Below are 144,179 nucleotides of genomic sequence, written 5' to 3'. Positions count from 1 at the left end.
TTCTGTATTACTTTGCTAATTTAAATCATTAATAATGTGTTTATTTTCTTAATTACTTCCTTATCGTATAAAAAATCGTAATCACTTACTAAAAGCGGAAAATTTTATGCAGACACTGAAGTTTTCGTTCAAAAATTTTTCAATATATTTTAAGGTTCTTTTAAAATGAAATAAATTGATTTTAAAAAGAAGCTTCTACAGCACGCTTACACAATTTCCGAACCAAAAATGCGAGTATATTTTGAGAAAAACTAGACGTTTTGTATCATAGCTATATTTTATTTGGAATGCTACACTGTATTAATATTTTAGTTAGGCTACTTAACTTGGTTAATTCGATATCAAACTCTATCGTTCATTTATTAAGGCTGATTTTGCCGTGCGCATGTGTGTTTGTTCAACAGTGTAACTTTCCGCCTCGGCTTGAATATTTCAGGAGGTTATACTTTCTACTATTCGATAATAGATGGCGCTGCACGGCATTAATAAACATTTTTTGCAATTTTCTTTATCATATAAACTGGTAGTTTTATCTTGTTACCTACATAAAAATAATAAATACGATCAAAGTGAACATGTTGTTAATTAAATTATGTGATGCGATATCGTCTATTATAATTCCTTTAGTTCTGCTACTCGTTACTAGGTGTCGCTGTTATCACATACAAAATGGTCTTTTCAGAGTTTTATGTGGGATCTAAAGCCTCTTTTTATTGATTCATAAGTGCCAATTGCATATTAATAACCCATGATAAGTATCCATATGTATAATAAATAACTTATTTACTAATTTGTGTAAATTCGAGTTAGATGTAGGTGGTGGTGTATAACGGATAAGATCCAGACTTTTATTCGTGAGGCCATGGGTTCGAATCCTGACATGTACCAAATTAATTATTTAAAAATGTTATACCACGTGCTCTTACGGTACACCTCCAGGTTTGTGAGGTTGCACCATTGACTTATTTATATATTACTAGCGTAAGGGCAGGCCCAACCGTTCTAGAAAATGACACCCTCGCGTTGGCCCTAAAATCTCATAAATCTGTCATAATTTGTATGAATTAGGGCCAGCGAGCGGGTGCCATTTTCTTATGACAAAACGTTCTGACGGGCGTATCCTTCCTTTTGAAATCATTGGGTTGCACTTACATCTAGATTCAGCACATAGTTTGGATTGCAAATTTCGGAAAAAAAAAACTACTCTTTGGTCCCCTACACAAACTAACCAACATTAAATAAATTATAAATAGGTACATGCGGATTTGCCGTGTTTATATTTTCTAGCGTCTTAAATGAGTGGGCCAAATATCGATAGAATTACGGATACGAATTAAATTTTCATCAAGTATAAGTACCTACAGTCCAACTATAAAGTTGTGAAAACGGAAGTGGATCCTAACTAATTGTTTAAGATCGTATTTCATCGATCTGTTATATTTATTAAAGAACAAATCCGTTAAAATCTATAATCAATCGGTATTATATTTTTTAAATGTATGTAAAAGTAAGTAAACAACTGATGATCATGAAAAGTCTTAGCAAAATCGCACTCTTTGATGTCAGGACTTTATAGTTTGACTGTACCTACTTAAATAACTGACATTGACCAAAATATGTATTTGCGAAACCGCACTTTTTATTTCTAAGAAAGAAAGAAAAAAAGAAAGAAACACGCACTCACGCCTTGTACTAATGTACTCCCTTGCGGGGTAGGCAGAGGTGCATTGCTGCACCCACTTTTCGCCAGAGTGTATGTTAGTCCCAATGTAATAGGGGGCGGGCCTATTGCCATTTTACGGGCACATCCAAGACCCGAGAACAAATATCTGTGTTTAAACAAATATCTGCCCCAGCCGGGAATCGAACCCGGGACCATCGGCTCAGTAGTCAGGGTCACTAACCACTACGCCATTCGGTCGTCATTTTTATTTCTATTATAATTTTAAGTTGGACTAGGTCTAGGTACCCACTTATTCCAGGAATGCAAGTATTTCGCATTGAAAACAGCAGAGATAACAGAACAACAGAGCAACCAATATGGAAATTTGTTTGTTAAACAAATGTGTTCATTAAGTAAAAACTAGAAAATGAACAAAAGTAAGGAATGCATACATTGTTCTCAGTTGAGCATTCCCATATAGTCCGACTACAGGCTTGGCGCAGTGGGGCGTATGTCAACTTAATACAAAATACAGTAATGACCTATCCAACGTTAAAAAAAACCGATATTCAACAATAACAGCCAGTTTCTATAACTCTATCTACCGATGACTGGTAGTTACTTTCGTACGATTTTGACATTTTACAAAATGACAAAATCGTACGTAAGTAACTACCAGTCATCGGTAGATAGAGTTATAGAAACCGGCAGTAAAAGCCGCATAACTTTTGAACGCCTAAGCCGATTTTAATAAGACTAAGAACACTCAGGGTACCATTACTCAGGTATGGTATGACCCAAAAAAACAGATCGAAAATCGGTTCAACCGTTTGGTAGCTATGCTGCCACAGACACAAACACACGCACAGATACACAGGCACCTTTTAATTATAAAAATAATGGTATATTGTCAGTGGTTAAATATAGTTTGTATATAGGTATAGTATAGTTTGTGAAAAACTTACTTCCTACATTTTTCATATGAATAAATTTAAGTACTGACACGAAAACCTAAGTATAAACTAACCGAACTAAACTATTTAGAAGTAGTAATAAGCACAGTTACAATAGTCAATAATCAATTGCAAAAAAATTGAAATTATAAAACACAAACTATTCCCGCGAGCATCGCTTGCCTTAAAAAGTTTTCCCGTGGGAATATCGCGATAAAAATAAAATATGTATTAAGTACTTAACCGCCTTTTTCGTCGTTTCCAAAACTCACTTACAAACTTCTCCGTTTAGCCTCACATTGTTGTGAAAACGTGAAAATGGCAAAAAAGCTCTGTCTAGTACTGTTAATTGCTTTTTTCCACGCATTCCGACGCATAATACTTCAAGTTTTTTAATAACCCTGCACCTGCGCTTTCGAAAAATAACAGGAAATTGTTAAAACGCTTTTTGCAACTTTCAGGTTGATATTGCTTTGAAAATAGTTTCAGATGAAAATGCTACAAAGCCTATTAAGGTGATAGCCTCTGTGGTTATTTATGTAGCCATCACAGAGAAGAAAAATACTAGTTTAACACTCACGGGCAATGAAAAAGGTCCACTCACAAAATGCCGACGCCAATTTTTTTCAAACATTTAATTTAAAAAATTTACAAAATATTACCGTTTTCAGTTGCTAATATCCTGATGCTCTGTTACATGTACTTCAATGATGCAGAAGGCATCATTAAGCTAGGCTTTTCAGTTTATGAGTAACTAGCTCTTCCCGCGAGCTTCGCTTCACCTTAAAAAGTTTTCCCGTGGGAATTCCGGGATAAAAAGTAGCCTTTGTTCTTTCCCAGGGTCTAGACCGTATGTATACCAAATTTCATTCAAATCCGTTCAGTAGTTTTGGCGTGAAAGAGTAACAGAGAGACAGACAGACAGACAGACAGACACAGTTACTTTCACATTTATAATATTAGTAAGGATTTGGAACTTTTCTCAGTGGAACCTTTTCATTGCCCGTGAGTGTATTATAATAGTTACACTCACGAGCTATCAAAAAGTTCCACTTACAAAAGGCCGACCCCAATTTTTTTCAATCATAAAATTTAGGGCCTGTTTCACAATGTCTGGTTAGTGGCTACCTGTAAGATAAAACACATGCTGTCACTGTCAAAAAAATAATAACAGAGAGTGACAGCATGTATTTTATCTAACAGGTAGCCACTAACCAGACATTGTGAAACAGGGCCTTAGTATTTGAACGAAATATGTATGTGTTCAATTGGTAATATTCTGATGCGCTGTTAAATGTACTTCAATATTGCAAACGGCGTCATTAAGCTAGGCTTTTCCATTTAGGAGTAATTTTATGCTGCAATTTTACGCAAGTGTATCTAGATGTAGGACTAGTAGAGTACTTCATACAGCTATAATATCCCTAGGTCATAATAATTATGTAAAAAATCAAGCTTTGGGGGAGAAAGATAAGAAATATATTATTATATAAAGCTTTGTAAATTATCTTTGTATCTGGAAAATCCAGCTACATTTTTGTAAAATTTGTAACATCTCTTTTTGACAGATATTATGTTAACCATTTCAAAACTACAAAACTCCCCGAAAAAACCTGAAATCACTGCTACACCCCTTCGCCCGACAGTACATTAGAGGTGCATTAATACTGTCGTTTTGTGGCCGAGTGTACCTCTGTTAATGAACATTTTTGTGCTTTCCTTGCTGTAAAGGTGGAATTTACATCAATCAAACATGAAATGAATGAAATTTGGTAAACAGATAGTCTAGACCCTGAGAAAGAACATAGGATACTTTTTATCGCGGAATTCCCACGGGAAACCTTTTTAGGGCGAAGCGAAGCGGGAACAGCTAGTAGACAATAAAGCCACAGCGCTAGTTTTCCGCTGGCCTTTCTAAAGTGACATCAGTCACGATTTAATTCAGTTCGTTCTTATTACAAACTTTCGTTTACACTAAAATATAACGGCAAACGTAGTGTGGGACGCCCTCCGGCTAGATGGGGTGACGACTTTCGAAAGGTGGCTGGTTATGATTGGATGCGGAAAGCTAAAGATTGCATCCATTGGCGTGCTTTGGGAGAGGCCTACGTCCAGCAGTGGACTGCTATAGGCTGATGATGATAATGAAAATATAACGAATAAATTAATTTAGGTATTGTAGCTCAGTGTTCGTTTGATGTAAATCTACCACAATGGTACAAGGTAAACATTTAAACTAAGGACACTATACTGCACCGTTCTTAATACATACGTGCTAAGAGTCAAATTCGTATTTGCTGCGCCGTTTTTGATGTGGTCCACTGTACGTAGCTGATTGCGGTAGAGTGGCCGCTCCACAGTTTTGTGTACATGTTTGGGCAGTACATTTCTTACTTTATGGTGTGCAGATACAACCTGACAGCAAAATAGTGAAAAAGCTAAATAAATTGTCACGAAATACGTGCAATATAATTTCACCTCAGTGATATGTTAATGCCTGAGGTTAATTCACTGAAAAGCAATATTAAAGGCTCGTCGGGAGGACGGAAGGTGGACAAAGGCGTTCACAGAATGAGGGCCTAGAGACGGATCAAAAGCTCTTGGCCGACCACCTGCTAGATGGTCCGATAACATCTGCAAGGTTGCGGGGAAGCAGTGGACCAGAGCGGCACATGACTGGAAGAATTGGCGTACAAAAAAGGAATCCTTTACCCAACAAAATACGATAGAATGCTGATGATGATGATGAGTGTATTAAAAGTACATTGGCCGTATTCAATGTTCACAAAATAACAGAAAAACGTTCTATATTTTTACAGTTGACGAACTGCCAGTTTCTATAACTCTATCTATCCATAACTGGTATAGCTGAACATAAAAGAGTAGAGAATAATTGAGGGCGTGGCAATCTAAGAAAGTGGCCACACTATTATAGTATAGAAAACGGACAAAAGTATCACGATACTGTAGCAGAAAAAATCAAAAAGAGAAATGTTTCAAATATTTACTAATTATAAAATGCCACTTTTTGGGGAGGTTTATGTAAAGAGAAGAAATTAGTAGGGGAGAGGGGGGCAGTCTTGAATGAATTTCATTAAATCAAATCAACTTTAACTTTTATTTCATTGTGTATTTCATAATGTTTTTTTGCACTGAAACACGTGTTGGTTATCCCATTATGTAATTACTATAGGAGAAAAGTGATAGTATCACACATTGATATTTTATTACAGTTTTTTCTTGCTCAGGAAAAAGTTCAAATGTGTCCCGGCAATTCTTCTAAAACTGTGTTTACCGATTTTCCTGCAACAAATTATTTAATTGGTTAGAATAGCAGTGACTTGCAAATTATTATGTCTGGGGAATTTATACCGACTCTTACATATTCTTACACATATTTTTACGGAGAGACCGACACACATAGACACCTACAGCTGTAAAACTTATCGATACCCTTTTTGATTCGGGGGTTAGTAAAAAAGTATCTAGACCTGATGTTTTAACAACATTAGCATCCAGACCCTGATGTCATGTAACGTTTGACACTAGTATTTTCTAACCTCTATAAGAATAACAAATACACATTGAAAGGCATTCTATTACATCAAAATAGTACTTTTTTACAAGAAATATAAGCAATGTATGTTAATGGTTAGAAATTAAGTACCTACTCACCAGTATAAAACGCTGCTCTTTCATAAACATCGTATATATTGACTTATACTTCTCCAGCCTCATTCTCCGCCAAACATCGTAGGTAAATGCTGTAAATCATCTGTCTAGCTTCGCTGCGAATGGTTTTATTCATTTTCACCTCGTGAACAAACTCAACAATCCACAAAACTCCAAAATTAAGCAAAATTCGATTTGTTTATACAGGAACAGGGCGAGTTTGACATTCAAACCATAGACACAGACCAAAAATCACAAGTTTTTTTTTATTGCCAGGTTTAAATCTGTTTAGTTCCAAAAACATTAATCTCTACTCTTTTGTGTTCAGCTATACTTAATTTCATACGATTTTGACAGATTGTTACTTTTGATTATGTCAAAATCGTATGAAAGTAACTACCAGTTATAGATAGATAGAACTATAGAAACTGGCAGTTAGACTACTCTAATAAAATTCCGATATCTTTCTCTATAAAAATCATAAATTTAGTTTTAATCAAATACATATTTTTCAACTCAATTCATAAACACACGCACACTCACGCCTTGTACTAATGTACTCCCTTGCGGGGTAGGCAGAGGTGCATTGCTGCACCCACTTTTCGCCAGTGTTATGTTTTAGTCCCAATGTAATAGGGGGCGAGCCTATTGCCATTTTACGGGCAGATCCAAGACCCGAGAACAAATATCTGTGTTTAAACAAATATCTGCCCCAGCCGGGAATCGAACCCGGGACCTTCGGCTCAGTAGTCAGGGTCACTAACCACTACGCCATTCGGTCGTCTCAATTCATTTACTTACTTATTAGGTATCTCACTGACTTTACCTCCACGAACCGGCAGGAACATGCTTAACAAATGTTTTGTGTAATGACTTGCAAACAATGTAGCTTAATTTATCTGCAAATGTACTTGCTGATTGACGAGCTTTAGAAGCTTTTCACTGAAAGCTCGAGTGAGGAATGCGACTGCGCTTTCGGTGCAAAAAGTACTATTCTAAGCGCCAATTTCTCCATAGTTGGTTAGAGCATAACGAAGGAGTAGTGGTTGACTGTTGACACATCTGTCATGAGTTTAATATGGAGATGACGTTTAATTGATCAACCTTTCCTTGGTTACGATTTAACCGACTATTGTGAAATTGGACCTAAGCTTAGCTAACAGCTGTTCACACTGCCACGTGTCACATTATTTAAGACATAGGTATTCATAATTTAAAAGATTGACAAAAAACATAATGAAATAATATAGATATCCTACGTACCAAAAGCGAGTAGGGCACTAGTCATACAAAATATATATGATGTTTCCTATAACAATAACATTGTTTCTTCAAAAGCCTTATCAAGGAAACGTATGGTTACATAGGGTGTTGCAACATTGGTATCCTTACCCAAACTCAGGGTGTCATCCTGAACAACTTTTTTTCTACGATGTTCGGAAATTTACGGAAAAAAACATTGCTAACACAGTTTCTATGTATGTCGTTAAGCCTAGTCAGAGGCCTTCGGGCGGCTTGAAAACATCTGACAGTCGGGTTGCCCACTTACCCGACAACTCTCTCAGCACAAGCTTGCTTGTGTTGGGGTCCACCAACCCGCACTAGGCCAGCGTGGTGGACTAGACCTAAACCCTTCCTTCATTGGAAGGAGACCCGTGCCCCAGCAGTGGGGACGTAATGGGTCGTGATGATGATGATGATTTTTTGTGGGAGGGCCTTTTCGTCGCAATCTTACACTCACGGGCAATCAAAAAGTTCCACTGAGAAAAACACCTAATAACTCATTAACGAAAATAAGTAAGTAAATGGCGTCTTATGCAATATTTTTGTACATTTTACGGTGCATCAGAATATTACTAACTAAAAACGTAAATAATTAAATCAATAATTTTCATATTGATTGTTAAAAAAATTGGGATCGTTTGGTGTCTGTATTTCAAAACTGGAACAGTTTCATTGCACGTGAGTGTAGTTACAGAAAACATCACCATGTATACGTTCTACACATTCTATTATCTGCGCTTGACTTTTAAAACGTCACATCAACTGTCAAATTTGACAATACAGTCTCCGCCATCTTTGTTATCTATGTGTGTCACATGTCAGAGGGTGATTTAAGGACGGCTTCCTATTGAATACGTATACAGTGCCACAAACTTATCTGTTCCGTTGACAGCTCACGTAAATGTCGAATATTTCTTCATTCTATAAGATTTCAAGTTTGCCAGTAGTGGTAATTCGCTCTTGTGTTTTCAATAAACCCATCTAATCTATATGAATATATAATTCATTAGTAAGTAATGAGATATGGATCAATTTAGTTCGCTCTCACCGGAACAGATAAGTTTGTCGCACTGTACATATACGTATACCCTGAACGTCATCTTAGATTACCAATATAGGAAGATGGTGTGTCACATACAAAAAACAAGCAAAAAACTGTCTGCATTTTGTTTACTGTCAAACCGTTTTAAGTTCAACCTATAGAGCTTCCACTATATGATTGTATTTTTGACGTTCCCTTATGTCTGGTAAGTAAAGTTGGTTTTCCTTTGCAGTCATCAAATATGTATGGAATTTGGAATGTCAAAAATCCAATAATATAATGGACAGAGTATAGTGACAAACATAATATAATGGATAGAGTATTGTGTAAATAACAAATCTTTTTACCAAACTAATTAAAATAAAATAAATAAATAAAATAAATATGCGGGGACATCTCACACACGGCCATCCGACCCCAAGCTAGGCAGAACCTGTGTTATGGGTGTCGGACAGCTGATGTATCTACACAAATACATATATAGATGCATACTAAATATAAATATCAAATATCTGCCCCAGCCCGGAATCGAACCCGGGACCTTCGGCATAGCAGTCAGGGCCACTAACCACTACGCCATTCGACCGTCAATGTGATGTGTGTTGTTAAATTTGTCGACACGTTTCTTTTGCACTAACACTCCATCTAGTTCATATTTAAATATCGTTTATATCCATGGAAGATTATTAAGTATCTATTCAATCTTGTAACAAACATAACTTAAGTATTATTATTATTCATTTATTCTCAGGCCCATAGATACAATTACATGTATAATTACAATTTAAATGTAAATAAACTAATACCTACATAATTATTTTAACTAACTAACTTGAACTAAGCTCTACGACCGAATGGCGTAGTGGATAGTGACCTGACTACTGAGCCGATGGTCCCGGGTTCGATTCCCGGCTGGGGCAGATATTTGTTTAAACACAGATATTTGTTCTCGGGTCTTGGATGTGCCCGAAAAATGGCAATAGGCCCGCCCCCTATTACATTGGGACTAACATAACACTCTGGCGAAAAGTGGGTGCAGCAATGCACCTCTGCCTACCCCGCAAGGGACTACATTAGTACAAGGCGTGAGTGCGTGTTTTTCTTGTTTTTTTTTTTACTAAGCTCTAGCGCTATCCAGGGAGTTCAAAGATTTGACTTGTCCATATTTCCCGAAGTTCCCACTAGGCGCGGTCGCGGCGGCTGCAAAATGTTTCAAAACTCAATTTCCACCTGCTATTGTCTCGAGTCTATTGTGCGACAGACGAACAGCACGCAGATAACATAACCCCTCGTCTACGTGACAAGCGGGGAAACTTACCGTTTATTTAATTATGTAAGTGTGAGCTATGTTTTGTTTGTCTATTTATGTACACTCGCAAGCAATAAAAAAACAAAAACACACACACGCACTCACGCCTTGTACTAATGTACTCCCTTGCGGGGTAGGCAGAGGTGCATTGCTGCACCCACTTTTCGCCAGAGTGTTATGTTAGTCCCAATGTAATAGGGGGCGGGCCTATTGCCATTTTACGGGCACATCCAAGACCCGAGAACAAATATCTGCCCCAGCCGGGAATCGAACCCGGGACCATCGGCTCAGTAGTCAGGTCACTAACCACTACGCCATTCGGTCGTCCCAATAAAAAAGTTCCAATGACAATAATACCAAATTATTCCTAAACGGAAAAAACTAGCTTAATTGCGCCGTCGGCAAGATTGAAGTACATTTATCAGCGCATCGGAATATTCGGAATATTACCAACTAAAAACGTAAATATTTTGATCAAATTCAAAATTGAACGATTTAAAAAAATGGGTTCATTTGGTGTCAATTTCATCACCTCAGTGACGGAGCCTTTGTGAAATGGTGGTAGGTAGGTAGGTAGATATATATAAGTACGACTTTTAAGACCAAGTTCGGCTTCGCAAGCCACGTACGAGCACATGCCAGGAACTGACAAGGTGTCGCCGTCGACGGACACGTCGTGGAGGACATCATCATCAAGTACGACTATCGGCAAATAAATAATTATAAAATTTTACAACAATTCGTATCCCCTTAACCTCTGACCTCTGTCCAACCAATATAAGGGGCTTCTCTCACCTATCAATAAACCCGTGTTTTACGATGTTTGCCGGTCAGTGTTGTCACTGTCAACAGTTGAGGGACTGTAGTTATTTACAACCCCGCAAAAATAGGGTCTTATAAGTTTAACGTGCCATAGAAACGGCTGGACCGATTTTCGGTTGTTATTTTTTTACCACTAAAGAGTCACCCCCAAATTTATTATCTAGATTGTATTTTAAATTTAGAGGACGTTTACAAATGACTTCGAAACACAGGAGTTTAGACTCTTTGTGTCAGTCAAAAAGTCAAAATTTGTATATCACAGCGTAATTTGTAAAGTGACAAAAAGCTCTATGAATTCCTCGGTCTGACCGTCTAGTACAAGTTTTGCAATTTTTGAAAATGAAAAAAATTAGGTTTCCTTTCGTCATCTGTCAAAAGTTTAATGATAGCTTCCGCTAGTGGCGCCACTTTGTATGTGAGAAAATGTAAACTTTTATAGTTTTCGATTAACTATCAAACCTAGACGGGCAGTTTCGGTTTTTGTTTTATCCGTAGGTCTTCTTCTGGGCATGTTGGTGACAAACAATAGAATTCGACTAGGGTACAGTGCCACAAACTTATCTGTTCCGGTGACAGCTCACATAAATGTTTAATATTTCTTAATTCTATAAGATTTTAAGTTTGCTCGTATTGTTAATTCGCTCTTGCGGTGTTAATAAACCCATCTAATCTATATCAATATATAATTCATTAGTAAATAATGAGATATGGATCAATTTAGTTCACTCTCACTGGAACAGATAAGTTTGTGGCACTGTATGTCTCCGTGCCGTGGTGGTTATTGCGTCAGTCTATTCTATTACGTGGACCAATAGCAACGCAGTAAAACTATTTCATCACACAAATAAAAACAATATTCTAAAGAAACCTCATGACGTCTTTATGTACTTAAGTAAAGGGTGTTCTTTATTACGTCTCACAAAACACAGGCTGGACAGTCAAAAGGTGTAAGTATGTTTGGTAGCCTGCAGCAGTTTACCTACAACCAAAAACAGTGGCTTTATAACTTACCTGAACTGCAGTCAATTCTGTGTAGTTGTATGTAGGAATATGTGAAAGACATAAAAAAAGAGTGCAATTTTGCAAATATTTTTATGATTTCCATTTATCAACTTATACTATAGTCAAATATATGTTATAAATAAAATATTTATTAATACTCTCTTTGAACATAATTGTGCTTACATAATAGGGTATAAATTTAATATCTGAATAAATTTAATAAATCGATTACATACCGGATTAAACAAATTAGTTAGACAGGATCCATTTCTGATTTCATGACTTTATAGATGGACATGTTGTACGAGTATGTAGGATTTGTCTAACCGTTGTCAGTGAGCTGTTAAGCACCTTGTTAATGCGTTTTTCTTTAATTTATAATAATATAGCCTTTTATTTCCGAAAACTTACAATTAGTAACAAAATAAAATCTTACAAATCTTATAACTACTATTTAAAAAAACTTACACTACTATTTACAAGCATGCAGTTACAGAATGTCTCTGATTTCGGTGTGCCTTACGGCAAAGGCCCCCTTTAACTCTTTCCATTGTTGCCTGTCCATGGCTACTCTTGTCCAGTGAGCTCCTACCGTGAGCTTCAGTTCATCCTCCCACCTTCTTGCTTTCCGTCCTCTGCTCCTGACACCATCCCTTGGGTACCAAACTGTCACCTTTGTGCTCCATTTTTCCTTTTTGCATCGAAGCATTTTTTGCATTTTCTTTAATTTAAACTTACATTAAACAAGGTTTTATTATTGATAGTAACCCACAACGTATCTGAATCTCTACAACCGACCGGGGAAAGGCCTAACCTAATCTATTTTGGCGATCTTCCAAAAATATTCAATTTCTGCCAATGACAGTCGCGTATTGTTGACTCCCGAACGGTGGCATCCAAGATTACAGACTTACCGGTATCTGTGGGACTGGGTTTGATATGTGATCTAGTCTTAGAAAAGTTACAGTGCCACAAACTTATCTGTTCCGGTGACAGCTCACGTAAATGTGTAATATTTCTTAATTCTATAAGATTTTAAGTTTGCCAGTAGTGTTAATTCGCTCTTGTGGTTACAATAAACCTATCTTATCTATATGAATATATAATTCATTAGTAAGTAAAGAGATATGGATCAATTTAGTTCGCTCTCACCGGAACAGATAAGTTTTTCGCACTGTAGGGTTCTTTGGTGAAACTAAAGGTAAGCGTCCACTTATCGTTATCGTATGTATCGCATCAAACGGATTGTCATAAATGTATGGTGAAACGGCCTCGGCAATACCGATGAAGTGTAATTCAAGTTTAGTTTTATTAATTCATAACAAAATCAAAACAAAGGCTGAGTAAAAGCTACAGCTAAAGCATCAGTAGTAAAATAACCCTGCATATGTAATTAAACATACAACATATTTGGGTCATTCTACCAAACATCGATTTTTATGTTCGCGTGAAATAACTCTTAAAATATAATACCTAGACGTTAATAATGTACTATCACAATCAAGCCGGGATCGTGTTCTATGTGTTCTCCATAAAATATAATGAAAATTTTCATTATTTATTGAAAAAACCATATCGACACTATGTGATTTGTCACGTCGTGTCGATTGTTCGCGTTACATAAATACAAATACATATTAAATATAAATACAATACTTTTAATTATTCATAGTTAAATATTATATTTTTCCAACAATTAATTAAAAAAATACAGACCATTCTACAACCGTTATAAAAAAATAGTCACAAATGTCGACGTTCATAAATCACGATTTTATGAAGGTAAATATTTTACTCTGTGAACATATTTTTTTATTAATGGCAACTCTAAACCACACCTGTCATTGCCAAGTCTAAAATTTTCGTGGGGAATGAGTAGTTTTTTTGTAATTCAAAATTCAATATACGTTCTACACCTGTGTCAAAGTTGACCTGTCACAAATGAGGAGGCTATAAAAAATAAATGGATCATTCAATTACAATTTTTGTTACTTGACTTAGTGAGTATGAGAGTACTTAGCACATTTTTAAAACATGCACAAGTTTAACATCATATTGAAGCTGATATGGCGTATTTTGTCGATGTTCTCACTAATGTCGATGTCACGCGTGATGAAAAATTGTTCGACAATTGTGATTTTGTTCGACACGAGGTGACAGATGCTTCTAGGACTTTGGTCAAATATCTATTAACTGTGTATTTTTTTTTCTATTGCTTATTGCATTCACTAATATAATTGTTTACCGAGATAAATATGTCAAAAAAGTTAACAGATGTATCAAACATGCGATGCAGGCGTTATTATATGTCTTGTCGACACTTGTGATTTTATTTGATCGACACAAGTGACTGTAGCTTGTAGTGTGTTGTGAAATTTCTGTTAATTATACTATATAATGTACCGATCTTTTTACCTAGGTTTAGGGTTTTTACCAAAATAGGGGTAAAGACGAAGTTAAAGCACAAGAAATACACGGTTTAAGTAATAAATATTAAAAATGAGTAAATTAATGCTAGAATAAGAAATTTGACAAATACAATACAGTAATTATGGAAAATACTTTAAAAAAATAAAGTTTTTTAAAAAAAGGAGGCACCAGGATTAATGCAGATTATTTTAGACCATTAAAGGTTTACGATTATTAAATCAAACTTATTACAAAATGTGCTAAGGAAAAGACAAGGATGAAAAAAGCGATTCTGAGATTATTGATCTAAATAAAAATAAAATATTTGGAATAATAGTCCCAAATAATGTATTATTTTCATTTAATATGATTCCGATGACCTTGATTCATATTTATTTTGTGGTCACCTAATAAAACCTAAATTTCCACCATCAAAAAATTTCGACATTTGTGAAGACACTTTTGTCGAAATTTTTAATATATTTTTTAAACTTTTTTCAAAATATAATTTCAATAGACAAAAACATATTATGGTTTATATGTAATGAGAATAATATTATAGAATAAAGTTGAGAACCTTAAATGATTATTTTATGATAAAAAACATGGATTGTATCACCCATGTCGACTTCATAGTCACTCGTGTCTATTTAATAAAACAAAAAGTTCATATTTTTTCCTAAAATAATTCTACTATATCTTTGATTTTTTTATTTAATGTTCCCATCATTATGTAAAAGTTAAAAATCTACTTCAATATGCGTAAAAGTTGATTTTGTTTTTATTTATTTTTTTAATCCGTACGGTAGAATTACCCATTTAATAACTTCGGTATAGTAGTAGGTACTTCGTGGGTACGTTGTTTAAAATTTCATAGCGCTCAACTTTGTCAGCTTTCAAACGAAACAAAAACTTTCTCTAACAAAAGGCGCGTTCAACAAACCAGCCTTTAATTTCCGATGCAGTCTAGCCGGCAGACACGACCGAACATCACAACAGGCGCAGAGCGAATGCGGTGATATCAGCTACAAATTCCAAATTCAAATTTCACGGTTGACCGGAAGCGCCGCTGTCGAACGTTTCCGGGTTTCCGCTGCGTTCAGTTTAAACGGTTTTAGTTCGGTCGGAACGCTGTCGAAGTGATGGCTATCTTTTCAATGCACCTGCCGAGCTACGGTAAACTTACTTGGGTAGGAAATGTCACTACACGTACATACTGTACTGTAGGTAACTACATAATATTATGATATTTAAGGCTCGCGTCCACCAATTGCATTGTAGGTACATGCAGTATATTTATATTCATATTCATTTATTAATTGCAACTATGTTGGTGTTACACTGTTCTTAAATCTATGTACATATAAGTATCCTTAACACATAGCTCCCTGCAGGGCATAGCAACATTTTCTTAAAACTAAACAAGTAGGTAGGTACTTAAAAATATAAAACATAATAAATAACTTTTTAATATAAGTACCTATTTTATATATTTAACCATATTGAAATATTTAAAAACTATCTAATAAATATTCATTTACGGAATAATAACATATTTCTATTATTTTAAACTACTGAAAAATATTTTATAATTTTTCTCACATTTAATAGTGGTAGGTAGTTTATTATAAATTCGTATTATTTGTACTTATAGGAATTCACACAAGTGCGTCCACTTATTCAGCATTGCCGACGCCGTTTCTCCATAAATTTACCACAATCCCATTGTTGCGATACGTACGAGACCTACCGATAGGTGGACGCTTACCTTTATGTCGTAAATGCACAATAATTAGTTTGAATATATAGACGAGGCTAGAAGAAAAACTAACAATCACCAAACCCATTATCCCTTTACACATTTCCAATATCGATACAGTATGTGTTTTGGCGGCAATCTGAGCTGTCAAACTGACAGATGACAGCTGTTAGCGCGCGAACGATGTTGCAAGATGGCGGAAGCGTGACTTATCTTCGGATCTAGACTTGTTCTTGGCAGACAGTGTTCAGGTGTGGTTATATTAATTTATTTTTAAAGTAGTATCGTTTTCTGGTGTTCTTTTAACCCTTTATAAGATAAAAAGTATCAAAATTAGCTACTTTTCAATAATTCGGACGCTAAGCTAAGTTTTAGTTTATATTATGATATCTCCTTCAATTGTTTCCAAACACCTGCGGCCCTCGACAGTAAAAAAAGGAATAAGAAATTTTATTTGCATTAAAGTTTTCTAAACAACTTTTTAAACAACCAGCATCATCAACGGGCCGTATCTGTCTCTGTAACTAAATGAAAACAATTACGAAAACAAACAATAATAAAATTAAAAACACAATAATAGGGTAAACTACCCTATTGTTGACACCCCTCCATTTATTGACACAGCGCGGAATAATTAAAGAAAACAAGACAACGCTTCGTTCTATTTAGTTATATTTATCTTTGAATGCAGCAGTAATAGTTATTCTGTAATGGTAACACTCGGCAGTCATTTTTACAGCAATGGCTGACCAATAAAACATAGACAGTTCGTGGCTCTCCGTTGCTTCTTTAAATTCCGCCATCTTGGATCACTTTTTGCAAAAGACAGTGGCTACTTTAGGAATAAATTTGCTAGTATTTCTTAAAAAAAATGGTTAAATTTGTTATTTGGACTAAAAAGGGAACAAAATTCCTTTTCCATTTCTTACCTCAAAAACCACTTATTTTCGGTTTTAACTTCGAATTTAGGTGGTGTCAATTATAGGTAGCCCTTTTGGTATATTTTCCTAATATTGACATATTGGGTCAATAATTGGCAGGAATGTTTTTTGTTTTCATGCTAATATTTTAGCTTTTTCCGGTAGTATATCCTATAATGATCACGTTGACACTATTTAATCATTTATCCCACACGAATTTGCAATTCATGACACAGTGTCAATACAGTGAAATCCAATTATCGACATAGTGTCAGTTATCTATTTCCCTATTATTGACATGTCTATATATAGGCAAAGTGTCAATAATTACGCTCATAAACGATAAATATTTTTATGGGAGCTTACCATAAAAGTGGCAGTGAGAAGTGAAGCAGAAAAAAAACTTTTTCTGCTTCACTTCTCACTGCCTTTCTGCAACCTATATGAAGTCGTCTGACTATCAGGTGGCCTGCCAACTGCTCTACGTCCACCTGTCATCATTTTGCCTGGCCAAAAGTGTCCTGCACACTTCCCACCCAGCTGAATCCACCTCGTAATCTGTTTAAAGTGGGATTCTGACCCGGGAGGGTAAACAATTATCAAGATAGGTGATAAGATTCACAAAATTTAATGATATCCAGCTGTATCGTTCGTTTCGATTGGGACACTGGACATCACCTTAGTCTTGAACATGTTTATCTACAGGCCAACCCTCAAGGATGCTACGTGTAGTTCTGCGAGCATAAACTGGAGATATCAGAGGCATATTCATGATTCTTCATCAAAATAAAGATGCGACAAAGCTACACCACACTTTTTCTTTGGCCTTTCTCTTCCAGCAAGTACTTACCAGGTCTAAGATCAGCCTCGGTCCTGACGGCCAAAAAGCATGCTATGTCACGCTTGCCTGTTCGTTACCTCCACTCGAGAACTCGATTACTCCAACTGTCTTTCTTCTTGGGTGGCTGGCCTATTGGCATCTCACATTGGATCTCTGATGGATTGATTACACCAGTTCGCATTACGACTTTATATCGGTGGACCTGTTAGCCCAGCTGTGACCAGGTTTCTGAACCATATGGCATCAGCAGCAGGACGCACTAGCTGGAACCTTTGAGAAATGCCCAGGAGATCATGAGACGAAGCAGCCTAACTCAGTGGGACTAGTCTGCTAGCATTAGCATTAGATGCAGTATATATGGTATGTCAGATAACTAGCTGATGACTTATGGTATGTGACACTTATGGTGTTTCAATATAGCACCGTGATATACCAAATAGAGAACCGGACCCATGGTACCCTCCCAAAGGTTTAATTCCTGTTTAAAACGGTTTTTATTACCTAATATCAAGCATGTCAATAATTGGTACAGGAGGTGTCATAAATTGGAAAACCCGTGTCAATAATTGGGAAATAGGGGTTCTTTCAAATTTATAGCTGATAATAAAAAACTAAAACTATAGGGTCATTGTTTTGTCAAAAATATTGTAAATGAATATACACCTGAGACCGCTACGGAAAAAAATACCACAATACTAATATTTTATGCGTATTTATGGCCAGTTTTGCAGACGACTCGTCTTAAAGTGTCAATAATTGGGTAGTTTACCCTAATTCGTGTTTAACAAACAGGAGGGTATAAATATTCCGTATTTGTGTAAAGTAATTGAAAGTTTATTCAGACCACGGCTCGGGCCGGCGTCTCGTGACGATGATGGCTTAGTGTGGATACGACATAATAGAATAGAATAGAATAGAATATATAGAGTTGCAATTTGTTATTCCTATGATTCTTTGTTGGTGTGCAAAAGCGCATTCTGTCTATCTATCTATATATAGGTATTATTTTTATCGTATCGACGACATTCTAACAAAGTTACTAAATAATAACCCCCTTATTCATAAAAAAAACTTACTGGACGCTTTAGCTATAGAACTGTTTTGTCACTCTCTGACAGGGAACACTGAATAAGGGGTTAAGTATACAATAGGTATAGGGACATGCCCAAAACTGAGTGACGGATACTGTACCGCAACAAGATAAAGTCTTTTTTTATTTGGTGGCTTGCACCACACACCGAAGCAAACATTTAGAAATATCAAAAAATAAAAATAACTTACAATTAATGTATTACACTTGATAGAACATTTATAACGCTCCAGAGAGCGTAGTAATTCTAAGAAAAACAAGTTATTCTAATGTTTTTAACCGTGGTGAAAGGATTAGCCGTCAGAATAGTGTCAATACACATCTTCAATGAAAGAGTTGATATTCTTGATACAATCCAAACAACCAATGCCTTAACATGTTATAAACAATGTTTTCGCGCTTGCATCGCCTTAAAAAGCCATTCATACTTACAAACTTTCACGATTATAATATTAGCTGGATGAACTCCATATGTGTAATCACCTTAGACTTACAATGATATCGATTCTGAAGGCAGAAATTTTAAATTTAGCGATGTCAAAACCTTAATTTCTTTGTTTAAAATTCGACTCTATGATTGTTTCCGTAAATGTCATTTTATGCTGGCAAATTTTTTAGTTTGACAGCGTTAAAATTAGAATTTCTGCCTTCAGAATCAACATCAATATGTGAACAAAATAGTATATCCTTATAAAAAGCAAAAAACTGTCCGCATTTTGTTTATTGTCAAACCGTTTTAAGTTCAACATATTAACAACCATTGTAATAATGAATAAAGTCACAAATCTTCACACAGTCAGAAACCGAAATAATACAAAGTAAGAGCTCAGTGGAGGAAGTCGGGTGTTATTTGTCCGAACTGAAACTCCATCTAGTTCTATATTGTTAGTCTAAGATAATCAGCATAATCTTGACAACATTGACAACAATACCACCTAATCCACACCATTGTGTTAACTCTTAATCCTTGGCTAATCCACCCTAATCTATCTTCTAAGCAGGGACGTAGGGTTGTCACTCATTCGGAAAGGATATTCAAATGAGCAGCCCTGCGCAGCCTCGTCGGGAAAAATTGAATATTTCAGTATGAACAGCTTTTGCCGTTTAAGAAAAAGTTCGGGAGTAGCTTTGACAAAAATGGTTGCTGGTGAAGATGGTGTACCACTTTTATTGTTAATTAAGGGCTCTTTCTTTAATTTGTCGGATGCAATTGTATTCATTTAAATAATAATAATAATAATAATAGGATCATAGACTTTTGGCCGTCGATATAATGAATCTCTTATAAAATTGTACCAAAAAAAAATATTTTGCCTAATCAAAATCAAAAATTGAACATAACTGAATAAAAATATGTATGGTATTATAACATTGGCTTGTGAATATTATGAAACTTCTAAATTCATTAGTTCTAGCGGTATTTACACTTTTTTACAGACCTCCAAAAATCCCGTTTTAGGTCAAAATATAAAATGACAATTTGGGATTCTGAATGTCTTGGACGAGAATGCGCCCTGAGGGAGTCCCACGCTTCGTGAACCGCACAAACCACAGATAAACTTGTTGCACTGTGTTTATCAAATCAAATTATTTTGTTTCTTTTTGTTCCACGCTCAGCCACAGATGCCCGAGAATTAGAAAACAGCTGTGCTTTTTAAATCGGATATCCGGTTTTTTAATTTTTAAACTTCCGTACTTTAAAAGTGTACTTAAGTAAATATAACTGAGGCATAATCCTCTTTATTATAAAACGCTAACCAGTTTTAAAAAAATTATATTGATTGAATTTATTCCGATTTAATAATCTATTCTTTGTCGGTTTTGCGATCTGAGTTTTGTGTAGTATTTAACAATGGTTCTAGCTAAATAACTTCTATAAATAATAACTAATTTTGTCTTTACAACGTAATTAACATTATATGCAGACTTGAATTACAATGTTCTGCTGTAAAAGTATTAATTAGAAGAAAGAAAGAAGAAAGAAAGAAACATTTATTTGACGCACTGAACAATAAAAACAATAGAAACAAAAAGAACAAAAGAATACTACAATAAATATATATGAAAAATTAGTACTTTTTAAAGCCATAAAAACAATATTTAACGAACAAACGTACATAAAAAATTAAAAACAATTGTTGGGGAAACAGAAATACATTTGAGATATCGTAAAAATGTTAGTGTGGACTGCATTTTTACGGTACGAGTAATCATTTGTATGCAATGGAGGTAGTTCAGGCGTTTTCATGGTTCCTTAGTATACCTATGCAACACGCCTAAGCGTAGCGTGGGACGCCCTCCACCCTGTTTGACCTACGACCTTAGGGTGCTTACATAGAGAATCTGGTTCCCTGTATCTGCCTGTACCGGTAACCTGATTATGCGAAAGCTCTCATGATATTTAAAAAATCGGGAAATGCTCCGTGAGTGAGCGCTTTCGCATAATCAGGTTACCGGTACAGGTAGATACAGGGAACCCGATTCTCTAGGTAAGCACCCTTAGGCAGGTGGCCGGTAGTGGCTGGATGAGAAATAACAGATATTATCTGTAATTATCACTGTGAAATGACGTCATCATTAGGTGCGTTACGTGTACATCAAAGGCGAAAATGCACTATTGAAACGCATGTTGCGTCCAATCAAATGTACAATTTTCTATGACTAGAATCTTTTGATTATCGATGTACGAACATTGTTAATCTAAGCCACAATCTATTCTATTCTATTCTCTGTGGGGGTTTAAGTACATGGCTCTCCCGAGTGGAACCTTTGTGCATATCCCCGAGGTCTAAACTGCCTTCCTAAGCTTGGACTATTTCCCACCACGCTGGTCCACTGCGGGTTTGTGGGTTCTCATATCTAGATGTGCTAGAATTTGCAGGTTTCCTCACGATGTTTTGCCTTCACCGTAAGGGAGATGGTATAGGTACATTGTACTTAAGTTAAAAGAACTCATTGGTACATGTCAGCGCCGGGATTCGAACCCGCATCTCTGGCGTGAGAAGCGGGCGCTTACCCGACTGAGCTACCACCGCTCCAGTCACACTCTGAACTTTCGACGCGTTGGGTCGCGTGTTCATAATGTGTTTCTGCCTTAATTCGACAAGGTTTCCTCAGTAACATTCTAAGCCCCACTTGCACAAACATATTAAATATAGATTTAGTGTCATTTCTCGATTTAAGAAACGTCAGTCCATATAAAATTTGACATTCAATTGAGATTTAACACTAAATCTAGATTTAATATGTTTCTGCAAGTGGCCCTAAGGGGATTATAATGGAAAAATTGCCCTGGGCCTCAAGTACGGAATTTGCTGTTTTTGAAAACTAAAAAAGTTTACGTTTTTTTCTCTTATCATCTGCATACATTATCCGTCAAAAGTTTCATGATAGTTTCCGGTAGAGGCGCCACTTAGTATGCGAGAAAACGTAAACTTTTATACAGGGTGTTGCAAAAAGGGTATACTAAGCCGAAACCAGCATGTGCAGCATGTTATATCTAAGTCCGAAACTGAAATCAGAATTTCGAAATTCGCGAAAAAAAAAGTTTCTTCTCCATAGTAAAAAGTCACGTGACCAACAAAGTTTCTATGAAAAATGAATATTTTTTTTCGCGATGTTTGAAATTCTGATTTCAGTTTCGGGCTTAGATATAACATGCTGCACATGCTGGTTTCGGCTTAGTATACCCTTTTTGCAACACCCTGTATTTTTCGCCAAACTATCAAACCTGTACTGGACCCCCTGAAACCTGAAAGAGCTATCGCGCTTGGCCGCGTTTTGTTTAAAACTTAACTACATCTGTTTCTGTCGTAAACTACTTTATGGTTTTCATTTCGGTGCCCCTGTTTACATCCAGACTCCAGAGTCGTGCAGTTGATGCACGTCTAAGATTCACAATATACGAAATTGATGGAGTGTCAGTGCTAAAGAAATTTCTCGACTCGTAACTTGTGTTATTAACACCCTACTTCCACCACTGAACTCTTATTTTGTTTGATCAGTTAGATTTAGAAGATTTGTGACTTTATTCATTGGTACAATGGTTGTCATTAAGTTCAACTTTCGGCTCACTATACTTACTTACCTCTTTTGACACATTACCCGTATCACGAAAATTCGAGCTAACGAATAGAATCGAATGCGAGTGCGACTATTGTCAACTTGACAGCACTTTCGAACACTTTTTACCTTTCGAATGAGTTTCGAAAAGAATGACCACAGAGTACATAATATTATTCTGACAATGACCTATGGAATGATAGCTGTCAAACTTTCGCAAATCTATACACCGCCATTTTGTTGTTGACAGGTTGACAACACTTTCGAATAGACTATCGAATAGAATGTGCTGCGTTTTTTCCGGATCGCTCTACTGTATAATTTGGTTTCAGGTTTAATTATGAGGAGAACAGGATATTTTCAAGCCTCAATTAAGTTTTGCATTATAAAATATCTGTAGGATTACTAAGCTCTACTTTGTCTAAGATCGTCTTTGTACATTTAACGTAAGGGTATATTAAAAATATAATTAAATACACAATAAATGTATTATAACATATTCTGTATTGTTTATAAGTAAAGTTACAGTTATTTATGCTACGCGGCGGCGTAGCAAGTAACGGCTACGAGACGCTACGGCGTAGGCTTTCGTAGCTCGTAGCGTTTCGTAGCAGATTTTTAATTACCATTTAATATCTGAAAATTAAACAGCTTTATTACAAAAACATATTATGTATTTAATTAATTAAATGGTAGTTATGTTCATGTAAGTTATAAATATTCCCGATTTTTCCCTGCTAGTTGCACACTTTTACATTTTTTGTCTGTTATTCTTTCAACTACTATGTATAATAAAAAAATGTATATAATACTATGTATATAATAAATAATAAATCTATCTTCTTCCTACCACCTTTACGCAGATGATCTCCAAATTTATACACATGCAGTTCCTTCTGACTTACCTCGGGCGATTGCAGAGACGAACACTGATTTGAACAACATATCAGACTGGAGTAAACGATTTGGACTTAGAGTCAATCCATCTAAAACTCAAGTAATTATAATAGGCAGCTCTAGACTGTTGTGCAATGTGGATTTTCCGAACCTTCCATCAGTACTTTTTGATAGTATTAATATCCCATTTGCAAGTACAGTCAAGAACCTGGGAGTCTTTATTGATAAATACTTGTCTTGGGGACCTCAACTTGATTCAGTCAGCCGAAAAGTGTTTGGCTCTGCTGCTTCGCTTAGGAGATTGCGTAATTTCCTTCCAACTTCCACTAAGATTGCGCTTTCGCAATCTCTATTATTACCGATTCTTGACTACGCCGACGCCAGCTATCTCGATCTCACCCAGGAGCAACTTAACAAGCTTGAGAGACTTCAAAACTTCTGCATACGGTTTATATTTGGTTTACGTAAATATGACCATATCTCCGATTTTCGCACTAAACTCAAGTGGCTTCCTATTCGCCTTCGACGGAATACCCATATACTATCACTACTTTACAACATACTGTTTAACCCAGCATCTCCTTCCTACCTAAAAGAGCGTTTCAAGTTCCGGCACTGTTCGCATGACCGCACACTTCGGTCTGCACAGAACTTGCGACTGGAAGTTCCACCGCACAAAACCGATTTTTACGGCGATTCCTTCACAGTGACAGCTGTACTGCTCTGGAATGCTCTTCCTGAGGACATAAGACGTGCACCTTCTGCAGCTTCCTTCAAAGAAAGGGTTAAGAGGCACTACCTAAATTCACTGCCTTAGTTGAATATATTATTGCTGTATATCATTATGTATTATTGTATGTAAGTATAGGTATAATAATATATATATTATGTATTTATTTATTTATTTTCTTGCTGTATTTATTTATTTAGTGTTTAAGTAGTGTATTATACACTTGCACCTCAGCTACCTCTAATTCTATTTCTATTTTCTTTTATAACTCTCTTCCATCCAAAGGTTGTCTGGTAGAGATTGCTATAAGCAATAAGGCCGCCTTTTTGTACTGTTTTTATTTTTAAGTTTTTTTTTTGTATGTTCTATTTTGGTGCAAATAAAGAGTATTGTATTGTATTGTATAATACAAACAAATACAGTCCAACTATAAAGGAATGCGATTTTGCAAAGACTTTTTATCATTTTCAGTTATTTAATTACATTTACATACATTTTAAAAATAAAATGCCGTTTCGTAATGGCTTATTACGGGTATGTCCTTTAATAAATATAACACATCGACTAAATACGGTCTTTAACAATTAGTTAGGATCCACTTCATTGTCAGGACTTTATAGTTTTACTGTATGTCAGTTTTGACCAATAAACATTGCGTGGTGATAACAACAGTGTAACATTCAGTGTAACTTATTCTTCATCTTCGGCCTATAGCAGTCCACTTCTGGACGTAGGCCTCTCCCAAAGCACGCCACTGGATGCGACCTATAGATTTTCGCATCCAATCATTGCCTTTCAATGTAATCCGATCCAATTGCTTCCTCAAACTTACCAGCCCTAAATATCCCTTCGACACATCCAGGAATCGAACCCGCGTCCTCTCAAACAGTAACTTATAGGCGATGCCCAACAAGTAATAAACCGGCAGAGTTATAGAGGCAACTTGGGCCGACATCAAACATTTATGAATAGCAGAAAAAAGTACACCGTGTCGGTTACTATTGATTTTGTCGGATAAATGCGGCGGCCAATGAGAGGGCACGCCCACTGATGTGTCGTGGATGTAGGAATGAAAAATCTTTCGGAGCAAACACAGACGATAAATATAATATTATATTTTAGCCGCCTACCACCTCAACTCGCTGGTTCCGGCAGAATTACCAGCGCTGTATACATTTTTGTACAGCGCATGTTGAGTCATAGCCATTTTACTGACACATACACACCACAATTATTGTGATTCTTCAGTGACATCACTGTACGAGTACCTATAGATGTTGTTTTGTATTTGTGATGTGTATTTTACTATACAGTGACACCTGGATGAGTGTCCATAGTTGGGTCAAGTGTTGCAACCTTAGCCCTTTTGGGGCTAGATCTAGCCCTTTTTATAGTAGGTGAACTCTTTGTTTAACGATTTAGTCCGGAACGGCAATCTAGCCCTTATCATCGAAGTTTCCTGATTCGTGTCATAAAGATTGTAGTTGATAGTTATACGGTTAATTTCTACCTTAATTTCATAAAAAAATATGACGGTTTCAGCTACTTCTTCTCATTATGACAAACAAGAACCTCACAAGGATTGGTCACTGTGGTGGAATGATTGGCCAGTCAGATTACCTACCTATCAATTAAAGACTATAAAGGGTGGGCTGGAAGTTTATTATAAATAATAAAGTTGGTAAGGCATTTCATATGTAGCCCATTTTATATGGCTTAATTTGAATTGAATGTTTGTTTGTTGCTGTCCTAAGGTACCCCAGTGGTACAGAGGGCCTTCACGAGAGTGCGCCACGCCGTCCTGTCCTCAGCAACCGCTCTGGTCTGCGTCCAGCTCAGGCCTTGCGCTCGCAGCTCGCCGTCCACTGTGCGCCGCCATGTGTGCACGGGGTGACCGCCTCAATTTGAATTATACTCATGCTTTCAAACATTTGAATTACAAACATTACCAAGACCAAAGCACTACCTAGCTTTTCTCGCCGTTCATCTGTGCTTTAATATTCAGATTTTTTAAATTTCCGATCTTGGATTTGAATGATACCATAACAATTTACCGCATCTACCATCTTCCCACATCGCTTCATTTCCGCCACGCCCAGCCTTCGCCCCGCCTATCCGGGTAGGCGTGGCCACTTCCTCATATAACGACACAGATAGTACATAAAGCAACCCGTCCCTATGTACTGAAGGCACATAAGCAGCACATAAGCCTTCCTGAACATTGTTGTCTTGTTGTTTTCAGGTAAACTTGTAGCCACGAGCTGTGTCGTTGTAATATGCCTGGGTTTGTTATAACAGCCAGACAGTTCGTGGTGTATTGTTTTGTAATGTGTGGGTTACACCTTGCAGTTGTAATGGAAAGATTCGCTTTGTGTTACTAGAGTTATAAATATTACAATAAGTTGAATATCTTTTCTTTTCTATTCTCTGTGGGGGTGTTGTTACCTGCATCTGGATGTCTCGAAGGGAATCTTTGTGCAAGGTCTAAACTGCCTTCCTAAGCTTGAACCAAGTATTTATAAGGTGTAAGAGCGATGGAATACACTGTATGTCAGCGCCGGGATTCAAATCCGCACCTCAGGCGTAAAAACAGGGCACTGAGCTATCACCGCTCAGGGAAGTAATTCTGCTGGTCACAGGCAGCACCACAAACCTTCATCCGTCCTCGGCCTTCCTCATCTAGCCACTACCGGCTATTGGTCTAAGGTCATCGATCCAGCGGGCTTCACGCCGCACTTGCCAGTTATTCATCATCATCAGCCAATAATAATCCACTGCTGGACATAGGCTTCTCCCAAGGAGCACCACAACACTCGGTCCTCGGCCGTCCTCATCCAGCCACTACCGGCGACTAAGGTCGTCGGTTCAGCCCAGTTGAGGGAAGATAGAAGATTGTCGATATATTGAGAAACTGAAGTACACATACATACATACCATTCATCAGTTCCATTACGGCATAATAACCCCCAAATTCATAGAGCTTTTTGACCCTTTACAATAGATAGATAGATAGAATATTCTTTATTTGTACACACACACATAAAAGAAACTTACATAACTTAAATACTATAAACTATGTACAAAAATGGCGGTCTTATCGCTTAAAGCGATAAAACAATAGGTTTAAAATTGAAGTTGTGATATACGAATTTCAACATTTTCACTGACATAAAGAGTCGAAACTCGTGTGTTTCGAAGTCAATTTTAAATTTGTTGTAAATTTACAATACGGTCTATGAATTTGAGGGTAAGTATATTATTATCACTTCAGATTTAAGAGTTTTTATGTCGGTTACCAGAGCTCTCTTACAAATTAAATACTACTACCTCTAATCCTATTTTTTTAATTTATATAACTCTCTTCCATCCAAAGGTTGTCTGGTAGAGATTGCTATAAGCAATAAGGCCGCCTTTTTGTCCTGTTGTTATTTTTAAGTTTTATTTTGTATTGTTTCTGCTTTTTTTTGGTGCAAATAAAGAGGTTTGTTTTGTATTGTATTGTAAATAGTAAATACTTATTTATGTCATATAAAAAAATGAATTATATTGTTTATTAAATCTATATAAGCACTACGTTATAACATCCTTTCTAAGTGTTGCAATGGCGTAAGTAGACCGAATAATTGCTAAATGGCTCGATCAACTTGAACTCAGGTCAAACAGGCACAAATGGAAACCTATCGATCGGGCTGCTACGGGACCCGCCATAAAAGTCGTTTACAGATCCGTCGTGAAATATTTAAACCCCCGACCACGTTCCGAGACTACTATCGTAAATATACCTGACGTTGCGTGCTTCTTCCGAGGATTCGGGCGTCTACTGAGTCAAAGAATGCTAGCTTTGTAACCATAGAGAAAATAAGAAACAAGTGCAAACTCCAAAAAAGTTTATGGTAGTTACTAATTATATTAGTTGGAATTATCTTAGATGTGTGTAGGAAGCTGGCACCCTGGACTAACTTATATGTAATCTATGTTATGATAATTATAAGTAAGTAGGTATAATAATATTATACTTTTTATCCCGAAATTCCGACACGAAAACTTTTAGCTGGCATAAACTAGTATACTTAAATTATATATTACTAGCTGTTCCCGCGAGCTTCGCTTCGCTTTAAAAAGTTTTCCCGTGGGAATTCCGCCATAAAAAGTATCATATGTTCTTTTTCAGGGTCTAGAACATCTGTGTACCAAATTTCATTCAAATCCGGTTCAGTAGTTTTGGCGTGAAAGAGTAACAGACAGACAGACAGACACAGTTACTTTCGCATTTATAATATTAGTTAGGAATATTAGTTAGGATTAAGATTAGTTAGGATTTTGAAAAGACCACAGAACTTTCTTCTCCTAATGACTAAGGTCTTATACCCCAGTCCACCGGTCCATTGGACCAGAGGGCGTCCCACATTTGCCCTCCCATTTTTAACACGTCTACACGTGAATAATTGAATTAACCCGCCGGCCAAACAACGCATTGAGGGTTAAAGGGCGTCCCACATTCGACCCGAAGTCCCTTCTGATAGTTAATCGATGGAGACCCCAAAAGGTCAAGTTTTACTCTAGCAATGACTTGTCAACGATCGAACAGACGACCGAATGGTGAAGTGGTTATTGACTGCTATGCAGAAGGTCCCGGGTTCGATTCCCGGCTGGGGCAAATATTTGTTTAAAGACAGATATTATACATTCACGGGCAAATAAACTGTTCCACTCACAAAATTCAGACACCAAATGTACCCAATTTTATTATTATTTAATAGAAAATTTTAGGAAAATATTTATCGTTTTAGTTGCCTGATGCATCGTTAAATGTACATAAATATTGCAGAAGGCGTCTTTAAGCTAGTTTTTTTCGTTAAGGAGTAATTTAGTGATTTACTCAATGGAACTTTTTCATTGCCCGTAATGGTATGTATACTATCTACATAGGTATGAGGTATTTCAGTTGACTTGGACTGGAACACTACAACAAAGTAACAAATATCTGAAATGAAATATTTCTTCAGACAAAACAATAAATAAACTTACACTGTAACATCATAATCTTAAATAAACCACAAGCAATATTACTTAAGCCACTTCAGACCCCATTTTAATAGAATAGTGATGTGCCTAAATGCACTGTCGATAGACCGATAAATTTGCAAACGATTTCAGTAATTAGTGCTGTATTTTGTCGATGTTATGAACGCCAGACTGCACTTAGTGAATCGTTTAGTAGCGTAGGGATGGGGTTGAGTTGATATCGACACATTCGATTGTTTATGAACTAAATTTTAACAGTTAGAATCTAACATTATACTTACCTCTCAGTAAAATTGTGTGATAAAAGTTGAAAACTAAGCAATAATACAATACATACGAATCAATAATGCATTGCATGATGATTTGTACATCTGTGACCAGATAGAACATAGAGATCTCAATATTGTACTTAACACCTGTTATTCATACATTACCTATGTTCACAAATAAAGAATTGATTTGATTTGATTCGATTTAAATCTGAAAATGGCGTGAATCACGAATAATCAGCTCGAAAAGTCATGAAATGGAAATGGATCCTAACAAATAGTTTTTAAGCCGGCATTTTAAAAAAAGGTTAATAATCAGTCTTCATTTAATTTTTAACATAAATTTAACTTGAATTAAATAACTGACAATGATAAAAAGTCTTTACAAAATCGCACTCTATGTTTTCATGACTGTATAGTTCAACTGTAGAATGTTTGGGAACTCCTGCCCAGAGACCGAAATAGAGTTTAAAAAACTATCAAATACTTTCCATGGGCCCCAAAATAATACTTAATTTATGATGAACAAAGTACTTATCAACGGTACGATCACATTTTTCGAAAAATTTGCATATGTATCATAGCTATCAAATTGGCTGCGTATATCTCATTTTCCATGTTCCAAATGTAAGACAACTCTAAAATAAAATAAAAAAGTTCAGAATAATCGTTTCATGGATAAACTATCTGATGTTTTCCCATCACTAGGCCAGCGACCAGCAATGCTATAATTTCCATACAAAATACAGCACTTACCTCCACTCGGATACTTTCAATGCTGCACCACTCTCTGTACACGCTGTATAAAGCCTGTATACATGGTGTTTGCTAAATTTAACGTAAGTATAAAATACTTAAGTACTTATAAGTACTTAAAAAAAAATTTCTAGTGATAAAAGATTGTAGATGTTCCGGATATATTTATAATGATGTATTATTGAATTATATTTTAAATCTATATTTACATAATGCGGCTTTTTCGCTAAAAGCCATTTCTGCTAGACAACCTTTGGGTGGAAGGATACGTTTGGTGTTACGCATTTTGTGCGTGCAACTTTTTCTTTTCTAGCAAGTGTATGTATAAAGCCGACTAAGTGCCAATTTCTCCATTGTCGGTTATCTAACCGACAGGGATCGATTTATAAATTAAACGTCATCTCCATATAAAATTCATGACAGATGTGTCAAAAGTTAACCACTACTCCCTGGTTATGCTCTAACCGAGAATGGAGAAATTGGACTTAACCTTAGAATGTATGGCTTATAAAAAAATGAGATTATAAAAAAAAAGTGTAAGTAGGTATGTACTTAAAATAATTAATATTCAATTGAATTCATCTCCCACCTGTGTAAGTGACGCGCATATTTTCCAGACGAGGGGGAGGGGCGGGGAGGGAGGGGGGGGGGTATCGTTCAGGAACGTGCACAGCATTATACCCACTTCTTAGGCGAGGCAAGGAAAAAAGGTCTTCTTGTTTAGTTTATTTTCAGTTTCGCAGTTCAAAAGTTAATTTAAATAAGTACCTATACATATAACATCATTATACAGTCACGAGCAATGAAACAGTTCCAGTGGCAATAGCAACAAATACTCCTAAGCGGAAAAGGTAAGTGATAATATTCTAGTTGGTAATTGACGACCGAATGGCGTAGTGGTTAGTGACCCTGACTACTGAGCCGATGGTCCGGGTTCGATTCCCGGCTGGGGCAGATATTTGTTTAAACACAGATATTTGTTCTCGGGTCTTGGATGTGCCCGTAAAATGGCAATAGGCCCGCCCCCTATTACATTGGGACTAAAATAACACTCTGGCGAAAAGTGGGTGCAATGCACCTCTGCCTACCCCGCAAGGGAGTACATTAGTACAAGGCGTGAGTGCGTGTTTTTTTTTTTTTTTTTTGTTTAATTGACGCAGTAGGTACACTATGTACACACATAGTGTACCTACTACCTACCAATGAATAAAGTCAAAAATCTTTCCATCGAGTGCAACCGAGCTAATTTAAAATAAGTGGTAAAAGTGGGGTGTTATTTGTAGACTTTTTTTGCACTAACATCTTGTTCGTATATTGTTAAGCTAAGCTGCTACATTTAAAAAAACATCCATGTAACAGCCTGCAGTCAAGAAAACAATTCTCCATGTCCATAAAACAAAATAACTAGTTACCGTTTTATTATTTTTTAACAGCCCGCGTCCAGACTTGTAAATAACCAGTCGTAGACTTCAGGAGCAGACTTGTAAGGACTTGTAAGACTCCGGTAGACGAGGTGGATGAAATATTAAGTCGCCATAGTAATGGTTTAGCTTTTATGATATTAGGTTAGGCGCCGCACTCACGGGGTGCTTTTTGTTGCGCCACTGTGTTGTGGGAAGGTTTCTACACAAAAAAAAAACACTCACACCTTGTATTAATTCGCCAGTGTTATGTTAGTCCCAATGTAATAGGGGGCGGGCCTATTGCCATTTTACGGGCACATCCGAGACCCGAGAACAAATATCTGTGTTTAAACAAATATCTGCCCCAGCCGGGAATCGAACCCGGGAACTTCGGCTCAGTTGTCAGGGTCACTAACCACTACGCTATTCATAAACATAAACATTAACATTTTTTTATTGCAACACAAACAGTACAATTTATTGTAGCCCTGGTTCCTAAACTAGGGTAATCTGTGTGTCAGGAACCAGTTCCTTCCATTTAGTGGTCAATTTTCATTGAGCTACATCAATTACAAGAGTAGGTATAAATTTTAAAATAAAATTTACGTTATTAACTTACTTACTTAACAAAAATCCATAAAGATATCATTCGGTCGTCGATTTCTACACAAGAAAGGTAAACAAAAGATGTTAAACTGTATTCATTCATACTTGGCATAGAAGGTTAACAATCTTTGAGTGTCTTTTTAATCAAAATATTATTGAACAAATAAACTACAGCTAACGCTGGTTTCATTGAGAAATTAATATCTTTTATTAAATAAGTAGGTATATGTAGGTTTTTATGTTTTATTTTTAAAGTATCATGTTATTATGGTATGGCTTGCTTGGTAATACGGCCAAATGCTCAAGTCAGTCGCTCAGAGGACTTCTCATGTATACGAAACAAGATGTAGTTACGGCATCGCTCTTGTATAGCCACAAAAATAGCCCGTGGGAGGCCGCCCTTACTCTGGAAACATGCATTTTATTGTGTCCGAAGGGATGCAGGACTGTAGGGGAGGCATTACACGACCAACGTGGAAACCATCTCGTTCTATTTACAACAGGGTGTCCGAAAAAGGGTGCGATTACTGAGAATGTCATTCTGAGCCACTTTTGCTCTGGGACTTATGAAAATGCGCACGGGAGAAAGTTTGATTATAAAATAATAGTAAAAATATGGTTTCCCTTTCCAAAGAGTCCAAAAGATCAAAAAAATCATCTCAGCATCATTATTTACTCATTGTGTCAATGAGCGAGTAATCCACCAGTGAAAGATTGAATGGAAGAAATAGATTTTTGGTAATACGGCCGCCTTTGTATTTACCTACTTATGAAAAAGTCGCAGATTGTTACTATGCGACATCGATCGTATAGTGTTTATGTGTCCGCACCCAAAGTAACGACACCGAAGTGAGACTGGTCGTGTAGTCAATTGTTTACTGCAGCTCGATAAACTTTGCATGGCGGTGTACGGGAATCACTGATGTGAGCGTTGCAGCAACTGTTGCAGCTAGGACTGATGGAACTGTAACATTCAGACTTATTCAACTAGGTGTTACGATTTCAGGAGGACTAAGTACAGTGGGGTAAAGAGATTTGTGGACCGCCGCGCGAAAAGTTGAATTATACGGTCAGGTACAGGTACAGGTTTCCTCACGATGTTTTCCTTGCACTTAAATTACAAAGAACTCTTTAGTATACATGTCATAATGTCAGCGCCGGGATTCGAACCCGCATCTCTGGCGTGAGAAGAGGGCGCTCACCCGACTGAGCTACCACCGGTCTGTAGGTCTAGTATAGGTTTGATAGATTGACGAAAACCATAAAAGTTTACGTTTTTTCTCATACAAAGTGGCGCCTCTAATGGAAACTATCATAAAACTTTTGACAGATAATGTATGGGGGTTCCCTACGAGTCTTCGAAACTCATTTTTTCGAATATGCATACATCGACAACCTTAAACCGAAGGTTTCATAGTGCGATGGCTTGTTGCTTCGAAGGATTATTTGTTCGACGTATCTTAACACCGAACATCTTACTACGGCGTATTGTTTCTCCAACGTTTATTTGTCCGATGTAACGATACTTCGAAAATTTTTGTATAACCGTCTAACAGTTACATTTTCTTGTAGGTACAACATAATACAATGAAATTCATGTAAGAACAATAACAAAATCTCAAAGAATCAAAATACATAAAAAATATATAAATAAAATAAATAAAAAATAAATGTATTCATACAAAACCTACTTACATAATTTTGTATAAATTTTAAATGTGACTTTTAGATTTTTTATATTTTGATTCATTGAGATAAATATAAAAAATATATAAATAAAATAAATAAAAAATAAATGTATTCATACAAAACCTACTTACATAATTTTGTATAAATTTTAAATGTGACTTTTAGATTTTTTATATTTTGATTCATTGAGATTTTGTTATTGTACTTACATGAATTTCATTGTATTATGTTGTACCTACAAGAAATTGTAACTGTTAGACGGTTGTACAAAAATTTTCGTAGTATCGTTACATCGGACAAATAAACGTTGGAGAAACAATACGCCGTAGTAAGATGTTCGGTGTTAAGATACGTCGAACAAATAATCCTTCCAAGCAACAAGCCATCGCACTATGAAACCTTCGGTTTAAGGTTGTCGATGTATGCATATTCGAAAAAATGAGTTTCGAAGACTCGTAGGGAACCCAAATGTATGCAGGTGACAGAAGAAAACCAAAACTTTTGTCGTTTACGTAAATTGCAAAACCCGTACTAGAGACACTGGTCATCGAGACATTATGAAACGGGCACTGTATGTAGTAGTAGATGAAAATAAAATGGCAGATATCATGCCTCATCGCCGTATTTGAGGGTACGTCAACACTATATTGTATTTTCTCATAAACCGTAAAACATTTTGTTTCGCGTGACATTTTTCAATAAAATTCCAAGTTATGCCGCTAGCATTCTATGCTAGTTCTTTAAGAACCTGAAATCCAATTATATTTAGAAGTCTATAAATAAAAAGTATGTTTTTAGCTGGCGGAAAAATACAGGCTGCCATTTTATGAGTTTAGTCCCATAGAATTCAGATGAATTCTATGAAACAGCTGTTTCATTGAATGAAAATGAACTAAGGGATTTCTGAGTTGTTTTTATTACTATTAATACCTATATATGACCTATATACATATTATATATGTAATAGGTAAAGTTAGGGCTGATTTTTCAAAAGTCAAATAAGTGTTATCTGAAGAATAAAATTCTTGCTTCTTCTTGCTGACAGCAACAACTTTATTCCCCAGATAACACTTATCTGACTATTGAAAAATCAGTCCTTACAGAAATAAAAAAATATATAATTTATAATTAATAAGGTTTATTGCAGTGCAAAATTCCATAAAAATAATGTAAATCTAACTATAAACATACGTACATCTTCTTCATAATATAAAACTTAGCTAAGGAAACAGTACCACAAATTAAACATTAGACAGTACATAACAGAATATAACTGAGTTTTAACTAATATATTGCTTAGCGTTTACTAAGTCAGATACAATACAAATACAATTGGACTCTGTTTTGTAAAAAAAGAATCTTTAAATATAGTTGTAAGCATTACACAAAATAGGAATCATGCAAAGTGTTAGGCGCTCCGCCCACTGCTAGAGTCGTGGCGAAGCAGTGTCGCGGCGGCGTCGGGTATTTATCTCATTTACAATGTCAAGTTCTCGCCTCTCCTGCACCTCAACTTCTTCAGTAAGCGTCGACCTGGGCTTGCATATGAAAATATAGAGAAGGCTTGGCGGTGGCACGCCTCTTTGTCACTGCCTCGACTCTCGTGCAGTGAGCGGAGCGCCTTAGGTGCTTCTGTATTATAAAAATTGCAAATTTCACCTTAATATACTTAGGTATTATGTGACACGAACTCCTAATTGTTAGCGCTGCCTTTTGTGGTATAGTTCTTGCTTGCTTCAGATACTGCTCTGTAGTAAACGTTCTGAAGGCTCCTTTTATCTACCCTCTTACTACCATCTACTTTATTTCTAATAGCAGTATCTTCTTCTCTATCTTTCAATTTGGAATCAATGTCATCTACAACGCTACATTTTTTAGTAGAATTGAATGTTTTTGCTGCGATATCTTCTTTTGCAAAATGTTGTTTTTCTACTTTAAAATGTGATGCATGTACACCGTCATTTGTTTTATCGTTTGAGTCTTTACAAGAAACAGCACTATCCGTTTTATTACCTAAAATATTATTATTAGTTATGGTGTTATTCTCACTTGTTTTCAAGTTTTCATTCAGTTCAGTGTCTCTTCTTATTCGCAAGACTGATTCAGGGCTTTTTTTCAAATTCTGAAAGTAAATTGTTAGAATTTAAGTCAACTACCGATGGTATAAATAAATTTTAGTTGTGATTCATCATCATTATCATCAACAGCCCGTATTCATCCACGGCTTCTTAAGACAGGCTTCTTCCCATAGGTGCCATAAAAATCTGTTCTTGGATTTCCACTGCAGGACATAGGCCTCTCCCAGGGAGCCCCAGCATTTTTCCACTTGAAAAATGTTCTTACCATAGCATTATTATCGTCTAAACGGTCCCGGATAAATTTCTCTTGTTCCTCCAAATATGACTTGACTCCAAACAATCGATTCTGAAGAAGAAACCAAACATTTTAATTAAATCTGCGATTAGTTTTGTCAATTCCATCCAATTCAATATTACTTCTACATATTATAGTCTATTATTTCTTATTTACCTTTTCATCCTTCCGTAAATGGTCATAATCTTCTTGTAGACCTTCAATTTTTCCAAGAGTCTCCATGTATTTGACATTTGATGGTGAAAAGGTGTTAGCTTCAGCATCAATTTCCGGATCTGTAAATATAAATAAGGTAACCATACAGTACACTCTAACACAGGCTTTTGTAGAAATTTTAGAGTAATCCAAAATAACAGTACTAGAAATACTAGTAATATTATCTTCTGTCAAACCGTCGTTTCCAAAATCCTTCTCTTACATACCTTTCATTTCTACAAATGTATTCTTGAAGTAATCAGTATTTTTGCTCGGTTCTTCTGCATTCTGATTGGCTGTCAGCTGGGCAAGGAATTCACGAAGATCTGACGGTAGTTCTGCAAATAGACAGACCATATTATACAGAGTGTTGAAAACGTGGTATACTACCTAAGTCGAAAGGGGGTGACTCAGGGGGTTATTATGAACAACTTTTGATGGACGACTATTGGAAAATCATGTGGTCATACACAATGTGTCATGAAAATCGGTTGAGTTGAGGATTTTTAACGTTGGTCAGGTTAGGTAATCTATTTCGACTACTGTCTTACTTCGTCTACTTACCTACTTCATATGTATCTCTTATAATATTACTAATACCTCTTTATCTGTAACTTACGCAGACAAGTCTTGTCCTCCACTTGGTTGTCAATGATTTCCGTCATCACCTTCACTAGTTGTTCCATGAGGGAGTCCGGCAGCTCACTCTCCACTTTGTTTTCTCTTACTGTTTTAATAAAAAGAGTGTATTGTTATAGTTTTTACTGCCGTACAATGCAAGGGTTATCATTTATTTCAGGGGGGAGCATAAAACACGCAAAGAGCTTCCCCAAGGAAATCGCAAAGATACCATGATCGTGCCACGCATCCTAACTTATCCTAACTAATATTATAAATGCGAAAGTAACTGTGTCTGTCTGTCTGTCTGTCTGTCTGTTACTCTTTCACGCCAAAACTACTGAACGGATTTGACTGAAATTTGGTATACATACGGTCTAGACCCTGGGAAAGAACATAGGCTTCTTTTTATCCCGGAATTCCCACGGGAAAACTTTTTAAAGCGAAGCGAAGCGCGCGGGGACAGCTAGTTAATATTATAAATGCGAAAGTAACTGTCTGTCTGTCTTTCTGTCTGTTACTCTTTCACGCCAAAACTACTGAACCGATTTGAATGAAATTTAGTATACATACGGTCTGGACCTTAGGGAAGAACATAAACTACTTTTTATCCCGGAATTCCCACGGGATTTTTTTAAGGCGAAGCGAAGCGCGCGGGTACAGCTCGTTTCTATATAAGTACTTTGCTTGCGACCTACTGCTGCCTCCCCTTCTGCCTTGCTTCCAGAGAAGCACAGCGACCCACAACCCTGCCAGTGGCTGACGACCTATTCCACCGGCATCTGACCATCCAGGGGAGTGCTTAAACTACGCAGTGAAATCAGATCACCTTTGACATTCTTCGTTCCCTGTTCCACAGCGTGTGCCGCTTGTTTGACAACCTCCTGCATGTGGGCAGTGAGCAGGGAGAAGCTCATCTTCGAATTTACGTCCTCATCTGTGTTCTGTAGCAAAAACAATGGCATCAAAACAGTTGATCGTTTCATTTCTCTGCTATTTTTTGCCCTACATCGGTGGAGCAGCAGATTCAAAGATTCCATCAAAAACACATTAAAATTTATTGGTCTGTACTTACAGTATCAAATTCATCTTCAATCAACGCTTCGGTGGTTGAAGATGGTGATCTAGTTTCGCCTTGGAAATACCTGCAAAGGACTGAAAAATATCATTAGCTATTCAACAGTGACTATAATACAAAAGCTGAGTTGTCTACTATCACGTTTAATCAGAAACCGACTTTTCAAACTAACATAACAAACGCAATATAACATCTCATTCATCATTCATCTCAGACATCTCATTCACACACGACCATCCGACCTCATACTAAGCAGAGCCTGTAGTATGGGTATCGGACAGCTGATATAACTACACAGATACATAGATATATAACAATATTAACACCCAAGACCCGAGTACAAATATCCTGTCTTTCACACAAATATCTGCCCCTACCAGGAGTCGAACCTTTGGCACAGCAGTCAGGTCAATAGGACACCATTCGATCGTCGTCACAGAACCAGCCGCCCTACTCTTGAAAGGCAATGTATTGGTATTATTGTTTCTAGGTTCTCCAAATAGGCATTACCTAGCTGATCATAATTATTATTATTTTTACTTTTTGGAAAAACGCCTCTGAAGAGAAGTTATGATTTTTTTAATGTTTTGAATGCAAGACAGACGCAATACATTGCCTTTCAAGAGCGGCACCACTGAAGGTACTCACGACAAGTCTCCCCGGTCCAGCTGCCGCTGCACCCGCAGGCTGGGCCCCGAGGTCTGCGAGTACCGAGCCGCCTTGTCCAGCGACGCTTCTTTCGCATGCTTCATCTTCTTCCTCGCGCGCCGGAGCTTGCTCTTCAGCCAGTGCAGTTTGGAGGGCTTGTCCTGGATAGGAATAGTCATTTTTTTAGCTATTAGTCATGGAAATAGAAAAAAAGGCGGAAGGGATATCGCTAACTAAAAACTGAAGTACCCAAAGTAAGTCACTTTCATTGTTACGACGAGCCCGACACACACACATTCACACTCAAAGTAAGTCAGTTTGCCGCCGCGCGCCAATCGCGTCACACCTATGCACACACACACTCTGATGTCGCCGCCATTGTGGTGCTTCAGTGTTTTAGTAAGCGAGATTCCTTCCGCCTTTTTTTCTACTTCCATGCTATTAGTTATGATCTTCGTTTAACACCGATTCATCGACAATCCGACTTGGAGGCTTGCCGTGCCGTGAGATCTTACAGCTTTGTGTTCGTGTGTTGAAGCCGACGGGGAAAATAGTACTATATCGTCGGGGAAGTATTATCTGGAGTCATTATTAACTGCAGATAACACTAAATATTTTAACATTTAGGTAGGTATTTATTTACTTTGCTCATTCGTTTCGAAGTCTCAGAATTTGTTTCGAAGTGATATGCAATTTACACCGATTGATACAACTCAATAATGATTATTTTTCCTAACGGAATATGGCAGCCGAATGCACCTATACACAAACCAACTGCCATTTTCAATCAAAAGTAAAGTAATACCTACATAGAAAGGCTTTAAATGAAAAAGTTAAATTGTTACCGTTTGAGTTTTCTTAGATTTCTCCTTCTTGTGTTTCTTCTTGGAGCGACTGACCCTGACACTACCGACTCGGTCCTCCATACCACCCTTTACGTTATAATCCTGCTGATACTCATCATCATACATGTCATTCCAGAATATAATGCCAGAACCAGCAAGGGGCGCTTGTCTTTTCACAATTGTTTTGTTTGACGCCTCTGCTTTTGTCGCTGTCTCCGCCGTATCTCCGTCCCTTTTCACGATTTCCTGTGTTACGTTTGGCGCGTAGATCGTGGTTGGTGATACGCTTATTGGATGCGAGTATAAATCTGTTGATGCAAAGAATTTATGGTTCACTGTACCATTAAGATTTCACGAATTCAATTTGAACATTTTTGCACGAATTTCTAAATGTCGCAGGACAAAATTAAATAAAACTTCTTCATAAGAAAGACCATTTAGGAAAATTATTAAAGAATTTAAATATAAAAAGTTATTCACCATCCGATAACGCTTTGATTTCAACAGACACTTCAGGTGAAGGGGTAATGTTTCCGAAGATTGGAGATTTGACAATATGATTTGTGTTTTCTTCATCACTGATCGACATTAAATTCCTTGACACATGTCCAATTTGGGTATTGTTTGAATTGCTAAGATTCAATTTTGCCGTAACTATATTTTCATTTTCACCGTTCTCAACTTTTTTTAGCAGGAACTTTGTTAGCAGACTTAACCAATCAGTATAAAACTTCTTGTACCCAGAATGAGTCATGGTATCGGTAAAATTTTGATGTTCATGAGTTGAAATATTTGATGTTAGTTGATCTTGGGTTTTACTCATGAGCTTGATGTCCTTCAACGAACTGTTATGATTCTCCGTTTTGCTAATGTTATTTTTCATATTAACCACAACATTCTGAGGTAAACTCAAAATATCATTTTTTACAGCATCATCATTGGTGGCTACGTTTTTTCTTGTATCTAAATCTTCATCTGCTTGTAATTGGTAGTTGTAATTTGAAAATAATTCGATATAATTGTATTCAATTCCAAAATTGTAGTGGTCTTGGATTTTCGGATCGTTATGCTCCGTAGTAGAATATGTTATATCATTAATGTTGTCTTGATAATTCAAGGATTTGAGACGTCTACGGTGAAATGTATTTATTTTTCTTTTAACCTGGGTTTTAAGGCTTGGCTTTATTTCTACATCGTTTAGCCTGGGTCTATTGTTACAAGCGGCTGTTACTTTAACTTCAGCTGGTTTATCCCTGTGAGAGAATAATTTTAACATACTCTGAATTTTGTTAATAACATTCTTATCTTGGTTCGGGGGCAGGCCTCCAGATGGTGTAACAAATTCCATTGCGTCATCTGAAAATAAATTGTGAATATGTAATGTTCTAATATTTATTTAAAAACTGTTTAAACAAAAATATGATTAATTAACTTACACAATATGGCGTTTTTTGTGTAAGAGTGTGAGTTTTTTAAACAGGGATCTTTATGATCACTTTCTAAAACACCATAATCACTATAAGCCTGCGCGCTTCTTTGATGATTTATACTTATTGATTCCTCAGAATTTGCTGCATCATCTTCGTTGACCTTCTCATCAGCATATTTGTTACAAAACTTCGCTTTATAGTAGAATCTATCGTTATCCGTTATATTACTCTTCTTATCAGGGTCTTTGTTTCTGATATCGTTCAGTCTCTCTTCCATAGCTTTAATGTCTTTCATGTCTAACTTTTGCTCTCCATAAAGAAGCCCTCCATTTAAGTTTACGTCATTTATTAGATCTAGATCGTTTAAATTTAGTTCATCATCTACTACATCTGGTGCTGGTTCGGGAGGTGGTGCCTTAGACATAGATGTGACTTCGTCAGGATATAAAGGCAATGGCCCCTTCCAGTTTGGGTTATTGAGAACTTGTAATATGTTTGAAGAAGCTGGACCTTTGGGTTCGAAAATAGTCCTAGATTTTTCATCGCTTACGTCATCATCATCATCATCATCATCATAATGCTAAAAGAAAATGTATTTAGGTACCTATGGTAATTTTATTTTCATGATTTGTGAATAGCAAATAGATTTCCAAAGGACTCTCACCACGCTGTTACTATCCAATCACTACCCGATACTATTAGTTTTTATTTTGTTCCCTATGTGTGTTTTAAATAAAATCGCACTTACGGGTACTCTTCTGTATATTCTAACAGCCGGTATTTCCATATTGTTAAGCTTAACTAGATCATCATGATTGATATTGTGATCATCGGCTTCCACATATTCCATTGAATCAGTATAGTCATCATCAGCCTGCAGGATTTTCCGGAGTGAAAGTTTTTCCACACGTGGCTCAGCAGTTGTAGATGCAGTAACGAAACTTGAACTGAAAAATATATATCTTTGAGTTTTTACTATACTATAGAAGAAAGAAGAAAGAAAGATACATTTATTTGACACACTGAGACAGAATAATAAGACTATACTGATCCTTTCAATTGAAATTGTAAAAGCACTTAAACAAACTTACAAATAAAACCATGGCAAGCCTATGTAGTTTTCGTTATAACTTCCAGAGTTATCAACTTTTCTATCTATAGCTTCGTCAGTTTTAGATTTCAATAACAGTTGCTGCATTTCGTCATTCATTTTTAATTTCGCATCAAGTATTTTTGAAACACTATCTAAATCAATTTTTCCCTCTGTAGTGTCAGCTTCCTCTATTTCCAATAAAGTCTCTGGAGTATTTTTCGGATATTTATCGATCATTTTACTAAAAACATCTTCAAGTTTGAATGGCTTTTTATGATGTTTCAGTGATTTGTCGTGCAATTTAACACTTGTTGCGGAAGTTTTCTCATTATCATCCTTATCTAATACTTCAACTGTCACAGTCTTATTTCCAATAGTCTTTGGAGGCGTAGCATTATTTGTTATTTCTATGTTCCGTCTTTCTTTATTCGTATTATCACCTATTTCTTCGATTTTGTACTCAGAATTGATTTTTACACTATTAATATCATCGGGTTTTTCAAATATTTTTGTATCACTAATGTTCCTCTTTATCATATCACGAGACGAACGTTTTTCACGAATTTTGTACCTATTTTCAGGTATTTTTTCTTCAACCTTCATATTCTCTAATTCAGCATCTACTTTTAAAAGTCTTTGATAGAAATCTGAAATATTTGAATATAAATATTAAATTTATAATATTAATAATATATTAATGATTGCAAGTATTAATAGAGTAACCTTTTAAAAGATTAGAGTAAAATTTTAACTTAAAACGAGTGCAGTAATTCTAACACAACTATGATAAAAGCCACACCTCTTAATCTTTTGCTGCAAGAGTCCTCCTCCAACGCATTAAAGTTGAGTCGACTGAAGATATCGCTTCTCGGCATTAACCCACCTTTTTGTGCTGAATCCTGAAACAAGGATAATTATGAAATTACTTTACTTCACAAATATAATACCTATATAAATACGTGTCAAAAGGGTGGACTTAATGCTAAAAGCAACCTACAAAAACCATCAACTTCAACTGTTTACAAATTCACCCAATTTCAACTCAATATGGTATTACTGTTAAATTAATATTTTGATTTGGCATTTTGCCGAAGTCATGTCCAAATATACAGGGTGTCCCATTAGTCAACGTAATCCCGACAGGGAAGTGGTATAAATCGTCATTCTATGCAACTTTTGTTCTTGGGAAATTTGTGAAATTTACAAAAAATACAATTCACCCCATACTAACTTTTTATTATTATTATAAAATCTTAATTGCACATAAAATACATTGTACAAAGGCGAACTTAATGCTAGTAGCATACTCTACCAGTTAACCTTTGGCGATGTCGAAAATGTGCGATAGGCTGAGAGGAGAGAAGTTTACTACTTACTGTACTTAAATTTAGAGACTTTTTAACACGATAAACACAATAATAATACCGCAAATTTTCCAAGAATAAAAGTTGGTTATAATGTCGATTTGTATCACCACCTCCTAACGGGATCACGTTAAATTATGGGACATCGTGTATTCTATTCTATTCTATTCTATTCTATTCTCTGTGGGGGTGAATGTACCTGCACCTGGCTCTCTCGAGTGGAACCTTTGTGCATATCCCCAAGGTCTAAACTGCCTTCCTAAGCTTGGACCATTTCCCACCGCGCTGGTCCACTGCGGGTTGGTGGGTTCACATATCTAGATGTGCTAGATCTAGATATGCAGGTTTCCTCACCATGTTTTCATTCACCGTAAGAGCGATGGTATTTATTGTACTTAAGTTAAAAGAACTCATTGGTACATGTCAGCGCCGGGATTCGAACCCGCATCCATACCACCGCTGTGACATCGTGTATGTTACGTTTAATTTATATTCCATCTCGCTCTGTCGCTCGACTATTGTTCGGGAGCAAGCGGGACGCCGAATGATTTAAGATGACATACACGTCACATGTTAATAATGACCGTCTAATATTGGGGGAGTGTTAAGGGGTAGTTCAAAGTAATATTTTACCTGTTATTTGAAAATTTGTTAAGAAATAATATTGTTAAGTACCTATATGAAATGTTTTTTATTCTTATTATTTTATAACAGTTATAGAAGCACTGAGGTCACTGGCCCCACCGGTAAACATAAATGCACTTTATCTAAGTGTACAATCCTTACTAATATTATAAATGTGAAAGTAACTGTGTCTGTCTGTCTGTCTGTCTGTCTGTCTGTTACTCTTTCACGCCAAAACTACTGAACGGATTTGAATGAAATTTGGTATACATATGGTCTAGACCCTGAGAAAGAACATAGGCTACTTTTTATCCCGGAATTCCCACGGGAAAACTTTTTAAGGCGAAGCGAAGCGCGCGGGAACAGCTAGTTATTAATAAAGTGACAAATCTTCTAACCGCACTAATTCAAAATACGACCTCAGTGGTAAAAGTGGGGTGTTATTTTATTTGTCGAGACGTTTTTTTTGCACTGACATTCCATCTAGTTCTTATTAAAATATTGTAGTTCGAAATAATACAAATATAATCAGTTCAGATTTGTATCTTTAGATTGTCTGATAGAGATTGTTTTAAGCAATAAGGCCGCCTTTTGTACAATTTTACTCATAAGTTGTATTTTGTTATATTAAGCCCCTGTTTCACAATGTCTGGTTAGTCGCTACCTGTCGGATAAAATACATGCTGTCACTGTCTAAAACATAATAACAGAGAGTGACAGCATGTATTTTATCCGTCAGGTAGCCACTAACCAGACATTGTGAAACAGACCCTAAGTATCTTTATTGTTGCAAAATAAAAAGTAACCTCCTTATTCATAAAATAGCTAAAGCGTCCAGTAACTTTTTTATGAAAAAGTAGTAAGTATTTTAGTCATAGTCATAAGCTTAGAATAAGTTATTTAGATAGTATTGTGTACATAGATATTTACAGTTTGATTAAGTATTTTATTGTATTCTATTCTATTCTTCAGAAGACCTTCCCCTTAAATCGAGTTCACATGTACCCCGACTCGATATGTTTATTGTTCAAGTTTTAATTCACTAACTTGCTCCATTGCAGAGTTAATTCCACACAGTTCTAAGTTAAGCGACAAACACTGTTTATACTTGACTCTGTCGAATTCACACCTTCGAGCTTATTAGGTGTAGGTATTAAATTAAGCTCCACATAGGTATAGTCTGTTTTTGAATCTCAGATACTAAATTCACAGACTCTGAACGGTTCATCAACAGTCGATTCGGCTGTCCAATTTCAAAACACAGTAAGCGCCAACTTTAAAAAAAACGGGTCTTTGATTTATACATTATTTTAGGCGATTCCGCACATTCCTGCATTGTCAGAATATCAAAAAACGGCTTAGAAACGAAAATAAAATTTCTAAAAACCTAGTAACTCCACCCTGCGAAATCAAAAATGCCACGAAAACCATTTTAAAACACAGTAAGAGCCACCAACCATTTTAAAACACAGTAAGTGAAAATGACTTACTAGGTTTTAAAATTGTCAATGGCGCTTACTAGGTTTTGAAATGGTCAGCAAAGGTCAATTTTGCCCGTTAATTTTAGTAAGTCCCAAATGGCATACATTATTACAAACACTTTTTTAGAAAAAATATCAGATATTTCAGAACCTGTATCTTTGAACCAATGAGACCTAGAGAGGTGAATTAAAAGTAGAACATAAGGAAATTTTGTCTTCTTTATAAAAGCCATAGAGACCTTTCTCGTCAGAACCTTTCTACTAGCCCTATTTTGCATAAACCAAAAAAAACTCAAACATTGTAAACTAATTTTAGCTCAAAATTTAGGAAATATTGTCTAATTTAAGGCAGCCATAAATAATGTTCGTGTCAGACATGCCTTCTTAATATGGCGATCTGGTTCATTTAGATAAAACTTAAAAATATGCCGGTATTTCAGCAATTACTTAGTGCGGTCTGTAAAAGTGCTGCAAAATTTGATTTATATTATGTGAAGGATCCAAAACATATAAAAAAATAAAAAACATATAAATTATTACGTCATTATTGCAATTTCAATATACTTTACTTGTCTTAAATTACACAATAATGGCTCTTACTAGGTTATAAAATGGTCAGTGAGGGCGGTTTTAGCGTGAGAAAACCATTTAAAACCTAGTTAGTGTTTTCTTTTGTGCATTACAGCAACAATATTAGTCATATTCAAATGAAATAGTATTGTATGTAAAGCCTAGGTTCTGCCGGTTCTTTTAAGCTTACATTCGTTTAGATATCGATCATAGTTTTACCAGGGCATTGAAATGAAGGGACAAAAACGTTTTTTGGCTCTCCTGAACATTTTGTCTCTTGGCTGTTACTGTGTTTTGAAATTGGACAGCCGGATTGTCCCGCCAATGGAACGATACGGCACTTAATCGTGGGTCAATCGACTGTTTATGCACCGTTTAGAATCTGACAATTATGTCTCTGAGATAAAAAAAAAACAGACTTTAGCGGACGACATGTCGACAGGTTGCATATAAGATGAAATATGTGGGGACATCTCACACACGGCCATCCGACACCAGGCTAGGCAGAGAGTGATCGAACCTGGGACCTTCGGCATAGCAGTTAGGGTCACTAACCACTACACAATTCGATCGTCTAAACACATAGAAACCTGTAAAGCTGCGAAACGTCTTTCGTTTGCTGTTACCTTAATATGTAGGCGGATCTCAGTTTGCACCCTTACCAGCACATGTTATGATTTGATTATCCTGCCGTATCAAAGTTAACACAGGTTTGTTACTAAATAAACTAATAACCTTACTCGTTAGACTACTAGCTAGTAAGGTTATTAGTTTATACTAGGTGCTACTCACATTGTTTAAGCTATACGCTGTTTATGATTTTGGAGTCACAAAATTTAACTTCCAGTGGGGACTACGAACAGGTCAGGCCAGCGTGGGACGCCCTCTAGACGGATTGACTTGAGGAAAGTCGAGGATAGTATTGGGACTTGAGAGAGGGCTATGTCCATCAGCCAAAAAAACAAAAACGAACACTTAAAAATGAAACAGTACCAAGAGGCGGCCTTATTGCTTATAGCAATCTCTACCTGACAAGCTTTTGATGGAAGAGAGAGAGTTTATATACGATTGCAAGGTGGTATGACGATAAACCTTATGCTATTCTGTCTGTATATTGCAAATCTAAGATAGATAGATAGATATATATAGAGTACTCGTTATTTGTACACCAAGAAATAATTATCAATTTTACATAGACACTTACTTAACTAGGGTACAAAAGGCGGTTTTATCGATTATATCGATCTAAGGTTTAAAACGATCGTTCAGTAACAGCACCCAGAATAGAAAACAAAACGAACGCCCTAATATTTATACTACGCCATTATTAAATTCCAAACCAAGTCACTCCGACGCCCAACAACTTATTACACTGTGGCACCTGCGTCCTATAATTACACCTAGTATTTATGTACCAGGGGTTAATTTTGCATAACGAATAACTAACTGACGACCGAATGGCGTAGTGGTTAGTGACCCTGACTACTGAGCCGAAGGTCCCGGGTTCGATTCCCGGCTGGGGCAGATATTTGTTTAAACACAGATATTTGTTCTCGGGTCTTGGATGTGCCCGTAAAATGGCAATAGGCCCGCCCCCTATTACATTGGAAGTAACATAACACTCTGGCGAAAAGTGGGTGCAGCAATGCACCTCTGCCTACCCCGCAAGGGAGTATATTAGTACAAGGCGTGAGTGCGTGTGTGTTGAATAACTAACTAACGAACGAGAGTCGTGCAACTGGTGCGTTTAGAGCCAATTTCTCCATAGGTTAGATCGTAACCAGGGAAAGGTTGATCAATTATACGTCATCTGCATATTAAATTCTTGCTAGATGTGACAAAAGTCAAGGAGGACACTATGGAGTAATTGGCATTTAATGCCACAAGATAGAGTTGTAGTCAGCGCAGCAGAGATAAAAAAAAACTTGGTTTTTGGAAGCTAAAGTGACCCCCATTAACTGTGAGGTATTTAGGTACAAATGGGTTTGTGGGGTATCGTTTTAATGTTATTGCTGAACAGTTTTTAATTGGTTTCTAAACGTTTGTCGTTCGCTGACTTACGTGGTAGCTATAGTTCAAAAAGCCATTAAATTTGAAAACATGTTTTTTTTCAGCGTTTTCACAGATGAAAGGGCGCAAGTATGGCGTAAGTATATATGTAGGAAAAAACGGTTTTGCGCCGAACAAACACAACAATGTCCTATACAGGTAAAATACAGTTGATTTCATCACAATATTTATAAATGTTTTCAGTGGGTAATATTCTGATGGGCTGTTAATTGTACCTACTTCAATATTGCAGACGGCGTCATCAAGCTAGCCTTTTCCGTTTAGGCCCGGGTCTCCTATTTACGCCGTAGGTCGAGTACAGCGTCACGCCGTAGGCCGCGTCACGATGCTCACTACGTCTACGCGCCAAACGTCGGCGTGTGAGGGAGACCGCATCAGTACATTTCTATAGTGAGCATTGTGACGCGGCCTACGGCGTGACGCTGTACTCGACCTACGGCGTAAATAGGAGACCCGGGCCTTAGGAGTAACTTGGTGCTATTGTCACTGTAACTTTTTCATTGCCTGTGAGTGTACTCAATTATAAAAAGGCTACTTATTTTCCGTAAACACCTAAGTACTTGCTGACTAATATTTTTACTCAGCCAATCTTTTAGCACTTAGCTTTAAAATAACTGGGCGTTTATTATTAAACCCCCACGGACCACCTGGCACTTTTAAATGCGACCACCTTATTTATTGTAAAGGGTTAATTACCGAAATGGCCGGTTTCGCAGTTTGCCCGTAACTTGGCACATTACTTTGCGTTACAAGACCTCCTTGAAGCGGTTATAAATAGAAGCGGGTTTGTTATTGACATGTAAATGTTTTTTTAGATAAAATTGAGTGAAAAATACTGTGAGATGTCAGTACCTTAACATCACTAAAAAAAAATTCACACTAAACTGAAATCTATGTGGCTGTCTGAAAGAGATTTTTAGTTTTAAGTCCGCGAATTGTTCTGTACATAATATACACTCACGGGCAATGAAAAGGTTCCACTAAGAAAAGCACCAAAGTACTCCTAAACGGAAAAGGCTACCTTAATAACGTCTTCTGCAACATTAAAAGACATTTAACAAAGCATCAGGATCAGGATATCTCCAACTAAAAACGATAATATTTTGTGAAAATTTTAAAATAAATCTTTGAAAAATTTGGGTTCTTTTGGTGTCGTAATTTTGTGAGTGGAACTTTTTCATTGCCCGTGAGTGTATATTTTCTGTTCTATGTTTGTGAAACTGTTTCTGTTTGGGTGCAATGAAGAGAATGAAGAGTATTTTATTTTCATATAAACTTTCGCTTACACTCGTCAGCAAAAAAACACCTAGCTGTCGCAGACAAACTAATCACTCAAAAGAGCCCCAACAAGAACCGCAAAACACCAGATTAAAAGCCGCGCAAACCCTTTACCACTGGATTATAATAACAGCTGTAATACAACAGTACAAAGGGTCCGTCTGTCTGTTTGTCCGTCACAATGCTCACAAAAGGGCGTCCCGCGGGCAGCCGCCAGATTAAAAGTGCGCATTAGTGCAACGATATTATTATACGGACTAGATGGAGTGTCTAGAAAGAAACGTCTCGTCAAATAACACCCCACTTCTACCGTTCTGCCCTTATATCCTTACTAATATTATAAATGCGAAAGTAACTGTGTCTGTCTGTCTGTCTGTCTGTTACTCTTTCACGCCAAAACTACTGAACGGATTTGAATGAAATTTGGTATACATACAGTTTAGACCCTGGGAAAGAACATAGGCTACTTTTTATCCCGGAATTCCCACGGGAATTTTTTTTAAGGCGAAGCGAAGCGCGCGGGAACAGCTAGTTTTTAATAAGTTCGATTTAGAAGATGAAGTGTGACTTTATTCGTTGGTACAATGGTTGTCTTAAAATGATTTGACTACTTAAATAAAATGCGGACTAAAGTTCTTTAGTTTTTGTTTTTTATGTGACAAACCATTTTGTTTGTATATTGTTAATCTAAGCATCAGTGCCGTGGACTGTAGGCAGGTAGTAGGTACTAGGGAAAACGAAGACTGCGTTTTCGTTTTCAGGAAGAAAGTACACTCATTTAGGCTTCCACTGAAAACCAGCGCAGTGTCCTTTAAACCAACCAAAGGCGCTGCAGTAGCTGAGTGGACACCGTTTTGACGACGACAGCATATTATTTATTGCCTATCACCAATATATATATATATATATATATATGTATGTTTTTATGATTGTTATTATATTATCCAGTATTGGTATTTAAGTATAAAATTTACGTATAACCGTATACCTATATACAATATATATATATTTTTTTTTATAAAAGTAGGTCAAATGACAGTCACTCTAGGACGCGACTGAAAACCAGTGCCGCGTCAGGTGGGTGGATGCCACCTCATCTGTAGCGGTGTAAGCTGAGGCGCGGGCCTTTTCGGTGCTGGACAACTCACACCATTATATATATTATTAATTTATTTATTTTTTAATTATTCTTAATGTTCTTTTGTTTGTTTGTTTTCACTTTTAATTTCGTTTTTTTGTTTTATTTTTTGTGTACTTACTTATGTTATTATTATTTTTTGGTGTGTGGTGCTAGACACCGAATAAATACTTTTTATCTTATCTTTTTATCTTTATATATATATATATATATATATTTCATTATTAGATTTATATACTTATATATATTTAGATTGATTAGATTAAGTATATTTATATTTCATTGCATCTTTCTTTGTAAATTAATATTGCTGTCTAAGCCAAATAAAGTTTTTCTTTCTTTCTTTCTTTCTTTCTTTCATTGAAATAGTTCCAGTGACGTAGCACGATAGCACCAAATTACTCCTAAACGGAATAGGCTAGCTTAATGAAGCCGTTTGTAGTGTTGAAGTAAAGTAAGTACATTAAAAACAGAAAAAATCAACAACTGTGGTACTTTTTATTGCTCGCAAGTGAAGTTCAGCAGTAGATTTTAAATAATAAGAATTCACTTTTTTCGTAAGTAGGTATACCTATGTATTTCAACTTGCATACACACACACACTCACGCCTTGTACTAATGTACTCCCTTGCGGGGTAGGCAGAGATGCATTGCTGCACCCACTTTTCGCCAGAGTGGTATGTTAGTCCCAATGTAATAGGGGGCGGGCCTATTGCCATTTTACGGGCACATCCAAGACCCGGGAACAAATATCTGTGTTTAAACAAATATCTGCCCCAGCCGGGAATCGAACCCGGGACCATCGGCTCAGTAGTCAGGGTCACTAACCACTACGCCATTCGGTCGTCTGTATTTCAACTTGCATAAGTTTTCACAAAAAAATAACTAGCGACTCCATGGAGTCGCTACATTTTCCCAGGTATCATTTGGTGGTAAGATGACAAGAAATTGTAAGTAATAAGTATAAAAAAAAACCCGGACAATGCTGTCTGACTGCGGTTCAAGCTTCTATTTGTGTCCGAGTGCAGACAATCAGAGCATTGTAGACCAGGAGCCGAGATACTTTTCTTAACCACGGTTAAAAAGAGGGGTGTTAAAAGTTTAACGTGTCTGTGTGTCTGTCTGTGGTAGCGAAGCTCAAAAAAGGCTGAACCGATTATCGAATTGTTTTTTTGGTCGTAGATAATGTTACCCCCAGTTTTCTCAGCCATAATTTATCAAAATCAGCAGCAATAAAAGAAGTCCAGGTGCTTTACAAAAAGTCAAAAACATTATTTCATCAAATATCAAATGTTCGTCATGTTTATTCCATTTTTTAGAACTTACCTCCTTATAACTTTTTCCTAGTTCATTTAATTTCCAAGAATCAAGCGTTATTAAAATAAACTTCTAGACTCCTGTAATTAAACCTCTTATGAACAACTCCCGAACTATCAATATTAAGGTGGAAAAACAAAAGTACCACTTTTGACTGCAGACAAAAAGACATTCTAACGATAAGAGTTTTAGGAACGAAAAACGCTGCACAAAATACTTTTTTTTAAATATGATGTTTCACGTCATTTTTAACCCCCGACGGTAAAACAGGGATGTTATACGTTTAACGTGTCTGTGTCTGTGGCAGCATAGATCCCAGACGGCCGATTTTCGATTCGATTTTTTTGGATCATGGCTCATACGTAATTCGGGATAACCCGAGTGTTCTTAGCCATCTATTATCTCAATCGGCTTAGCCCCAATTTCTCCACAGTCGGTTATCTAACCACCCAGGTTCATCAATTATACGTCATCTCCATATTAAATTCGTGACAGATGTGTCAAAAGTCAACCACTTCACGCTCTAACCGACTATGGAGATATTGACTCTGAGGCCAAGATAAATAGACGAAACTAAGACGGAGTCTTAGCTTAAGCACATGCTAAGAACACGAATTCACTAAAATAGACACTACTTGAGCACAGACTATGCCAGTAAGTTCGCACTCTGACTTAGCCGAGTTCGAGTTCACATTTGTCAAGACTTGGCCCTTGCTTAGCATACCCAAGTTGTCACATCTGCCACACTCAGGAAATTATTATTCTATGCTCTCAGGCTATCCACAGACCACATTTATACCAAATTTGCTAAAAAACTACGGAATGAAACTATGATCACAGATAAATAAATATACATTTGACATAACAGGTTCTAAGCCAGTGACTTAGCCGAGCAAACGCTATGTAGTGTCTATTTTAGAGACTCATTGCAACTCGACTTAGTTCAGGTGAAGTCGTACTTGGCTAAGCATTAGTTTGAGCAAGTGCTAAGCAACGACTATTTATCTTGGCCTTAGCCTTTCAAAAGTTATGCGACTGTTAGACTTTAATGTCGGGGGTTTTAACGTTGGTAAGGTTATTTAAATAAATATCCTGTTTCATGTATAATTTGTATGTCTGAATTTCTACAAGATCACTTTAGTCGCACAAGATAAAACTTGTGCGACTAAAGTGTACTATAATAAATAAAAAAACCGCGCCGTTCGAAAAAAATACCCGCGTATTTCACAAAAAAAGAGCAAATAAATTCACCAAAAACAGGCTTGTTTATCCAAAAAGCCAAGGCCTCACCGGGGACACATATCGAAGACGGATAGTGAAATAAAAAATCATTTTAACCACGAGGAATTCCCGCAATAAATCCGTATTAGTGGGGCGCCGCCACGCTTCCTGCGGGGCGCCCTCTAAGAACACTGGCTGTTGTGGATATCGAAAGGAGTAGGGTTACTGGTAATACAGCAGGGCCTCAAGTCTGCTAAAGAATGGCGGCCCAATGCTGTGTCGCTTGAATAGTTCCCCGACTTTAGGTATCCGTTTTCTCTTGGTTAGTGAGTCCCAGTAGTGCAATATGAAACACTTAACATTTATTACTGTTTATTAACGTTAGTTCTTTAAAAAAGATGGAATAAATATTTCCTAAAACGCAGATAATTAATACCTACGGTGCGAAACCCATGCTGCCGACACTCAACTGTGCCGCCATTCCTTAGCAGACTTGGGGCCCAGGTCTAGTACAGCTAGTCTAGGTTTGATAGTTTGTCGAATAAAAGTTATTCGCATACTAAGTGGCGCCTCTAATGGAAACTATCATGAAACTTTTGACAGATACATAATGTATGCAGATGACAGGAGAAAATGTAAATTTATTTCGTTTTCATAAATAGCAATAACCCGTACTAGAGGGTCAGTTGTCGATTTCATTGATTGTAGAATTAGCGAGCAATGAAAAAGTTCTTCTTACGAAAAGCCGACACCAAAGGATCCCAATTTTATTTTTATTTTTTTAATAAAATCACAATATTTACCTTATTATTATTATTAAATCCTTTATAGCACAATAATAAATATGTACATAGGCGAACTTAATGCTAACAGCATTCTCATACAGCTAACCTTGGGTGTTGTTACTTACGTTTGTATGTACGACGTACGTTTTTAGTTGTTAATATTCCGATGCGCTGTCAAATGTACTTCAACATTCCAGACAACGTTATTAAGCTAGGCTTTTCCGTTTAGGGGAATATGGTGCTTTTTAACCCCAACATTATACTTAATAATAATAATAAATATGTGGGGACATCTCATACACCGCCATCCGACCCCAAGCTAGGCAGATCCTGTGTTATGGGTATCGGACAGCTCATATATCTACACAGATATATATATTATATTCAATATAAATATCAACACCCAAGACCCGAGGACAAATATCTGTCTTTAAAAAAATATCTGCCCCAGCCGGGAATCGAACCCGGGACCTTCGGCATAGCAGTCAGGGCCACTAACCACTACACCAGTCGGCCGGCATTGATGCAGTGCTAAACGTATAACAAAGCTGTTTTAAGTCAGAGGTTTACTTTTCTTTACAAATCGCACAAACTACGTAGCTACTAAGTTGTCAGGCCAATAGTATAAATTTAAAGCTGGTCGCACCCCCTTTTTTATAAATATTAATGCAAGTATCACCGGTGTAGGCGCCTTAAATTTTATACAGGGTGATTTTATATCAAAGTTATATAAAATATTTTTAAACCAGTGTTTTATAGATTACCCCGAAGTGGGCGCGATATTTTTCTTAATTATTCTTTTTCACTTTATTTAATTCTGTTTTTGATCACAAACCCGTTGATAGAAGATAAGTTATTACTTGGGTAACTGCCAGTTTAAATAACTATCTACCGATGACTGGTAGTTACTTTCATACGATTTTGACAGGTTGTAACTTTCAATGTGTGAAAATAGTATGAAAGTAACTATCAGGCCTCGGTAGATAGAGTTATTGAAACTGGCAGTAAGTGTCCGACCTGACTGACAAGCTGCCCGAAGGCCTCTGACTAGGTTTAACGACTGCTGCCGAAGCAGCAACCGGGACCCACGGCTTAGCGACCGTCCGAAGCACCTAGAACACTCCCACTGATCTTAATAAAGAAATGACATACTCCAAAAAATTAACCTCAATCAGCTATTCAATGAACGCACCCGCCTACCTCCAACCTCCAACCTGCCTCCAAAGGGGCAATAACACACAAATCATACCGGAGACACATCTTAACCTGCCTTTGTGGCCCTCAAGTGACTCACGCTAAGTGATTTGTGGGCCGCCCCGCTAGGTGGCGTGGCTTATGGGAAGACAATATTTAGGGGCCCGCAGGTTTATGGGAGAAACGGTGGGAAGAAGAATAAGAATTAATAATTTATAAAATTTTGGTGAATGAAACATATTTTTGTGCGCTCTAAAGTCGCTACAATCATTGGAATACGTTTACAGTGTGAAGAATCATTGGAATAACGTTTTTTAATAAACAATGTAAGTACTGAAAGTAGACAACAGGAAAAGTTAAATACCTGTTAATTCACTACCTTAAGTGCCAATTTCTCCATTATCGGTTAGAGCATAACCAGGGAGTAGTGGTTGACTTTTGACACATCTGTCATGAATTTTATATGGAGATGACGTTTAATTTATAAATCAATCCCTGTCGGTTAGATAACCTATGGAGAAATTGGCTTGAAACTTATCTAGCCCATCGGTGACCCAATCTCATGGAACGAATTTCGCCGACTTTCTTTTGTCTTTAAAAATACTTGCGGAACCTAGCCACACATCTTCCACATTCTCGCCAACATTCTCGATACTTCACGGGGAAAAGAATACAGACTTTTAAGCCCCGTGTCCTCCGATAGGATTTTAGACTTACGAAAGAAACTTCTAATTTGATTTATTCGGTCTCTCGATAGTAAAGTATGGATATTTATTTCCTTCAATAAGAGCTGTGTACGAAAGTGGAAAATATTGTAAAAATATTAAAAAAGAGATGCATTCATCACAATCACAACACATCACGTCCCCACTGGGGCACAGGTCTGGTTCTAATGAAGGAAGGGTTGAGGCCTAGTCCACCACGCTGGCCTAGTGCGGGTTGGTGGACCCCAACACAAGCAAGCTTGTGCTGAGAGGGTTGCCGGGTAAGTGGACAACCCGACTGTCAGATGTTTTCAAGCTGCCCGAAGGCCTCTGACACTAGGCTTCACGACCGCTGCCGTGCTGCTATTATAATGCAATGCATACCTATTGAAGAAAAAAATATGTTTTTTCCCCGGATCGTTATAACGTTTTCGGTCCTTGGAAAACAAAGCAGGATTTAAAAAGGGCATTAAACAATACACTTATACCGAACGAATATCTTACACAATCCTTTTGTAAACCATCTCAGTACGGCTAGGCCGAAATCTAGCGATATTTCAGACAATGCAGGAATATCTCTGGTTAATACGTCACAATCTAGACAAATACTTTGGGGCGACTACTACGGATAGACGCTGTCAGTTTTCGATAGTCGTCGTCGTGGTAGGCCGTTAATAATAAGTTGATGAATGGACAATGAAATAACCTAACCAACGTTAAAAACCCCCGACATTCAACAAAAAAACATTTAGTAACATCTTGTCTTAAAAGTCGCATAACTTTTGAACGGCGAAGCCGATTTTGATAAGATAACAACACTGCTAACAACACACAGGGTAACATTATCTATGCCCTATAACCCAAAAAAAATAAAAAAAACAGTCAAATACGTTAAACTTATGTTGTACTTATGTATAGACATGACGTCACCCCGAGTGTTCTTATTCTTAGCCAAATTTTATCAAAGTCAGGTTATCCGTTTAAAAGTTATGCTACTTTTAGTGTTAAATTTCGGGGATTTTTAACGTTGGTTACGCTGTGATGGTAAGGCCATTGTTTAACGCAGGTGGTAGTACGGCCCCAGCGTAAACCAGGGAGGGTGGATGACAAATAACTAGAGACACAATGCAGTGTGCAAGGAACAACAAAAACAACATAAAAATGCCTTGAGGTAGGCGAGGGCGCGTGTAGAGACGGTACAGTGTTGTCGATGTTAATGTTATTGGTGTTTTTTTGTAAGTACACTTAGGCCCAGTTTTTTGATCCGTAGTCAACTTTAACCATTAGTCAAATCACGTGTCAAGCATGACATCTGCATACGAATTTCGTTGGTTTTTAACTAATGGTAGCCATTTTTGACCAATGGTTGAGTTAACTAGGGATCAAAAAACAGGCCCTTAGTGCGTCACTACTAAAGAGGCCTCCACTGAAACAGTGTTCTTGGCTATAGCCAAGGGCGCTGCAATAGCCAAGTGGACACCTTTTTGGCGGACAGCAAATTTATACCTAACTATAGTTAACCTCTATAATATATAATTTATAATTAAGTATGATTGCTGTCAGTGTCAAATAAAGTTTTTCTTTCTTTCTTCCTTTCCTTTCTTTTCTTTGAAATGAAAACGCTCAACTTACAAAATGACGACACGAAACATTTATAATTTAACATTTTAATACCTACAACATTTACGTTTTCAGTTGGTAGTATTCAGGTCTGTTGCGCTCCCACTTCGATATTTTAGATGGCAACAATGAACTGCTCTTCTCCGTTTAGGAGTAATTTGGTGCTATTGGAACTTGGAAGTGTATGTATTGTGTGTTTTTTTAACACAGTTACATTATTAGGTATTGTATCGCATTGTAAATTATTGTTGGTTAGTAAAATGTTGTATTCCGAAAGCTGTGCCTTCTGTATACTACTGCGGGCCCGCCCTGTAGGATGTAATCCTTTGTTGGACAAAACGGTGGATTATAGAACTGCATTTTTTAATACAAATGTACCTACAATCGTGATTCATATCAGATATAGATACTACCTACTGACTGAAGAGATGAGGTACCTGTATTTTTAACACTATAATATAATAGTTGTACAAATAAAGAGTTACTCTGTCTATCTAAAGTCGAATAGGTGTGAAATATGCTATGCCATAGCTATCCGACAATAGACGAACACGCCAAACATACAACACCTTTTAGTTGTGTTGGCTGTTAATAAAACATCGGCAATTCTTGTGATAACTAGTTTTCTTGAGCAGACTCGACCGGCCAGCAATTTATAGGTCCCTTTAGACTACACCAGTGTCTTAATAATTCTTTCGAGAGGCTCAAAGTCTTGGCTATATGCTGCCGGCTCATGCTCGATGTTCAATAAAAAATATCACGTTGAAAATAAAATAAAAGTATTTTTATTCTTAGCGTGTCAAGTCAACGACAAGTTACAGGCTGTAGGAACATGATCCGATTCGATTTATAATTATTATAGTGTGATAGGGATGAAAAAAGCTACTTTCAATGCGGTTTTCGTGTAAACTTACTGAATTAAATGAAACATAATAATATTATACTCACCCCGTACTTGTTACTGGAACGCGATGAGACATCTGAAAAAAAAAAACAAATATATAATTCCTATTCGGTCACAGAAGATCTACCATTGAACAAGGAGCTTAGCGTGGGAAGCCTTCCGCTCTGTGGGGCTACCGGCACCGAACATTAGAATTATCAAATCTGACGTAATTTGCATGTATCTTACGGATGTTTTTGAAAGGAAAGCGACGCTGCTTTTGGATTGTTGATTGCTAAGTTGTCGGTGACGGCTGGACGTAGGTACTACCTAGCGAAGCCAGTATTGCTGGATGAGGAAAGACAGGTAGTGACTTTCCACCAACATTCATAGTAAAAAAACCTGCCTGAATGATGACCCATGTATACACAAAAAAGAAATATAATAAATCATAATAAGTAAATATAAACTTACCCGTTCCTTCGTATGCATCCCCCGTGTAGTCATGATGCTTGATTTTGTGAGCACTTCCCACGTCTCTCCGCGCAAGGTATCTGAGAAATGAAGAGAAAGTTCAAAAAAATTGTACTTATCTAGTTAGTATTTCATAAATTAACATTTATATACGAACAAAAATGTGTATGTGACAAAACAAAGCAAAAAACTGTTTATATTTTGTTTACTGTCAAACCGTTTCAAGTTCAACCTAATACAACCATTGTACCAATGAATGAAGTTACAGATCTTCTAACCAAGCTAAATCAAAATACGAGTTCAGTGGTGAAAGTGGGGTGTTATTTTGTCGAGACGTTTCTTTTGCTCTGACACTCCATCTTATTCTTATATTTTTAATCTACGCCAGCAGTAGACACTTAAAAAGGGCTGATGAAAAACGTAACAAAATTTTGTCTATGTCAAATAACCCACCTCTCCTGTTCCCCCTCCTCATCCACGACGCTCCAGGTCTGCACCAGCGGCTTGGCTCTCTTCAGGGTGAAGTTCTTCCTCACAGCACTCATCATTCCTGGACCAGCCACCATGTTCGGCACATTTATTGGCGCAGGGAGCCCTGCAACAAGCCCAGGATATCATTAACCGCTCACGTCCCGGCGACCCATTGGTAAACCAGAGACCACGATAGCCTGCTGGCCTGATGATGATGATATTAGACTTATAGCCCGTTATTATAAAACATAGACGAAAGATACATAGTTCTGGTGATGCTATACCTGATGGGGTAAACGAGTTGGTGACCACGATTAGGCAAACGTAGCGTAGGACGCCCTCCGGCTGGATGGGGTGACGACATGCAAAAGCTGGCTGATATTGATCGGAAAGCTATAGATCACACCCAGTGGCGTGCTTTGGGAAAACCCTACGTCCAGCTGCTATATAGAATGTTGCAAAAAGGATATACTAAGCCGAAACGTGCTTGTTAGCTAACCAGCATGTTATATTTATTTATTTATTAACATAAGGATCTCCAGCAGTTAACACAACAGACATACTTAACAGAAAATTTAACATAATAGAAATTTCGTTGTGAAAACCATTATAGGCGATCACGGCATTATCAAATAATACTATCTTAAGGACAACAGTGACTTAAAACTAAATTATCTAAGCATAATATCATATTATAACAATATTAAAACTTGAACAGAAAATAACAATGTTAAAATTTAGTGGGTCAAAACTAACAAGGCAATATACTTACATAAGTCCGGAAGATATAACATGCTGCACAAGTTTGGCTTAGTATACCCTTTTTCCACCAACCCGCACTGAGCTAGCGTGGTGGACTTGGCTTAAACCCTTCCTTCATTAGAAGGAGACCCGTGCCCCAGCAGTGGGGACGCAATGGGTCGTGATTATGATGATGATGATGGTGATACCCTTTTTGCAACCTCCTGTATAGGCTGATGATGGACGCCTTGGTTCCTCACCTCCCACACTAGGCCTCTGGTTGCTCCAAGGCCCGCTGTTCTGCAGCTGGTTCATGCAGGACTGCCCCGACTGCTTGCAAACGATGATGATGGCGATGATCAACAGCACGCACAGGGCCCGGTGGTCCAGCTTGTCGAAGAGCTTCCTGAAACTGAAATTGCAAGGAATCATAATAAAATTGTAAAAGGTCAAAGTGCCAATTTCTCCATAGTCGGTTATCTAACCGACTGGGATTGGTTAATCAATTATACGTCACTCCGTATAAAATTCTAGACAGATGTGGCAAAAGTCAACCACTAATACCTGGTTATGCTCTAAACGACTATGGAGAAATTGGCACTAAGGTAGGGTAACGTAACGTACCTTGGGACGCTTGTACCTCGGGACATTAATTGTATTTTAAAAACCGGCTAAATAAACACATTAAAATTCTACCCTAGGCATAGTATTTTACTCGCTTGGCAAAACTACTGAGTCTCGTGATCATACAAGCATCGAGTGTGTGGTGAAGACAATAAGAAGTTTTTTGGAGTCAAAAGTAGCTTTTGTATAGTTTTTTGTGTTGCTTTTATCTCATTGAGGCATGCTCAAAATAAAGACATGGATGTCACGTATAACTTTTCAGTTATTTAGTTTTATGACATGGCAATTATCTGAAAGACTCCTAAATTAAAAATAAAGATATTTAAATTTTGGATAAATATTGCTTTTTTGTACCTTGGGACACAATTAAATTTGTACCTTGGGACACTGTTTCCTATGACTTTGTACTATGGAAAATGCAAACATCTAAATAACGCCTTATATCTCTGTTCTTATTAGTGCCAGAGTGAAACTAGACAGAGGAGAGATGCAGTAAATCAATAAGAACAGAGATATAAGGCGTTATTTAGAAGTTTGCATTTTCCATAGTACAAAGCTATAGGAAACAGTGTCCCAAGGTACAAACGTGTAACGTACCTTGGGTCAAAATAAGCATTTTTACTTTTATCTTAATTTAATAAAATCTGGCCACACTAAAGCTTTAGCACAAATACTAGTGATAATAGATTATATATCCTACCGAATAAAGAAAACTTCACATTAATATCTTAGTTGTACGCTGCGATAGCTTCATTCAAAGTTGGGGTAGTCGAAAATGTCCCTAGGTACGTTACGTTACCCTATTTAAGTTCTAACGATACTTTAATAAGAACAAGATGGATTGTCACTGCAAAAGAAACGTCTCGACTAAAACACCCCACGTACCATTGAGCTCTTATTTAAAACTAGTTCGCTTAGAAGATAATAATGATGTCGATTTTGAAGGCAGAAAATTTGCTAGCATAAAATGACATTTACGGAAACAATCATAGAGTCGAATTTTAGACAAAGAAATTAAGGTTTTGACAGCTCTAAATTTAGAATTTCTGCCTTCAGAATCGACATCAATATGTGACTTTATTCATTGGTACAATGGTTGTCATTAGGTTGAACTTAAAACGATTTGACAGTAAACAAAATGCGGACTTGTTGTTTTGTTTTTGTATGTGACATACTTTACCATCTTGTTTGTATATCGTTAATCTTAGTAAAAAGTGGTCAAGATCTACAATGACATGATTTGTGACTGTCTAGACTAAGTACTTCTTTAAACTTGTGGCGTTTCTGTGGCTGATGACGATGATGGTGACTGCCTTATACCAAACAAATCAATCTGTTTACTTACATCTAATCTATGATATACAGGGTAGATTTTTTTAGTAAGAAGTGGGGAAAGGGGAATATACCCAGGCAGATCTAGACAGACACATTAGCAATTAACAATCCATAAGCAGAGTAGCTCGCCTGTCAAACATCTGTCAGATGCATACAAGTTACGTCAGATTTGACAAACGAGAGACGTTGCTTATGGATACAGATTTTTGCCGGAATGGCGTCACGAGGTCGACAACAGAGACCTTTGGAATAAGAATGGGGGCCTTTGCCCAAAAATCCCTTAGCCCTTTGCTCTTTTTTATCGGTTCCTCCCTTAAGAGGAATGCAAAGGACAGTTTCTTCATACAAACATAGTCCCCTGTTCCCTCGCTATGTTTTCCTTTTTGTCACATATTAATTACGAAAAAGAAGATATGAACCTTTAAAAACCAAAAAAAATGGGACAAATTTTCCGCTGTGTTTCTTCTCCCATAAAACTAAGTTTAAGACATTATATTTAAAAAAGTTAAAAACAGGGACATTGCCTATACTTTTTTCAAATTAATAATGAAAGAAGTAATTAAACCGATGGAGTATTGGAGGAGAAAACAGGGGACTACGAAACGTCGATTTTGTGTATTTTTCCTAGGTATTTTTGGCCCTAGCTGTAGCTGTCCCTGTCGCGCTCTACTGGGAAGGTTCGGGCATGGCGCGACAGCGATAATAATAATAAATAAATATGTGGGGACATCTCACACACGGCCATCCGACCCCAAGCTAGGCAGAACCTGTGTTATGGGTGTCGGACAGCTGATATATCTACACAAATACATAGATAGATAGATACTAAATATAAATATCAACACCCAAGACCCGAGTACAAATATCTACAAATATCTGCCCCAGCCGGGAATCGAACCCGGGACCATCGGCTCAGTAGTCAGGTCACTAACCACTACGCCATTCGGTCGTCAATAGGTCCATGGAAAACCTAGTTTTGAATTCACGCGCTCGTTTGCATCGGTCTTAAACTCACAGTCTGTCAAAAACCCCCTGTTTTACTTCCTCCTTCTTTTCAGGAGGGGGTGGTGGTTTTTTCTCTTTTTTTTCCTTTTTCGGCACCACTATTGGCTCTTCTGGAGATTTCTTTGGAGCTAAAATCACCTAATAAAAGTCAGAGAGTAAATGAGCTATTTAAAATACAACATGGTATAAACAGTACACCCTTAATTTTTTTTATTTTTATTTATCTCTCATGATTTTATTCACTATGCTTTTACTATCTAAAAATACCAGTGCATTTTGAAGCCAATTTGAACAACAATTTGTACGGAAAAAGATGATTGCGCCTACTCATACTCACATAGAAAGAAAGATACTACCATTTTTTTAACTCGATTCTTAATACAATAACCGTGGCAATGCCAGTCTGAAATATTCATATAGGTACCTACCTACTTACAATGAAAAAAAAAATAGTTTTACTATTGATCTTGAAAAATATATCTCAAAGTATGACTTGTCCGCGTCATCATCATCAGCCAACAACCTCCACTACTACAATACTTAATACATAATCTACTAAAATCAATGGATCATTCACAAGGTAAGCGTCTACCTATCGGTATTGTACGTATCGGACCAAATAGGTTTTCATAAATTTATAGAGAAACGGCGTCGGAAATGCCGATGAAGTGGACGCACTTTGTGAATTTCTATACAATAAATACTGAATGCGATGAGTAAGTTGCCTGGGATGCCGAAAAGTGGACGCTTACCTTTATTCTGTCTTATATATTTATTATTATCTATACTTGTCTGAGTACATCTATCAGTGCTCTTACAACATACTTTAATAGGACAGCCAGCGACACAATCTGTTCATCTACACTCTAAATCTTCGACATTGCGAGGCAACAGCTGCCGCTACACGGGTTCGTTATAGTCGTAGATAAACGTCACAAATCTCACTAAATACAGCTATGTGATTGGTAGAACGCGCACGAGTTTATCGACGTAGGCAACTAACCCGTGCCGCGGCCGCAGAACTACTCACTAGCATTTGAAATCAGAACCACAATCAGAGAAAGAGTCAGACTTGGATTTCTTCTTCGCAGCAGCGGCGGCGGCGGCTCTGTTTCTCTCTCCTTCTCTTCTCTCTGCTGCTCTTTTCTCTGCTGCCTTTCTCTCCGCTTCCTTTCTCTCCGCTTCCTTTCTCTCCGCTTCCTTTCTCTCCGCTTCTTTTCTCTCTGCCTCTTTTTTCTCTGCTTCTTTCTTTGCTGCTGCCTCCTTCTTAGCCTTAGCTTCAGCTTCAGCCTTCTTTGCCGCTTCTTTCTTAGCTGCTTCCGCCGCTTTTCTATCTCTTTCTGCTTTCCGTTTCGCTTCCTCAACCTTTGGGTCCGGTTTTGATGGTGGTGTTGACTGAGGAGAAATTAAAGTTTTTATTATACTTTTTTTTGTTGTTGCGTTTTTTTAATATACCAATTCAATCCATTTTGATAAGGGAAGTAAAACAAAAAACTCAAATTTCTCCTTTACCAAGCACCAAGCGGACTATTTTGTCTTTATTTTAAGGCTAGTTTTCGTTTTATTGGTAAGTAAAAATTATTTATATGTATAATGATAATTGAACCTAAACAGATACCTGGATGACATCTTTTAAACAAAATGGATTGAAGAAGGCAGCCTAGTGTCAATTTAGTAAAACAGAGTGGAATTTATTCAAGATCTACCCTAAGGGTGCTTACATAGACAAACGGGTTACCTGTACCGGTAACCTGATTATGCGAAAGCGCTCATGACATTAAAAAATCCGGGAAATGCTCCGTGAGTGAACGCTTTCGCATAATCAGGTTACCGGTGCAGGTAGATGCAGGGAACCCAATTCTCTATGTAAGCACCCTAAGACAGTGTTACGTCTCCAACATACTGAGTAAAATCTACTAAAGAGTCTCATGACTGCATCAACAATACTAATTTACTTATAGAGTAGGCGCATTCATATTTTTCCATTAAAAATATAATTTTATCAACAAAAATCAACCATTTAATCATTCAAAATGCAGTGGTGTTTCAAAAAATTCAATAATTTAAAAACGGGACTCTCCACTTATGGACATAAATTTCATCAAGATAATAATATGATATCTACTCGTAACAATGTTAAAGCAAGCATTAGGACACCATGAAAAAAGTAACCTACGAAAACATGAAGGAACAAAGTATCTTCAAGAATTCACAGAAATAAAAAAAGGGTTCATATAAGGGGAGGCTGGAGCGGTGGTAGCTCAGTCGGGTAAGCGCCCGCTTCTCACGCCAGAGATGCGGGTTCGAATCCCGGCGCTGACATGTACCAATGAGTTCTTTTCTGAATTTAAGTACAATGTATACCATCGCTCTTACGGTGAAGGAAAACATCGTGAGGAAACCTGCATATCTAGATTTAGCACATCTAGATATGTGAACCCACCAACCCGCAGTGGACCAGCGTGGTGGGAAAATGGTCCAAGCTTAGGAAGGCAGTTTAGACCTTGGGGATATGCACAAAGGTTCCATTCGAGAGAGCCAGGTGCAGGTACTGTTACCCCCAAAGAGAATAGAATAGAATAGAATAGAAGGGGAGGCTGAGAAGGGGGGTCAATGGCCAAATCAATGAACGAACGAACGCAAATTGCTATTCAATAGGCACGCTTTGTTTTTGAATAGCTTCGGAGCGCTGCGCTAACCACGAATCTATCTCATTGTATTAAACATGCCGATAGCGTGACAAATCTCGTTCGTTCGTCGATTTAGAGACATCAATCGTTTAAATTGTTAGAGAGTTCAGCTGAAAATAAATAAAGTAGGTAGAAAATAAACTGACTTCACTATCGGTGGACGTCTTGGAGACCGATGTCTGCGTGGACTGGCTGCCTTGTCGGTGCTGGAACATGAATAAATAAATAAATATGTGGGGACATCTCACACACGGCCATCCGATCCCAAGCTCGGCAGAACCTGTGTTATGGGTGTCGGACAGCTGATGTATCTACACAAATACATATATAGATGCATACTAAATATAAATATCAACACCCAAGACCCGAGTACAAATATCTGTCTTAAAACAAATATCTGCCCCAGCCCGGAATCGAACCCGGGACCTTCGGCATAGCAGTCAGGGCCACTAACCACTACACCATTCGGCCGTCTGAATATACCATTGACACATCATTATCAACTACTCGTTGTGAAGCCTAGTTCGGGCAGCTTGAAAACATTTGACAGTCGGGTTACCCACTTACCCGACAACTCTCTCAGAACAAGCTTGCTTGTGTTGGGGTCCACCAACCCGCACTAGACCAGCGTGGTGGACTAGGACTAAAACGCTTCCTTCATTAGAAGGAGACCCGTGCCCCAGTAGTGGGACCGTAATAGGTCGTGATGATGATGATGATGATGATCATCATCATTATCAACTTCCCTCACAGTGAAAATTATACAAGTTCCCTTACGGCAGATTAACAATATAAGTACGAAGTGTCAATCAGTGAAAAAGAAACTTCTCGACAAATAAAACCCCACTTCTACCACTCTCTTCTCCAGCTCTTATTTTGAATTAGTTCGGTTAGAAGATTGGACCTTCGGTATAGCAGTCAGGGCCACTAACCACTACACTATTCGACCGTTATACATGCACCTATTATTAATCCAAGTTCAAACATGGTATATGGCTCTTTCAACTCACCTTCCGACACTTGCATCCTCTCTTAACAGCCACTGCAAGTTTATCTTTCTCCTTTTTCTTCTTTTCGGGCTTACGATTTATCGGGCAATCTTTTCTACACTGAAAAGGAGAAAAAACTTCTCTAAGCACTTAAGGCCACTCATTTTACAATATCCTAACCAACTTTAAAAAGCCCCGACATTCAACACTATATAACTCGCATATCTTTTGAAGAGGGGACGGCCAAAAACCACGTGGCGTCGCACTGTCGTGCAGGAGGCAGCCGCCCTCGGCATGAGCTGGCACGAAGTCGAAGGCGTGGCACAGGACCGGTCAGAGTGGAATCTTTGAAACGTGACGGATTTTCTCAGAGCGGATGTGACGATAAGTCAATCTCAGAATAATCTATGCCCATTGAACTGAGCGTCGGCGCGACTGGCGAGACTCATTGTTCTGAGCCGTGAAACGAAAGTAATGTCGTCACACCTCTTCACACAAAGTTTTGGTCGTTTACAGTGGTCGTGTCGGTTATAAATTTTTAACTTCTTTAAAAAATACCTTAAATTACTTTTTTTGGGGTTGAATTTTTATTTTCTATAATAAAGCGATGTAAAACTATCGAATAAGAATATAAAAACGCATATACCCTATTGTATTGTACTCACTTTGTAGACTTCAAAGTCGGTGTCGCCCACCGCCCTTCCCGCGTCGCCGTGCCTCCGCAAGTACTCGTAGTTTGTGCTGTTCGTCTCTTCTGAATTCTACAAGTTAATAAATTAAAATAAAATAAATAAATATGTGGGGACATCTCACACACGGCCATCCGAACCCAAGCTAGGCAGAACCTGTGTTATGGGTGTCGGACAGCTGATATATCTACACAAATACATAGATAGATACATACTAAATATAAATATCAACACCCAAGACCCGAGTACAAGTAAATATCTGTGTTTAAACAAATATCTGCCCCAGCCGGGAATCGAACCCGGGACCTTCGGCATAGCAGTCAGGGTCACTAACCACTACACCATTCAGCCGTCGACAATGAATAGAGGCAGCGAGTAATGAAGACTGACGAAAGAAATTTACTGTGCGGAGATGAATGGTTGTGTTGGTAGAGGACGTCCTAGGCGAAAGTATGTCGACCAGATAGACATTCTCAAGAAGAGCCAAATTAGGAGTTTCCGAAACCGACGTGCGTGTATGAAGAGACTTATGAATGGGGACGAAGCGAAAGAAGTATGTCAGGATCGTGACCCGTGGAGGTGCATAGTCTCTGCCTACCCCTCTAGGAGACATGCGTGAGTATATGTATGTATGTAGTGGCAGTGTAACATGGGGCGCCCCCCGGCCCGCTGAACCAACGACGGGTGACCCGTAGTGGCTGCATGAGGTGGGCCGAGGACATAGTGTTATGGCGCTGCTTGGGTGATGCCTATATCCAGTACTGAAGATCTAAATACAGGCTGATGATGATAATAAATTACAATTAGAGTCAAATAGACATTGATTAAAAAAGACTAGGACAACGGTCCTAATCCTAACTTCCTAATCCTAACTAATATTATAAATGCGAAAGTAACTGTGTCTGTCTGTCTGTTACTCTTTCACACCAAAACTACAGAACGGATTTAAATGACATTTGGTATACAGATGGTCTAGACCCTTAGAAAGAACATAGGTAACTTTTTATCGCGGAAATCCCACGGGAAAACTTTTTAAGGCAAAGGGAAGCTCGAGGGAACAGCTAGTAAGTAATAAGTGTAAGTGTTAGTAAACACATTCATAAAACATAGGGATTAAAAGGTAAGCGTTTACCTATCATCGGTATTGCACCAAACCATAGACTAAGGCCCTGTTCCACAATGTCTGGTTAGTGGCTACTTGTGAGATAAAATACATGCTGTCACTGTCAAAAATATAATAACAGAGAGTGACAGCTTGTATTTTATCTCACAAGTAGCCACTAACCAGACATTGTGGAACAGGGCCTAAGTGTATTAGTCTATGACCAAACGGAATGTCATAAATGCCGATGAAGACGATGCACTGTGTGAATTTCTAAATTAATACTGAATTCGATGCGTCCGTTGCGTACGATACCGAAAGTCTAGGCTAGTGATATTATAAACTTACATCGTGCTCCATACTGTCTTCCCGCTGATGGTGAACATGGTATGACTTTGGATTCTTTACCGACTTATTATCCTTCAACAAGCTCACCCTTTCTGGATCACTGGAATAAAATAAAACAATTTTTTTGATAAAACAATGAATTTGATTGGAAGATTATCATTATTATTATTAGCATAATATCGCATATCTGGTGGGAAAGCACCGTAAGAATTATTCACAGTTCCTTGAATGCAATTCTGAATATAGAATAATCTAATCAAATTAGCTGGGTCACTGGTCTCCTTCCAATGAAAGAAGGGTTTAGGCCTAGTCCACCACGCTGGCCTAGTGCGGGTGGACCCCAACACAAGCAAGCTTGTGCTGAGAGTTTTCGAATATTGAATACTTAAGTAATGATAACATCCAAACTTACATCTCATTATCTTTCTTGTTCATCATGTCTTTAAAGACTTTTAGCATCGGCGTGTGAGTCTCCTGGTCTCGTTTTTTGCTGTAACTGAAACAAGCACCTATCAATTAAATACGTCATCAAAATCATCATCAGTGAGGAAACCTGCATATCCAGATTCTAGATGTGTACCCTAAGTGCATTGGCTCGGTCGATCGCTTGGTCGGCTCGCGACCTATCACCTGCGTACAAAATGTACAGCGTAAATGGGTGGTTTGCTTGCGAGTCACCCTTCGGGGATTGCAGCCGTGAGCGTTATAGAACACCACCATCTAACATCGGACCTTAAACGTGGTAAGCAAATTCTTCTTCTTCTTCTTCTTCAGGTGCCATCTACAACCGTAGGTCGGCTATCATTATGGCCACTTGGGCCCGGGAAGTCGCAGCTCGGAGAAGCTCAGTAAGCAAATACTTTATTGGAATGAATATTTTACCTTGCATAATCAGATGACATATGTATTTATTAAATAAGTTTTTGTAGTGTTTCCTTTTGGCTGTGGCATTTTATTTAGCTCGTGTTGACAAAATAGTCTGTCAGTTTTCGACTGTCAGAATTTATAAGAATATTCTGGCAACAAATGAGGATTTACTGTTCAATATCCTGATGATCACAAAAGGCAAAAGGTGTTGAATGACTGAGTGAGTGCTTGAAATAAAATTCTTCTATAAAACAATTTAATTTGTTGCAAAAGTGGTAAGTATACTAGGCCGAACGATGGGGACTCAGGGGGTCATTCTGAACAATTTATCGCAGTCAAGTATCTATCTACCTTCAAACATGTTTTCTACGAAAATTGAGCTTTTTTTGCATTAAGTACATTACTGTAAATGCAATTCTAAGGACAAAAGTTCTGGATACTTAAGTGGCAATTTCTCCATTTTCGGTTAGAGCATAACCGGGGAGTAGTGGTTTATTTGAAAGAAAGAAAGATAAAACTTTATTTGACAATGACAGCAATCATACTTAAATATATACACAATAATACAGAACTTACGTATAAATTTGCTGTCCGCCAAAAAGGCGTCCACTCAGCTATTGCTGCGCCCTTGGCCACAGCCAAGGACACTGCGCTGGTGTTTCAGTGGAGGCCTCTTTAATATTTTTGACACATCTGTCATGAATTTCATATGGAGGTGACGAAAGTATGGGATGATGAAAGTTAACCACTACTCCCTGGTTATGCTCTAACCGAGAATGGAGAAATTGGCACTAAAGCGTGTATATTCGTCTCCATACGTCAATCTCAATAATAAAACCCCACCCTACAGACGGAATACCCGGAGGAAAACTAAAACGCCATGCCAACCAATTATTTTTCAGAGTCGGGCATCAAATATTTTTTATTACTCACATCCCACATTTAATAGCAAAATATAGGCAATTCAGCTAAGTGATACTTTGCCATTTTTACTTTATTTTTATTGCATGTTTCCGCAGTATTTTATTTTGCGTGTAAACTTTTATTTCTTGGTTCATAATGTGAGGTACGCTTTTAATATCGCGTGTGTTTTATTATTATCAAGGATCTTTATCAAACTGTAGGTACTGGAGTTTGTGACACCTGCACAATAATATTAATCTTGTATAAAAAAGAATGGCGAAACCTGACCCGCTTTGCATAAGTTAGCAGCCACTCACCAAACCTATTTTAAGTTATTGATAAAAATGTCTATTATCAGGGAAAAATATTTAAAAAAATCTAAACCATGGGGTTCTTGAGATATTAGGGTTCAAAAGTAAATTAATTAAATATATTTTTTTCGTTAAAAAAGATTTTGCTGAATGGTACACGCACAAATAAGTTTTTTAATCTAAATCATGGGATTCCCAATTCATAGCGCATCACAAAATGTATTACATGATTTTATTTATGCAAATAATATCATAATTATTTTTGCACATTTCACACTCAGAAACCTATTTTTATAAAGAGACCAATTTCAAAAATTATTTCATTCTATTCAAGTTCCCGTTATCCCGAAGTACTTAACATAAAATACTTTTTAGCCAGGAATTCCCACGGGAACACTTTTAAAATCAATTTTTAGCTCGAGGGTAACATCTAGTACAGTAGAAAGACTTGATCTTTCAGCACCTATATCTTCGTTCTCCCATGTCTCATAATAATAAAATTAATACCAGTATATGCTGTAGTCACGGACTACACATCAGTGTATGTTTCATCAATGGCCGCTCTGGGTCATGGCGCCATAGAGAAATGGCCATTCTCCTTTTATGAGAATGTATGTACCTATACTCAATAGAAATGAAAAAGTTCCACTTACAAAATGTCGACACCAAATGACCAAATTATTTAATTTAAAAAAACACGCACTCACGCCTAGTACTAATGTACTCCCTTGCGGGTTAGGCAGAGGTGCATTGCTGCACCCACTTTTCACCAGAGAGTTATGTTAGTCCCAATGTAATAGGGGGCGGGCCTATTGCCATTTTACAGGCACATCCAAGACCCGAGAACAAATGTCTGTGTTTAAACAAATATCTGCCCCAGCCGGGAATCGAACCCGGGACCACCCAATTATTTATTACTTTGAACAAAAAAATTCTACGTCTTTAGTTCATAATATTTTGATGCGCTGTTAAATGTACTTACTTAAATATTGCAGACGGCGTCATTAAGCTATCCATTTTCGTTCTGGGGTAAGTGGTTGCTGTTTTACTAAGATTTTCGTTGTTTGATAGTAAATTAAGTATATGTATAGGTACCTAACTGTTACATAACCGTCTATGGAGAAATTGGCACTAAATCTCACCTAAACTTTTCTCCAATCATACGACAATACCTGCCAATTTTTCTTCTAAATTCTTCCGTCAATAAGGTAAGGGCCCCCAAAGCTGGCACCTTATGTGACCCCAAACCACGAGCTTCTTCCAACCCCTTAACGTCTGACCAGCCGACGTCTGTAATTTATGACCCCTGTCACTCACATATTAGCCGGCAGGGGTGACAAAAATTTAGCAAAAATAATTAGAGGGGTGTATTTTTAAATGTGTAATGTTTATCTGGTTATCAATAGCTTTTTTTCGTGCGAGATATGAATTAAAATATATTATTTAAAATGCTAATTACCTATGAGTGTTTAGGTATACAATATACGACATAATTATACCTACACGCAAGTACCTATAAGGTTAGAAAGATTTCTAAAACTAGATGTGCTAAATAAAGAAATGCATTTTTCCTCACTATATTTTCCTTCAGATTCAAATAAGTGTAATAGTAGATAAAAATAGTAGGTGGCAACCCTACACAGATCTTGTTTACAGCGCGGGGCGCGGCGTTTAGCCTGTTTCTTTATTTATCAGCATCGGGGCTGCGACATTTACATCCATAACACATACAGGATGCTCCGGTAAAGATGTTTGCGCACTTCCATACGTACAGGGTGTTTTCGGAGGCCTTCAATTGCCTTGAAGTCAGGGAAGAAGGGAAAAACAGAATCTTTCCTTTTAAAGAAATATATTTTGTTTTGGGTTCAACAATTGCATACATTATTTAGCAGCTGAAAACACCATTTAGAAATTCTCTCCGTTTCTGTAGAAATATTTAAAGGATGTCCCACATGTAGGTGCTTTGCGAACGAAACCAAATAACCCCGTAAACAGCGGAGAAAATCCAAATAATGTTCAGCCGTCAAAATATTTATCCCATACTAGGCTTTCAATACGAACACTCACCGTAAAAAACCTTTACAACATCAGGAAAGCACACAATTACATACATTCAATTACAAGAAAAGTCTCGTAACTGCATTTCGGTATGGAATCGAAAGCCTCCTATATTCGAGAGGCCGTAAACTGCGCTTACGTTACCGGCGTACCTCAGGGAAGCGTACTGGGGCCTATTACCTTCCTTGTATATGTCTGACGGCTGTATTAAGGTATCGATAGAATGTTGAGGTGGTGTTATACTTTATGGGCATGTCTCTACGTAATATGGGGTGCTGCGAGGTCTTATTTTGTCTTGTGGCTCTTGATATATAAGGTTATGTGTTTTTTGTGGCTGTGTGTAGGAATATTAACGTTATTTGGTACGGGTTATAGAATTGTTTTAGTGTTAGTAATTATTGTTTCGTAATGTTTTATGGTCAAGATTTCATTTACTGATTCTTCATACATTAAAGTACTATGAATCTATCCCTATAGGTAGAAGTTTGCTAAAAAAGAAGCTTGTATGAATGACATCGCAAAAACGTTGCAATGATTTTAAAATCATTTTCTGTTGCATTATTTTCAGGTGATTTCAGCGATCGGGAATGTAACAGCAATCTCACTGTTTGGGGCGCTATCCCCTTCGACTCTTAGTTCAGCATTATTATAATTTTAAGTGGTATTTTTATTCAATACTTTTAAAGTTATATGTTAGTTTTTAAATAAAGTTTTTAAAAACATTAAGGCCCTGTTTCACAAATAAGTTAGAACAATTTTGCCACTTTTGATAAGACATCGTGTGTTCGGTGAAATGTGGCCAGACTCGGCCCACTTATCAATTATTTATATTACTAGCTGGTCCCGCGAGCTTCGCTTCGCCTTAAAAAGTTTTCCCGTGGGATTTCCAGGATAAAAAGTAGCCTATGTTCTTTCTCAGGGTCTAGACTATATGTATACCAAATTTCATTCAAATCCGTTCAGTAGTTTTGACGTGAAAGAGTAACAGACAGACAGACAGACAGACACAGTTACTTTCGCATTTATAATATTAGTTAGGATTGTAGGTCTAGGGTCCGCCTTACGGTTATACAAATATAAATGTATGTGTTAAAAAACCGGGTCCACTGCAGCGGTACCCACGGGGACAGCTCCGTCCCTACGCAGGTTCCACTGTCACGCTCTAATTGTGCCGCGCCCGCGAGCGCTGGTCCTGTGTGGACGAGAAGGGACCAATCGAACTGATTTATTTATTCATTTATTAAAAAATGGCACACCAACAATAAATTTACAATATCATTATAAAATTATTAATTAAATATACTAATTGTTCTGTGTAAATTTATCAATTACAGGCACACACAACATTCATAATTTTAAATCAGTTTCCTTAATAATATACCTACATTCCAAGATTAAATTATCCAAGTTAAATTACAGAAATTAAATTAGAAAAATAGAAGATTTAATGGTTTAATACCCAGACCTGTCTACAGGTCTCAAATACAGGTCTGTAGTTTAACACCTGTCCTAAAATACACTCACGAACTCACGAGCAATCTAAAAGTTCCCATTACAAAATGTCCACATCAAATAACCTAAAATATTGAACTAATTTAGAATTTGATCAAAATATTTAAGTTTTTAGTTGGTGACATTCCTGATGTGCTGTTTGATTTATACTTTAAGCTTTATTATTAAGCTAGTATTTTCCAGTTAGGAGTAATTTGGTACACCCCCACAGAGAATGGAAAATATATTCTTTACTAGCTGTTCCCGCGAGTTTCGCTTCGTTTTAAAAAGTTTTCCCGTAAGAATTTCGGGATAAAAAGTAGCCTATGTTTTTTCTCAAGGTCTAGACCATATTATTATGTGTACCAAATTTCATTCAAATCCGTTTAGTAGTTTTGGCGTGAAAGAGTAACAGTTACTTTCGCATTTATAATATTAGTTAGGAAGTTAGGATTAGGATTTGTACACAAATAAACAAGACGTAGGTAAATAAAATTGTGGAGCTTATTCGAAGGTTGTCTGGACGCAATCCCTTTTATTGATGACACCGCCTTTTTCACCTATAAACCTTTGGGTGAAAGAATATTTGTGATTAAATAAGTTCCAGTGCAGGTACTAAATAATAATAAAATATAATGGATACATTGTTTCATACATAATCTAATAAGTATATCTACTTAGATGATATTATTATAGTTACATTATACAATTCCCTTACATAAAAAGCAATGGATTAATACAAAATATATTTTACATTAGACAGACAGCATAACAAATAAGTATAACTAGATGATATTATTATAGTTACATACAACATACATAACTAAAAAGCTATTGATAAATAAATAAAAAAAATATTTTTAACATTACACAGACAGCATAACACCTTCCCAAACCGTGAGTCTTGCAAAGCTTTTAAAATCCATTTAAGGTCCCCACAGATATTTCTCCATTGCACAATAAATACATACAGATATCCGTATCTGGCAGTTTCTAACAAATGTACGGGTGTTACAGAGATTTATTCGAAAAGTTAAAATTGTCAAGTTTGTACTTGGACAATGGAAAAATATAGTTTTCTTACTTTGCGCAATAGGCCTACGACTGAATATCTATGACCTCTTGCTGTGACATTATACTGTCAGAGCAACAGACAAATTATTTAATTTTTATTTATTTTATTATGCAAGACACCCTTGGTACCAATTTCTCCATTCTCGGTTAGAGCATAACCAGGGAGTAGTGGTTAACTTTTGACACATCAGATCTGTCATGAATTTTATATGGAGATGACGTTTAATTTATAAATCAAAATCCCTGTCGGTTAGATAACCGACAGTGGAGAAATTGGCACTTAGGCTCAGTGTTACATTTGAGTTAATCTACTTAAGCGTAAACTTAAGTGCTACAACGATAATTCAGCCAATCACAGCGCTCATTCCATACTCAATCTCTACTATTATTACTAACTTATATACTAACTTATCTAGATGTTCTCAGCTGTGAAACTGACAGTTAGCAGGTAGGTAGATATAAACAAAATATACAATAAAAATATATAAAAGAAATTTATGACGACCGAATGGCGTAGTGGTTAGTGACCCTGACTACTGAGCCGAAGGTCTCGGGTTCGATTCCCGGCTGGGGCAGATATTTGTTTAAAGACAGATATTTGTACTCGGGTCTTGGGTGTTGATATTTATATTTAGTATCTATCTATCTATGTATTTGTGTAGATATATCAGCTGTCTGACACCCATAACACAGGTTCTGCCTAGCTTGGGGTCGGATGGCCGTGTGTGAGATGTCCCCACATATTTATTTATTTATTTATTTATATTTATTTATTTATTATAATAATTAAGACATAGAAAAACATAATTAAACTATATAAAATATATATTTAAAAAAATAATTATATAACAATATATTTATACCACATTTTACATTAAGTACCTATATTATCTTTTCGTAAATGTTTGAAAACATTGGGTTCGTTTGAAGTTAGCATTTTTCGAGACGAACTTTTTCATTGCTCCAGCCTGACTGTATTAATTAACTAATAAGGAAAGCCGAAAGTTGTGTCACAGGAATGACACTAAAGTAAATAACACCATTAATTAGGTACTAGAGGTTTAAAAAAACCTACTCAGGACACCACGGACACTAGTTTACCTTATTCCTTTTTTATACTTAGAAAATTATAGTCATATTATTTTTAAAATATTCTTTGTGTTGCTAGTCGTTTTTTTTTTAATTTAAAACAATAAATAGCAGTTCACTGTCCAGGAATCGAAACTGGTTCTTCTGAAGCTTCTATTTATGTTCTATAATAAATATTTACTGAGATCAGCAATCAAACCCAGCATCCACCTTAGTTATTCTAATGAGCGCGCTAACATCTGTTTCGGATCGGATTAAAACATTATTCCGAGTGACTGCAGCCGGCGTCTACGCTCAGAATAACAATTGTTTTTCAAAGATTACGATTATATTTTGTACCAACCTAGGTACCTATAGGTAGGGGAGGTAGACTGAAGGTTTGTTTGTTTTGTTTGCTGTTGGATCTTATTTGACTGTGTTCACAAATAGTTAAACGTGAGACGTAACAGGATGTAGTGTTGGACGCCCTCCTGTCCGCTGGACTGACGACCATAGGCGGGTAGCCGGTAGTGGTTGGATGAGGAAGGCCGAGGACCGAGCGCTCCTTGGGAGAGGCCTATGTCCAGCAGTGGATGATTATTGGCTGATGATGATGATGATGAACAGGATGTCTTTTTTGCTCTAAACAATGAGGCCGCCGCTTTGTACTGTTTTCTTTTTATTTATTTTATTCTTTATTGTACAAATATTACAAATAAAAGCACAAAGGGTGGAATTAATACTTTTAAGTTTTGTATTTTTTTGTATTTTTGGTTATTAACCGAACACACTGTCTCTAAGTTGACTCAAATTTATTAATTAACTATATAATATATCTTTATGTTCAACCGGATGGCGCATTGGTTAAAGGCGAGAGTCCCGGGTTCGATGCTAACGGTGCAGTATCGGTTCTCCAGCGGGAAATTTTAAAATATACAATACAATACAATATAACTTTATTAAAAAACACTCACAACATACATTAAATAACAAAAAAGGAGTAAGCACAATAGGCGGCCTTATCGCTAAAATCGATCTCTTCCAGGCAACCTTTGGGTGAATGAAAGACTCATGGAGTAAAAGAGAAGGTGTACACGTATTGCATTTAAATAAAAGTACTAGTGATATTTAGACAATATATACTATCGCATGACTACTAGTTATTGTTATTATACTCACCAAATTTTCAGTATTGTGTATTGTGATTAAATCCGACTTTTTAGTTTTATAAAAAATGCGGTCAATTTTCTCTACCAGAGTCTTGATGTTGTGGACAAAGTGGAAATATGCCGTGGACTGAAAGGAGAAAAGTTCAGTTTGTGATAAGTAATATTATGATTCGCAGCTATCGCTTGTCTCAATATAATTATGTAAAGTATTGTAAAGTTAACCATGGTCCATCACTATGACAAAGAATGTGGATTTGAAATTTTCGAAACACATAGCGACATCTAGTGTCGAGTAGCAGATACTAAATAATATGAACAATCTATTAGACCAAATTGTTCGTTACATTTTCGAATAAATGTAGGTTTATTAAGACTCATTTGTAGTATATTTTTATTATAAGATAGGAACCATGGCCCTGAGTGCGAGTTTTTTAACCTATCGAGAAGTGAAATCGAAACGCAAATTTGTATGGCGTTTTAGACACGCCACCTAGCGGTAAATAGCTGTACTAGCTCCGCGCCATACAAAATCTGCGTTTCGATTTCACTTCTCGATAGGTTAAAAAACTCGCACTCAGGGCCCATATCGGTTTTCGTTAAAAAGTAGGATCGAATAAATTAGCAGATACACAAATGGAGCTTAATATTGTAGATCCAGTAGTGAGCGATCGAAATAATAATAATAACCATAATGATTATAAGTAACATGTTTTATTGTATTTTAAGAAAATTACAACATGATGTTATTATAATGATACTTTGTACGGGTGCTGCCATCTATTAGTGTTTTTGTTACACTACAATGACTGGATTCTAAGGGGGAACCATTGGTATGGTAAGGTAAATATCTCTTCCTTCTGTTACGTAGTTACATCTTATAGTCCTAGATGGCGCATATCATAATTCATCAAATAAGATGGATTGTCCAACATACATAAACAAAGAAAAAAACAGTCCCCATTTTGTTTACTATCAAACCGTTTTAAGTTCATCCTAAGGACAACCATTATTGAACTTACCCATGAATAAGGTCACAAATCTTCTAACCGAACTAATTCAAAGTAGTTAAAAGAGCTCAGTGGAAGAAGTTTGCACTCCATCTTGTTCATCGCGACGCATCACGTCCCCACTACTGAGACACGGGTCTCCTTCCAGTGAAGGAAGGGTTTTAGGCCTAGTCCACCACGCGGGCCTAGTGCTGGTTGGTGGACCCCAACACAAGCAAGCTTGTGCTGAAAGAGTTTTCGGATAAGTGAGCAACCCGACTGTCAGATGTTTTCAAGCCGCCCGAAGGCCTCTGACCAGGCTTAACGACTGCTGCCGAAGCAGCAACCATCTAAGGTCTACCCGTAATCTTCCACTGCTGGATCTAGGCCTTTCCCTTGGAGCGACACACCTAGGCCTTCCTCACCTCATCCTCATCCAGCTATACCGACTACTTTTCTAAGGTTATCAGTAACCCTCGTCATACCAATTTTAGAATAGAGCGGTATTATACGATTGACACGTCTATCTACTTGTACCGGTAGCTCTAGAGAATAATACAGGTTGCTGTAAAAAAATTAACATTTTTTTTAAGAATGATCCGCTGTGTTACCTCTATTCAGCTTAGTATACCTCTTTTTGCAACACTCTGTATTATTGAAACTTCACATAAGTGCAGAATGAATCAGAAAAAATTATAACAACCAACTAAAAAATCATCATCAGCCAATTATCATCCACTGCTGGACATTGGCCTCTCCCAAGGAGCGCCACAACACTCAGTCCTCGGCCTTCCTCATCCAACCACTACCGGCTACCCGCCTAAGGTCGTCAGTCCAGCGGGCAGGAGGGCGTCGTTCGTTCAACTAAAAAATAACACTTCCTAAACTGGCTTAAACTAAGTTGTGAAAGCAAGGAAATTCCTTCGACGAAAACGAACCGTTTCGCAAAAATAAAACCGTTTAAAAATGTCTCCCTCGTCTTGCGCGCTTTCAAAACTAATCTGGACCAACCCGAAACCCCAATACAAAAACATCAGATAAACCCCACACTCACCACAAACATACGACCTTTTGCCTCTAGCAAACCCACCAGCGTAAAAGTAGTATACCATTTTTAATCGAGATCAAACATCCTTGTTACTACAAAACGTCGTATCCTTTACTCCTTCGACTAAAAACCACACAACTATACTCCCTTTTAGAGTTGAGGCGTCTGAGAGAAAAAGTAGTATACCAATTTGTGTTGCCAATGTTAAGAAAGGTATAAGCGCCAGGCTTTTTGTATGAAGTGGGGTCCTTTCGCCGGTAAATAGGAAATGGTTGTAAGCATTAGCAAGCAACTGGTGTCTATGTAATATGGGTGAACCAGTGTTGAGATCGTGTGGAGAATGTTTAATGGTTGCGTGTTAAATATGTGGATCTTATGTTTACTAATACTGACTTGGTACACGTGGTAATAATTTAGTTTGGTAATTTACTATAACTTATTAGCTGATAATTTACTATTCCTAATAAATACCTATCATGGTCTTTAACCTAAATAATTAATTTAATTAAGTAGATAGTATAATGCAAAAGGGAAGGACGTACTTAAGTAAATTTTGTTCTACGACTTTGGATAGTTGCGAATTCATTTCCTAAAGACATAGAGCATTTTACAGCACCCTGTATAGGAGGTAAGTATATAATATTTTACGTAAGTAGGTACTTAAGTATACATATTAGTATTCTATTAGGTACTTAATAAACTTATTTTTTGTAACTAAACCCATAACACCCTTAATAACAATAAACACAAATTAAACTGCCCTTCTGGATCACTTCATAACAAAATTACATTGACTTTCCGTCATTGAGCACTATCAACAATTTTCGTTGTGATTACATACATAAGTATCTGTAACTTAATGTAAGTTACTTAACTATTCAACTTAACACCTTAATCGCTGGTTATAAAGCTCAAACCTGCACAGGAGCTAGTCTTTGCAATACTAAGATGCAATTACTTACAAGAGTGCAAAAATTCGCGTTCAGTCGTTAACGCCTTATTAGTTCAGATTTAGGAGTGATTTTGGCTTGTTACCTTGTTTCTTGACATTGGTATTGGGTGTTGATAGTAGTATTTGTTGAACTGGCGGCAAAATACTGACCTCTCCCAACGCATAGTGATGGGCCTTCGCAATACACTGACTTGTCGATAATCGGATACTGACCTATGAATGGTCAGTAAGACCATAGAATAATGAGTACTAGTACAACTACTTCTGTACTTGTTATTCTATATGGTAAGACTTAGATAGAAAGAATATTCTAAGAACAAGAGAACAGAAGTTACTCTAATAATATATTATGCTAACACAATATGAATAAAAATGGCGGTATTATCGCTTAAATTTTTTGAAGCCAATTTTGGGTGGGTTGAAGGGTATAATATTTTATAATGAAAGAGATAAGCTACCTACAACAATAATTATTTTATTTATTAGAATCTGAATTACCTAACTATTTTCACTTCACATTTTCCCATGGGAATTCCGGGATAAAAAGTCGATGCAGGCTTTCAGCCAACAACATGCCACATGTTCTTTTTACGTGAATTAGTAACACACATTCAAATACTTTCCTCATTATAATATTAATTGGATATGTGTAGATTCTTGCTTTAAAATAATAAAAAAAAAACATAATAATAATAATAATAATATGTGGGGACATCTCACACACGGCCATCCGACCCCAAGCTAGGCAGAACCTGTGTTATGGGTGTCGGACAGCTGATATATCTACACAAATACATAGATAGATAGATACTAAATATAAATATCAACACCCAAGACCTGAGTACAAATATCTGTCTTTAAACAAATATCTGCCCCAGCCGGGAATCGAACCCGGGACCTTCGGCATAGCAGTCAGGGCCACTAACCACTACGCCATTCGACCGTCATAATAATTATAATATATAGTGTGTGAAATTTTAGTGCCAAAACATGGTATAAGTTCATTGTTTTGTTGATCGTATCAATCAATCATAATTATCTATAACTCACTAATCAGTAGGAGGCACAATATTTTGGGGTTATGTAACTTTAAGTTTTGTTTTGTTGTTGCCAGGACGATAAGTCGATAACGATATTGAGATATCGGGTGAATCACATCAAATTAAAATTAACACGTATATTATATATACCTATTATGTATTTGAACGTAGCACAGTGGATGGAAAGGTAAACAATAGTGAATGGGACCTAACTGGGAAAGGTCAGATCCAATTAGCTTTACATAAGTTGCAATAATTCAAATAAAAACATCATATATGACAAAACAACTAGTTAGACTACATAATTATGAACTTTATGATAATTGGGAAAAACACCTAGGTGGCTTAGATATATTTATAGCACATAAGTTTGGTCCTTTCGGTATCGCTACTAATAAAATATCATAAGCAATGCTGAAGTCACCAAATAAAAAATACCTACCTATTTCAAAAGCAAAAACATTTAGTAACTAGGCAAACGCAAACATATTTCAAATGACAATGGGCGTTTTGGGACCTATGTCCAAAAAAGATGAGTCATACATCGTTGGATAGCTCTTTTCAAGTGAGCAAAAAAATATTATGACGACAAATCCGTCCATTCTATTCTATTCTATTCTCTGTGGGGGTGTAAGTACCTGCACCTGGCTCTCTCGAGTGGAACCTTTGTGCATATCCCCAAGGTCTAAACTGCCTTCCTAAGCTTGGACCATTTCCCACCACGCTGGTCCACTGCGGGTTGGTGGGTTCACATATCTAGACGTGCTAAATCTAGATATGCAGGTTTCCTCACGATGTTTTCCTTCACCGTAAGAGCGATGGTATACATTGTACTTAAGTTAAAAGAACTCATTGGTACATCAAATCCGTATAAGTTGTCCATTTTGAAATATATTCGTCGGAAGGAAGTATTTTTCTATGGGATTGCACTTTCTCTCCTGATGACAGTTAGGGCGTAATACACGTAAACACGTATTATTAAAATAGGAGAAATTACTTTCAACTGGTTTTATTTACTGAGATAATAAACAAATATAATATTATAAGAAAGATGATGATTCTGTAATAAAAAATAAAAATGAATGTGAAAAAATAACAAAAACATTAAAATTACAGAAATAACATATAAAAACTTTCAAGGTACGATTATTCTAATTGGACAGTAAATCAGGACTGGCGCTTCCGTTATTCATATTCTGCAAAAAAATACCTTTTCAACGACGTATCACTCGTTTCTATTGGTGATGGTCCCAGCTTCCATACATTGGTGCCCATCATCATTTAAATAAGTATATTTTTTGGAAATAAATTGTTATAGTTTCAGAATAATGTTCTTGGTATTGGTATGATGGTAAGATAAACGGCCCATTTTCAAACCGACAGTAGTTAGTAAAAAAAATAAGAATATAAATAAAAATACAAAAATAAAATTTTGCATTTGACTTTTGCCATAGGTATTGCTATCGACATTTGACTCTTTCCCATCCCTATCCCGTTCCCGCCATCACCTAAGACTAAAAGGCATTCCCCAAAGCACAGTTTAGTTAGCGTGCAACAACACAACATGTTTTCAACATAAACTTATCTGAATTCGCGATAAATATCGAGAAATTAGGCTATTGGCGGCAAATAAAAAACAAAAGCGAGTGGCGGATTTATCATTTGACGTTTGGATGTTTGCGCGGCAGCTGTCTGTCAAGTTTTTTTTTTAAATTCGTGCGTTTTGCTGCAACGGGTCGACTTGTTTAGTGCCAGTGCTGTTTAAGCGGAGAAAAAGTTATTATTCACTCCAGTGCCTGTACATACTCACGTAACTTGTTCAGGTATGCCGATAATTACTATACTGTACCTACTTATGAATTCAATCACCTTATGCAGCATGTTACAGAAAAGGATATGAGTGCCGAAAGGGACTTAGGAGCTCACAACTTTTGCTCTACGACTTTTAATTTTTGTTACACGGGATAGTTATCGATATCGATAAACTCGCGTATTTTATGGCAAATCGCGATATAGTGACGTTTATACACGTCGATAAGGAACCCGTGTAGTGGCAGCAGAAGAAATTATGTCTAATCACTTGCAAAGTCAGCATTACTTCGCCAGTAGACATAGACAAACAAAACACTTTCTGTTTCTGCTAAGAATAGCGAAAGTCGTGGTTTTATGTTGGATATAAGTACCTAAGTATAGTGACACCAACATAGATGATTCTATTGAGATTGAGAGCTTAGATGAACAATATTCAAACAAGATGGTGTGTCTCATATAACAACAAAGCCAAAAACTGACGCATTCTGTTTACTGTCAAGGCGTTTTAAGCTAAATGACAACCACTTTGGTTGCACTAAGTCACAAATCTTCTATCCGATCTAATCCTAACTATCCTATCTTAATATTATAAATGCGAAAGTAACTGTGTCTGTCTGTTACTCTTTCACGCCAAAACTACTGAACGGATTTTAATGAAATTTGGTATACATACGATCTAGACCCTGGGAAAGAACATGGGCTACTTTTTAACCCGGAATTCCCACGGGAAACTTTTTAAGGCGAAGCGAAACGCGCGTGAACAGCTAGTTCAAAATAAGATCTCAATGGTGGAAGTGGGGTGCTAGGTATTTGTCGAGACGTTTCTTTTGGAGAACCCGCGGTATAAACCCACTCTTATCACACGCAAGTTATACGTAAGTTCGAATATTTCTGGATTGAACGAGTCTTGCTATATTATCATCGTGTTGTTTGACCTGTCACCCCCCTGGGAGATAGCCGGTCGATTCACAGCGTCAGTTTCATTAATATCTCTTGTTTCGAAGTGTTTCCAAGTGTTTTAACGTTGTTGAGTTTTCCTGGCGGTTTATTTGGAACCTATTGAAAATGGGTAAGAACGTTTTCCTTCTTTCGTTTTAAGGCAATCGGTAATGGTCCGATTTTCGAATTTGCCCCCGAATTCATAGAACGAATTATCAGTTTACATGAGGCTTGCAAACTTAACGTGAAACTCGAATATTTACTTTCTGTTTAACACAAAGAGTCGAAATTTGAAGAAAGAATTTTTTTGACACACTGAAACAGAAGAAGAAAAAACATCAAAATAAAGAGAATACTTAATAAATATACAGACCAAACAAAACAAACAAAGGTTGCTGTCTAGAGAGGCAAAACTACACCAGATCAGCGTATGCTGTAACTTTGAGTGTCACGATAACGCTTGCAAACATCATGAGCCCTATATGTAGGTATAGCCCCATAATCAACCACTATTGGACATAGGCCTCTCCCAAGGAGCGCCACACTACTATGTCCTTGCTGGTCTTCCTCATCCAGCCACTAACGGCTACTTTTCAGTTGGCCGAAGGGTGTCCCGCGCTTGCCTATTCGTGGTCTCACACTAGTTTACCCCACCAGCCATCGGTTCTTGGCGTATCATCATCATCATCAGCCTATGTCAATCCACTGCACTATAGGCCATGTTTGGCGTATTGGAAAAATCACTTCATGAAAATAATTAGGTATAATACGATTGCCTATTTGTAAACACTTATGCGCTGCGTTGCTGACGCAATATACTGCGTGTCAACAGAGACCTCATTGAAAACGATTTTTATACGGGGTGCAATTTAGTCAGTGATCGAGCCAAAGTAACAAAGGGATTTCAACTTCTCCTGATACTTGGCTTTCAGTGGTTACATTTTCAAACTGTAAATAAGCATTGTCACTGATGGCATGGTCCTAAGGATGCATTGTTTGTACCAATTAATAAAGTCACAAATCTTCTAGAATTGCGGTGGTATTTGTCGAGACGTTTCTTTTACACTCCATCTAGTTCGTATATTGTTTATCTAAGCCCACAATGTTTCCGCAGAAGCAGCCATGGACATAGAAAATGCCAACTGCAAGCTGCGGGTCTCTCAGTGTACAGACATGGAGATATTGCCCATAGAACGACCGATCAAGGTTGACAGGTGAGGGATTGTACATAGCATGCACATAAGGTACTTATGTAATGAGTCTGTTGGTATGTGGCTAGCCCTTAGTGCCTGTGTTCTACGGCCAGGCTGTTTATTCGTCTTATTTAAGTACGTATTCTATTCAGTCGTATGATTAGAAAGATAATAATAGAGATGAAAAATGCTAAAGTTTGTTAGTGAATTCTCAAGTCTTCTGTTTAGTAGTTGTTTATTGAGTAAGATAATATAGGTATTATATATTAAGATACTTACTTAATAATAAATACTTTTACTAAGCGAAGTATTAACTATCTTACGGTAAAAAAACTGTTTCACTCAACTGCTACAAGTAAAGTTATGTTTAGCTTCTGTTTTTCCATTGTTTATTGAGAGATACTTACCTAGGTATTTCGTCTTAAAATGTTTTCTTTCGGGTATTCCCCGCTAGAATGGATATAAATAATCATTAACAACTTTATTTAGATTTTAATCGTTATTTTTCTAATATCTAATATTAGAAGTAAGCCGACTGAAATTTAGAGTTATAAATCTTAACCTCTACGTGTGAAGATAACAGCCTAATGAAAGTACCATGAGTAGGTACACTAGGTACCAAGATACCTACTATATAGATACTATCTCTTTGTTTTGACAGAAATTTAATCTTGATAATCCTTAAATTTTCGACAATAGATTATTTTTTTATTTTAATTTATATTAGGTAGTAATAAGAATTTAGTTTTTACGCAGCTGCAAAATAAGTTACGACGAAACATTGTATAGAAATTGATAAGGATGTTTTTAACTGTCCATCCTTGGGAGTTGGGTTGGGGATTTTACACAACAAACCATTTACACTTGTCCAAAATTAATAATGCACATGCAGATCTTCACACCCGAATCATTAAATCGTAAGAGCCATAAAAAAACATTTGCATTTTGCACCTTGTTCGAAAGAAATAGGAGTCAATATCATGTGTCACATAATCGAAAACAACCGATCTGTCAAAGATTTCTATGCTCCCGTTATCATAGAACGGTTACCAACGATTTGGTATGTTCAGTTACAAAAGGTTGGTAAAGTGTCCATGTGACAAGATTTTAGACATTTTGAGCTATACAAAAAAACCCTCAAAATTCACTCGTATGTCTGAGGCCTACATGGAAAATAATAGTTTAGAACGCATTTTCAGCCAACAAATAATTTCTGCAAATGCTATGCAATAATGTTATTATGAAATACAGGAATTCTGACATGACTTACTTTCATGAAAGCAATTTCCCCAATTAACTTCATAATGGCTACATACCTACTAGAGTTGCAAAATAAATAATAATTGGATACGCATGTTGGGTATTTGAAGATTTTGCTGTAAAAACCGTTGATACAGAAAGAAAAAGAGTATTTATCACAAATGCCCAGTGTTTTCTAAAGCCCCAAGAAAGCTGAACCGTGAAAGATGACTTCAACACGCACCGATTGCTTAACAGCTCTAATTTTATTGTTTTTTGTAAAGCTAGAGAAACCCGATATCTAAGAATGGGTGCCTTAACGGAGTCTCCATCAATAAATATCAACTGTACAGTACAACTTAGGGTGCGTATTGCGACGTATAAAAACGAAATGTATAATTTCACATTAATAACGTTCACAACATATAATGAACGTTACGTATAACAACAAAATCTATATTTTCATAAGGTATAAGATTCAATTGGTATAACGTACATTTTATATAATATCAAAATATATAATACTTACGAGGACTAATATCAATTCGTATAACGTACATTACGTATATCGTTTAAAAAATATAAACTATCATTTAGTATAAAGTTCATAAAACATACAATAACATAATCTGTGTTTAATTACCCAACACCGTCAAACCCCTTAGCACCAAAACCTAAAGATAGGTGCGACGACGAGCAAAGCGAGGAGGAGCGTGTTAGGTGCACATGTTCGTCGAAACCAAAGCGGAGCGCAGCGAAGCGGAGCGGAGCGTCTCCCCACATAGCGTCAATAATAATAATAATGTCATAACCCCTAGTACCAAAACCTAAAGATAGGTGCGACGACGAGCAAAGCGAGGAGGAGCGTGTTAGGTGCACATGTTCGTCGAAACCAAAGCGGAGCGCAGCGAAGCGGAGCGGAGCGTTCCCCCCACATAACATCAATAATAATGAAATTACGATAGTACAATATTTTATACTTTTTGTGCATTATACATAATGATAATTATATCCGTTGTAGAATATATGTTATAAACGTTATGCATTTTAATCGTTATATCAATTGAAATTATACTTTTTGAACGTTATTCTTTACGAAATTATGTATTTAGTAATTATGCCTTTCGTTTGTTATGTACAGTGATCGTTATACTTAATAAATTTATATCATATGGGCGTATAACTTGTGAATGTTATACCATTCGTTTTTATACCTCGTATTACTTACCCTACAACTTACACTTATGTATTGCAATACCTAAACCATAACCATATATCCTAAACCAATACACTCGCTTTAGTGATAAGATCGCCTTTTTTGTATCTATGTGATTGGATATAAGCTTTGTAAATTCTGTTCTTGTGTGTGTACAAATAAAGAATATTCTATCTAATATCTACACATTCAGCACACCCTGAGCAGTCACTGACTGAGAACTACTGGCTAATCTTTGCAACACGGTGAGACGCTAAGAAGAAAATAATAGTAAGAAAACCTAAAAAATTACTATAATCTTGTTTCAGAGAGATAGACGGACTAGAGAAGCTGGTGGCAGAGCTACACAGGGTGTTCTCCCACGACCACGTCAACGTACAGGATGTGCAGAAGCTGATGACCGGCTACAGCAGCGACCCCAAGCACTGGAAGAAGTACGCCAAGTTCGACCGGTTCCGGTGAGTAAAAATTAAAACTAATCTTCAGTATTGTAAATACACAACATCATACACTCTCGAGCAATGAAAAAGTCCAACTTACAAATTGTCGACACCAAATGACCCCAATTTTTTTCTATTTATTTTGTTTAAAATTTGATCAAAATAACGTTATTTACTTTTTAGTTGAAAAATAAGTATTCAATATTGTCATCAAGCTAGCCGTTTCTGTTTAGGAGTATTATTATAATTTTTGCTATTGTCACTAGAACTTTTTCATTGCTCTCGAGGCCGCGCGATGCTAAACTTTTGTCACGTCTTGACGCGCGCGTCTTGCACCCCGTGCTAGCCCTCCAGCTAACCGTCTCTCCTAACCCTGCCACCTTCCTTCACCCTTGCTACACCCGCAACCTAGTACAATCAACGTCATGCCAGGACAGTTTTTTTGCTTTATTTTGTAGTGACACTCCATCTTGTTCGCATATTGTTAATCTAAGCTCCTACCCCTTCCAGCTACGCCCGCAAACTGGTAGACGCTGGCAACGGCGCCTTCAACATCATGATCCTATGTGTGGACACATTCATTCTCATCAGGCTCATTCTCATCCACTTTAGCAGTCAATGCTGACGACGACGTGGCGGGACTTGCCAAAAGGTCACAAGGTTTTATCACGACGTGTGCGTCTTGCGCCCCGTGTTTAGCCCTCCAGCTAACCGTCTCTCATAACCCTTCCTCTACCGTTCCAGCTACACCCGCAACCTAGTAGATGCTGGTAATGGAGCCTTCAACATCATGATCCTGTGTTGGGCCGGCGGCCACGCGTCCGCTATCCACGACCATGCGGACTCGCACTGCTTCATGAAGATGCTGAGCGGCAGCCTTGAGGAAGTCAGGTGTGTAGGCAATGGAGACATAAATAATGAGCTTAGATCTGTCTTAGATCAGTAATGAAAGAGAAAGAAAGAACATTCATTTCACACATTGAAACAGAACAATGAAAACAGAATAAGAAACAAAATATGAACAAAATAAAGAAAATAATACAAAACAGAACAACCAAAACAAACAAAAGTTTATGTCCAGAGTGGTGAATTGGTGCGATCCTCCTAAAGGTACCACAGACTTGGGGTCACCACCGCTGACCACTGGCAGTTAACAATCCTTAAGCTGCGTCGCTCGCTTGTCAAATCTGATGTAACTTGTATGGATCTGAACGATGTTTCAAAGGCGAGCGACGCTGATTATGGATTGTTTATTGCTTATGTTTCCGTGGTGGTAGTGGTACAGTAGCTGGAAGTCTGGTAAAACTAGCGACAAACTGTCAGTTCTGCCTAAATTATAACTACTTACTAACTGTTTATCGTAATCCCCTTCTAATGAAAGCAATAAACATAACTGATGCAAACCAAAATCACAATTTAATCATCGCTTTTACAATAATATTTACACATTGAGGACATTTAGCTTATCTAAATGTTGTCTCTACCGAGATTATTTATTGAATTCTTAAAACGAAAACAAACGACTTTTCTAGTACTTAGGTATATTTACTTACGTATTATGTATGACTTTGTTTATAATACAAACGATACTAAATTAACTTACATTGTAAGAAAAAGTGATGGTTGTTATTGTAATCAAACCGTTCGATTTTAAAATCCATACTTTATATCTCTTTATGCTGAAAATAGCATGCTTTTATATCATCTAAACATACATAATGCCTACAACCTATATACCTAGTGAACCAAGTAGGTGTCCAAATAGGCAATATACGAAGCCATAAACCTCTCCGTTCATAAAATTTACACCGACTCTGTCTTCTCCTTTCAGATACGACTGGCCAGACAACGTACAGCCGGAGGTGTTAAAAAAACTAAAGAGCACAACAAAAGCCCGCAGAAGATGCTGTTCAGAAAGCGAAGACAAATACCTGAGCAGCAAAATGAACGCACTCAACATGAACTGTCAAAATGACAGCTGTCACAATTTTGGCGGAAGCATAGACAACGATCATGCTGAGAACGGAAACGGAAATGTGGAAAAAGAAAATGGAAGCCATTGCAAAAATGGAGAAGATCGCCACGAGGTCTACGAAGCACAAAACATGGTAGAAATTGGACGCACTCGGTTAGAAGTTAACGATGTCTGCTACATTAATGGTGAGACTTTAGTATTTAGTTAATAATCTTCATCATCATCACAATCATCATCATCAGCCTATAGTCCATAGTATAATAGTCCACTGCTGCACGTAGGCTCTCCCAAAGAACGGCACTGGATGCGATCTTTAGCTTTCCGCATCCAATCATAACCAGCCACCTTTCGCAAGTCGGCACCCCATAGTTATTATTTAATAATGATCCTAGACATTTATGTGGGCACCCGACAGCCCCCGAGTACACAGCGATTAGGCGGAATTTCTGATCAAGTAGTTAATGTATAATTGTATATATTTAGTTGAGGTACTCATACATCTCATAGTGGGTGATAGAGGGCTGCTGATGATGATGAATGGATCATACCTACTTAGATTTACCACAACACCCCCTACTAACTTGGACAACTTCAACTTCAACATCCATCCACTATAATTATATGCCTTTATATTTCCATTGTCTATGGTCTCTAGACGCAATGTAGTCTACTGGACCCAGCGTCTCTCACTGTCACTATCTCGATCAGATTATCAATTAGCGTTAGTTAATAACCCGTGAACCCTAATTTGCAATTTAAATCATATTTTCACTAACAAGCAGGAGTGTAATTGAGCATATTATCAAATTAAAATGTATTTAATCCGTAATGTTTTTCTAAGTAAACACATTTTCTTGCCTAAACCTCTCCATTCTACTCCAGGCTATCAATTTAAATTCAAGCTTCCCTGTAATCGTTCTTAGAGATAAAGCCACCTATTGTTTATTGATAATTTTTCCTTTCTTCTATTTTGATGACATATTGTTGTCTATTCTATTCCAGACGCGCTCGGCCTCCACCGCATGGAGAACCCTTCGCACGTGGATGCCGCCGTCTCCCTCCACCTCTACTGCCCGCCCTTCGACAGCTGCCGAGTCTTCGACGCCAGCACCGGCAAGCCCACGCAGGTGTCTGTGACCTTCACCTCTAAGTTCGGGAAGAGGATTAAGAGGGTGAGTTGCTTTTGTTTTTTCACAAATATTGGCCATACTAGCATAAAGGCCTTCACACAACTCTGATAGATGTTGCGCTGCAGCTGCATGCACCTAAGCCGTAGTTACTGCCTTAAGACCTCAGTGCTATCTTCATAACTCTATGGACCAAATCGTTGACCTCTGACTTGTGTCTGGGGATAATTCAGTAACCTTTTCACTGCAATATTTACAATTTCAAATATTTTGTGTCTAACACAAATAGTTTAGATGATAAGTAGTTATTTTCTGGTTACAACACCAAATTAATGATTTATTTTTATTTTCAGATGGATGAAGTAATTGAAGTAGCCGACAGTCAACAGTGATGTAGATGACGATTGCCATGGACTGCATAAATATTTCGTATACGCTAGTGGCATAAGAAATTATATTTAATACTAATAAATCTTACTGATCTATACGGAATAGTATAATAATTTTATTGTCTGTCCAAAATAAAGTTTTACGATAAGGGGAAAGAATCCTTATAGTTTATCTAAAAGTCCAATAATGTTGTGGAACTAGGTTTAAGTGCATTGATTTGTATTAAGGTTTCCATACAGTAGGTTTATAAGCGATGAATAAGCTTTTCCCTAAACTAACTATAGGTTAGTGTCAATTATCCGTTTTAAAATGTAAATTCGTGAATTAATTAGTGAAACTTATGTAGGTATCAGTTAATAATATTGTATAATATTATGAATTAAATCAATCACTCCTAAGTCTTAAGTGTATCTTGAAGATTATGTAAAATTTAAGGTTTAATGGGCCTTTTTTTAATATGGTAAGTTAATTGAAAATATAAATTGTGTTGTAAACAAACATTTATTTATGACAAAATAATTTAAATAACAATAACGTTTTAATAAATATTTTTACACTGATTTACATTTATTTTATTTGGTTATGGCATGTATACCCAAAATCTTTGGGATTAAATTTAATCAAAGTTTACTATGTACTTATGCTAGTATTGTTAAGAAAGTTTATGGTAAGATTTGGATGCAAATTAATAGTTATGCTACAACACTTGTTAAGTCAGAATAATTGTCATCTTAAGTGCAAACAGGCCTTACCTCAATTTCTTAACAATAATAATCATCATCATCAGTTTTTAACACAGCCAAATTAAATCAGACAATACATTCAACAATCAATGTTGCTTTCCGTATTTCCTCAACATGTCTTTGTCCATCTTGTCCCAAGGCAAGAAGATCATGACTCCATCATTCTCAGCAGTAGCCTGGGCGTTGTCCCTGGCACAGTTAGCGTTGCAAATGAAGTCACAGGTCTTGGTGTTAGCGTTGAAGTGGAGACCCTCAGCGCAGACGATCAAGGTGGCTTTTTGTCCGTCGCAAGCGTAGAATTTGTCACAGTCGGTCTCGTGGGCCCAGGGGAGGACGTTGCAACCCTCAGAGCACTTCTTGTTGTGTTCGTTGGTGTCGACGGCGCAGCCCGCGGACTCGGGCCAGTCGCAACGCTGGAGGAAATAATTTGTTATGTTAATAATATGTGGGAACATGGCATCACACACGGCCACCTAAAATAGTAAGCGCTTATTACAAGTGTCAGACAGTATATCTACATACTTAAATACATAGATACCTAGAAGTAAATAAACAACAACCAGATACTAGACAAAAGCATTTGCTCGTCACACGAATGTTTGCCCTAGATAGGATTCGAACTCACGCGGTCCTAAACTTCGGAGGCAGGTTCACTACGGCCTAAGCTACGGTGCCGACCGAAGTTATCATGATTGAATACCTACAGCACGAGTCACTTTACATTTTTACAACCCTCAAGCCCTCAAGTCTTAAAAGACACTACTCTCTACTACTGTAGTCTCTATCTGAGTGCTGGTGCTCACATTCGACATTAATAAAGTTATGTGGTATAAAAAATACTTCAGAAATTTTACCTCGGTAGCCGGGTTGAAGTGCAGACCAATGGGGCACGCCATCTCTACGAGGTCGCCGTGGACGCACTGGTAGAACTTGCCACATTCAGAGTCATGGGGCAACAGCTGCTCGATGCTAGAGTCAGCTGGGCAGCCATTGGGCAGGACAGTTGGGGCAGTCACAGTTACAACGGGCTCTTCGGTGGCAGTAACAGTCACAATAGGCTCTTGAGTGGCAGTCACAGTAGCAACGGGCTCTTCAGTGGCAGTCACAGTCACAATGGGCTCCTCAGTAGCAGTAACAGTCACAATAGGCTCTTGAGTGGCAGTCACAGTTGCAACAGGCTCTTCAGTAGCAGTCACAGTTACAATAGGCTCGGCAGTAGCAGTAACAGTTACAACGGGCTCTTCGGTGGCAGTAACAGTTACAACAGGCTCTTCGGTGGCAGTAACAGTTACAATAGGCTCTTGAGTGGCAGTCACAGTAGCAACGGGCTCTTCGGTAGCAGTCACAGTCACAATAGGCTCTTGAGTGGCAGTCACAGTAGAAATAGGCTCTTCAGTGGCAGTAACAGTCACAATAGGCTCTGGAGTAGCAGTCACAGTTACAACAGCCTCTTCAGTGGTCGGCTCGTGGGTGACAGTGGTCGGGGCACTGGTGACAACTTCGACAGTCTCAGCTTCAGGCTCGGAGGTGGTTGGTACGGCAGTGACGACTTCAGGTTTATCAGTTCCACCGCATTGCACGTTCTGGGGCCAGTCACAAACCTGCAACCAGAAATTTTACCAAATTTAAAAGAAGGAATAATGTAGAAATGATACTCGGTGTCATATTTATCTATGAAGCTTTTTTGCTTTATTGACCCGCATTTATGTGGTTTCATAATGAAGTTAAGGACTTCTAAACCATTTGTCCAGAAATGAATGCATATTGGCTGAAGATAATTACCTGAATTTCGGGGTTGAAGAGCGTGCCAGGCGCGCAAGACTGCTCAACCAGGTTTCCGTGGACGCAGTTGTAGAACTTATCACAGTCAGGGTGAGGCAACAGCTGGTGGATGTTCCAGTCGGACGGGCATCCGTTGTCGAGCTCTACGTCTCCGCTGCCGTCTTCTCCGCTGCCTTCCTCAGTGCTGATGCTCTCTTCTCCGCTGCTGCCGCTGCCGCTTTCGGAGCTGCTGCCGCCGTTGTTGTTGCCGCACTGGACGTTCTCGGGCCAGTCGCAGACCTGAGTGTAAGAGGTTTTGTGTTTAATTTGTCAAGTTTAGATACCTATATCAGTGTAATCTTTATATGAAATATTCAAAGTCTTGTACCATTTTAAGAGCTAATTTTTAATTTTGCTAGCAGAATAGATGGCGAAAGGCTACACATCATCACGACCCATTACGTCCCCACTGCTGGGGCACGGGTCTATTTCCAATGAAGGAAGGGTTTAGGCCTAGTCCACCCCGCTGGCCAAGTGCGGGTTGGTGGACCCCAACACAAGCAAGCTTGTGCTGAGAGAGTTGTCGGGTAAGTGGGCAACCCGACTGTCAGATGTTTTCAAGCCGCCCGAAGGCCTCTGACTAGGCTTAACGACTGCTGCCGAAGCAGCAACCGATAACTTAGTACTTAGTGGCTGAATAAATTCTCATCCCGATGTCGATGACAGGGTGATGTGATGCTTTTTGGAGCAGGCCTATGTCTAGACGATTATGATGAGGAATTAAACCCTTAATTAATTCACATTTTAGAGCTTTATCTATCCGATTGCTATAACCTCCTATTCGGCTTAACCTATTTAAATAAATCAGTTTCTTACTTGAATCTCAGGGTTGAAGTGGGTACCAGGAGCGCAGGAGTGCTCGACGAGGTTGCCGTGGACACAGTAGTAGAACTTGTCGCACTCGGCGTGGGGGAGCAGCAGATGGATGCTCCAGTCAGCTGGGCAGCCGTTGGGCAGGAGGGCGGTGTCTTCTTCGCCGTCTGATGGGATTTTGGAAGGTTTGGTTTAAGTTCAGGTTCGTGAAGTTTTATTTTTAGCGTAATTTTATTAGCGTTGTTTCAGCAGCTGGCAAAGGTCTTTTGTCATCAGCACTTGTCGATGCTATGACTATCAGCCTGAGGTACACCGCTGGACAGACTACCTCAGAAATTTAATCGGTAATGGTTACATAAAGAATGTAAAAGACAACATAGTGCGATTCGGGAGCGGCCTATGTTCAGCAGTGGAATATTTTGCTTCATAATGACGCTCAAGAACACATCTTCGCTTCGTCTTTAAAAATCCCTTGGGTATTCCGGGATGAAGGATAGCCTATAAGTATTCCTACATTCCACATCAAAATTGAACGACAGGATATCTTTCACGATAATAATACGAGTACACTCACTAGCAATCAAAAGGTTCCAGTACCAATAACACCAAAGTACTCCTAATAGAAACGGAAAAGACTACAGGCTTAATAACGCCGTGTGCAATATTGAAGTACTTACATTTAACAGCGCCTCAGCATTGTTTTATACATTGTATGTTCTGATCCAATACTAAATTAATGTTTGAAAAAAAGGGGTAGGTAATTTGGTGTCGACATTTTGTAAGTGGGACCTTTTCATTGCTCGTGAGTACAATATTAGTAGGCAAAGTAAAGTACCTCCGCTTCCGTCGCCGCTGCCGTCACCGCTGCTGTCCTCTCCACTGACGCTGATCTCCGCGCTTCCACTGCCGGACTCGCTGGAGCTGCCGGCGCTGCAGTCCACGTTGTACTCCCAGTCGCACACCTGGAAGACATAGGGAGTCATAGTTTGAAAGCTGATCACAGGGTGAAGATGATTATGATGTGACAAAAAATATAGCAAATCATAAATGGCGTGGCCGTCAAAGACCTTTTGGGTTCAGTAGAACCTGTAAGGTAGAATTTAAACTGAATTCCGCCCTAGATGACAGCACAACCGAGCAGTTTTTGCAACACTAGCGCTACGAGAGATGATGGAAATACTGACTGAATAAATCTTCACCTTTGACAGGAACTTTCTCTCTCATTTTTGTTGTTGTTTAGGGCGGAAAATTTAACTGCTGTTTACATAGCTTGGTAATAATTTTCAACCGTAATTTTTATGAGTGCAGCTTATGATTAACGAGATTCCAAGTGCATAAGGCTCTTAAGCTCTATTATTAAGTAAGTAAATATCTAAGCATAGGTCCTACAGTTCTACGTCTATGCAACTATGGAAATTTACATTATAGGTACTTACATAATTTTTATCTATTAAAAATAAGATTATAGTAAGTAGGAAAGGATTAAATATAGTGTTATCAATAATACCTAATACTGTTTTATAAATAGACCAAAATCCAATATACAATCGTGCATTAGATCTTTGTTAGAAGACTTTACATGATAATCATGTACTATGTGTTATCATTTTGATATAATTTTTTGCAAATCCATGGATTAACTTATCGATTTATAATGTTATTGGCTGAAAGGCAGGTTGTTACCCTGCTTGATAATGTTATTGTCAATAAACTTTAATCATGTGATACTGATGTAACCTTAACATTAAAATTTACATGCATGGATAGCATGAAAGGAATCTTCCGATTAACTAAGTTTTAGCCCACAGTTAGCTACTAAAAACGTATGTAAAAATATTTGTGTTTGAAGAAAATTTATTTTATCGCCTTCATAATTTGATTGTGATATGAGTACCTAGTTGCAGATATGTATGCTTTGTTTCTATTTCTTTTTGTGCAAATGTAGGTTCTTACTTTAATCTAATTTACACAATTTTATCAACATTGCTTCCTAAGGATTAGCTACCTAATCTATCAAGATAAGGGTACTTTTTCTTTCAACTGTTTCCTGATTTATTTACTACGTTCAAACTCGATGTTTGGCTTTAACACGTGTATTATTATTATTTTGGCTTCCCCGTATCCATGTAGGTACTTAGGCGAATATGGATTATATCAATATCGGCCAACATTCATCCATTGCTTGATACTTTGGAACTTGGATTTAGCCAATATTTAAATGGGATCAAGTATTCCAAAGGTTATTCATTAATTCCATTAATTTCCAATAATCTTCGTAAAAAAAGACGTTCGGAATGATGAAATGGGCTTGACATTTCGGAAATGCCAAGTTTACGGAAATGTACGACTAGATAGTTCAACATAAATATTCTACAAGTATAGAAAGAAGATTTATAACACACCTGAAGCTCATTATTGAAGAGCAGAGGCTTGGGACATTCCTTCAGGACTTTCTCTCCGAAGTTGCACTGGTAGAACAGGTCACATTCAGTCTCATGAGGCAACAGCAGATGGATGTGGAAGTCAGCTGGGCATCCGTTGGGCAGCAGATCAGTGTCGGCCTCCGTTGTAGCTGCTTCGGTAGTGGTAGGTACAGGGGTGACTGTTGCATCCGTCTCAGGTTCAGCAGTCTGGGTAACAGTGACCACTTCGACAGTCTGAGCTTCAGTGATCGGTACAGCAGTCACGGTAGAGACGGGAGCATCCGTTGTTGGGGCAGCGGTGGTAGGAGTTCCAGTGACAACCTCAACTGTCTCCGCCTCTGATTCAGTGGTGGTTGGGATGGCAGTGACTACCTCAACTGTCTCAGCCTCTGACTCAGTGGTGGTGGGCACTGCAGTGACTACCTCAGGGGTTTCAGTTTCAGCTACAGTCGTGGCTTCAGTCTCAGGGGCATTGGTGGTTGGGATGGCAGTAACAACCTCAACAGTCTCAGCCTCTGATTCAGTGGTGGTTGGGATAGCAGTGACAACCTCAACTGTCTCAGCCTCTGACTCAGTGGTGGTGGGGACTGCAGTGACTACCTCAGGGGTTTCAGTTTCAGCTACAGTGGTGGCCTCAGTCTCTGGGGCATTGGTGGTTGGGATGGCAGTAACAACCTCAACTGTCTCAGCCTCTGATTCAGTGGTGGTGGGGACGGCAGTGACTACCTCAACAGTCTCAGTCTCTGATTCAGTGGTGGTGGGGACTGCAGTGACTACCTCAACGGTCTCGGCTTCGGTAGTAGGAGCGGGTGAGGTGACACCACCGTTTGATCCGTTGCAGTCTACGTTCTCGGGCCAGTCGCAGACCTAAAATGTGGACATATAAAATTATGAGGGAAAGTATGTTGATATAAAAGTTTTATAACTCGGTCACACATCTGGTTATACATATACAAGTAAAAATAAGTAGGTAGTCTATTTTTATGACTTATTTAGATAGGTACGATAAATTTTATTATGACAATGAAATAAAATGATGTCACCCAATACTTTTAAGGATGTTGATACATATTTCATCCTCGCTGACATAAAGGATAACCAATTATTTCAAAAATCGAATATACAAACTGCATTTAAGTACCTATATTTAGTAAATCAACATAATTAGTTACCTGAATCTCGTTGTTGAAGTACAAAGGCTTCGGGCAGGTCTTCAGAACCTTCTCTCCAAAGTTGCACTGGTAGAACAAGTTGCATTCTGTCTCGTGAGGCAGAAGCAAGTGAATGTGGAAGTCAGACGGGCATCCGTTGGGCAGCAGACCAGAGTCTCCTTCGGTGGTAGGGGCTAAGGTAGTCGGGTCTTCAGTTGTCTCCGTGGTAGGAATAGCAGTAACTACTGTAGGCTTCTCGACTTCTGGAGCTTCAGTGGTAGGAATAGCAGTTACAACTTCAGGTGTTTCGGATTCGGGGTTTTCAGTGGTAGGGATAGCAGTAACTACGGTAGGCTTCTCGACTTCAGGGGCTTCAGTGGTGGAAGCAGCTGTGACTACCTCAGGAACTTCGGTGGTAGCTGTGACTACTTCAGGGGCGTCAGTCTCTGGAGCCAAAGTGGTGGAAGGAGCTGTGACTACCTCAGGGGCATCTGTCTCAGGAGCCAAAGTGGTGGAAGGAGCTGTGACTACCTCGGGTTGCTCGGTAGTTGCTGTCACTACTTCCGGGGCATCAGTCTCAGGGGCCAAGGTGGTGGAAGGAGCTGTGACTACCTCGGGAGCATCGGTTTCTGGGGCCAGGGTGGTAGCAGGGGGAGTTACTACTTCAGGGGCATCAGTCTCGGGAGCCAAAGTGGTAGCAGGGGGAGTGACTACCTCAGGTGCATCGGTTTCCGGGGCCAGAGTGGTAGTAATCTCGGGTTCTGGGGTAGTCACCTCAGGTTCAGGGGTAGTCACCTCAGGCTCAGGGGTAGTCACCTCAGGGGTAGTCACCTCAGGGGTAGTCACCTCAGGGGTGGTCACCTCAGGGGTAGTCACCTCAGGGGTGGTCACCTCAGGGGTGGTCACCTCAGGGGTGGTCACCTCAGGAGTAGTCACCTCAGGGGTGGTCACTTCGGGGGTGGTCACTTCAGGGGTAGTCACCTCTGGTTCTGGGGGAGGAGATCCGGGGAGGTTGCAGTTGGCTTGGGCGGGGTGCACACAGACCTGTAGACATAAAAAAGTTATCAGAAAAAGCCTTAATAGAGGTAAGTAGTTAATAATGGTCGATCAAAACACTAGATATGAGAGTGAGGGATTGTTTAATTACAATTACAATTAAACGACACACGTCGCTAGCTTTTCAAACATCAGTTATGATGATGGTAACGCCATTGCAGTGGAGGGTAAGAAGAAGAAGAAACAGTGCAATAAAGACTCAACAGTAAAAACAACACACTAGGTACATACCTGCAGCTCGTAAGAGAACTCGGTACCGCGGGCACAGTTCCTAGGGGTCTCCCACCTGGTTCCGTACTCACAGTAGTAGAACTTGGTGCAGTCATATTCGTGGGGCAACAGCCAGTGACCTGAGGAATAGATGAATGTGTTGTTAGAGACAGTAAGTATTTCAGAAGATTTGAAATGTACGGTCAGCTGCATAAGTAGCTATACACTTCTGTACCTTCTCAAACTGACCAACCGTCAATGTTTCCATGAATGGATAGGGGGTTTGTTTGATTGACAAGGTACAAAAGTGTATAGCTACTGCAGCAGCTGACTGTACTTATATTGGAATTGGAAAACTAGCACTGAGCCAGCGTGGTGAACTAGGCCTAAAACCCTTCCTTCATTGGAGACCCGTGCCTCAGCAGTGGGGACGTGATGGGTTGTGATGATGTCATTGGAGACAATATTTCAGAAGATGTGGGATGCTTTAAATAATAATGGAATTTCTTGCATTGCTGCAGCAACTTGGTACTTTACGATAAGAAGTGTATAGTACTTATACAGTTGTGTATGTATCAAATCTAGCGCATGCATATTTCAATTTAGAACTGCAACTTGGAAATGAATCACCGCAAGATTAGAAGAATAATTTAAGATTTAAAAGGACTGCCGCAGAAACAGGAAGATATACAAGACAAACCCGATGATTGCAGATAGTAAGTAAGTTAGACAATGTTGTGGGATGTATATTAACATAATTATATTTAATCTAAGTCTACTTAGTAAGTTTTAATGTACTGTTTATTTAAATGTATCTGTTTATTGTCTCAAATAAATAAAAAAAAATAAGTAGGTAGTTAATATGTCATTCTTTTAAGGATCGACTACACTTATTGCTCCATTTTTTCTTCGTAAGTAGTAGTCAATATAGTTTCAATGTCACACTCACATTAGAGAAGATATGAGAAGATAATATTACTTATATTATCGTATGAGCACGTGTGTCTCAGATCAGCAGCCGCTACACGGGTTCGTTATCGATGTTTAATACGCGTTCCATCAATTACCACTCCGTATTTATGGCGAATCACGATAAAGTGACATTTATCTACGTCGATGACGAACTCGTGTAGCGGCAGCTGCGTTGCAATTCCCAAAAAAACAACTACGGCGGCGGATAGCTGACCTGTCTTACCTACATAAGATCATCAATGGTAATATCGATTCTCCTGAATTGCTTGAGTGTGTTAAGATGAAGGTACCTACAAGATCAAGTCGAACTGGTTTTCAACTACACGTACCTAAAGCTAACACTAACTATAGGCAAAATAGTTTCTTTGTACGGGTGAGTAGACAGTTCAATGCTATGGCAAATGAGATTGACTTTTTTAACTGTAGTTTATTATCGTTGAAAAGAAATTTGGCATCGGAGTACTTTGGTTCCCAGACAAACGATTAGCTTTAGTATTCTTTATTAAAATAACAATATATGTAAGTTCTTATTCTCACTGTTAGCGTAATTTAATTCTTGTAATTGCTAATTGCGTAGTTTTACGAAATGTGTAAATTAGACTTACCATAACTGTTTTTCTTTTTGTAATAATTTACTACCATATGCGAAAACTATTAAATGGCTCTTAGATGCATCATATAAATGTAAACTAGTTTAAGATAGCTGTAAGTTTTCCGAATACGATAAAATAAAATAAAATAAAATAAAATTAATGGGTCATAATCAGGTTACCTGTAAGGGGACAAGTCTTGGAGTCGGGTGTGAAGCCTGACTGCTGCTGCGGGCGGGCCTGGGCGAGGCCCAGAAGGGCGGCGAGGATTAGGTATCCTGTGGAGAAAAACATTTGTTACTGGTGTTTCTTTAGACTTCAGGATGTGTGAACCCACCAACCCGCAGTGGAATGTGGTGGGAAATGGTCCATGCTTAGGAAGGCAGTTTAGACCTTAGTAGGTTCCATTGTTGCCTTTAAAAAATTGGCACAATATTCAAACTGACTTTGACGCTGCTATGGGTAGGTCTGTATTAAAAGTTCGTTTTCACTGCCACTGCTGGTCGGGTGTCACTACACAGAGAGGTCAGATTTATCTGCAGTCTAATGCACCAACTTTAGTACCTACTCGTGTTGTGATTTCAAAACTTACCAATCATCGTTGCATGGGGGCGGAAAGTTAATTTTTAACTTCACAACGTTTAAAATATTTAACGCACGGTTAAATTTAAAAAAACTAAACGTAAGAGCCAATCGCAAATTCTACAAAGAAGAATTATTGCGAATATTGATTTCAAGATGGCGTAAAAGTTTTTATACTAATCGTTTAAGATTATTTAACTGATAATAGTAATCCATATTATGGCCGGTTGATTATGTTTATTATCACAGGACGTTTCAGATTATCCGACATGAGTAGGAATATTTGTATATCTATCAGAATATTCATAATGATACAATGATATTAAAAGTATAATGTGTAGAAAAATTACCTATCCAACGACATGTAAGAGTAAAAGTTGCATTTAACTTTGGAACGGCTAAGCCGGTTTTAATAAAATATGGCTAAAATCTCTCGGGGTAACATTACCTACCTATGAGTCTCAATACACACTCTGTATACAGAGACGTTAAACTTATAACTGTGGATATTGCATAATATACACTCTATGGAGCTTTGTCACAAATATTCTCATCTGCTATTCCTTTATAACTACCCATTATACTTACACCTATCGAGTAGAGTGGCGAGGCAGTATTCTCGGCCAAGCACTTGGTCAATAACTTCTATGGAGGTCGGACCTTAACAAAACAATTACCTAACTTATTAAATGATCTACCTACTGAAATAAGGGATGAAACAAATAAGGCAAGATTCTCAAGATTGTCAAAAAAAACATTTGTTAAGTAAAATCTAGATACCTATTGTCTGATGTTTAAACAAGTATCAAGTTAAATTTATTGTTAAGCACTAACCCCCTTATTCATAGAGAAGTTACAAAACGTTTTAACTAATAAACTGTTTGGTCCCTCTCTGTCAAAGAACAAATTGTTCTTTGTCGGAGAGGGACAAAACAGTTTATTAGTTAAAAAGTATTGTAACTTTTCTATGAATAAGGGGGTAAGTTTCTTAAAAAATAGAATATTTAATATAATTAGTTTATTAAGAGTGAAGTCTGAATCCACAGACAAACCAGTAAACTGGTTTTGTGGGTCATTATTAATTATTATCGTACTGTGTTTTTTATGTTTACTTAATTAATACATTGAAACAGAAAACAGAATTCCTAGTACCTACTAGGTACTACCTAGTAGTGTTCGACCGAGAATACTGTCTCATCACACTACTCGGTGGGTGTACTTATTATTATTACTCATTGTATTAAGGTGCCCACCCACCAGAGATGTGCTTTATTATGGATGCATTTAATATCAAAAAGACAACATAGAGTGGTGTTATACTCGTAAGTATAAGTGTCTGTCCATCTGTCTGTGGTAGCGTAGCTAGCTCCCAAACTGAACCGATTTTCGATTTGTTTTTTTGGATCATCATCATCAGCCAATAATCATCCACTGCTGGACATAGGCCTCTCCCAAGGAGTGCCACAACACTCGGTCCTCGGCCTTCCTCATCCACCCACTACCCGCCACCCGCCTAAGGTCGTCAGTCCAGCGGGCAGGAGGGCGTCCCACGCTGCGTTTGCTTGATCGGGGGATTTTGGGTCATAACTAGGTAATGGTTCCCTGACCCGGCCGTATTTTATCAAAAATGCTTAACCGTTCAAAAGTTATGCTATACTTTTGCTGTTGAATATCGGGTTTTCTTTAACGTTAGTAAGGCTTATGTCCCTCTATGTATCACGAACAAACCCATTCTGTACCGGCTAAGCTGCATGAGTTTACTTGGAACTCCACATAGATTCTGCATTAGGAAAGCCGGTCTGACATCGATATTGAATTTTCTTCAACTCATCTATCTATGCTGCCTCTTAAGGGTTATTGTCGTTATTGATAAGATCGTGCAGATTTCATCATGATCACGAGAAGTGTCCGTTGTCGAGCTAGCTTCAGTAACCGTAACTGATCATTGAAGTTTAGCAACACCCAATGGGTGATCGATTTCAAGTGGTGTTCTCTGGACGTTTCCATGCTTCGGACGGCGTTAAGCCAAGTCAGAGGCCTTCGGGCAGCTTGAAAACATCTGACAGTCGGGTTGACCACTTACCCGTCAACTCTCTCAGCACAAGCTTACTTGTGTTGGGGTCCACCAACCAGCACTAGGCCAGCGTGGTGGACTAGACCCTTCCTTCATTGGAAGGAGACCCGTACCCCATCGGCATCGGTGGGAGCATGATGTGATGAGAGGTACCTACTTATCTCTTTAGTTGACTGTACATTTGGTTAGAGATAGCCTGTAGGGGGTATGCTGAAGGCTTCCTGTTATGAGGATTGTGGCCGGAAGGATTAAGAAGCGAAGAATGCAATAAGTACTTTATATACGGAAGGCATTTGAAAGAATTATCGAAAGATTACGGATCGGATAGATTATGTTATGACGTGAATTTATCTACAGGGTGTTCACTGTTCAGCACTTTTTGGTTTTGATGATAAAGCGTCCGTAGTCGATCTATCTTTATGATTGCAACTGATCATTGCGGTTCAGCAACACATGGCAAGGTCACTTTATTGGATGAATGAGTTTGGTGACAGATTTTCTGTGCGCTTCTGTGCTTCGGACGTCACGTTAAGCCATGGGTCCCGGTTGCTTTTTCGGCAGCAGCAGTGAAGCTTAGTCAGAGCCCTTCACGCAGTTTAAAAATATCTGAGAGTCGGGTTGACCACTTATCCGATACCGCAGCAAGCTTGTGTTGGGGTCCACCAATGTGCACTGGGCCGTCGTGGTGGACTAGGCCTAAAACTCTTCCTTCATTTAAAGGAGACCCGTGTCCCAGTAGTGGTGACGTGATGGGTTGTGATGATGATTGAACTAGGCAGTAGAAACTTGTACTAGTTAAGTAAGCTGCAAGACGCATCCAACTGAGTGGGGGCTGGATGCGCCTTGTAGCTTTCTTAATCCAATTTTTATATACTTACTTAGTGCATTTTTATTTTAAACTTAACCTGGTTCTAATAAAGTGCTAATAAAGGATCGAAATGCCTTTCTCTTATTTTATGTAACTTAGATAATAATTATTCTGGTATTTTACAACTTTACTAAAATGAACGGATCGCGTCTGTACCATGTCTGTACTCAACTTTCAGTGTCAATCAGCTGTCACTATCACTACTGTCAATGTCAAATGTATTGTCATTTTGTGTTTTTGTGTTGTTGTTACGGTGCCGTAGTGTCTCATTGATAGTTTTTTCCGATAAATAATACAGTTTTACGTTACATAGGCTTTAAATTTTTATTTACTTCACTACGACTTCTTAATTTTATAAAAAATATTGTCAGTAACATATGAAAATATCTAATTATGTCTTCTGACGAAGAAGTTCAAGTGCCCAGTACGTTCAAGAAACGTGTTATAAAGAACAGAGGAGGAAGAAAGAGGAAAGCATCTAGTTCTGACGGTAAGAACACATTTAATTCATTCTAACCAATTATTTAGAGACTTTAGTTTTACAAAGTGTTTTGAGGTTATGTTTGTAAACAGTAGTACAAAATAACTGTACAAGCTTTAATAGGACCTTTATGATAATGCCGGTTATACCTTATTGGTCATAAACAAATGATTTTGTTAGGATAGACCAATTCTCGAGAGACCAGCCAAACATTTTGCAAGGAATAAAATCAAATGTAATCAACAATGCCCGCACACTTACCTAACCATAATGTTCAATTTAAATGGTTATTTTAAAACAACAAAAAATTCATTCCAGAAAAAAACAGTTCCGACTCGGAAGACCACACAGTAGTGCTGCCGACAAAGAGACCTCCGAAAGCCAATCCAAACATACAGAGCACGGGACAGGTGAAGGCGAGGAGTGTCGTCAAAGAGGACAAGCCGAGTAGTGATGAAGATGATACTGAGGTATGTTTACTTGTAAAACTATGTGTTGTAGTCGTTTGCAGTAGATAAACTTGTATGTAAAGCTAATAATTGTTTGTTACAAAATATAACACAACTGTATAACATCCTTGTTTACAACCTACCAACAACTCTATCTAACCTGCCAGTAGAACACTATAAACTTTAGAATTTTTAGGTTTAAAGTGTATATTTTTTGTAAATATTGACTGATAAGTAAATACAAGTTTAGCTCCAATATTTATTAATTTACTCTTTATTTTACAAATATCTTAAATAAAAGTACAAAGGGTGGACTTAATGCTAAAATCATTTTCTGCCAGTCAACCATTTTTATCACTGATCAAAAGAAGAAAATACTCTGTCTTTAGTTTTCCTCATGAGATCACCCACTTGTCTTCTAATCACTTCACCATCAGATTGTCTGCATTTTTTGCACAATAATCACGAAAGCTATTCCCTTACAGAAGCCAGACTCTTCCCATCTCACTCTATCAGTGCAGCAACAGAGGGAGAACGCAACAGCCACATATGAACTAGACACGGAGAGGGATCGAGACGCACAGGCTATATTTGAGAAAGCTCAGAAGATTAATGAAGATCTGCAGGGACAGGCTGATGATAAGGTAATCAGCATACATAGTATGGGAAGCAAGACACGCAAAACAACACCTCTCAATCTCAATCTTCCATCACGTTCTATCACATTGAAGAGCGGGCGGGATGGAATATAGCATTGTGTATAGCCAACTGACGTATTTTTTATTTATTTGTCTGGTCTTTACCTGTCTTATACCTCGTTTACATTCAGCCGAAGTGAGCAGGGAAGTGGGCAGGGAAGGCGGCAGGGAAGTGGGCAGGGCAGTGTGTAAACGCGATACTTCTCATGCCGCTGCCATTGCCACTCGCGCTGCCCGGCGCTCCCCTAAATGGCGGTTTTTTGTGCGGAAGTCAAAGGACCGGCAGCGCGAGCGGCAGTGCGTGTTTACATTCAGCTCCGACGCTCAGTACTCGCCGAGCGCCTGGAGGAGGTTCACTTGTACTTAAGTTGATTGTCTAATAAATTTCGGGGTTTTAACATTTTTTATCAAGAGCTCATTTCTTACGTACTATGGGTACATTCGAGTAACGCATGTGTCTTTTGTTTCTACTACGGATAGTGATCGTTTAGGTAATTGCAACGACTGAACCGATTTTAATGCATCAGATAATGTTGTGTCGCTCCTTAGTGGTCGTTTCATTTTTCTGCCTATACATTTTTTCTCCCTATATAAAATGAGACCGCGGCCGATGTAATTATTTCGACGTCTGCCATTGCCGACACTTGAAAGCGAAGTGAGTGGTAGGGCAGTATGTAAACACTAGGGCATGCAATACCGCAATACCGGTTTTCGTAATACCGGTATCAGGGACCAAATTCACGCTTTTTTCAATACCGGTATTGAAAGTTAATACCGGTATTGAAGTAATACCGGAATCGGACTTTTTTAGGCTAAAATAAAGCGATTAAGATATAGTATTCCTATGTACTGTGAAAGCGCACTTGTTTCCAACCCTTTGATGCAGTTTTCGGCCGTTTGATATCTACTGTTGTCCATGCGTAAACGGACACTGGATGTAAAAATAATAATTTATTGTAAAATTTTAACTCTAATACTCAATTCTCGTAAAAATCTATCACAAAATACTGAATTTCATTGCTTTTTCTCGTTTTATTTTGACCTATACGACCTTTAATCACAATATATGTCATTTATTACAAGGAAATCTAATACCGGTATTAATACCGGGATCCCGGTATTGAGTAGCAATACCGGAACTCAATACCGGTATTGAAAATAGTTCCGGTATTGCATGCCCTAGTAAACACACACTCCTCTCGATCCTGTTGCAGCAATATTTAGGGAATGGACAACATTTCATTTTCTTTACCCTATATTTTTATTAGCTATTCGGAAAATTTATAGAAAATTAGAGGACCCGTATTTTTTTATTTTGTATATACATTAATTTTTGCATGTTATTTTTAACTTTAAAGTTAATTATTTTAAAACCGGAAGTATCGTCACATATTAGGTTCAATTTTTAATTTTGTCTATTGCCTTAGTCTCGAAAAAAAACATAAATGACACTGACAAGTGACATTTAAACTTTGTTTACATGCCAACCAATAAATGGGTCATTTTCAAATGACATTGATGATAAAAGTACTTATCATGTAAAAAAATAACCAGAAGCATTTTTCAGAAGCATTTTTTCAGCTGTGTAGGCGGTGGCATGCTCTGGGACATATTATATAGAGGTCATCTCTTAATACGTACTAACCATTATATATAATAAATAAACAAATAGTCAGAAAGTGTCAGAACAGAATTTATGAAAATGACCCAAATAAACAAAAACTTCACGATAAAACGTCAACGTCAATCAAAAATGAAAGTGACAGTTACTTTGTTTTTAAATCTATAGGCTTTGATCATCAAAATGCATCGCACCTGATGCATGACGTCATCAGCACTTTTTTACTATTTCATGATTTTCTCGAAAATGATACATCCAAAAAATACAAAAACATTTTTTTTGTGGCCTTTAGAGCTAAATCTCGAAATGGTTTTCGATTTATAGCAGCTTTAGTTTTTTGAAATGTTGTCCATTATTGCCGGCAGCGCGAGGGGCAGCGGCAGGGGCTGAATGTAAATGGGGTATTATATTTCATTAAACATTATTGTAAAAAAGTACCAGTAGACCATACATAAATGGAAGGTTCTAGTAAAAAGAATTAGTTATAAATATTTCATATAAAATTCAATATTGTTTACAAAAATAATGAGGAGCCCTACAACCTACAAGATGACTAGGGGTTTCTATTCTATTCTATTCTGAGAGGGGGCGAAGTTCCTATATGTATGTGGCTCTCTCGAGTGGAACCTTTGTACATATCTATTGACTAGTGGTTTAATGAAGTTGTTTAAATAATATTTTATCTTTTATGTCCCCATCAAACAAAATCTATTTATTTATTACCAAACTTAGCATTTCTTCAAACGCCTAAGTATAACACCTCCTATATGCCATCTGTATTCCCCCTCCACAGGTATACAGAGGTATGAACAACTATGCCCAGTACTACAAGAAGCGGGACACGGCCGCCGGCAACGCTTCCTCAGGGCTGGTGCGGAAGGGACCTATACGCGCTCCGGCCAACTTGAGGGCTACTGTCAGGTGAGGAAGTACTTTGTTCATTCATTCATTGCCTACCGATGGTTACAGTCAGGCGAAATATTACTTCATTATTGCACTGGTTCATTCTATAACAAGACATACATGTGTCCCAGCCAGCCAACCTGAGAGCCAATGTTAAGTGAGGGGTTCCTTTATTCATTAATGTTATTTGAAATTGACTGCATGCCAGATAAGTGTGCATATCAGAAGTTGGTTGCAAGAGCGAGTAGATAGTGGTGCAATGTCATTGGCGTACAGTTTCATTGCGTTTTGATTATTGGTTTAGGAGCTTCTTGTTAGCTACCTACCTCATCGACTCTACCAGCCAACCTAAGGGCCACTCTTAGGTGAGAGAGTACTTATTCTTAGTTCATTTCAACAACTAGACACACATATTTGGTCAAGTGGAGAGTAGTCGCTGGATGAAACGATTATAGGCTGATGATGATGCGATGTTGATGATTAGTCATTCATATCATAAGAAACATTTTATCCACCAGCTTTAATGCTTGTATGTTTCTTATTTTCAGATGGGACTACCAGCCAGATATATGTAAAGACTACAAGGAGACAGGATTCTGCGGGTTCGGAGGTAAGCTTTACTAGCTGCTGGGCAATGTGAACAAATTCCAACTTACATTTTCTAAAATAAGAAATTTTCTAGAAGTCAAAATGGATATTAATTTCACATTGAAATAGGGAGCCAAGTGTAGGCAGTTCAATGCAAAATCGTAAAAAAACTGTCCTTATCTAAAACATACAAATCCGAAACAAGGGAAGTATAATCCAAGTCGGTACTTTCTAAAACAAGACTTTTAAGAAATTCATGTATAACTTTTTTATGGACTTACAGTCCGTTATAAGTTATTCTGGTTCACATGCGCTTTAGATTGCTTGCTACACTCCGACTTCCATGATTATTGAACTTTGTTTTATCGCCAATGATTTCAAAAGGAAGGTTCCGCTCGTAAGAACATTTCGCCTAAAGAAAATGTCACCCGCGCGCTGGTCTAATTCAAACAAATTATGAAAAATATATGAGATTTTAGGGCCAGCGCGAGGATGTCATTTTCTTGAGCGGTTAGGCCTGTCCTTACGCTAGTAATATATAAGTCAATGCTTTTCGCAGACTCGTGCAAGTTCCTCCACGACCGCTCCGACTACAAGCACGGCTGGCAGCTCGAGCGCGAGGCGGCGGGGGGCGCGGGGGACGGGGCGGGGGGCGCGGGGGACTCCGACTACGAGGTGTCGAGCGACGACGACCTGCCGTTCAAGTGCTACATCTGTCGCGGCGCCTTCACGGATCCTGTTGTTACCAGGTGAGTTACCGACTGAGAGGTGTACTGCATTCGTTCTTACTTTGGACAAAAGGTAAACAATCTTTCATAATTTATTGTTTTATTTATTTTCATCATTTATACATATTATTATATATATTTCAACAATCTTTCATAATTAATTTCATTATCTTTGTGTGTCTTTTATTTGAACTTATTTAAAAACTAGGTTTTATAGATATAAAAAAACATAACAGTTTTTATTAAATTTATATATAAAGCAAAAATTATTAATTTCGTAATTAAACCATTTATTTTGGCTGTAGTTTACTTGCTTAATAATATTTTGATAAAAAAGACACCCAAAGATTGTTTACCTTTTGTGCCAAGTAAAGACAAATAGATTATATATTAACCTAAAACTGAGATGTATGTAAGTACGATTCGAATTGTTATTTAAGGCGTATACAGAAGGGAAGCTGGATACTTATAACCGCTTACTTTTCCATACTTTGCCGAACCAGCGCTGTGTCTATGGTAGTGTAGATCCTAAAATACAGAACCTCTGAGGCATTCCCTAAAGCTCGGAGAACTAATCGTAGCTAGGCAATACTAATCTCGCCGGAATTTTATAAACCCTAAAGAACTGAGCGGAGCGAGGCCAAACACATCAAGCCCGCATTTCATAAAACCTAGACAGCCGAGCGAAGCGAGGCAGCACAAACTCAACCGGGATTTTCAACCTCAAAGAGCCGAAGAGCCCATACAAACCAAACCGGTATTGTACTTAAATCCTATCCTAATCCTATCCTAACTAATATTATAAATGCGAAAGTAACTGTGTCTGTTTGTCTGTTACTCTTTCACGCCAAAACTACTGAACAGATTTGAATGAAATTTGGTATACATATGGTCTAGACCCTGAGAAAGAACATAGGCTACTTTTTATCCCGGAATTCCCACGGGTTTCTTTTTAAGGCGAAGTGAAGCAGTGAAATATCTCCCACAGATGCAAGCACTACTTCTGCGAGAAATGCGCGCTGCAGCAGTACAAGAAGTCGACCCGCTGCTACATCTGCAACGCGCAGACCAGCGGCGTGTTCAACCCGGCCGCCGAGCTGGCCAGCAAGCTGAAGAGACAGAGGGATGATGATGATGATGATGAGGATGATGATTGATGAATACAGATGATGGTTAGCAAAGTTTTAGTGTTTTTCTTAGTCAACTGGAGATATCCTACTAATATTATAAATGTGAAAGTTTGTGATTGTGTATGTTTGTTACTTCTTCACGTCAATACGGCTGAACCGATTTTGATGAAATTTGGTATGTAGTTAGCTGACACCCTGGATTAACACATAGGCTATTTTTTATCGCCGAATTCCCACAGGAAACTTTTTAAGGCCAAGCGAAGCTCGCAGGGACAGCTAGTATTATAAATGCGAGAGTATGTGTGTATGTGTTTATGTTTGTTACTTCTTCACGTCAAAACGTCTGAACCGATTGTAATGAAATTTGGTATGAAATTAGCTGACACCCTGGATTGACACATAGGCTACTTTTTATCGCCGAATTCCGAAAACACTATTTCTGATCGCAGTGCGCGCTGCAGTAGTATATCTTGATGTGTAACCTGTGTATGTGTTGTGTTAAGTAAATAACACTCTGGCGAAAAGAGGGTGCAGCAATGCACCTCTGCCTACCCCGCAAGGGAGTACATTAGTACAAGGCGTGTGTGCGTGTAAGCAAATAAATAACTTATCTATCAAAACAAGAATTCGACCCGCTGCTACATCTGCAACGCGCAGACCAGCGGCGTGTTCAACCCGGCCGCCGAGCTGGCCAGCAAGCTGAAGAGACAGGGGGGTAGTGGGGGGGAGGAGGATGATGATGATGATGATTGATGAATACAGGGGATGGTTAGAGAAGTTTGTGGTTTTATTGAGGAAAAAGTTAAGAGGCATGAGATAATAAATATGGTGGTTGTTAAGGATGATAACCAAAGTTTTTTACGGAATGGTTACAGTCAGGCGAAATATTACTTCATTATTGCACTGGTTCATTCTATAACAAGACATACATGTGTCCCAGCCAGCCAACCTGAGAGCCAATGTTAAGTGAGGGGTTCCTTTATTCATTAATGTTATTTGAAATTGACTGCATGCCAGATAAGTGTGCATATCAGAAGTTGGTTGCAAGAGCGAGTAGATAGTGGTGCAATGTCATTGGCGTACAGTTTCATTGCGTTTTGATTATTGGTTTAGGAGCTTCTTGTTAGCTACCTACCTCATCGACTCTACCAGCCAACCTAAGGGCCACTCTTAGGTGAGAGAGTACTTATTCTTAGTTCATTTCAACAACTAGACACACATATTTGGTCAAGTGGAGAGTAGTCGCTGGATGAAACGATTATAGGCTGATGATGATGCGATGTTGATGATTAGTCATTCATATCATAAGAAACATTTTATCCACCAGCTTTAATGCTTGTATGTTTCTTATTTTCAGATGGGACTACCAGCCAGATATATGTAAAGACTACAAGGAGACAGGATTCTGCGGGTTCGGAGGTAAGCTTTACTAGCTGCTGGGCAATGTGAACAAATTCCAACTTACATTTTCTAAAATAAGAAATTTTCTAGAAGTCAAAATGGATATTAATTTCACATTGAAATAGGGAGCCAAGTGTAGGCAGTTCAATGCAAAATCGTAAAAAAACTGTCCTTATCTAAAACATACAAATCCGAAACAAGGGAAGTATAATCCAAGTCGGTACTTTCTAAAACAAGACTTTTAAGAAATTCATGTATAACTTTTTTATGGACTTACAGTCCGTTATAAGTTATTCTGGTTCACATGCGCTTTAGATTGCTTGCTACACTCCGACTTCCATGATTATTGAACTTTGTTTTATCGCCAATGATTTCAAAAGGAAGGTTCCGCTCGTAAGAACATTTCGCCTAAAGAAAATGTCACCCGCGCGCTGGTCTAATTCAAACAAATTATGAAAAATATATGAGATTTTAGGGCCAGCGCGAGGATGTCATTTTCTTGAGCGGTTAGGCCTGTCCTTACGCTAGTAATATATAAGTCAATGCTTTTCGCAGACTCGTGCAAGTTCCTCCACGACCGCTCCGACTACAAGCACGGCTGGCAGCTCGAGCGGGAGGCGGCGGGGGGCGCGGGGGACGGGGCGGGGGGCGCGGGGGACTCCGACTACGAGGTGTCGAGTGATGACGACCTGCCGTTCAAGTGCTACATCTGTCGCGGCGCCTTCACGGATCCTGTTGTTACCAGGTGAGCTACCAACTGAAAGGTATACTGCATTCATTCTAAGAGTGCTTACATAGAGAATGGGGTTCCCTGTATCTACCTGTACCGGTAACCTGATTATGTGAAAGCACTCACTCACGGAGCATTTAACAATTTTTTTAATGTCATGAGCGTAGGTTACAGGGAACCCGATTCTCCATGTAAGCACCCTTACTCGTCACAAAAGGTACCTAAACAATCATACTGTGTCTTTTTATTTGAACTTATTTGAAAACATAACACAAACTGAAATATTTACTGGAAAAAATGATAAATTTCGTAATAAAACCATTTATTTTAGTTGAAGTTTATTTGCTTAATAATATTTTGATTAAAAAGACACTCAAAGTATCATACAAACCAAACTGGTATTGTACTTCATCATCATCACGCACGACCTATCACGTCCCCACTGCTGGGGCACGGGTCTCCTTCCAATGAAGGACGGATTTAGGCGTAGTCCACCACGCTGGCCTAGTGCGGGTTGGTAGTGAAGTATTGTAGTTAAATGATACAATATCTCCCACAGATGCAAGCACTACTTCTGCGAGAAGTGCGCGTTGCAGCAGTACAAGAAGTCGACCCGCTGCTACATCTGCAACGCGCAGACCAGCGGCGTGTTCAACCCGGCCGCCGAGCTGGCCGGCAAGCTGAAGAGACAGGGGGGTAGTGGGGGGGAGGAGGATGATGAGGATGATTGATGAATACAGATGATTAAAAGCGAAGTTTTTGCGTTTCTTTGGCGGAATTTGTTAGATAGATAGGGTACAAGAGGCGGTCGTATTGCTTATAGCGATCTCTTCCAGACAACTTTTGAATGGACGGACTAAAAGAGACATAAATTTATTTATTATTATTATTTTTTTTTTTTTTATACCTACATAGGTAGGTACAAGTGCAGACCAGCGGCGTGTTCAACCCGGCCGCGGAGCTGGCCGGCAAGCTGAAGAGACAGGGGGGTAGTGGGGGGGAGGAGGAGGATGAGGATGATTGATGAATACAATATGATAAACAAAACTTGTGGTTTTATTAAGGAAAAAGTTAGGTTTTCTTTTCTTTTGCGGAATATAATTAGATTACAACTTAATTACGGTACAAACGGCGGTCTTGTCGCTTAAAGCGATCTCTTTCAGACAACCTACCTACTAGATTTAGAAGTAGTGGCGAAGTAGAAAACTAAAATATTTAACTAGGTACTTATATGAAATAACTAGCTGTTTCCGCAAGCTTCGCTTCGCCTTAAAAAGTTTTCCTGTGACGCGATAAAAAGTAGCCTTATGTAATTAATCCAGGGTGTCAGCTAACTCCATACCAAGTTCCATTAACATTAGTTCAGCAGCGATACAAACACTACTTCAAGTACAAGAAGTCGACCCGCTGCTACATCTGCAACGCGCAGACCAGCGGCGTGTTCAACCCGGCCGCCGAGCTGGCCGGCAAGCTGAAGAGACAGGGGGGTAGTGGGGGGGAGGATGATGAGGATGATTGATGAATACAGAGAGTCGTTAGCGAAGTTTTAGTGTTTCTTTATTTGGTATGTACCTATTATACCTACTTAGCTACTTGCCAGCCACATAAGAGCACATAACAGAGTGTAGCAAGAGTCGCTGTTGTCGGATACGACGAAGAGGACATCATCATCACTTACACCAATAAGAATAATAAAATTAACAAGATGTTGATTGATGATTAGTTAAAGGTGGTTTTATTGAGGAACAAGTGAAATGGATAACCAAACTCAATATAGGACCTACCTACCGACAGGAAACAGGAGTGTTAAATAAGTAAAAGCAATTGTATAAGTAAATTAATGTTTATTATGTACAATCAAGGAACACTGGTAATAGGTACTCAATACATTGATGTAGGCAGGTACCCTTAAAACTAACAATCGTTTCATATTTCTTTGGCAAATAAATAGTGGATAAACAAAATATAACTGGGAAAACAAAATAAATATTTCAAATCTGTCATGGCATCGCTAACTCTTATGCAACGCAATAGAGTCTGTTTTACTCATAAAGTTCACAAAGCCAGGGTCTTTTGGTTGGCTGATTTTTGCTCTCAATATAGGTATTCTTCAATTGTTTTGTAAACTGGTACAGCCGCCTTCAGTTATTGTTGTACACCTCTGAAAACATAAAACGAATATAGGTATTACTTATAGGTAGTTTTTTATATTTATTATTTTCAAGTGGACACTGATTATTATTCTGTGACGTGGATAAGTTACATGTAAAACGTATAAGAACCATCTATTTCGGCAAAGGTGTAAAACTAACTATTACATAGATGTATGTATTGCTGCATTCCCAGTAGGGAAACTGTTTTAGTATGCCGACTGTTCACAGTTTGCTAGTGTTACCCTAGTAACGGGTGAACAGTTTGTCTACTGGGAACACAGCCTAAATGTAAGCGTCACCTTTTGGCATCGTACGTAACGGACGCATCGCATTCAGCATTTTTTGTATAGAAATTCATAGAAGTGCGTCCACTTCATCGGCAATGCCGACGCCGTTTCTCCATACATTTATGATATTCCGTTTGGTACTATAGCGATAGCTGGACCTTAAGTAAACTATACGTATACTCACACCAGCATCGGGGTTGAACTCTGACCCAGTGGGGCAGAACAGTTGAATGTCGATGCCTCCAGAGCACAGGTAGTATGAACTGCAGAGCGTCGGGTGAGGCCGATTGCCGAAGAACCCTGGAGGGCATATCGGCTCTGGCACCGTCGGTTGTGGGGCCGTCGGTTGTACTGGTTCTGGCGTGGTTTGTATTGACTCTGGTGTGGTTGATATTATTTCTGGTGTGGTTGATATAATTTCTGGCGTGGTTGATATAATTTCTGGTGTGGTTGATATAATTTCTGGCGTGGTTGATATAATTTCTGGTGTGGTTGATAGTAATTCTGGGGTGGTTGATATAAGTTCTGGTGTGGTTGATATAATTTCTGGTGTAGTTGATATAATTTCTGGCGTTGTGTATAGTAATTCTGGTGTGGTTGATATCATTTCTGGTGTGGTTGATATAATTTCTAGCGTTGTGGATAGTAATTCTGGTGTGGTTGATATTATTTCCGGTGTAGTTGATATTATTTCTGGGGTAGTTGATATAATTTCTGGTGTAGTTGATATAATTTCTGGTGTGGTTGATAGTAATTCTGGCGTAGTTAATGGTAAGTCGGTAGTTGTGAGTGTTGTTTCTGGAGTCGATGATGGTAATGATGTAGAATCAATTGTTGTCGATGGTAATTCTGTTATTTCCTGTGACGATTCTGTAGTTGTTGTGGGTAATACTGTGGATCCAACAATTTCAGCGTCTGTAGTTGATGATGTTTCTAAAGCTGGTTCAGATGTTGTTGTGACTATTGTTTCAACATCCACGGGTGTAGATGCTGTAGCATCAGTGTTGATATTTGTAGTCGTCTCAACTGGTGGTTTCGTTTGAGACCAAGTGCATCCGCCTTCAGCGATTGGAACGCATGCCTGAAATAAGAAAGTTGAAATAGTTAGGGTTGGTATTCCGTATTGGACTAAACCTGAGACAACCTGAAAATTATCTGACGATGGGGGTGGCATCGTCAATGTAAAAATATTGAAAACCAACTATGTAGTTCGGTGTATACACAAAAAAAACTCTATTACATTCAGTCTTAAAGGTACTATAGCAGATAATTGTATTGAAAATTTCACTTACACTAACATCCTGATTGTATTCGAATCCCGTATTACAGTACAGCTGCACAGCCGACCCTCCAGAACACACGTAGAACGAATCACATAGCTCTGGATGTGGGACGCTCCCGAAGTTTCCAGAAGCACACCATTCTGACGGAGATGCTGTAGTCAGTTCTGTTTCTTCTGTAGTCAGTTCAACAGCTGCTGTAGTCATTTGTATAGCTTCTGTAGTCGCGTCAGAAGCTGTGGTTGTGATATCGCTTGTTTCCGTTTGATCAGCTGTAACCTCAGTAACATCAGGAATACCGACTGTTGTAATTTTTACAGTTGTAACATCAACAGCATCAGTCGTGGTCCATTGGCCATCTGATGTCGTTTCTGTATTTTCAGTGTTTTCTGTTGTAACTGGTAATGTACTTAATGTTGCTTCAGTGGTGGTAAGTTTCTCAGTTGTAGACGAAATGTTATATTCGTCTGTTACATCTCCATCTTCTGTCCAACCATTACTCTCTCCAGACACAGTCCAGTCGACCTCAGTCCAAGAATCGTCAGTTGTGTCTTCTTCAGAAGTCCAAATAGAAACAGAAGGTGTGCTGCTTACTGCAACAGTTGCAGAACCATTGGCTGTAGTCCAAACGGGGTCGGTGGTCCAATCAACTTCTGTCCAGCTATCCTCGGAAGAATCTTCTTCTGAGGTCCAGATTGGTGCTGAAGGAGTACTCACTGGAGCAGCAGATGAATTACCACCGTCTGCAGAATCATTATCTGTCGTCCAACCAGGTTCTGTTGTCCAATCAACTTCTGTCCAAGAGTCTTCACTACTATCTTCTTCAGTGGTAACATTTGGCACTGACGATGTACTGCTTGGTTCAGAAGTCGTGGTTATCCCTTGAGTTGTAGTATCTTGAATAGTAGTGTAAGTAGGTACTGCTGTCCAAGAACCGTCCGTAGTTTGAATAGTTGCGTAAGTAGTAGGATATTCTGTTGTGTTTGAATTTGTGGTTGTCAAGTCAACTTCAGCAGTCGTTGTTTGTGCGTGTGAAGTAGTCTCAACATCTGGTTGAACTGTTGATGGAAGATTAACGATCGTAGTAGGGTAAGCTTCTGTAGTAGTCAATGTTTCTAATGTAGTCAATTCTTCGTCAGTAGTTGTACCATTTACTAAAGCTTCCGTCGTCGGTACTTGGGTAGTAACTTCAATATCTGGTTTAATAGTTGTTGTTAAATCCGCAATTGTAGTGGAGGTATCATTTGTTTCTACAGTTGTGAATTCGTTTTCTGTTGTAGTTTCAAGGTTTCCAGTAGTAGGAACACTCACGGTTGTAGTGGATACGTCTGTTGTACTCTCTGTAACATTAACAGGTAGACTTTCATCAGTTGTAGGGTAGTTTTCTTGAGTTGAGTTATTTGTTTCTGTGGTCGTCCATGCGTTTGTGGTTGATGAAGAGAAGGAACTCTCAGTAGTTGTTATTTCATCCGTTGTTGTTGTTGCTTCAGTAGGAAATTCGATTGTAGTCAGATTTTCCGTCGTAGGTTCTACAGAGGAAACTGTCGTCAATATAGTCGTAGGATCCGTTTCAATTGATGCAGTGGTCAGTTCAACAGTTGTAGGTTGTTCAGTCACACTACTGTCAGTTGTAGAAATAACTTCAGTAGTAAGAGAACTTGTAGTTACATCAACTAGACCCTCAGTTGTCTTTATATTTTCGGTCGTTCCCGTAAAATGTTCAGTCGTGCTAACCACTTCAGTTGAATTTTCAACCGTTTCAGTTGTAGAAATTGATTGTGTTGTTCCTTCTGGAACAGGTGTGTAACTTGTGGTTTCGACTCCTGCTTCTGTTGAGTTTACAGACGGTGTTACTTCATTAGTGCTCGGTTCTTCTGTCGTCGATGCAACTATTTCAGTGGCCACTGTACTGAATTCGGTGGTTTTAATATCTTCTGTAGTGGTTTCAGTAGCCTCAGTTTCGGTTACGATATCTGTCACCGCTAGTGTGGTGCTTTGAACACTATCAGTAGATTCTGGTTCCTTAGTAGTGCTGGCTACGTCTTCCGTGATGGAAGATATAGTAGTAGTAGGTTCAGTCGTAACTTCTATAGGAGCTTCAGTTGTGTAAACCTCCGTGGTGACACTTGGTGTGGTAGTTTCTTCTATAGGTTTGGTTCCTTCTGTTACTGAACTGGTTTCAACAGTTGGTTCGTTTGTAGTAGTGTAAACCTCGGTGGTAACACTTGGTTTGGTAGTTTCATCTATAGGTTTGGTTTCTTCAGTAACTGGACTGGTTTCAATAGTTGGTTCGTTTGTAGTAGTGTAAATCTCGGTGGTAATGCTTGGTTTTGTCGTTTCTTCACTGGGTTGGGTTTCTTCAGTTACTGGACTGGTTCCAAGGGTTGGTTTGTTTGTAGTAGTGTCCTCAGTGGTGACACTTGGTGTTGTCGTTTCTTCACTGGGTTGGGTTTCTTCAGTTACTGGACTGGTTTCAAGCGTTGGTTTGTTTGTAGTAGTGTAAACCTCAGTGGTGACACTTGGTGTTGTAGTTTCTTCACTGGTTTGGGTTTCTTCAGTTACTGGACTGGTTTCAAGGGTTGGTTTGTTCGTAGCCGGGTTCACAACACACTCGGTCGCCCACGGCCAGTTGCATATCTGAAATTGTAGTAATTTTTATTTATCGTATGGCTTTACTGGTTACATAAAATAATATTAAAATAAGAATTTATACGAGTAAAAACTACAATTATTTAAATATGCAGTAGCGCTGCTGGTGAGGTTGGTGAAGTCATCGGCAGGTCCGGCATATTTTGTGTCCGGTAGTAATGTTACCATCAATGGAATAAAAAAAGATTCGAATTATTATAATCTAAGTTAAGATATACAGTGTGGAGTAAGGGTGGATTCTACGAGTAATTTTATCGAGAAAAAACTCTCATATGTGGAAGTATAAGGAGTAGGTAGCAATGTTTCCAAAGTAAGATAAACCTTAACTTTGATTAATAAGTAGGTACCTACTAAGTAACTTAATATCCCCACAAACCTGCAGCTGAAAATCGAAGATCAAGCCGGCAGGACAGTCCTTCTCAACCTTGTCGCCAAAATTACACTGATAGAACTTGCTACAGTCATGGTCGTGCGTCAACAACGCATGCTCGTGAATGTTCACAGGACAACCATTAGGTAGCACGCCATCTGGCGGCGTGTACGGAACTTCTTCGTGCGTAGTCCACTCTACGGGGGGAGGTGTTGGTTGGGTAGTGGGAGCGGGTGTCGTGGTGGTTGTGCTGGTAGTAGTGGTGGCAGTCGGAAGGACACAGTTGACTTGGTTCGGCCAATTGCAGACCTGGAAAAGGGAAAATACGTTTTTTTTAATAAGAATCATCAACATCATAGAGAGGTAGATAATTCTTTATTGCGCACAAACAACTTGTAATTTCTATTACAACAGGAAATGCATAAAATAATACAATACAATTGGCGGCCTTATTACTATAAGAGTAATTTCTTCCAGACTTCCTCGGAGGAGAGCAATTATACCTACTTACATCATCTAGGTAGCTCGAATTACTAAGTACTTACGTATAGATAAGTAGGCACTAAAAATAATGATCACCTGTAAGTTAGGGTCAAAGTGCAGTCCACCGGGACAGCTCTCCAGCCTGGGCCGGCCGTGGTCGCACCTGGATACATAGGAAAAAGTGTTTAATTTACTTTCATCGCTTAATATTATACACACACACACACACACTCTCACGCCTTGTACTAATGAACTCCCTTGCGGGGTAGGCAGAGGTGCATTGCTGCACCCACTTTTCGCCAGAGTGTTATGTTAGTCCCAATGTAATAGGGGGCGGGCCTATTGCCATTTTACGGGCACATCCAAGACCCGAGAACAAATATCTGTGTTTAAACAAATATCTGCCCCAGCCGGGAATCGAACCCGGGACCTTCGGCTCAGTAGTCAGGGTCACTAACCACTACGCCATTCGGTCGCCTAAAATATTATACAGGGTGTTTTAGTCGAAGTCGGTTAAAGAAGTTATATACTCAACTCGTCAGGAACAAGTTTTGTTCCTGCGAGTCATGCGTCATGTTTACTTTATTTGAAGGAGAAATAATATTCCTGCTATGTCTTGACTTTTTATACTTATAATTTCCTATAGATACCTACCTATATCTATGCCACCTTAAGGGCCCGTACAGGGTGACGTGCCGCGCCAATTTTGGGTTTTCAATGCTCTTCACACAGCACACGCAGTGACACGCACACATGTAAGTTTGCACAGTGGGTCGATAAACTTTTACTCGCCAACTTTATTGACAATTATGTTCAAAAGTACATTTTGGGTGATTTTAGGGTAAGTAAGTATAATTCTTACTTACACTGGTAGGCACCAGGAAAGAGTAGAAATTAATAGGGGTGCCACTTTACTCTATACTCGGAACCCGATTAGCTTTCTCAAACAAATGTGGTATTTACTTGTAGAAAGGTAACTACAACTACAAGTATTAAAGTGTAGATAATAAGTTTCGGGCATTCTCCAGCCAACTGAACCCCGACGACAAAGCAAAGTAAATACATAGTGTCGCAAAAGGGCTATACTAAGCCAAAAGGGGATGACTCAAGGGGTAATTCTGAACAACTTTTGTTCTACGAGATTTGCAAATTCGCGAAAAAAAATATTCGTTTTCCATGGTAAAAAGTCACATGTCCAACAAAGTTAATTTCCAAAACTCGTAGAGCAAAAGTTCAGAATGACCCCCTGTCTTACTCCTTTTTACCGGACTGCCGAAAGAGGAGGGTAATGTTTTTTGATTGTATGTATGTATGTTTGTCTGTTTCTTTGTTCCCTCCTGTAGCCTAAACGGCTTGATAGATTTTGATGTATGAGGTATTGTTAGAAGCGTATTGATGGCGCGATGGTTATAGGCTATGTGACGTTCCATTAAAATGAACATAGCGCCCTCTAGAGGACATAACGTGATGATCGAAAAAATAATAATTCAACTTTGCCGTGTAAGGTATCAAATGAAAGGGCTTGATTTTCACATTATAAAAATATGCATATTGAAGGTATTTAAATAACAACACCAAAATTATTGAAATAAAAAATGATCATGAACTACTGACGTAAAATTTCATAAAATAAAAACAACTAAAAAGTTACAAATAAAAAAATACAATTATAAACAAACGAAAAACCCGACTGTACGCTAAAAACAAGTCCCAATGTTAATGGAAAGTATCGCAGGCGGGGACCAACTTGACCGCCACTCAAGGCCGTTTTCTAAGTAACATTCAGCTAAATGGTGAACCCTCTGCTGGTCCCCACCTACGATACTTTCCATTAACATTGGGACTTGTTTTCATATTTTTAGCGTGCAGTCGGGTTTTTTGTTTGTTTATAATTTGTTTAGTACTATATACCGCTTTTTCAATACCTTTAAGTACGGTGGCCTGCGCCTAAAAATATACAGGCGGAGTTTTTAAAATAGCGATCTCAAGCTCACATGCTGCTCAAGCACATCCACATAAACACCACTGCTACACACATCACACACAACACGTCCCTGGATTTATAACAGATGTAGCTGGTCCCTTCATCATCAGGGATCGCTATTTTAAAAACTCCGCCTGTATACTTTAAGGCGCAGGCCACCGTAAATGTACATTTTTTGGTAGCAGCATAATATTTTTACTTAATTTTAGGGTTTCGAACGTCAAAAGAAAAAAAGCAACCGTTATAGGATCTCTTTGTTGTCCGTCTGTCACCGCCCTTTTTCTCAGAAACGGGTAAAGATATCAAGCTGATATTTCGCATAGATGGGGAGTAACCCAAAAAAAATATTATGGTACTCCCTGTCCCACACAAGTAAATTGGGGCTTATATTTTTTCCAGTTATTTTGATGTGTATCCTTTTTTTTCTTTGATGTTTTGTATAAGTATGTGTTTGTTTTCTTTAAATCTGTATTTTTTTTGTTGTTGCTGTCTATGTGTCAAATAAATGTATCTTTATCTTCAAATCACGCCATCTATCGTTTGTTTTTTTTGTGGCTACTGTCTATAGAAGAAATTCCGTCATTGACAATTTTACGTTACGAATTTATTTTTATTTATTTTATTTTTATTTTTACATTTTCGTGGAGAACCAACAGCATTTTGTTAATAAATAATTATTACTTATGAACACATAACAACTTGATGCCATTAACTGAATGAACTTAGTAAACCCAGTAAACCTAACACATCCAGAGGAAAAATAAAATCTCTTTCTCTCTCTCTGAAATACTTAATAGCCCAAACTCGATGCTTTTAGCTATTAACATCTTTGAAATAAAATTGAGCCACCACCGTGTTACTGCCCTCATCAGATCCTCACGAGACCATACCTCAACCAGCACCAAGAGACTGTATTTTTGATCCCTAACCTAATGTTCGTGCGTATTGTCATCACTTAGATCCATTCGCTATATTCCTGCTCCTCATCAGACCTTTACGAGACTGTAATGTCACGAGAATATTGCACACTATCTAATTTAATTTAATGTATTGAATATACTGGAAGAATTATGCTTCCTCAATTTCAAATCAAATTATGTTGGTGTCATAAAAGTTGAAAAAGGGCAATGACAACCAATGTGCAGTGATTTTGTATCTGTACACAATAAGATCGCGAGCTGTCAGTGCTGCCTAAACCGACGTGACCCTTCTTTGGAGGCCAGCGGCCAACTGAGTCAAACGTCACTTGTGTTTATGATTTTATAACACAGAAAACCGCCATAGATATTTGTATGAAGATTTGAGGGAAAAAAATTGCTCAAGTTTGGGATTAATTTACACAAAATAAGTGTGTGTTTATTAAAAAACAAGGTATTTAGCGCCTAGTCCAAGCCTTTAACTTTATAATATGATAAAAATCATATGAAATCTCTTGATGATTACGACACAGTTGTTACAATACGGGAGTATCATTTACTGGTTTTTCGTCATATTCTGAATTTAATTTACAGTTATCCATAAGCTTTTACTTAAATTCGAATGATTCAGCACCTAGCTAGACTCTTCGACTACCGGTGTGATTTTTTTCAAGGCTGTAGAGCATCATTTACTACATAATTCTATGACAATGCCAACCCTCGATTGCCTATTGCCGACCCTCTCAAAGTTACTTCCATTATAATAAACACTCACTAGTAATGAAAAATTTCCAGTGACAAAAGCACCAAATACTACTTTAGCTTAATGATGACGCTGTCTGAAATATTGAAGTAGGTTCAGCAGGTACATTTACATCATAAAACTAAAAAACATTGAGTTAAAAATTTTAATGAAATACTTAACTGGAACCTTTTCATTGCTCATGAGTGTGACGACCGAATGGCGTAGTGGTTAGTGACCCTGACTACTGAGCCGAAGGTCCCGGGTTCGATTCGCGGCTGGGGCAGATATTTGTTTAAACACAGATATTTGTTCTCGGGTCTTGGATGTGCCCGTAAAATGGCAATAGGCCCGCCCCCTATTACATTGGGACTAACATAACACTGTGGCGAAAAGTGGGTGCAGCAATGCACCCCTGCCTACCCCGCAAGGGAGTACATTAGTACAAGGCGTGAGTGTGTGTGTGTGTGTGATGAGTGTGACAGACCTACCACCTAGAGCTGCAAGTTACCTGTAGAACTTGGAGCAGTCACTCTCATGCGGCAGCAGCAGGTGCTGTTGAGTCGAGGGACAGGCGGGGGCGGCGCGCGCAGACAGCACTGCCAGAACCACTAGCAGTGGTGTTTCTGGGGAATAGAAGGTTGTTAGTACTGGTGGAGGTGGGTAGAGTGCCTGTGCAGAGTGAGTCACGCAGTAGTTAGGGTGTAGTGCACATCCGAAGAATATAGTGACACAACTCGTCATTCTAAACAACTTTATACTTCATAGAAACTTTGTTTACCATTGCCACGTGATCTTTTACTATGGGGGGTAAAATTTATTTTTTCCGAGTTTCCGAAAGTCGTAGAACAAAAGTTGTTTCCAATAATGAGTTGTATCACTATCTTTCGGTGTGCATTTTAACATTGAGACGATTGATTCATGAACTGTATGCCCGTTTTTTCCAAAATGTTATGTTTCGCCCAACGAATGATCCGTCCTCAAACTACAAAGTGGGTAAAACGCGCGCGCGGGCGCGGGCTCCTGCTGGCTCCTGACGGGCTAGCACGGAGCGCAATGAAGACGTGACTAAAGTTCTCCGTCGCGCTCGCTCTTGAGGCTGCGCGATGTGAGTGGGCGCAATGCAAAACTTTTGTCACGTCTTAATCGCAACCCGTGCTTGTCCTTCTGGTGGTGGACGGTGCAGCAGCAGCAGTGGTCGCGTGGGGTCACGTATCGGCTAGGCATACTTAGGTCGCAGACGGCGGGATTCCCCCGCGGCGAATCGGTGTCATTTGCGTGTAGTCTATCCTGCCCTGCTGCGCTTACACTTTACGCGCCGCGCGACGTCGCGTGATCGCAGCGTCAGCGTTGTGCAACAGTGACAACATCGTCAACATCACATGATCGTGGTCGAAAACAACCGGCGACAGATTGTAGAGTTCCCGCCTAGCTCAGCCTCCTTGTAGCTGGTCAGACAGATCTGCTCGAGGCTAGTGGGTAGTTTTAGTGCGATGTCCAACGGCCAGGGCAAATATACTTAGAAGAGAGAGCTGTACATATAAGTCGAGGGTAGAAACTTAAGATTGTTTGCTACTATTGCTACCTACCCCCGCCCATTATTATTGATATTTCATAGTCAATATTTCTTTTTTTTTTTACTTAAACTGCCTGTAGCTCAAAATCTATCCATAGGTACCTACTATAAGACAGGTCTGCTAATGGTCTTGTTTTAATCGTTTTTAAAAAAATATTTTTTTATTGACAGATAATAAATTTGTTCTTGAGGTTGGGGTCCACCAAACCTCACAGGGCCCGCGTGGTGGACTAGACAAACCCTTCCGTCATGGGAATGAGATCCGTTCCCCAGCAGTCGGGACGTGATGGGTTGTGATGATGATGCAGTTGTGTTTGATGGTGATACCTATCGCGTAATCTTACATAGATAGGTATCAATGTCGTAATATGCCTACAATCAAAAGTTTAGATTTTATCTTTGAAAATGCATTTTATTCAAAAATGCCGCGGTAGCACCGCAGATTATAATCAATCTTGATAATTTTTTAACAAGTCATTCTCATTGTTTAAAAATGCATCCGGGTCATTTTTTGGACCTATACACAGACTGTAGGAGAATAAAACTTAGAACCCTTCTTCTTTTTCTTACAATGCCCCGCATCCCGCACTGTATGTTGCGTGAATTTACCAATGTCGCATGAACGCACGTAAATAGATGCGACTGTGCGTGTGCGTGACAAGCAACGTCCATACACGCATTCACGCAACATATAGCGTGATGCGTGGCAGTGTATAATAACTACCGTAAGGTAAATTATTTACAAATATTAGCATAATGTTCCTTATCATTAGATATCGCCAAATTCCACTGCTGGTCACTGATACGTTTATCGGATAGGTAATTAATGTTATGTTATTTATTTGCCACTGGATTTTATCTTTCTAACAAAAAACAGCTACTGTTTGTAGCTAAAGATAAAATCTACTATAGCGCATGCGATACACACGTATGATAAATAAAATGATTGAACTAGATTTATCCGGTTTATCTGGCGCGGATAGGTACATTTTTTCCTGGTCTTGCCTCAATATGTTCGAACCTTTACCTAACTACATAGGTGAAAAGAAACATTGACATTTCGCAAATTTTCAGAAGTCGTGTCACCCTTTTCAGCTCTTTTCGCAACATCCTGTATAACGTGTCGTGGGCTACGCACAAGTGCTACAGTTTTTCCACCAATAGCCAATGTTACTTTTGTACCACGTTGTGTGTAGTGAACGATGGAAGAGATATATCCATTATGTGAACCCACCAAGCCCCGGTGGACCAGCGTGGTGGTAAATAGTCCAAGCTTAGGAAGGGGATAAGTATTCAAAAAGGTTTATTTCGATAGAGCCAGAAGCAGCAGCAGGTACAACTACAGGTAGAACTATAGAATAGAATAGAATAGAATAGAATACTCTTTATTTTGCACCATTAAAGACACATTACAATTCACAACTTATATACATAAAATAGTACAAAAAAGGCGGCCTTATTGCTTAAAGCAATCTCTACCAGACAACCTTTGGATGGAAGAGACAATTTAAACATATATATTCTATATATTTAGTCTAGGTTTTATAAATAAGGGGGATTGCGTTTAGAGGGCGGTTAGTAGGAGACGCGTAGTGTATTTATAGCTACCTTACCTAGGTCACCTAGGTATAGGCATTAGGCACAGAACAACAACTAGTAAGTAGGTACCAGGTAAGTATAGGTTCTGATTCATTAACAATCTACAGGCACTTAGAGGTAGGTATGTATGACTTTCTCCTAAGTGCGTTAAATTAATTAAACCACGACTAATATTACATTAGTCATGGTTACTTAGGTATAGGTAATAAATAATGTACCTAAATGTCCGATTTCCTTATTTTTCTATTTGATTTAGAGTGGGTGATTAAAATGAGCTAACCTATCTAGAATTTCTTGACTAATCGCTATTTTTAATACTTTAGTAATACCTGATGATATTATTTTACTTTAATACTTTTATTGGCATAGAACCGATAATGAAATGAACGAATTTGCGTAAGAGTCAAAAGAACTTCCGTTTCGGAGGTCAGTCTTATGAAAAGCGAACTTTCGAAGTACTACATGTTAACCAGCAATCTTTCGATTGCTAACTACTAGGCTGATGATGATGATGAAGGACGAAACAAAACAAGCACACTGCACCTAACATTAAACTGCAGGATACGGCCTCCTCCAACACCTCGACTGGAGGTTTTTTTACATAATCTCCACGCTTGGTAGGTTGGGTAGGTATATCACGTAACACAAACATACTTAACACTTTCAAGACCCGACAGCAAAAAATATCTGTCTAAACAGATATCTAGCCCGGATTCGAACCTGGGACCAGTCTGACCAGAGTCTACAGATCTCTGTGCCATCTTTAGTCATAATAAGACTGCGTTCCAGCAGGCAAACAGTTCGCTGCCGACTGAGTTAACGATGTATCAGTTTGTTACAGTACTCCGAGTGTTCACAGTTTGTTTACTCTGTCCATAATATTATTGGTTTTTTTACATTAGAAATCCCATACATATTTGATGACTGCAAAGGAAAACCAACTTTACTTACCTGACATAAGGGAACGTCAAAAATACAATAAAATAGTGGAAGCTCTATAGTTTTGCGCTCACTCTACGAAATTTGGAGAGTTATTTGCCTTGTAACAGTTTACCTACTGTGAACGGAGCTTAATCACCTACGATCACTCACCAATTCCCATAATTTTCGTCACTTTGTCACAAATATTTAGGTATAAAATGTTATCAGTGCCCCTGTCCTTGTGAAAGTTCACTTACGACTGGATTACATTAATACACGTCTATAAACGTTTAATTCGATACTCCAATCAACGTCTTCGTCAGTTTTCATTGATTATGATAAGAAAAGAGGTAAGTGTGTATTTTAAGGTGTAAGGTGCGAATAGACGGCGGGCAGCATAAGGTTGTAACGGCGCACTATACTCTTCAACCAAAGACTATACTTTGTATTAAATAGCACATAAAACTAATACCTAACTAAAGTCTGTTTTTTTATCTCAGATAGTAAATTGACAGATTTTGAACGGTTCATCAACAGTCGATTGTCCCGCCAATGGAAAGATACGTGACTTAATCGCAGGACGATCGACTGTTGATGAACTGTTCAGAATCTGTCAATTTAGTATCTGAGATTAATAAACAGACTTTAACTGACAGTTTCAATAACTCTATAAGCGACAAACTTATCTGTTCCGGTGAGAGCGAACTAAATTGATCCATATCTCATTATTTACTAATGAATTATATATTGATATAGATTAGATGGGTTTATTGAAACCACAAGAGCGAATTACCACTACTGGCAAACTTAAAATCTTATACAATGAAGAAATATTACACATTTTCGTGAGCTGTCACCGGAACAGTTAAGTTTGTGGCACTGTACCTAGTTACTTTCATACTTAAGTATACGATTTTGACAGGTTGTAACTTAAATAGTATGAAAGTAACTACCAGTCATCGGTAGATAGTTATAGAAACTGATGGCGTAGATAGTTAAAATAGAAACTGGCTGTAAGTGACGTTGCGACAAGACGTCTCGCTGTAGTTTCATGTCGACGGCTGCCAATTTTCACCTTTACAAATAAATAATCGTGTTTACCATTTCATTGAAATTGATGATGAATGAAAATTCCTATTAAAGGTACTTATAGGTAGGTAATTTACAGATGCCTACTATGTATATAACCTATAATAATAATAATAATAACGCAGCAGGGCAGCTTGTGGCGAGCTGTTGGGCATTAGCGACCCCACCCACCCGATGCCGGGGAGAACCCCTGTTCCTCATCTCTGGCTTGCCTTTATTGGTTGTCCAGAGTGAACACTGACGAGGAACAGGATCTCCCACCTCTTGCTTGCCTTCATTGGCTGGCTTGAGTGGTGTACCGCTAGAGCAGAAATGCCCGAGGAAGGATGTATTACCCAGTAAGGGATATCGCGATTGTCCTGAGAGCCGTGGAATACCTCTCCATCCTAGCACCTCATGCCATGTTGCCCCCTTGTTGCTACGTCACTGTAATGTGCTAGCGACTGATTGGGGGGCCCATTTACTGTGTGTGCGAGTCACCCCCTGCCTTTTTATACGTGTGTGAAACATATAAGTAGGTCAGGCAGGGGCCATAGTCCTTCCATAGTCCCAGTTACCCAGTCCATTTAGCACCCCCTTCCATAACCCTATATTAGTTTTCTCCATATTGTAAGGTGGCGAGCAATCAAGAACACGGTTGATGTGCGAATCGTCTTTATTATTAATATGAAGTACGTATTAGGTACCTATGTATGGAGGGAAGGTGTTGCCACACTACACCTTCCCCCTTTTCGAATAAAAAATGTTACATAATTACATTTTTTCAATTTTTAATATGAGTCGGTAATTGTTAAAATAGATTTTTACAAGTAATTACAGATACAGAATAATCAGACATTTAAATTTCGTTCTTCTCCAAGGTTACTAATATGTTACTACTTAAGTTCACAAAATTACTTAAAATTGGTTGCTTTTAAACAAAAAAAAAAATACATTTTGAATCTTTTTATATACAGGAAAATCCTAATTTAAAAAAATATGAAAACTCGGGTATGTATTAGTTACGTACAAACTCTATATAAATGTATAAACATTAAAATTTAAATTGATTTTATAGAAATAAGTTATTGCAAGTGTTTTTGTACTGAACACAAAAATTAAACCACATCGTTGACATCAAAGCTTTTTTTTTTTTTTCATTGATTACATGGTTAAACACGTAAAGTTAACATTAAGAATTTAAGTGTGCACTTTATATCCAACAAAGAATAATATAATTTCCGGACTATTAATATTTTAGTTTTATTTATTTTTTAATACAATTTTAGTTACGGATATCTTAATGAATACCAAGTATTAATTAACATAATATATTACGTATTAATTTCCTATTGCAAATTCTGATTCTGAAAAGATTTATTATTATGATAGTGCACACATTAATACAATATAAAATGAAAAAATAAGTACAATTATAAGTTTCCTCAAAACTAAACATATTTTATCTTAACATAAAGTAATGTTGACCAATAAATGAAAAAATATTTAACATTATGTATGTTATTCCTGTTATTATTATTTGATATTCATCATGTTGAATGAAGGGAGTAATAATCAGAAGCAAGCACAGGTTGAAATATCATATTCTTAAAAATACACGAATGATTATAATTTTGTTTAACTTAAAACTACTTAAAACGTACTGTTGACGCATTGTTGACGACTATAAATACTCGCTTGTTCATAATTTTACTACCCAAAATTAAATGTATATAGGTATTATTTAAAATTATTTATTTTTATTACACCTGTATAGCTGTATAGGTACCCTTAAAATGTATACTCCAAACATATTTTTAGATTTAATATAAAAATTTCAATAAGTATTTATATTAATTATTTCAAGTTATTTACTTTCAATATTATTAAAACTCCGTATATAATTGTTCTACAAGAAACTCATTTAACACAAGTTGTGTCCAACTAAAATTCAAAATTATCTAATGATTATAGAAGGATTTGTCCTTGATTATACTTGTAAATATATTTAAATGTAAATTATAAGTTTATTTCATTTATTTACTACATTATGATTAAAACTTTCTCTTGCCTTCTTTTGTTTTATACCAAACTGACGTTAGTTATTAATTAAACCATTATAATTTTTCTTTCTATACATACTTCCTTTTTTAAATATTAATTTAGACATTTACTATATTTTATTTATTTTGCGTATATTTATCATCATTCATATTCTTTTATATTCAAAATTACCTTTATTCATTTATTTATACCTACTTTATTTCATTTATTTTGCGTATATATTTCATCATTCATATTCTTTTATTTTCAAAGTCATCTTTTTATTATTTATTTATACTTTTATTTCATTTCACACACATACATTTACGAAAAGGTACATATAATTATTTCCACTCTTTGGTGGGCCAGCGCTGGTCTTCATTATTTATTTATATATTTATCTGTAGGGTACGCAAAACAACGAGAGTCGACTCTATAATAATTATAATATAAAAAACACATATTCCATAAATATTACAAGGGCACATTTAAACTAGCTCTACTCTTAGGCAATTCCAAAATTCTTCACGGAGGGTTCTCGACCGCACTATGATCAGAAATAAGGACGTGACACCTTGTTGTACCCTACCATATGTACCTTCGATGACTTTGCTATTTACTTTTTATTTATATAAGTCCTCTGACCATACGTAATCGCTAATTATCTTGGTAATTGCGCTCTGTATGTCCCTTACTCGTATTACCTTCTTTATATTACTCATGTCCTTTAGAATCCTTCGGTCAATAAAATATTGTTAACGCTTGGGTGATCAGTCCAATTGTTTATCAACGTCTTAGAGACCAAAGTATCCTCAACCATACATTTCTCACGTGCACATGAGCTACTGAACCTTCATACATTACCTAATATTCTTTATCATTGCTTACTCATAATCATTTTCACCATAATTCATACATCTTCATTCAATTAACAAAACGAATCAATCCCTAGTCTCAAAAGAGTACTAAACAACCTTTATACTTATTCATCGATACCTATACCCTTCGCTTATCTACATACGACGACGACAAGACGATTCGTACCTAATCATCATTTCTTGGAACGACAAAAAGATCTTTAATACTACATCCAGCCGTGTCTTTGCTCGCAAAATAAACTTTATACTTTATAATATAATAATATTTCCTTTATTTTCTTTCTTCTATTACGATTTAAAAAAAAAATAACAATTATTAAACCTGTATGTTAACGTTAGCATATCAAATATTTATTTTCTATAATTTTTATGCTTTACATTCCAACTTTATAATTTTTATTTATGGGTAGGTACCTATATTTAAAATCAGTAACTATTTTTCAAAATCATATTTCCTAATTTAATGCTGTACGTAGCTATAATATCTTTATTAGTTTACCCAATTTATTTATTATTTATTTATCTATATTCTGTAGTGACGCACGTGTCTTTTCGAGATACTGTACATTGTAAAATACGTATTGAATTTTATGTTGATACTGGAACTTCATTATACTGTTGAGATATATTTTAATATTCTATTTACCAATACAGTTCGGGCATTACATTATTTTAATTTAGTGAAAATTTACAGGTGGTCAGGTTTCTCTCACTTCAACTGTACTTCTGTATGTATTTTTATTATCAGTTTTTATTTTTATATTGTATTTAATTATCTAACGCGTTGAATTTTTGACTACTGCACATTTCTGTTTAGTGATTCTATTGCCAATGAATGATTATTGTAAACGTGGTTACATTCAAAAATAATAACATTATTTTAGACCTGTTATAACTTAAGCTTAAATGTTGCATCGAGACATGACATGGTTTCCCAATATGCATGATCATCAGATTCCTCACTGCATGCGCGGCGGATCGAAATACGATATCTGTAGAGCGTGTGACCATTTTAGTAGATGAACTGAGAAGTATGTTTTTGTTATATGGATTCAAAGAATAAAGCTAAGCATCGCTCCAAATATGTAATTGAACTTTGATAGGTACGTGTTTATAAGAATAGGTATGATAAGTACACCCATTGCTATCTTTTCTATGGGATATTCGTTTAAGATAATGGGGTAAATGGAAAGAAATATATTTCGGTTTTAGCGTTACGAAACTATGGCATATATAGGTAAGTATATCTCTTTATGACTGCACGAGGTAAAATCTAAATAATCTAATACAAGAAAAATCCTTATAATGATAACGTTACGTTATTTTAAAAATATGTAATTATACTGATAAAATACAATAGTTTTTGATTGTGGTTAAACATACTCGTAGGTATGAAATAAGAATTTACGCGGTATTAACTTTATTACTAGAATTAAAGTATTTAGATTTGTATTCATTGAATTGCATATTTACGTACTATTAATTTCATTTGACCAATATCTGGCTCATAGTGGATTATTTAATTAATTGATTTTAATTTTTCTATTTTACTTTTTATTTGTTTAAGTATTTAAATAATTGTAAATTAAGTGCAATAAAATATTTTATTTATTATTTCTTATCTTCGTATCTATAATATTATGTGATTTAATAAATGAATAGCGGTTTAATTTTTAAATGTAAATAATCAATTTAAATATAGCTAAAAAAATGGCTAGTCAAGGAATGTTTTTATAGACCAAAAGTTTTTATAGTACCAAAGAACATTTTGAATTTAAGTGATTAAGTAAGTAAATAGGAAATTGTGCAATGCATTGAATTTGTAATTTGGATTATTTTATATTTTAAACAAAAATGTATCTATTTAAGTATATAATTTATTGTAACTTGATTAGGTTAGCAGTTTAATTTTGAAATTTGAATAGTTCTTTGACGGAATTTAGACATTTTAAATAAAAAAATATTTTCGTACAAATTATAAAAATAAGTTAAGATTTTCTATTATTATATATATTTTATTATTTGGTAATTTTATGAGTTCCATTATTTATCGGTATCAATATGTTTATCTTTTAGAAATCAAAATATATATTTTTTTTTTATATTCAAACCAAAGTCTTTTTTTTTCGAAAAAAATGAAATTTTGCATGTAGGTAGGTACTCTAAACCTGTAAAATAAAATATCCTGAAATGAAATATAATATTATGTAGGTAATATAACAATTGAAAATAAGTATCGACACGCACGATAAGTATTTGATTTTCTTATAATTTTTACTAGATTTACTTGATGAAATTACCTAGTCGTCAACAAGCGTCAATAACTAATTACATATATCTTTTCCCAAAGAAAATAAACATGCAACAATTTATAACTGAATTACTAATATGAATACTTTAGAACTGAATTACTATTTAAGCATTCGAATACTAGGTATTTATTCTTACTGAAATATTTATGTATTCATCTTCTACATAAAATTACAAAAATACTTTACTTATATTTTGACAACAATAACATTACGAATTTAACGAATTTAACTGATAAAATGTAAATCAACTCAAAAAAAAAGAATTTAAATAATTTGCAAACCTGAATTTCTAATTAATGTTCCGAAAGAATATAAATTTCTCATCTGGGTGGCGCGGCGGTAGAACATGCGGGGATCCAACTGTGGGCGCGTCCAGCTCCTCGCGTCCCTCTGGGCAGCGTCAGGCAGCAGCATCCTCCTCCAGCCTCGCAGCTGTAGCTCGGAGGACGTCCTCTGCTACCCGACTCGCACACTCCCAGCGCCTTCTCCTCAGCAGCCAATTTGTCTCCCGGCGCCATCCATGTTTTTGTAGAATTTTATTATATTTTGTCCACTTGATTGTCATGTTTATTTTCTTCAAGTTTCTTATATTTAATTAATTATTATTATTTATTGGAATTTTTATCCTTTAGATTATATGAATCGTCCATTTTCATTTTATCACTCACACAATTTTTTTTTTGTAAAAGTCTTTTGTTTTTAATTTATTTTATTATTCGGTCCGCCGGCACTGCCACGGAGGCAGGCCGGCTGGCACGGTCGCCATGTAAGGAGGCGAGCAATCAAGAACACGGTTGATGTGCGAATCGTCTTTATTATTAATATGAAGTACGTATTAGGTACCTATGTATGGAGGGAAGGTGTTGCCACACTACAATATCCTACAGTAGTCCTGCACTAACCGGGGGTTTTCATTGGGTTTACTTCTATAGTTTTCACAGGGAAAATCGTCGGTTGGTGTCACATTTCATTTAGATTAATGTTTTCAAACGGGCCTCTACGTGTTGGCTTCGGCCCCATGCACGCCTTCCAAATGTCCGGGACCCAACGGTCCCGTGATGGTAACGACACAACATAATAATAATAATACGGCAGGGCAGCTTGTGGCGAGCTGTTGGGCATTAGCGACCCCACCCACCCGATGCCGGGGAGAACCCCTGTTCCTCATTTCTGGCTTGCCTTTATTGGTTGTCGTTGTAGTATATATTAGTGGTTCTAATGTTCTATTAAAGTCTAGCGAAGTAAAACACAGTTGATCGTTTGCACATTTATTCACGACTGGCGCAACCTACCCACACATTGATATAGTAATACGACAGATACATCACATTCCTTCACCCTTATTTACTAATTACTAAGACTAATACCTATAACACTTATCAAGTTATCACTAATCCTCATGTTGGTTGGTATACATAATATAAATATAGGTAAGTACTTAGATCTCTGAAATGAACAGCAATAACAATAGTAAGTACTTATACCTACCTACTCGCAAAGGGATTTGTTAGGAATACAATGATAAGACAGTAGGTACTTTGTACAATACCAATAAGAAAACTACCGTAGAATGCTACAACTTTGCCTGGATTTTGAGGTTTTTTGTTCATGTAAACAAACCTATTTATTATTATGGATTACAAAAGGCTTCATTCAGAACTCAGACCTTATGCCTTGCATCCTAAGACTTAAATTCTTTAAAATCGTACAGGAAAATGGATTTATATGTGTTCAAAGTCGTAGGCAAAGTTGTAGCTGAAAGATACAACATTGCCTAGAAGGATATATAAATGAATAAACAGTCAATTTGATAGTTTTTTTTCTGGGATGGTGGTAAGTACATTATATTTAATCCCAACTAACTTATTTTTGCCATTCGTGTGATATATTTTTTTTTACAGATCTTAGGCAATGTTGTAGCAGGTTTCGAGAAATCTCCTTACAAAAATGTCGTTAGGATTAGGGTTGTGCCAAATAAATACAGTTATTAATTATTATTTTTTATTAAATTTCTAAATTAGTTGTAGGTACCCATCAATTGAGGTAAGAACTTAATAGTAATTAATGAAATGATAAGCTAAATTTCATTTTAAAATATCTGTAGTTACCAAGAGTACAAAGCCTAAACTGAGCGTATTTATACTACTCACCTAAGAAGACACTAATAGTAAGTACTAGGGCATGCAATACCGGAACAATTTTCAATACCGGTATTGAGTTCCGGTATTACAACTCAATACCGGGATCCCGGTATTAATACCGGTATTAGACTTCCTTGTAATAAATGCCATATACTGTGTTTAAAGGTCGTATACGTCAAAATAAAACAAGAAAATGCAATCATATTCTGTATTTTGTTGTAGATTTTTACGGGAATTAAGTTTTAGAGTTTAAATTTTAGAATAAATTATTTTTTTACATTCGGTGTCGGTTTACGCATGGTCAACAGTAGATTTCTAGCAGCCAAAAACTGCATTAAACATGAACGCATTCACAGTATATAGGAAACCAAGGCTAACTAAATCTTAATCGCTTTATTTATAGCCTAAAAAAGTCCGATTCCGGTATTACTTCAATACCGGTATTAACTTTCAATACCGGTATTGAAAAAAGCGGGAATTTTGTCCGGGATCCCGGTATTACGGATACCGGTATTGCGGTATTGCATGCCCTAGTAAGTACCTAAGCTTTATATTGTTAGACTGTTAGATATCATATTACCTACTATATTACTACAACCTCCAACATGACTAAAGTAACGACTACCTCCGTAAATAGTAGTTTTATTCATCATATAAATATAATTATTTTTTAAAACTGATGTGTGACAACCCTAGGCCCAGGCAATGTTGTATCACTTAAGTTTTTAAAACCTTTGACAACATTGCCTGTTAGGTTATTTCGCTCAAAACGTGTGGTTTTATTATAATCGTTCAGGAATTCAGAAAATAGACAAAAATTACATGCCCTGGGGACCTATTTCTTTTAAAAACACCTTTTTTTCACACCGGAACACTAAAAGTTGTCGAGCACTAAAATTCTGCACATTCGCCGTACGGACCTTTTTGCTCAACTGTCAGCACAATATAAATGTTACCATTCTAAAAAAATAAAGATAATGTTGCCAACTTAAATAAAATTATATCCAAATGGTAGAAACTGAGAAAATATTATGGAAAGATTAGACATCGTAGCCCAAAAAAAATAGGCAATGTTGTGCACGAAAGGCAAAGTTGTAGCATTCTACGGTACTTATTTTAAATTACATTATTGTAGACAGATCATAGTAGTTAGATCATGATTTATAAACAACTATAATATGAAACCGTAGTGTTATGGTCTGTGGCAAGACCTTATTAAATTAATGACAAAACAAACTTAAATGTACATTAATTAGATATGTTTTAACTAATACTGATGATCGAAATTACATCTTAACACTGTCTTACAATAAGTATTGTTATTTAATGAAACCAATAAAGTTATAACATGATAACAACAATGAAACTAATGTTTATGATTACATTTTATTATTAATTACCTAAGTATACCTATTTGTTAACTGTAAGTACATACTAGCGAGCCTAATCAATATCACCCCAACCATATCTAACTACTGGTTTCCTGGTTCGGACTGGGTACCTACTACTACTGCTAGGTGTCGGGTCATTGCCCGCGGCTGCCCCCGCGGCCGGCGCGCCCCCCGCCGCGGCCGGAGCCTCGCTCGCCGGCGGGCCCTGCTCCGAAGGCGCCCCACCAGCCTCTGCTGGAAGCTGAACCTGTGAGCTCGATGCCTGCTCGACCTCTCTCGTATCATCCATAGATGATTCTACCGGGCAAACCATTGAACCCCTAGATCTACGTCTTAATTGATCGATATGTCTATGTACTCGTGAACCATCCGCTGCCTCTAAAGTGCAATCTGACCTGCCCGAGCGACCTGCCACTATTCCCTTTGACCATTTACGCCCTGGTCTATACTCCCGGAACCACACTTCATCACCAGTAACTAACCCGCGTACCGTACCCCCTGAATAAACTACCTGCTTATTTTGTTCGATCTCCACCTTTGCAGTTCGATCAGGTTTCAAATTATCTAACCTACATCTTAAACTGCGACCTTGTAATAACTTAGCCGGGCTCTCCCCCGTAGTGCTATGTGGAGTGTTATTATAGTTTAATAAGAATCTTTGAATAGCAACATCAACGCGTTTGTTTTCACAGTTAGCCTTCTTAATTACCTTTTTAATAATCTTAACGGCATTTTCGGCCGCGCCATTAGAGGCAGGATGATATGGTGGTGTAAAGATGTGTCGTACCCCATTAGACGACAAAAAGTTTTCGAATGACTCACTGGTAAACGGTGGACCGTTGTCCGTAACCACTTGTTTTGGCAAACCCCCACGGGCCCACGCTTCGCGTAATTTATCAATCGTTACATCAGACGTTGTTCGCGTCATCAAGAAAACCTCGATCCATTTAGACCGCGCATCCATCGCAACCAGATACACCTTTCCCCCTATAGGGCCTAAAAAATCTAAATGTACGCGCTCATAAGCGCGATCAGGCCAGCGCCAAGGGGAGGGCGGCGCGGCGGGCGGCGCGGGCGCCACCTCCGCGCACACCTCGCACGCGCGGCACCGCTGCTCGATCTCCTCGTCGAGCCCGGGCCACCAAACATAGCTCCGAGCTATTGCTTTGGTCTTAACAATGCCCATGTGAGTCTCGTGTAACTCACGCATGACCACTTCCCTACACGATTGCGGTATGATGACACGATGACCCCACATTACGCACCCTAATTCATCATATAGCTCATGCCGTCTATTATAATAAGGCTTTAATTGGTCTATCTCCACTGTTGTAGGCCAACCATCTCTAATGAAGCTAAGTACCCTACTTAATATTGGATCGCGTATTGTATTTTTCTTAATCGCGTTATTGTCTAAGAGCAACGCATCCGACGCAAAATGAAGATAAGATTGTTCAGGTGATTCAACTATTTTAATTGAATCGTGAACCGGTAACCTTGACAGAGCGTCGGCCCCATTATCGTTTGTTCTAACATATTGTATCTCGTAGTTATACGCAGATAAAATAATTGCCCACCTTTGCATGCGACTGGCAGCCATCGAGGGTACACCCATTTTCGAACTAAATATGCTGACCAGTGGCTTATGATCCGTTTTAAGAATAAAATTTCGCCCATACAAATATTGATGAAACTTTTGCACACAATATACAGGGTGTCCCAAAAGTCAACGTCATCCCTTAAAGGGCTGATAGGTCAGCTAATGAGAGGCCAGAATATCACAATATGACCTTAGTAAAAAGTCGATAATTTTCGAGATATTGACACTTTTATAAATTTGCTGAAAATTGACACCTTGGATCAGTTTTTTGCGTGCCGCTGGTACAAAAATCCATATTGTTAGAATTTGTTTGGTGTTGCATCACCCTGTATAGCCCTGCTATTGATCGCAATCAAAAAAAATATCGAGTAATGCTGTATGTTTAAAAAAAACACGGTTTTCAAAGTCATAAAAGGTAATCGTATTTTTTTATAAACAACTTTGACTCTACTTACTGTAAAAAAAATATACCACGCAAACCTGGCACCTTATTTGAAAAGATTGCTCATTTAATACAGTTTCCAAAATGGTATAAAACGTTGCTATTGTTTCAATTAAAAAAAAAGTTATTGCTATTTTAGTGCAAAACGACCTCGATGTAAAATTGTTTGAAGGAAATTTATCTGACTGAATTTATTAAGGGTAAGTCATGTTGGAATGAGTAAAAGTAAAATAGGTGGTGGGGTCAGTCGTGGCAACATAGATGACGCAAAAATAGCTAAAAAAAACTTCCCAAACTCTTATAAAACATATTTTGCGTCTTTTACACCTTATTTAAAAAAAACAAACATTTATTGACTTTTATCCTTATTTCTCAAAATTATAACACCACATTATTATATTAAGTACATAATCAGCAAAAAATAATACTCATTAATGGTCATAATCATAGTTTTGAGAGTTTGGTTTTGTTTAACAATAACTTTAAAATAAATAACAAGTAATTAGAGGTAATGTTAATGACAAACTGATCTGTCCCTTTTTTGGATACTGTGGGTGTACAATGTACATGTGTAAGCGTTTTACTTGTACAATATCACACATTAGCACTACTCAGGAATGTACGTTACCATGCGCTACATTTATGGGGAATGTGGAGTTGCTATAGTCCACTTTTTTCGAGAAAGATAATTAAAATGCGTTTTTTTACTAACTTTGACAAAGTTGTCTGTTTTCCCACTCCCGGCCACACCACCTATTTTACTTTTACTCATTCCAACATGACTTACCCTTAATAAATTCAGTCAGATAAATTGCCTTCAAACAATTTTACATCGAGGTCGTTTTGTAGTAAAATAGGCCCGCCCCCTATTACATTGGGACTAACATCTCTGGCGAAAAGTGGGTGCAGCAATGCACCTCTGCCTACCCCGCAAGGGAGTACATTAGTACAAGGCGTGAGTGCGTGTGTAAAATAGCAATAACTTTTTTGTTAATTAAAACAATAGCAACGTTTCATACCATTTTGGAAACTGCATTAAATGAGCAATCTTTTCAAATAAGGTGCCAGGTTTGCGTGGTATATTTTTTTTACAGTATGTAGAGTCAAAGTTGTTTATAAAAAAATACGATTACCTTTTATGACTTTGGAAACCGTGTTTTTATAAACATACAGCATTACTTGATATTTTTTTTGACTGCGATCATTAGCAGGGCTATACAGGGTGATGCAACACCAAACAAATTCTAACATATGGATTTTTGTACCGGCGGCACGCAAAAAACTGATCCAAGGTGTCGATTTTCAGCAAATTTATAAAAGTGTCAATATCTCGAAAATTATCGAGTTTTTACTAAGGTCATATTGTGATATTCTGGCCTCTCATAAGCTGACCTATCAGCCCTTTAAGGGATGACGTTGACTTTTGGGACAACCTGTATAATAGCTAAAGCCTCCCTATGTATTTGCGAATAGTTAGTTTCTGCGTCATTGAGTTTACGTGAAACGTAGGCGACGGCGCGCTCGCGCCCCCTGGCGTCCCGCTGCGACAACACGCCGCCGACGCCGCGCGCGCTGGCGTCGCACGTCAGCACCAGCGGCAGCGCCGGGTCGTAGTGTGCCAGCACCTCACTGCTCAACAGGACCTCTTTCACCTTACGAAAAGCCATTTCACACTCGTCCGTCCAGGACCAACGCATTTGTTTCCTCAACAACCTATACAACGGATATAGAATGTCGCTGTTAATGTTAATAACCTTGTGTAACTAAGTAAATCTAATCTTAAACCTTAAATATAATAAATATATTTCTGTGTATACTATTTAAGCCTAAGACACCAAAATTCTGTTATAATAAGTCATATATGGCTGCTAGTTCCTGGGGAGTGGAAGCCAGTGTCTATAGCACAGGTCTATTCCTATTATAGGCAATGGCTGTCACCTTTTATGTCACCTTAAATTGAAATAGCCAACTTGTAACGTAACTAATATGTCTTACTAATTTAATTGTAACCCAAATATTGGCAAATAAATGATTATGATTATGATAGAATGTCGCTAATATTCCTTACAAATTTCGCATAAAAATTTACCATACCTAGAAACGCTCGTACTTCCGTAACATTTGTAGGTGTGGGCATTTCTTTAATAGCTTCTAATTTCTTAGGATCCGGTCTTACCCCATTTTTGTTAATGATAAACCCTAAGTAGACCACCTCATCCGCCATAAAAACACATTTCTGTTTTTTCAATTTAAATCCATTACGACTTAATATTTCGAACACGGCATTTAACGACTTTAAATGTGATTCTTGATCTTTCCCATAAATTAAAATATCGTCTAAAAATACTTTAACATTAGGAACATCTTTGAAAAGATTTGTCAGAATCCTTTGGAAAATACCTGGTGATGAAGCTAAACCATAAACTAAACGGTTATACCTAAACAACCCTCTATGGGTATTAATAATCGTTAAATCTTTAGAATCATCCAGGCAAATTTGATTATATGCCTGTGAAAAATCAATTTTTGAATATTTTTCACTTCCGGCCAGGTCAGAAAATAACTCTTCCATCCTAGGAATTGGATATCGATCGATCATTAATACGGGGTTCAAAGTTACCTTGAAGTCGGCACATAAGCGCAATGTACCATCACTTTTGTTGATCGGTACCAACGGTGTAGCCCAATCTGAACAATCCACGGGCTCAATGATGCCGTCCCTCAGCATGGCATCGAGCTCCAGGTCCACTCTCTCCCTCATGGCGAAGGGCAGCGGCCGCGCGCGGCAGAACACCGGCTCGGCGCCCTCTCGC

At 37.7% G+C, this 144,179-nt stretch overlaps 6 protein-coding genes across 21 annotated transcripts; 3 read left to right on the top strand and 3 right to left on the bottom strand.

Moving 5' to 3' along the window:
* Nucleotides 1-35,321: 35,321 nt before the first annotated feature.
* LOC105392891 lies at nucleotides 35,322-70,178 on the bottom strand. 4 transcript variants are annotated; one of them, XM_038112945.2, is made up of 25 exons: nucleotides 70,083-70,178; nucleotides 69,613-69,696; nucleotides 69,201-69,300; nucleotides 67,727-67,822; nucleotides 67,083-67,181; nucleotides 66,219-66,278; nucleotides 64,413-64,777; nucleotides 60,679-60,830; nucleotides 59,660-59,801; nucleotides 59,207-59,286; nucleotides 58,798-58,829; nucleotides 43,283-43,382; nucleotides 42,482-43,130; nucleotides 42,139-42,337; nucleotides 41,397-41,970; nucleotides 40,441-41,316; nucleotides 39,961-40,268; nucleotides 39,116-39,276; nucleotides 38,465-38,534; nucleotides 38,219-38,333; nucleotides 37,391-37,498; nucleotides 36,999-37,109; nucleotides 36,733-36,851; nucleotides 36,547-36,627; nucleotides 35,322-36,325 (listed from the first exon to the last, which is right to left on the bottom strand). In XM_038112945.2, the coding sequence occupies exons 1-25, from the start codon at nucleotides 70,100-70,102 to the stop codon at nucleotides 35,897-35,899; spliced, it is 5,130 nt and encodes a 1,709-aa protein (XP_037968873.2). In that variant the 5' UTR covers nucleotides 70,103-70,178; the 3' UTR covers nucleotides 35,322-35,896. The 4 variants fall into 4 exon arrangements, with proteins under 4 accessions (XP_037968873.2, XP_037968883.2, XP_037968890.2 ...); XM_038112955.2 differs by having other exon boundaries at nucleotides 64,455-64,777; XM_038112962.2 differs by lacking the exon at nucleotides 64,413-64,777 and adding an exon at nucleotides 63,393-63,520.
* Nucleotides 70,179-83,697: 13,519 nt separating this feature from the next.
* On the top strand, nucleotides 83,698-92,602 carry LOC105392890 (cysteine dioxygenase type 1). 2 transcript variants are annotated; one of them, XM_038112487.2, is made up of 7 exons: nucleotides 83,698-83,990; nucleotides 86,033-86,132; nucleotides 88,875-89,024; nucleotides 89,751-89,897; nucleotides 90,838-91,166; nucleotides 91,984-92,153; nucleotides 92,462-92,602. In XM_038112487.2, the coding sequence occupies exons 2-7, from the start codon at nucleotides 86,041-86,043 to the stop codon at nucleotides 92,498-92,500; spliced, it is 927 nt and encodes a 308-aa protein (XP_037968415.2). In that variant the 5' UTR covers nucleotides 83,698-83,990; nucleotides 86,033-86,040; the 3' UTR covers nucleotides 92,501-92,602. The 2 variants fall into 2 exon arrangements, with proteins under 2 accessions (XP_037968415.2, XP_037968410.2); XM_038112482.2 differs by lacking the exon at nucleotides 83,698-83,990 and adding an exon at nucleotides 84,690-85,048.
* A 378-nt stretch (nucleotides 92,603-92,980) lies between these two features.
* LOC105381635 (mucin-2) lies at nucleotides 92,981-103,028 on the bottom strand. 10 transcript variants are annotated; one of them, XM_048622878.1, is made up of 11 exons: nucleotides 102,870-103,028; nucleotides 102,460-102,555; nucleotides 100,737-100,855; nucleotides 99,471-100,493; nucleotides 98,671-99,165; nucleotides 98,278-98,619; nucleotides 96,711-96,837; nucleotides 95,879-96,042; nucleotides 95,024-95,302; nucleotides 94,096-94,842; nucleotides 92,981-93,654 (listed from the first exon to the last, which is right to left on the bottom strand). In XM_048622878.1, the coding sequence occupies exons 1-11, from the start codon at nucleotides 102,874-102,876 to the stop codon at nucleotides 93,328-93,330; spliced, it is 3,726 nt and encodes a 1,241-aa protein (XP_048478835.1). In that variant the 5' UTR covers nucleotides 102,877-103,028; the 3' UTR covers nucleotides 92,981-93,327. The 10 variants fall into 10 exon arrangements, with proteins under 10 accessions (XP_048478835.1, XP_037968342.2, XP_037968357.2 ...); XM_038112414.2 differs by having other exon boundaries at nucleotides 98,278-98,670; nucleotides 98,848-99,165; XM_038112429.2 differs by having other exon boundaries at nucleotides 98,848-99,165.
* Nucleotides 103,029-106,029: 3,001 nt separating this feature from the next.
* On the top strand, nucleotides 106,030-113,168 carry LOC105381614 (E3 ubiquitin-protein ligase RNF113A). Of its 2 annotated transcripts, XM_048623503.1 has the most exons (8): nucleotides 106,030-106,291; nucleotides 106,601-106,752; nucleotides 107,217-107,375; nucleotides 109,844-109,971; nucleotides 110,502-110,563; nucleotides 111,101-111,290; nucleotides 112,258-112,321; nucleotides 113,042-113,168. In XM_048623503.1, the coding sequence occupies exons 1-8, from the start codon at nucleotides 106,195-106,197 to the stop codon at nucleotides 113,150-113,152; spliced, it is 963 nt and encodes a 320-aa protein (XP_048479460.1). In that variant the 5' UTR covers nucleotides 106,030-106,194; the 3' UTR covers nucleotides 113,153-113,168. The 2 variants fall into 2 exon arrangements, with proteins under 2 accessions (XP_048479460.1, XP_048479495.1); XM_048623538.1 differs by lacking the exon at nucleotides 113,042-113,168 and having other exon boundaries at nucleotides 112,258-112,441.
* Nucleotides 113,169-113,732: 564 nt separating this feature from the next.
* On the top strand, nucleotides 113,733-115,286 carry LOC125488566 (E3 ubiquitin-protein ligase RNF113A-like). Its single transcript, XM_048623784.1, has 3 exons — nucleotides 113,733-113,818; nucleotides 114,356-114,545; nucleotides 115,090-115,286. The coding sequence occupies exons 1-3, from the start codon at nucleotides 113,740-113,742 to the stop codon at nucleotides 115,259-115,261; spliced, it is 441 nt and encodes a 146-aa protein (XP_048479741.1). The 5' UTR covers nucleotides 113,733-113,739; the 3' UTR covers nucleotides 115,262-115,286.
* A 1,131-nt stretch (nucleotides 115,287-116,417) lies between these two features.
* Nucleotides 116,418-129,817, bottom strand: LOC105395714 (mucin-5AC). 2 transcript variants are annotated; one of them, XM_038112361.2, is made up of 8 exons: nucleotides 129,663-129,817; nucleotides 125,907-126,021; nucleotides 121,849-121,915; nucleotides 121,276-121,578; nucleotides 118,263-120,887; nucleotides 117,814-118,051; nucleotides 117,155-117,780; nucleotides 116,418-116,691 (listed from the first exon to the last, which is right to left on the bottom strand). In XM_038112361.2, exons 1-8 carry the CDS (start codon nucleotides 129,670-129,672, stop codon nucleotides 116,641-116,643), a joined length of 4,035 nt encoding a protein of 1,344 aa, XP_037968289.2. In that variant the 5' UTR covers nucleotides 129,673-129,817; the 3' UTR covers nucleotides 116,418-116,640. The 2 variants fall into 2 exon arrangements, with proteins under 2 accessions (XP_037968289.2, XP_037968275.2); XM_038112347.2 differs by having other exon boundaries at nucleotides 117,155-118,051.
* Nucleotides 129,818-144,179: the final 14,362 nt, after the last annotated feature.

This window comes from Plutella xylostella, chromosome 2 (assembly GCF_932276165.1).
Source record: "Plutella xylostella chromosome 2, ilPluXylo3.1, whole genome shotgun sequence".
Classification (NCBI taxonomy): domain Eukaryota; kingdom Metazoa; phylum Arthropoda; class Insecta; order Lepidoptera; family Plutellidae; genus Plutella; species Plutella xylostella.
This window is presented reverse-complemented; position numbering and strand designations above follow the sequence as displayed.

Bases quoted from the DNA above. Each gene is read 5' to 3' on its own strand.
- LOC105395714 (XM_038112347.2), bottom strand. The intron at 120,888-121,275 runs GTTTGTGGGGAT...CTACAATTTCAG, and splicing joins TCTTCGATTTTCAGCTGCAG to ATATGCAACTGGCCGTGGGC. The intron at 118,052-118,262 runs GTAAGTGAAATT...TTCTTATTTCAG, and splicing joins AATACAATCAGGATGTTAGT to GCATGCGTTCCAATCGCTGA.
- LOC125488566 (XM_048623784.1), top strand. From the start codon at position 113,740: ATGTTTCTTATTTTCAGATGGGACTACCAGCCAGATATATGTAAAGAC. The intron at 113,819-114,355 runs GTAAGCTTTACT...TGCTTTTCGCAG, and splicing joins AGGATTCTGCGGGTTCGGAG to ACTCGTGCAAGTTCCTCCAC. The intron at 114,546-115,089 runs GTGAGCTACCAA...TATCTCCCACAG, and splicing joins ACGGATCCTGTTGTTACCAG to ATGCAAGCACTACTTCTGCG.
- LOC105381635 (XM_038112372.2), bottom strand. The intron at 99,166-99,470 runs GTAACTAATTAT...TCCACATTTTAG, and splicing joins ACTTCAACAACGAGATTCAG to GTCTGCGACTGGCCCGAGAA. The intron at 96,838-98,277 runs GTGTGTTATAAA...TATGTCTTCCAG, and splicing joins TCTTCAATAATGAGCTTCAG to GTGTGCGACTGGGAGTACAA.
- LOC105381614 (XM_048623503.1), top strand. From the start codon at position 106,195: ATGTCTTCTGACGAAGAAGTTCAAGTGCCCAGTACGTTCAAGAAACGT. The intron at 109,972-110,501 runs GTGAGGAAGTAC...TCTTATTTTCAG, and splicing joins AACTTGAGGGCTACTGTCAG to ATGGGACTACCAGCCAGATA. The intron at 112,322-113,041 runs ATCTGCAACGCG...ACCCGCTGCTAC, and splicing joins AGAAGTCGACCCGCTGCTAC to ATCTGCAACGCGCAGACCAG.
- LOC105392891 (XM_038112945.2), bottom strand. From the start codon at position 70,102: ATGTCATCTGATTATGCAAG. The intron at 59,802-60,678 runs GTGAGGAACCAA...GGCTTGTTGCAG, and splicing joins CCAGAGGCCTAGTGTGGGAG to GGCTCCCTGCGCCAATAAAT. The intron at 36,852-36,998 runs GTATGTAAGAGA...TTATATTTACAG, and splicing joins TACATTTGTAGAAATGAAAG to ATCCGGAAATTGATGCTGAA.
- LOC105392890 (XM_038112482.2), top strand. The intron at 89,025-89,750 runs GTGAGTAAAAAT...CTACCGTTCCAG, and splicing joins GCCAAGTTCGACCGGTTCCG to CTACACCCGCAACCTAGTAG. The intron at 92,154-92,461 runs GTGAGTTGCTTT...TTTTATTTTCAG, and splicing joins TCGGGAAGAGGATTAAGAGG to ATGGATGAAGTAATTGAAGT.